The sequence below is a fragment of the Arvicola amphibius genome, chromosome 2 (assembly GCF_903992535.2).
Source record: "Arvicola amphibius chromosome 2, mArvAmp1.2, whole genome shotgun sequence".
NCBI lineage: Eukaryota > Metazoa > Chordata > Mammalia > Rodentia > Cricetidae > Arvicola > Arvicola amphibius.
The window spans coordinates 47632465-47776300 of NC_052048.2; the positions used below are offsets into that span (position 1 = coordinate 47632465).

General features: G+C 45.6%; 1 protein-coding gene and 2 pseudogenes across 3 annotated transcripts; 1 reads left to right on the forward strand and 2 right to left on the reverse strand.

Annotated features, from left to right (window-relative positions):
• Nucleotides 1–35047: 35047 nt before the first annotated feature.
• Nucleotides 35048–104145, forward strand: LOC119807982 (RING1 and YY1 binding protein). 3 transcript variants are annotated; one of them, XM_038320249.2, is made up of 6 exons: nucleotides 35048–35650; nucleotides 43604–43626; nucleotides 51262–51387; nucleotides 99615–99791; nucleotides 99896–99994; nucleotides 100296–104145. In XM_038320249.2, exons 1-6 carry the CDS (start codon nucleotides 35567–35569, stop codon nucleotides 100546–100548), a joined length of 762 nt encoding a protein of 253 aa, XP_038176177.1. In that variant the 5' UTR covers nucleotides 35048–35566; the 3' UTR covers nucleotides 100549–104145. The 3 variants fall into 3 exon arrangements, with proteins under 3 accessions (XP_038176177.1, XP_038176178.1, XP_038176179.1); XM_038320250.1 differs by lacking the exon at nucleotides 35048–35650 and adding an exon at nucleotides 36968–36994; XM_038320251.1 differs by lacking the exons at nucleotides 35048–35650; nucleotides 43604–43626 and adding an exon at nucleotides 50497–50622.
• On the reverse strand, nucleotides 88440–92619 carry LOC119806417 (annotated as a pseudogene).
• An 8074-nt stretch (nucleotides 104146–112219) lies between the features above and the next one.
• LOC119807145 lies at nucleotides 112220–112567 on the reverse strand (annotated as a pseudogene).
• Nucleotides 112568–143836: the final 31269 nt, after the last annotated feature.

Below are 143836 nucleotides of genomic sequence, written 5' to 3' on the forward strand. Positions count from 1 at the left end.
GGGGTGGGGTTCTGCCCATCAGTCGTCCGTCCTTGTCACCGTTCAAAGCCTGTGCCTCACAGAAGGTAGTCTGAGAAGTTGTGGGAACTGTACGAAATCTCTTTCCAGAGATTGGCACTAGTGTTTCCCTTTACCCAGCACGATATTCCCGAAGAAAGGCCAGTATGCTGAGGTGCATTGCTTCAGGATAGCCAACGGGAAGGGTACTCCCTGGGAGTGTTTTCCTTCCTGCCAGGATGGTTATAGTAATACACAGTTACCTGCCTCCCAGGGGTGCTGCTACCTCCCCAGGGAGTCCGCAAGAGGGAAGAGACGCAAGCATTATTTACCTGGTGCTGGGATGTGCAAAGAAATAAAACTTTTCTTTTCTCATCCTGGATCTCGCTCCAAGCATGTCTCTGCCTAGCTGGAGAGTAGAGAGAGGAATATATTTCCCCGCTGGCCAAATCTCAGACATCCCCAATGTGGCTCTGTCACTGTGCAATAGAAGAGAGAAACACAGAGTTCTGGGCCCCACATCTCTGTCCTAGCTCCCCCACCCCATACACACACACCTCTCCACCCCCCATGGGGCTTGTGGGGATGATGCCCATATAGGGGGAGACTAGGAAGAAGAAGAATCAGGACCCTTCAGGTGCCCTCTAACAATGCTGTGTGAGTGTCTTCCTACACTGTAGACCCCTCGGGGATCCCCAGGGACACTTGGCTGGCATTACTTTAGGCAGTTATGTTGGGGGATGGAAACCATCTGTAACAGGTGTGGGACTATGTGCTACACGTAGGCTTCCAATTCAAGGCTGATCTCTAGCCAGTCCTTTGCCAGCCAAGCCGTGAGCCCCTGGGACTGAGTGCACAAATCAGAGGAGCGAGCCTTCTAAGTTGCATCTGTGGGGCTGGTGCAAGCCCTGGCCAGCACCCAGATCCCACCTTCTTTGCCCCTAGCCTTACATTCCTTGCCTGTGGCAGCCTGTTGGTTCTCATCACAGGCCAGAGCCCTTTGGCACCTGCCTGGCCCCACCTCCCAGGCCCAGAAATTCTGGATACCTTATGTGTCTGTCACATGAGGCCAGGTAGTGCCAAAGATATTCTCAGACTTCTCTACGCACAACCCCCTACTGCCCCTCCAATCCGTGCACCATCGCAGAGAGTCCAGAGAGTCTGGGTGCCAAAGTCAGAGGCCAGATCTCTCAGGGACCATCAGCTTCCTCCTCACACTTGCCTGGGGATAGGATCCACTTCCCCTGATCCTTCTTCCAACGTTTTTTCTGGATGATTCCAGATCTCTATTTTCTAGAATTTGAATTTGAACTTGGCCTTGGGATTTTTCCCCCCTTGGGTCCCTCCCAGTACAGGGTGAGCCAGTTTAGAGGACCTCTGACATCAACATGCACATGTGAAGGTGAGCACACCCTGCATACACACATGTGTGCATACTCATATTATAGCATGTACCCACGCGTGCGCCCGCGCGCGCACACACACACAGACACACACACACAACAAAATCCAATGACAAAAAGCTGGCCCCTTTCACCCCTCATGCGTGGGGTAGCACCTACAGGAAGCAACATCTGTGAGGTGGCTGCCAGGCCTGGAGAGATGTGGAACCCCAGAGAGGACAGTGCCTGAAGACTAACGGGGTCCAAGGCTTCCAGAAACTGCCAGGCAGCTGGGAGGTCAGAGGGAATGGATGCTCCAGGACTGTTGAGCGGCTGATGAGGAACCCCTCCTGAGAGCTTTCCACCTGACTCAGCGAGAGGGAAATGAGCAGTTGAGAAATACCTTTCCCTCTCCACTCCATAAAGCCTGACTTTCAAGGGCCTTGTCCCTGGCAGAGGTCAAGAAAGGCAGCTGGACGACTTTCACGCCAATCAATGGCCTCTTTATTCTCAGCTCTTTCTCTCTCACAAGGACAATGAGACTCCTGGCTCAACCCTTGAGCTAGGAAGTGGCGAGGAAGCACAATTTAAAGTGGACCACCAAAACACCCTGACAAAGCCCTAGTGACTGGGATCCTCTAGCAGTGGGAAGATGAAACCCCCTCCGGTGCAGAGGCGGATGGGTTAGGGATTGGCAGTGAGACCCCTGGGTAGCAGTCACACACTGCAGTCCAGAAACTGCTTTCCACAAAGCCAGGTTCAAGTTACTTGCAGGGCTTTTGTTTGGCTGAGTAGCTGAGGCAAATGTGGCACCAGCCTTGTAGCACAGAGGGGAGCAGAAGCAGCCACTGCTAGGCAAGCCATTCCTCCCTCCCCCACTTCCCAGCCTCCTAGAAAGCTCTCCTGGGCAACCAGGTATTCCTTGTCTCATAGCTTTTTTTGTGTGTGGTGGGGTAGGGGTGGGTGGCGGGGGCAGGGGGGGGGGAGGGAGAGGAGGAAGTTTTGAGACAAGGTTTCCCTGTAGCTTTGGAACCTGTCCTGGAACTAGCTCTAGTAGACCAGGCTGGCCTCGAACTCACAGAGATCCACCTGCCTCTGCCTCCCGAGTGCTGGGACTAAAGGCATGCACCACCACCGCCCAGCCACAGCTGTTTTCTTTAAACAAAACACTCTCAATTTATTTCTCCCTCCCACGGGTTATTTGAAGCCTAGCCTTCTGAGTTATTTTTTTTAATATTTATTTATTCATTATGTATACAGTATTCTCTCTGTGTGTATGCCTGCAGGCCAGAAGAGGGCACCAGACCTCATTACAGATGGTTGTTAGCCACCATGTGGTTGCTGGGAATTGAACTCGGGACCTTTGGAAGAGCAGGCAATGCTCTTAACCACTGAGCCATCTCTCCAGCCCTGCCTTCTGAGTTATTATCACATGCAAAAAACCAGCTAGGAGGATCGTGGTCCTGCCTTCTGCAGGCACCCATTTCTCTTATCATGTGGACTTTTCTTTTTTCTTTAACATTCCAATTAAAGTAACTGCTGTTTCTGGCAGTAGTAATGTATTTCCGTTCTGAACACGAAGCACAAGAAAGTTCACAGTTTATAGAAGGTTGCCATCAATGTTTACTCGATAACACTCCTTGGCTTTTCTCCCTCGGAGAACATCATAAGTCCATTAGGGCGCAACTCAGCTGGGAAACGTGCCTGATGCACACAGAGCCCTGGGATCCATCTCCAGCACTTAATAAAAGCAGTGGTGGTTGGTGGTGCACACCTGTAATCCTATCTGTCACGTGGGAGTGGAGGCAGGAGGATCAAAAGTTCTTGGTCATCCTGTAGATAGATAGTTTGAGGCCAGCCTGGGATCCACGTCTTCGTCACTCTTCTATTGCTGCGAAGAGACACCGTGACAACGGCAACTCTTAGAAAAGAAAGCATTTAACTGGGGGCTTGCTTACAGTTTCAGAGGTTTAGTCCCTGAGCATCATGCTTGGGAAGTGGCTAAGAGCCACATACTGGTCCATAGGGGCCGAGAGAGAGAGAAGAGAAGAGAAGAGAAGAGAAGAGAAGAGAAGAGAAGAGAAGAGAAGAGAAGAGAAGAGAAGAGAAGAGAAGAGAAGAGAAGAGAAGAGGGAGACTGGGCTTGGTGCGGGCTTTTGACACCTCAAAGCCCATCTCCAGGACACACAGCTTCCAACAAGGTCACACCTCCTAATCCTTCTAACCCTTTCAAAAATTTCCACTCCCTGGTGACTAAGCATTCAAACATATGAGCCTGTAGGGGCCATTCTTCAAACTACCATAATACACAAGGTAATCCCAGCACTCAGGAGGTGGAGACAGGAGACAGGCAGATTTCTTTGAGTTTGAGGCCAGCCTGATCTACAAGAGTTAGTTCCAGGACAGACTCCAAAGCTACAGAAAAACCTGGTCTCAAAAAACAAAACAAGGCAAAAACCCAGACAAAACCTACCTCGATCACCTCAACACCAAGAACATTCTTTCAGCATCTTTCGACATCATCCATGCGGAAGGGCCCCGTGCTTATTCTTCTTTCCGCCTCTTCCTTGAATAGGTGTAAGGTTAGAGTTGTTGTGGCTGGTCTGTTTGCCCAGGAGAGCCCTGGAGACAACTGGCCTCCCACCCCATAGACCACAACCCATAGATCCCAGCAGTCTGAGAAAGCGCTGGGCGAAGGCAGAGCCCTCCTTCCGAGGCTGACCACCAGGCCAGCGACCTGACAAGGTAACGATACAGGTGCAAATTGAAAAGCCCAGGAAAGCAGAAAGCAAGTAAAGGGAAGTGCGGGCTGAGTTTGGAAGACAAGGTCACTACAGCCACTGAGAGTGGCTGAGGCCGGGCATCATGCACCCAAACTGCAGCCCTGCATGGATTCAGTTAGATTCGTCACCACCCGTTAATAAGATCTTAAAGCAGAAACTTCTAGGGGACAGAGAACTGTCAGTTCCCCATGCCTTCTCATCTCCTTTTCCCACGTGAGCGACTGTCCTCGGTCTGTTCTGCATGTTCGTCTCTGCTCATTGTCTTTGATCATAAACCTAGCTGTCTCCCCATGCATGTTCCTAAACACCTGAGGACTGGATTGAAACCCTCTTGGATGCTAGGCAAGCGCTCTACCACTGAGCTATGCCCCGCCACAAATCTAGGTGTCTTGAAGTGGCCGTCTCTGTACCCCATTTTCTCATCTGTTAAGTGGGGTCATTAACCAGCTCTGTCTCTCACCACCATGGGTGCTAGGGTGCTATGGGCGCTGAGAACTGATCGCTCTTTGCCAGTCTTGAGCCTTGCAGCATGGTTAGTCTCATCCTTGGCCTCCTCTACTGCTGGATGCCAGAGCATCACCTGAGTGTTCTTCGGTGGGGGCTCATGTCCCTCTGAGAACCCCTGTCCTCTGTAGAGGAGCTACTGTAGGTATCACACATGATAACCTTCTTCTTGGAAGAGTGATTGGCACTGAATGGCCAATAAACCTCTGCTGTCTGTCTACATTTATGAAGAGATCTCAGATGCCACGGCTGTGACTCAGGCTGTGTTCACGCCCCTGGTTGTTTCTTTAGTTATTTCGTCACTACTCCTTTTTAATAGCCTGGGTTTTGCCTACTTGAAGTGCCCTGGTTTAGAGGGCTTGCTTTCTTTCTTTCTTTCTTTCTTTCTTTCTTTCTTTCTTTTTTTTTTTTAAAAAGGAGACATGTCTTTCTCTGAAGGTACAAGTGTCAGAAATAAAACTTAGAGGAACTGGCATTTACGAGTGGCTTTTGAAACTGGAGAGTGCTGCAGAAATGTAAATCACACTCCTCTTCCAGGAGCACAAGAGTGTGTCTTTTCCTGAAAGCCTTTACAACCATTAACTCCTTGGCCACCAACCAAGTGTTCAGCGGCACTGAAACTGAATTCTGAGTGCCCCTGATGGGAGGACTGGGCCTGGGGCTCGTATGCTCCACATTTTGCTAGCTCCTGACTGATGGAAGGGAAGGGCCCACTCTGTAAACAGAAAGTGTGAGGAGACAGATGGCAGGGTGCTAGTCTCCTACGTTGCTAGGGAGGTTTGAACAGTGGGGAAGGTGTAGAAGAGGTCATGTTGCAGGCAGTTACTGCTACTAGACTGGGGTGGGCGGGGAAGGGCTTCCAACACTCACCTGAGTCCAGGTCTCCTCTAGAGAAAAAGGTACAGGCGACTCAGGACCTTCCTACAACTACCAGCAGCAGCAGAACCCCCACCCCCCACCGGATGCATGACTGAGACCTCTTCCCTGCTCTTCTCCCAGGGTCCTCAGAGGCCGTGACCTAAGGAGGTCCTTCCCACCGCCACTTCTGTCATGATTTCCCCCTGGCTCTGCCTAAAGCTGTTCATGTGCTTGATCACTGGGAATGCAGTCCCTTGCGGTCACTGAGATGAGGCCAGGAAGTGGTGCTTCGTGTTCCCAGTGTGAGGCTGGTGTCCATGCCTACAGCCACTCACCACAACTCTTCATAATCTGGGCTGGGGCCCTTTTGCTCTGTCACAAGTAGACCAACAGCTCTCCAATGCTGGCAGTTCTGGGCTCATTCATGTCCAAGGCTGAAGGGCTGGGCTGGCAGACCCCGAAGCTTACAGCTCTGAGCCCTGAGAGCTGGTGGTCTCCAAGCTTCAGCAGCCAAATGCTTATGGCTGTAGGTACTCAGATTGGAGGGTTATGGCTCTGGGTTTGAATCACCAGCATCTTTAGCATGGGCAGCCATTGCAAATCCTTGGCTTCCCAGAATCAGGTTCCTGTGGTGTCACAGCATTCAAATAGGCCTTGGGTGTTAGGACCCAAGTGTTACAGCTCCTGTCCCGTGTCCGTCCTTGGTAACAACAGTATTCCTGATGTCAGATCTATGGCTTATGGGACGTTGGTCCTTAAGGCTTAGCAACCCCCTGGAACTTAGAGCACAGCGGCTCTGTTTCTCATCTCTGACCTAACAGAAGTCTCCTGTCTTTCCTCAGGTTCAGCTCCCTGCCCTCTCTCACCCCCACTCCCATCACCCCCAACTCCCTCTGTCTCCCTTGTTTCTTGTTTCTTCCTTCCCTTTCTGCCTTCTAGACTCAGTGAACCTCTCGTCACCACTGTTGCCACTGCCACCTCTGCCACTGTGACGCTTACACCGCGGCTTCTGCCATCTCCACTGCGGCAGCCCCTCAGCGCGCTAGCAAACCTGGGCCCACAAGGTCAGTCAGGGGAAACCTTTACTTAGACTAAGGCTGCCATCCTGGGAGGAGTGTATCCAGTCACAAAGTGACAACAGCCCCCTAAGGAGTCAGGAGGGGAGGGGGCAAGAGAGTTTGCTCTGGTCAGGGCAGTCCATACGAATGAATAAGTGGACTCGCACCAATTGTGGACATTCTTCTGGGCAACTAGGGGAGGGACTCCTTCCCTCCCCTCCCTCCCTGCCTGAATGAAAAAAAAAAAACGGTCCTAGACTTCACCAATGCTTAAGATGACAAAAAGAGGGGTTGGAGAGATGACTCAGTGGTCAAGAGCCCGAACTGTTCTTATTGAAAATTCCCATATCAGTGACTAACAACTGCCTGTAACCTCAGCTCTAGGGGGTCTCACACCTCTGACCTCTGTGGGCACATACCCACACACACACACACACACACACACACACACACACACACGTATACACACAATTAAAATAATAGAAATAAATCTTTCAAACAATTATAAAAAAACCGGTACAAGCTATTTCAAATGGTTGTAACTGGGACCAAGCTTGCTGGAGCCAGACTGTGTCAAGCATCTCGGATTGTCTTAATGCTTCCTCAAGGTGTTTGTGGGGAGCTTGGGAGGGGTGGGGAGCTGCCAGGAAGACAGTTGGCTGCCAACAAGGAGCTGCTTAGCTAACAGTCTGCAGCTCAAGACCGGTGGGCACTAGGGAAGGGTCTAGCAACTGTCAGGGAGAGAGTCAAATCACGGCCTTGTCCTCTTAGCTTACTTAAGGGAAAAATAAACATTAAAAAGGAGTGCTTACGATAAAGGCTCCTGTTACGGGAACAGCCTCCAGCAAAGCTTTACCAGAGTTTAAAGCCTGCCCTGGGGGAGAGTCCGGGTCCTTCCCATCTGTTTCCCAGCTACACCTACTGCAGCTAAAGCCACAATCTGTCACCAGCTACGGTCACTCCCATACAACCACACCCCAGACTATGGCCACCAGCATGGACATTCCTTCTCACAGCTGCCTTTAGCCAAGAGGCTGCCACCAAGTTCCTGAGAGATTGCTGATGAGAGGGAAAGCTGCTTGTGTTATGATGAGACACAGATTGGTACCTGGACTCAAGAGCTAGTCTATATTCAGAGGCTGGGGATGTAGCTCCGTTGTTAAGAGGGCTTGCTGAGCTTGTACGAGGACCTGGGATGGATCCCCAGCACGGGCAAATGCCTGGGTGTGGTGGTACATACCTGTAAATCGAAGACAGGAGGATCAGCTGTTCCGGGTCATCCTCAGCTTCATCAGTTTGAGAGCAGAAGACTTTACATCTCCAATGATCCTAAGCTCCTCCTGCACCAGTTTCCCTGTCCACTTTGAGAGACCCAAGCGGCCAGGAGGACCCTGGCATTGTTGCAAACTTCAGCAGGGTGTTTGGGATGATCCTGAAAATATCATTTTCTGTGTAGCCTGGTAAAATTTCCATTTTCCTTGTCCCTCTACCATGGATTCCTCAGTGGAGCCAGTTGAGCCCAGGGAACCATGCTGTGACCCTCAGAAGCCATTCCCATTTAGACTTCACCACAGCCAACTCCTCCAGCATCTGGGGCTCTCCAAGGACACAATCTGCGTTTTCGTCTTTCTTGTTTTCAATTCAGAAAGCATTAGTCCGGAAGTTACCTTTGAGCTTCCAGCCTTCTAGCACTGCTCCCTCCTCTCTCTGGCTGGAGAGGAGGGATTCCTTGAGGTTGCTTGACAGTGGGGCTGATCTGTATAGTAAAGAGATGGAGAGGCCATTCAAGACGACTTAACGGATAAAGACACCTGAAAGCCTAGTCACCACAGTTCCATATTCAGACCCAGGAAAGGTGGAAAAGGAGAACCAGTTTCGACAAAATGGGCTGGAAAGTGGACTTAGTGGGTAAGAGCATATATTTCCTTATAAGAGGGCTTCAGTTCAGTTCCCAGCAGCCACACCAGACGGTAGTAACATCTGCTCCCAGGAGACCTTTTTTTTTTTTTTTTTTTTTTTTTTTCGTTTTCTGATTTTTCAAGACAGGGTTTCTCTGTAGCTTTGGAGTCTGTCTTGGAACTAGCTCTTATAGACCAGGCTGGCCTTGAACTCACAGAGATCCACCTACCTCTGCCTCCCGAATCTGAATCTGAGATTAAAGGCTACTGCCCGGCTTCCCAGGAGATCTGATGTCTCTGGCCTACTCAGGGCAACTGTACACAGGTACATACATTCACGCAGAGACACACAATTAAAAAATGTAAAAATACCCCAGAACTGGAAAGATGGCACAACAGTCAAGAGCACGTGTCACTCTCCCAGAGGACTGGTGTTTAATTCCCAGCACCCACAAAGCAGCTCACGATGATCTATAACTCTAGTTCCAGGTAGTCTGATCCTTCTTCTGACTTCCATGGGCACTGAGCACGCATGTAATGTACAGGCATATATGCAGGTAAAACACTTATACACATAAGATAAATACATCTAAAAAGATTTCAATCTGTCTCCCCCTGCATAATGCGCTCACATGCAATAACAGATTTTGTTTGGTTGGTTTTTTTTGTTTTTCATGACAGTGTTTCTCTGTGTGACAGCCCTAGCTGTCCTGGAACTGGCTCTGTAGACCAGAATGGCTTCGAACTCACAGAGATCCGCCTGCCTCTGTCTCCCAAATGTGGGATTAAAGGTGTGCGTCACCACCACCAATAAGATTTTTTTTCTTTTAAGGAAGGAGTTGGGGGAGAGGAAACTATACCAGTAAGAGATTCTGCAATTTCATTAGACACACTTGGGGTTTTGTTGCAGTGCAGATTGGTTCGTCTGTCCAGGATGCAACCCACAGTTCTAGCAAGTTCCCAGGTGATAGAAGAGCTGTGGATCTTCTCACTAACCTTGGCAGGTGTGCAGGACTTGAGTGTCCACAAAGTTTGTGATTCAGAGAGCTGCTTCAGCATTGAGAGACTTGGCTAAAAAGGGGATTTTAGACTAAGTGCTGTCTGAGCCTAAGTGTTCAGACTTTTTCCTCTCCAAAAGTACAAGGATCTCTGGGCTCAGTGGGAGTGCTTGCCTAGTGTGTGCAGGACTTGGCTCCCATCTCCAGTGGCAGTCCAGTCTCCAGTTCATCTCTGTTGCCAGCTGCTCTCTAGTGTTGTCTAGGGAGCCAGGTGAGGCCTCTTCCTTCCCCAGCATGTGATGCTCACAGGTCAATGGGAGCTACTTTCCTGAGTGACATCTGACTCATGAATCCTGGACTCCACCCAAGCAGAGGGCAGTGTGTGTTCTCATTTCAGCCAGCTGAGAGAGATTGTTGAGCGTGTTCTGCTGCCAAGAATGTTCTGGAACTGCCGGGTGCCTCGTGGCTCTTGGCCTGACCCTTTAGCCTTCCCTTTGCTCTAGTGCATATCCAACATCTTTCCATGAATTTTCTTTTGTCTAGATTGACCCCAAGTCTTTTTCTGTTGCTTACATTGTCAAATCACCCTACCAAATACAGCTACCTTAAAAAAAAAAAAGATGCTTATTGTTGTTGTTATTGAGACATTGTAACCCTGGTTGGCATGGAACTTGCTATGTAGACTAGGCTAGCCTTGGACTTGAGACCCACCAGCCTCTATTTCCAGAATGCTGAGATTAAAGGCATGGGTCACTATGCCTGACTTAAAGGCTTGTTCTTATTGTTTATTTATATTTATGGGTCTGTGTGGGCACATGCCATGGATGAGTGTAGTGCCCATAGATGCCAGAAAAGGGCATCCTATCCCCTAGAACTGGAGTTAGCTGTGAGCCCTCTAATATGGGTCCTGGAAACTGAACTCCTCTAGAAAAGCAGCAAGCACTCTTAACAGTTGAGCCATCTCTTTAGCCCTTGTTTGGACCTATTATTCACTCTCTTTGTCTCCCCCCTCCCACTTCCTCTCCGTGTGTGTGTGTGTGTGTGTGTGTGTGTGTGTGTGTGTAGTGTGGTAGTGTGTGTGGCTGGGTGGCTATATGTCTTTCTGAGTTATGCTGCTACTTTACCACTTTGAAACTGACTTCATGGGTGCTGGCTCCGAACAAGTTACAGAGAGGGCAAGGGAGGTTCTACCAAGCACTGTGCCTGAGAGTCAGAGTATAAGTTCTTAGTTAATGGAGTGTACATAGGCTGAGCATGAAGGTGCATACCTGTGTCCTGTGAGAGAACCAGAAGCAGCAGGGTTACGGGCCAGCCTGGGCTACAGAGCAAGAATGAGCAAGAACTGCAGTACCCGTAGCTGCCCCTTTGCCCAAGGACACCCCGGATGACTTTTAAGCTCTGAAATAGCAGCAGTTCCCAGGCAAGCCTGCGGCAGGGCTTGATAGAAGTACATTGTTGATTTGTTTCCGTTCTCCCTGTATTTTACAAAAAGCAAAATATTGCAGGGGGTCAGAGGAAGGGTGATCCTTTTTTCAACCAATATATTCTGGTTTTACAAAAATAGTCTCAGCCAGGCATGGTGGTTTGTGCCTTGAATCCTAGTCACTCTGGAGGCTGAGGCAAAATATCTTGAGCTCAGAGGGTCAAGCAAGACAAGCCTGGGTATCCTAACAGAACTCCACCCCACCCACCCACCCACCCCCCCAATAAAGGGAAAGAAAGAAGTCCTGCTTCTGGTTAAGGAACTTACATCTAAGGAAAAGCAGATTGCATGCATTATGTAAAGGTTGACACCATGAGCTGTGGAGACGGGAAACGCACCCTAGCTACTCCATGAGCCAGCTGTCCGTGTGACATGTTAACTGCTCCGAACCTCGGTTCCCCCTTTGTAAGACGGCATGTCACTAATCCCCTTTGTAAGACGGCATGCCACTAATATCTCCTGCAGGGGATTGTTTAGAGGGCTCAGCGAGCTAAGGCGCTTGAGTCATAGTATCTACCAGCAAGCATTTAGTTAAGCACCTAGGAATCTAGAACTCTGTCTTCCAGTAAGGGTTAGCCTTCAAACAGTGCACTGAAGCCAGACTGTGTTGCTCCTTTCATTCCTTTTCTTCCTTCCATCCTTCCTTTCATTTTAAAAACGGGGCCGGAAATGGTTTGTCTTATTTAACTGTTGTAAGAATCCACAGAGCCTGACGTGTTGTAAAGGCTCAGGTATAAACTATCCTTCTTACTATTACCAGTATGCTGTTGGTTGTTTTACTCTTTTTGGCTTTTTCCCAAATAAACACACAGAGGCTTATTATTACTTAAAAAAAAAAAAAAAAAAAAAAACAGGGCCCCAGACAGTAGCCCTGGCTGGCCTAGAACTCACTATGTAGACCAGGCATGATCTCAAACTCCTTCTGCCTCTGCCTCTGCCTCATTAATGCTACAACTATATTAATATGAGCTACCATGCCCAGCACCTCCTCATACTCTTAACAAAAGACTTTCAAGAACTTTTGATATGATTATAATTTTAAAAATATGAACTGAGTATGGTGGCACATGTCTTTAATCTCAGGACTTAGGAGGCTGAGGCAGGAGGATCTCTGTGAATTCGAGGCCAACCTGTTCTACATAGGGAGTTTTAGACTGGCCAGGGTTATGCAGTGAGACTTTGTAAAAACAAACAAACAAATACAAAAAGCAAAACAGACAAACAAATAAATAACAACACACATGGGCAAAAAAGAGAGAAAACATGTAAGATCTTTAATGTTAGTCTGAAACTCCAATTGTGAGCTGCTATGTGGGTGCTGGGAATTGAACCTGGTTCCTCTGCAAGAGAAGTCTGTGCCCTTAATCTCTGAGCCATCTCTAGCACTCAAATGTCCCTTTTAGAAGAGACGAAACCTTGGTGCAAACTGCAACCTGATTTTTTTTTAAGATGGAACCAGATGGAGAAAATTTCCAGTAAGATGAAGAAATAGATGTTTTCTGGTCAACAGGTTGCTGAAAAGGGAAATCAGCTTGGGTTCCCATTGGCTCTCTAGACAAATCATAAAGAAAAATGAAAGTCCGCATAAGTAGGGTGGTGAGCCCATGCTGGGACTTTGCCTGGTGAATCATCTACCTCGAAATGACCTCAGGAGGGTTTGTGGCCCTGCCCCCTCTCCCTGTACCTTGGGAAGGTTGCCCTGCAGCTTTCCAGGGAAATGAGCCTTGCTCCTGTTTATAAGTCCTCTAGGAACTAATGTTACAAGCCTTTCCCTCCTCCTAAGCTTTGGGCAGATTTGACTTCACGCTTGCAGGTACCCTCATTAGGTTAGTAATCACCAACCTACTTCGACATGGAAGAGGCCCAGGAGAAGTCCCAGATCTTTCCACTGGCCCTGGGCAAAACCCAGTGCCCTTGGATGTTGCTTTTGTTGACCATGCAGTAGGGTAGGAAGAACTGGCAGAGTCAATATGGACATGGAGTTTAGCTTCTGAGATGCCCAAGTGCATAGCTCTTCCCTAGTGGGAAAGGCAAGCCAGAGCAAGGTGGGTTCCCTGCCAAGGGAGCAGCAGGAATTGGAGTTAGGGTGGCGAAATCTGTTCTGGAGAAGCTGGGAATCTGGATATGGGAAATGGCAAGGGACTGAACATCCCAAGGAGAGGGAAGCAACGTGGGAGTATGGAATTAATGGTGACAAGGAGATGGGTGAGCCCTGCTGTCACCCTGACCCTAGGAACTTTTCCTGGATCTGTGTCCTGTTGTAACATGTCTGTTTTTCCATTGCCCAGAAACATCCCCAGACAAGCCTCCTGTTCATTGGTGTTCTATAACATGGAGGATGAGGCAATGTAGGGTGGCCATGAGGAGGAGAACGGACAGCAGTCTCAAGGGCTGCAGATATTGGCTGAGAGCCAGGAGATTGGTGACTCTGATCCCTGCTGACTGGAAGAGGGTACACCTCTCTGGAAATCTACAGACTCTTTGAAGGAGGTCGGTCAAAGCGCTGCTGGGGGCGGGGCGGGGGGAGTCAACTTGGTTTTCTTTATTTATTAGAAGAAAGGATGATGACTGAATTCTGGAGAAACTGGGGCTCTCCGGGGGAGAGTTAAGGGAGGACCAGTGGGGACTGTGGTGGTACTGATGCTGGTAGTTTGTTGGTATCTGTTTTAATATGTTTGTATTACAATAACAAAACCACAAAGCAGGTTATTTATATAGAATAGGAACTGCTCTCTCATACATCTCGTGTCTTCAAGTCCAACATCAAGATGCTGACAGAGTCAAAGGCTCGTGAAGACCCGGAAGTGGCCATAGTGAAAGGCAAGATGGAAGTCCTTTTATACTGGTGTTAATCCATCCGTGGGGTAGAGTCTTCATGCCCTCCTCCTAAAACACCTTCCAAAAGGCACCACTTGCCAAACTTACAGTGTGAGATGCCATTTCCAGAGCAAGAATTTGGGGTGCCACATTCTAGCTACAGCAGTAACCCTGTTTTGCCTCCCTCAAGCCCTGAATTAGCTACAGAATTCTCCCAGGGCCAAATCAATGAACCGCTACTCAGCCCCTACCCTCCTGCATGTTGATGAGCATGGCATGTGGTATCAAATTAAAAGCCCTCCGGAGGCAGGAGATACACTTATGACTCCCTTATCCACGCGCCAGGCCACTTCATCATGAAAGGAAATTAAATTGGCTTAGAGTAAATTGCTCCTCCCAAAGCCAGGCTGGTCCCCAAGCCTTCCTAGATGGCTGCAAAGCTGAAGGGTGGATTATCACTGCATAACAGATTGTACCCACACATCTAATAGTGGCACAGTTTCTATGGGTCGGGAAACGGAGAGTGGCCTGAGTGGGCAGATGTGGCTTCGAGCTGCTCTTGAGGTGGGAGTCACCATGTCACCTGGGGCTGCAGCCATCTGAAGCTTCGTAGCTGAAAGATCTGCTTCCAGGGCTCATCCACATGGCTGGCAAGTTGACGGGTGGTGTCTGTTCCTGGCTCTGGGGGCTTCACCGTAAGGCCACTTGAGTAGCCTCGTGACATGGCAGCTGGCTTCCTCTGGAATGATCCAAGAATGAACACACAGAGCCATGTGGATGACAGAAGTCACCTCTGTCATTGGTCAGTATTCTACTGATAAACCAGGTTATCCATGCTCACTGTGGGAGGGAACTAGCCAAGGGCATGCATTCTCTGGGAAGTCCGAATTATCTGGTCTGGAGTCATCTAAGAACGGTCATCTCCTGTTGGAGGCTGCAGGCCCCTTGCCCCTTGACTAACTTTGCTGGCCTCAGACCCTTTGCCTGCTGGAGTGAACTGAGCAAAACAACTTGTTTACCTGTACCTGCAGCTGCTCTGAGCACGAGACCTTGATGGCAGGAGAGTGGTTTCTGGTGGGCCTGTGAGTGAAAGATCCTGAGAGCTGTGGTGGGTGTGGCCAGAGCCCTGTATAAGCTGCCCCTGAGCACAATGAAGTTGGAATTCTTGTATCAAGGATGACCGGTGTCCCCGTGTCTCTGTCTGTCTGTGCGCATGTGTTTATAACTCTCCAGCCCCCGTCCCAGCTCGTGTACCGTAGAGCGCAGAGCAGACGCTTGTGTTTTACAATCTCCTCCAGGGGCTAAACTGCAACTGACCATGCAAGAAGTCTTAGGGCTGTTGGCTTGCTTCTGTCTACATGGGTGTGACACTGGGAGGTGTTCAAGTGCTTTCATCTTCCTTGGCATTCATCTACCAGTTTCATCAATGGGGAGCTACTACTGCCCCCATGCCGCAGGTGAAAACTAAAGGCTCAGAGAGGTAGGTGACTTGCCCAATATCCCAAGCTTACAAAGTTCTGTAGGGCTGGGAACTGAACCCATGCATGGCTCCATCAAACGGAGTTGCCTCTGAGCCTCAAAGATACCCCATGCCACCTTCCATCTCAAGACAACATGAATTAGGAAGGCTGCTGGTACAAAGAAAATCTTTTTCTCTGAGTGAGAGACAGGGCCTTTTGTAGACCAGGCTAGTCTCAATACATAACGAGGATGACCTTGAACTCCTGATGCTCCTACGTCCACCTCCCAAGTGCTGAGATTATAGGTGGGCCTCACCATGCTCTATTTCATATGATGCTGGGGACTGAACCCAAGGCTTTGCAAATGCTGAGCTATATCCCTGAACCCCACCCCCATGGCTTTAAATGTTTCATTGGACAGATGACCCAGGGCCATTATGAAAAAACTACAAAATAGAAAAATTAGGAGAGGAAAAAAGAAAAAGAAGGAAAGAAGGGAAGAAAAGAAAGGAGAAAAGACGTTCCCCTATAATTCTACCACCCAGATCTTCCACTGTTAATATCTCTACGTATTCCCCTAAGAACAAAGGAAATGGATTTAAAATGCATTATGTTAACAGCATCTCCAGGGCACACTCTGAAGGAAACCCCATCCACTAAGCTTCCCCCACAGGGAGGAAGGCTGTGAAATTGGACCTTGTGAGTGTGGCCAGCCTTGTGTGTGTATGCCTTTGTGTGCATACCTGTGTGTGCATGCCTGTGTGTGTGCATGCCTCATGTGTAAGCCTGTGTGTGCATACCTCATGTGTATGCCTGTGTGTGCATGCCTCATGTGTATGCCTGTGTGTGCATGTCTCATGTGTATGCCTGTGTATGTGTGCCTCGTATGTATGCCTGTGTGTGCATGCCTTGTGTATATGCCTGTGTGCGCATGCCTGTGTGTAAGTCTGTGTGTGCATGCCTCATGTGTAAGCCTGTGTGTGTATGCCTCATGTGTATGCCTGTGTGTGTGCCTATGTGTGTATGTGTGCCTGTGTGCGTACCTGTGTGTGTGATGCCTCGTGTGTGTGCCTGTATGTGTGTACATGCCTCGTGTGTATGCCTGTGTGTGTATATGCCTGTATGTGTGTATGCCTGTGTGTGCATGCCTGTGTGCCTCAGTGCACACCATTTGCCTTACCTATATGGAGAGAGGCTTGGCACAGCAGTACTTAGTCAAGTTGGCAGGGGATTTATTTCCTAAGCACAGTGTGGTGTTTTTGTTTTTGTTTTAATGAAGGGCAGGCAATCGATGGCTTCAGGTGGCAGGAATGGCTCAACCTCTGGTTCAGTTCAAGTACCTCCAGGCAGGGGAAGGTTGATTGAGTTTAATTCAATCCATTTGGCCTTCTTGAGCCACCTGCTGAGCTTGGGTTGCTGTTTGCTTCCAGGATAGTCTGAGGCCCCTTTCATTATATCCTTTACCTACTGAAATGACTTATGACCAGCTCCTCTCCTCCAAGTATATCAGCCCTGGAGAGGGAGACTCACCTGCCTTTCCCTGCACCTGCCTCCCAGCACCTGCTACAGTCTCTGGCTGCAGCACCTGCTACAGTCTCTGGCTGACTGCAGCTCTCAAAATGTATTTGAAAAGAACTGCAGCGTTTGGGGGCTGTCCACAAGGGAGTTGCTAAGTTTTTATCTAAACGGTGCCAAACCCGTTTAAGTGGTAGCTGGAGCTCAAGGCGCCTCTTATCTCTCTTCCTCATGCTCCCCCTCTTCATCCTCTTTTTCAAGACAGGCTCTTACACTCTTATAGCCCTGGCTGGCTCCGAACCCCTGCTTCAGCCTCCCGACAAGTACTGGGATTACAGGTGTGGCTCCCACGCTGGGCTCACAAGGCATCTTCCTATCACTTGTCAGACCACTGCCCCCAGAATCACACTTCTCCTGAACCACAAGAATTGTTAGGAGTTGGTGAATTTTGCAATCCCAACACTTGGAAACTGAACTAGGAGGCTGAGTTTTCTAGGCCAACTTGTGATACAGAAGGGGAGAAGGAAGGGAGGGAAGGAGGGAGGGAGGAGCTATGCCAATATATGTCCTGAACCTGGAGACACCGAAGCAGTGCTGAGTTCCGGGGTCAGAGGAGCAAAGGTCATCTACATCCTCACTGTGTGAGTTGAGCGAGTTGTGTTATGTCACCAAACCTCAGTTTACTTATCTGTCAAATGGGATCAAAGTGGACAATGTGGATCCTGATCCATCAGCCCCAAATGTGTGTTCTTCCCTTGGAGAATCAATCTCTCTTTGCCTTGAAAATCTCAAGGCAGTGTGGCTTCATGACCCCCGGGTGTTGGGATACAGAGACCTTTGATGGGTTCTGCCTAGAAACAGCTCTTGCCCAGCAGTGTCTCTGTTCATGAACCCATGTGATGTGGGGATATGGGGGCGCATAGCTCTAAATCATGGCACCTGGTGACCAGTCAGGACCATGCTCCCAGCACCAGTGAGGACAATCCAGTAGTGACATAAGATGTGGCCAGTGCCATACTCTGCTCTGTAGACTTCCTTTCTTTGGGGGCTTAGGTGGGGCAGGGGGGCAGTTCTTCTCTATCATGAATCCAAGTGTAAGGGTCGAAGCTGTGTTTGGAGAACGGCCGAGGATTCAGATGATATCCAAGATCAGCACATTATTTAAGTGGGTAAGTTTGCCTCAAAAACAAACAAAAAGCAAAATTGGGGTGCTTTCTGAAGATACCATCTTCATTTTGTGGGCTTTGTTCTCATCCTGCCTCCAGGAGCTTGTATTTTTCTAGAAGCCCTTAGAAACAGGGTTGTGTAAGATGAAGTTGTTGAGGGCTGTGGACCCCCAGACCCTGAATTTCTAGTTAACAACTTGTTATGTTTGCAGCTGCCCTGAGTAAAACAACTTGTTTTCCTGTGTTTGCAGCTGCTCTGAGCATGAGACCCTCAGGAGTTCCTGATGGCAGAGGAGTGGTTTCTGGTAGGTTTGGCTGGGGTGTGGCTATCTGTTAAGGATCTCTATATAAGCTGCCCTGGACCACAACAAAGGGGGCATTTTTGTTTCAAGAATGACCCGTGTCCCCATGTCTCTGTCTGTCTGTGTGCATGTGTTTTTAAACCTCCAGCCTAGTTCCCAGCTCACATACTGTCCCATAGTGAAGGCACGAAGGACATCATCTCTAACCAGTTCCCTGATCCCTGTGCTGTGCTATAGAGAATTCTCTGGTCCTAAAGGTACCTAGCACAGCTGCAAGATGGCTTAGGGCCTTACGTGAGGTAAGAGGGAAACACATCTGCCCCCTTATTTACTGCAGTCTCTAAATCCAGAACCTTCCAGTTTACAAGATTATCAGTAGGCTAGCAGCATAGATATCTCCAGGGAACTGTTAGTTAAAAACACAAAACCTGGGCTTGCGGGTGTAATCACTTGCCACCAAACCAGATAACTCCAGTTTGAGCTCCCGAACCTACGTGAGGCTGTCCTCTGACCTCCACACACCCTTGCACACCCACACACACATAAATAAATACAAATAAACAAAAATAAATGTACTAACATTTTAAGAATGCAGAAACCCAGATCCAACCCAACCCTTATATAGAAATGAGTTGCATTTTTAACAAGCTGTTTATTAATTAAATTGCCATTACGAATCTAAGAAACACTGGTACTGGGTAGTGGTGCATGCCTTTAATTCCAGCACTCTAGAGGCAGAGGCAGGTGGATCGCTGGGAGTTCCAGGTCAGCCTAGGCGTTCCAGGACACCCAGAGATGTTACAAAGAGAAACCCTGTCAAAAAAAAAAAAACAAAACAAAGAAAAAGAAACACTGTTCTGGAACTTCATTCATCTTGCCGTTACTTCAGTCCCAAAGTCTCTGGATCTCCCAGACTGCATTTAGCCCTGATCCCAGCACTGTGTGTTCAAGGAATCCCGATGACATTCATGCAGTGGAAGAAAAGATCTTTCTCTCTCTCTCTTCTGTGTTCTGGCAGCTTTTGGTTTTTCTTATTTAAAATGCAAAAAAAAAAAAAGTGATCGTGGATGGAATCATCACCTAGCAGAAGAGCTATGGTTAAGAGACTTCTTACACAATTATACCCAGGGAAGGAAGTGTACAGGGAGGCACTATGTCAATTATAAAGCCAGCACAGATGTTTCTATAGTTCCAAGGCTGTGGAATGGCAGGATGGTGTCCTTCACGAGCCTATTCCCAGTGAAAATGTTTCTTGGGAATAGAATGTGACATTTGAAGTTTTCCGATTCTTCTCACTAGAACAAACATGTAAGGCACTGGAAGAGTGGTTGTCAACCTGTACGTGAGAACGGGGAGAGGGTGACCTCAAAACTCAGGAGCCTGAGCTCCAGTTCTGGACGCTACGTCTTGAGGTACTGGGGGGTCATGGTTGGTCGGGAGTATATTTTTAAACACTCCCCGGTGATTCTAGAACAGAGGGAGACTGGAGAGCCACTGAGCTGGAAAGCTACAATTTCCCAAGTGTACTTAAATATATGTGGTTAGAATATCTATATTTATCATTGTGTGTAAAGTCCACATTTTCTTCTTTCTCTTTCTCTTTCCACTTGAGACCTTTAACCTATAACTGCCCCGTAGCCAAGGATGACCTTGAACTCTTAATCCTCCTGCCTCCCTTGCTGTAATTAGAGGTGGTGTATGCCACTACGCCCAGTCTCTCTCTGTGTCTTTCTCTTTCCTTTTCCTCATTTTTCTCTTTTCTTTCTTAGCACGTCTTGCTCTTAATGATATCCTATACTGTCAGGAGGTATCACTGGAGCTGAAACACTAATTGGTGCTGATTGCAAATGAACTTGGCAATGACTTTTCTGTTAACTGTTCATTCTTTCGGAATTGAACATTGCTCAGATAACATTCGTGGTCTCTAAGACTGCCCTCCACCCTGACAGGGTATCAGATGCCATATGGTATCTGTTGTACCGAGAAGGTTTTTAGCAAAAAGTCTTGAATTCTCAGGAGTGTTCGTTCCTTGAGTTCTTTGGCATTAGACCAATTTCCTGCTCTTAAAAAAAAAAAAAAAAAGAAAGAAAGAAAGAAAGAAGGCTAGAGTTGGTTGGTGGTGGTGCAGCACTCCAGAGGCAGAGGCAGACAGACAGATCTCTGTGAGTTTGAGGCTAACCTGGTCTATGTAGTAAGTTCCAGAACAGCAGGAGCTACATAGTGAGACCCTGTCTCAAGAAACAAGGTGGAGGCAGGGGGTGGGGGAGGAAGAGAGAGTAGCCAGGTGCAGCGATATGTCTGTACACCTAACTACTAAGGAGTCAGGAACAAGAAAATGAGGCTAGCTTGGGCTACGTAGAGAGGCTGTGTCTCAAGGATAATAAATAAAGCCGGGCGGTGGTGGCACATGCCTTTAATCCCAGCACTCCGAAGGCAGAGACAGAAGGATGGATCTTTGTATGTTTGAGGTCACCCTGGTCTGCATAGTGACCCCCAGGTCAGCCAGAGTTCCATGGTGAGAGCCAGTCTCAAAAAACATTATTACATTTATTCATTTGGGATAGGGTGCGGGGGGGGGGGGGCTGTGTGTGCTGTGAGGCTCATGTGGAGGTCAGAGGACAACTTGCAGCGGTTGGCTCTCTCCTCCTACTGTGTGAGTCTTAGGAATCAAAACTCAGGCCAAAAATCTTGGTGGCAAGTGCCTTAATCCATTGAGCCACCCTACTGGCTCCAAAGGGGTACATTTTATACAATGTGAATTGTACCCTAATTTCTTTTTTTTGTTTGTTTGTTTTTTGTTTTTTTTTTTTGTTGTTGTTGTTTTTGTTTTTCGAGACAGGGTTTCTCTGTGGCTTTGGAGCCTGTCCTGGAACTAGCTCTTGTAGACCAGGCTGGTCTCGAACTCACAGAGATCCGCCTGCTTCTGCCTCCCGAGTGCTGGGATTAAAGGCGTGCGCCACCACCGCCCGGCTCCTAATTTCTTTTTAAAGGAAAGAGTAACTCTTCCAGGTGGTTGTTTTAAAGACACTTTCAGTGCTCAGGGTTTATGGCTGGAGGAAGCTAGGTATCTACTTTAAATAAACTCCCCAAGCAATCACTTTATTATAGCTACTATTACTATTATTGTTGTCCATTTGGCTGGTTGGTTGGATTTTTTTTTTCCTGGCAAAGTCTCCTGTAGCCGAGGCTGGCCTGGGAATTTACTGTATACCTGAAGATGACCTTGAATTCCTAATCTTCCTGCCTCCTCCTGGCAAGGGATCACAGGCATGCACCTTAACGCCTGGTGAATGTAGGAGAGAGAGAGACAGAGACAGAGAGAGAGAGAGAGAGAGAGAGAGAGAGAGAGAGAGAGAGAGAGACAGAGACAGAGACAGAGAACGAGAGAACAGAGGTCAGAAGAGAATGTCATTCCTTACCTCCAAAAGCAGTCCTTTGTTCTTGGCTGCCTAGGCTAGGCTATCTTGCCTATAAGCTTCCTGAACCTAACATGGCCCCTCCTAATATCTAATATCTCCCTTTGAGATTCCTGGGCTCCCCAACATTTGGGCTGAAGTGTCAGGATTTTTTTTTTATAACCTCTAGGGATTCAAACTCGGGTACTCAAACTTGTGTGGCATACACTTTTACTCAGAGAGGCATCTGCTCATGCCTGCCTGTTTTTTGAGACAAGGTCTCACTATGCATCTCCAGCTGACCTCCACTTGACTCGCATCCTCCGACCTCAGCCTCTCTAGTGCTAGAATTACAGACCCAGCTTCCCCTGAAAGTCTAGGGAAGGCTCGCTGGTCCCCTGAGGGCTTCTTCAGGAGTCCTTGCACCCCATCCTTGGCGGGGGGCTTACAGGGACCCCTTGGGATCCCTGCCTTCTAGCACTGCCCTGTTCGACTCAGTTCTTTACTTTGATCACTCCCAACATGAAGTTTTTGAAAAATTGCAGTTTCTAGCCTGAGAACATACACAGATGACTCACTGGTGAGAAGGCTCTCAATACCCACATCACTGCAGAGATTCAGATCAAAACCCCAGTGAGTCATCACTGCAGCCCCCTGGGAAGAACATGTCAAAAACAATTCTTTTTCTTTCTTTCTTTTCTTTTCCTGACAGCACAGGGGATTGTGTCTAAGGTCTTATGCACCTTCGGCAAGTGCTCTACCACCAAGCTACAGCCCTAACTTTTTTTTTTAAAGAACAATAAAAAAAAACCACTAGTAAAATATAAAACAAGGAGGCACATGCTGGTGATGCCAACACTACAGAGACGGAGGCAGGAAGGCCATAATAAATGCCAGACCAGCTGGGGTTACAATGAGACCCTGTCACAAAGAAAAAGAACCTTTGTACACCACTGTCAAGACAAAATAGTGCAACCAAATGTGGAAAAGGGTATGGGAAATCTGGAAAGATGGCTCATTAAGTAAACATGCTTGTCACCAAGCCTGGAGACCTGAGTTCGATTCCTGATGCCTACACGGTAGAAGGGAAGAACTGCCTCTATCAGGCGGTCCTTCAACTTACAGCCCTCCCCCTCCAATAAATAAATGTGATTTTAAAAGGAAAAGAAAGGCCGGGCAGTAGTGGAGCATGTCTTTAATCCTAGCACTCGGGAGGCAGAAGCAGGCAGATCTCTGTGAGTTCGAGGCCAGCCTGGTCTACAGAGTGATTCCAGGACAGTCAGGGACACAGAGAAACCCTGTGTTGAAAAAACAAAAAGAAAGAAAAGCGTGTGATAGTTCTTCAGAAAGTTAAGCATAGCCACCTATATGGCTCAGTGGTGGCCAGCAGTCCTGAGGTCCGGTCCTGGGATCTGTCTTCACTACCCCACAATAAGTAATAATGTACAAACAAGCACGTAATCCAGCTAAGCACTAAATTACCCATAATCTTCCTTCTTGGTGTATACCTCAAAAGGTTGACAGGCCTCCTCATTAGAGTGACATTGTCTTTAAACCCTGTGTGGTAATCTCTGATGCACTGTGGTGATGCCCAGTGAAGACAGAGTAACCTCCAAGTCAAACTACTTCCTGGATGATTATTAAAAAAAAAAAATACTTCATTGTGGAAGCAGACTTTATGGACTTGGAGACCATCAGCAGATCCGCTTATCCCTTTAAGGGAAGACAAATGGGACTGATGGGCAAGAACACCAGAACAGCTAACAAGAGTTATTTAAGGCAGGAAGAGTCCACATTGGTTTGCAGTTCAAGGGTGGCACAGTCCATCGTGGTGGGGAAGGCAAGGCAACAAGGAGCAAAGGCAGCTGGTCACACTGTTCACCAACAGGAAACAGAAAACAATGTACGAAGGCGCTCAGCTCACTTATTTTTTTCTTTTCATTCAGTTTGGGACTCCTACTCGTGAGACAACGCCAATCATGGTCAGGGTAGATCCTCCCTTTTTTATTGAGCTCCTCTAGAAATACCCTCACACATGCAGTGGTGTGCCTCCCATGGGGACTTCAAATCCATTCTAGTTAACAGTGAAATTTACCCATCATAGCCGGCAAACCTAGGGTTGCTACCTTTAATGCAGATTCCTTTCAGTGGTCCGAGTGTGTCTGATCTAAATGCTTGAGTCTCTGAAAAGAATTCCAGCTGGAGGCTACGAGATTCGTTCACAGTGTATATTGCAGATTTGCATAGGGCGAGGCTTCTGCCTGTGGCTGAAGGGAGCAGTGTGCTGAGCTTGAGGGTGAATAGGAGTCCTATGAGCTAGTCCACTGTCCACTTCTCACGGGACCCCTGGATGACTGCCACCAAGGAAGTGGAGACCTGTAACTGAAAGGATTTGAGTATGGCCAATGAGCCAGAAGAACCTGAGAGTAAGTCAACCCCAGAGGAAGACAGACAATACTGCTGAACCCTTGATGTTGACCTTACAAAGCCTAAAACATAATAAATGGACTTCTACTGAGAGAGGTGCAAGATGAATAAGCCTATCTCATTTGTCAGTCACTGAATTTGAGATGATCTGTTACAGCTGCAACAGAAAACCAATATAAATATATATGTATATGATATTTATTGGTTTTTTTTTTTTCAGTACTTTCCTAGCGAGAATCATTGCTATGCAGATGTTGCATGATGCTATTTATCACTTTCCACTTACCCTGCTGAAGCAATCCTTCACCATCTGAGAGCCTCTCTGCAGTTCAGGCCCGAGTGTCACAGGCATTGTTTCCCAGGCTCTCTGAGATACACACTCCTCGCCAGGAGCCTGGCGTCTGGCTGGAGAAAGACTGAGTGCCTGGGGGTTGTTTCCGAGGCACCAATCAATACTCACCATTAGGACAACAACTCCACGCATCACTAAACTTTGACCTCTGTGCCCCAGAAAGGTCCCAAGATGCCAATTGATGTACAGGCCATATACATAGTCCATGAATGCAATGCCTTCATAGACTCCTGTGAATTAAATCATAGAGACTCTGGCAATGGCAAAATAATGTTATTAATGTACTAGCAAGCCTGGAATGTGTAGAGGATGCCTGACTTAAAGTTGTGGTGCTTGTGCCTTTAAGAAAGGTTGGCATCTTTAAGAAAGATCTCGAGGATAAATTCTGCATTCAGAACGTTGGCTAGATGTCACTGTCCTCTACATGACTGGGTGGTGCTAGCATAAAATGTCTTGTAAGCCAGCCACAAAATAAACACGTTTGTGGCCCCAAGACCTGACAACAAAAAAAAAAATCAGAAGACAAGCCAAGAAGACTTTTAAATGTGTTTCTCTTTTATGTGCAACTTTGTGGGTTTTATTTCTCCCAGAAACGTGTTTTGGGGGGACTTCTTCATAAAAGTCTATCATCCCATAAGTGTGGTATTCACAGAAAAAGGTGGTGGAACCTTGTTCCTGGACTAGTGGGATCCATTGCTAAACAGCTGTCTGGACTAAAACCGAATGGCTGACTGGTCGTGGTTGGGTGGTGATGGCTCACGCCTTTAATCTTAGCACTTGGGAGGCAGAGGCTGGTGGATCTCTGTGAGTTCAAGGCCAGCCTGACCTACAGAGTTCCAGCCTGACCTACAGAGTTCCGGGACAGGCACCAAAGCTACAGAGAAACCTTGTCTCAAAAAAAAATAAAAAAAGTAGTTGTAGGACCCAACCAAAGCAAGCTCAAGAGAGGCCTGAGTAGCTCACCCTAAGGCAATATCTGATTTGGAGAAAGACCACAAACTGAGACCACCCAGGCACCACCCAGGAACAGACCAACCAAAGGAAATTTCTAACATTCCAATCATTGTAGATGGGATCACCTGCCTGCATTCATCCATCGCTTTTCACCAGGACACCCCTAAACAAATGTCAGCCAATCAGGAGTCCTGAACATAAAAAAATCCCCCCCCCCCACCTTTGCTACTATAAAAACCCAACCCTAACAGAACTAAGGGCTTTCCAGACACTCTTGGAGTTGGGTACATGGATAGTCCAAATTTGCAAACTTGTGTAAAAATAAAGGCCCTTTGCTTTTACATACAAGACTTGGTCTCCTAATTGGTTTGGGGGGGGGGGGGACTCTGTGATCTGGACATAACAGTACATAACATAACATTTTGACAAAGAGGAGATGTGCATATCTGAATGGCCTGTTGTAGCTTCTTATATCCAATCAGAGTGGCCCACATGTATATCTCATGTGCCAACAGAGATCACTGGAGTCTCCTATAATAAAAGGATAGCAGGAGAGAAGACATGAGCGCCATTGAAGGAAAGGTTACAGACTTGAGAAACACTGCAAAGCACTGGGAGCCAAAGCAAGTTCTGCCCCGTCTCTGCAGTGCCTTGGTCTCTTGCGGCTTGCAGCTCTCTTCTGGAATTTTATGCCTCTTGATAATTGGCATGCCCAAGGTTGAAAACTTCATCTGCCTTGGGTCTGTTACACTTCTATCTCTAAAAAGAATAAAGGAGTAGGCTCTGCAGGCTCACTCCATCCTGCTCCTGAACTTGAACTTGCAAGTTTGAAATCCCAGGGAAGATTTTGGCTGGGTGTGGGGCACAGCTGTGTTCCAATTGGCTGGCTTTTCCAGTTGGCAGAAAGGACAGGAAGTAAATGGTGGTAATTTTCAAAACAGGGCAGGGCTGTAGCTCTGTATTAGAGAGCACATGGCTGCGTCCCCAGCACCACCAAAGACCACCACATCAATAGGAACGCAGACATTTTTCTGAACCAACAGTAAGAGATGTACCTTCGTGAAAGGTTTCTGTAGCCAGATACTGTCTCTCCACCGAAGCAATAAATCACATCAAGCCGAATTATTAGTCCAGGTTTAATTAGCAAAGCATTCCTGTGTGGCCCCAGGGGAAGAAGAAAAAATCACAACCACATGGGAAATCTGGGTAATCGCACCTTAAATAGCCTGCAGGTGTGGTCTTGAGGGGGCCAAGCCGCCAATGGTAGGCTTTCTCAGGATCTCAAAAGGAAGGAGCGGGACTGGGTAGGGCTTCCCAACATTTTGCTGTTTAATTTTTTGTTTTGATTTTTTTGGTTTTCTGTGACAGGGTTTCTCTGTGTAACAGCCCTAGCTGTCCTGGAACTCGCTCTGTAGACCAGGCTGGCCTTGAACTCACAGATCGCCCTGCATCTCCCTCCCGAGTGCTGGGATTAAAGGTGTGTGCCACCACCGCCTGGCACTTTCTATGTTGTTATCTCATTTCTCCACCACAATAATCCTGTGAAGAAACTGGCACTCAGAGAAGCAGAGCCACTTGCCTAAGGACACACGGTTCTGAATTCTTGTCACCAGTTCTAAGCCTCAACCACAGCTCACACATTAACCCCCCCCAGCTTGTCACTCCTCCCGGGCCATGAGGAGCTGTAGAGGAGACAGGCAGATGATGCTCAGAGGCCAGGTGCTGGCTGGGTCAACTCCAATTTTGTGGAACTAAACAAAATTGTTCCATGCTAACGGCTCTTGAGAGCCTTCTGAACGTGGCCTTGGGCCTTTCGTGGTTGTGAGGTTTTCCTACAGCGCCTCTTAATTGAATCTTTCCAGGCTGAGCTGAAGGATTTAAGCAATTCAACCAGAGGAGAGCGCTCAGTTTCCTCTGAAAACTCCCTTTTAGCTGGGTGAGATTGTGCCCCCCCCCCCCAGCTCTCTACTTCTAACCACCGAGAAGCACCCTGGGAGGGAAAGGCGAGTGCTAGGTCATGGCCGCCATTTCTCACCGCACTTTGACAGTGAAGACTGACGTGGGCCCTTAGCCATGACCCTGCTGTAGGCTGAACTCACGGGGGAAGAGGTGGAGCGTTCACATCTACCTCCTAGTGTCCCGCGGAGCCTAGGGGCCAGGGACAGACTCCGCGAGCTCTTATTGTTTAGAGCTCGCATTTTCATGTCTACGTAATGGTACTCATCTCGGCGTCAGCCAAAGGAAGCCGCTTTCTAGAAGTCAGTGTCAAAGGAGAGAAGCCAGTGTTGATCTCTAGAACTGGGCTTCCATGAGCTGGAAGAATTTTTTTCCTTGTGGCACCTACACCCCTAGTCCTCAGGAACAATGAATGGTAGGAAGGAAATTAGGGTGTAGTGTAAAAATACAACTCATGAACACACACACTCAAGGGACGCTCAGAATGAGCTCCAGCAAGGATAGCGTATCTTGAAATTTTCTATCCGTGAATTCCACACAGCCTTCTAGGTACAGTTCAAGGATGGTGGAGTAATTATAGCCTCTCTCTCCCTCTCTCTGTTTTGTTTTTGTTTGAGACAGGGTTTCTCTTTGTATCCCTGACTGTCCTGGAACAGCTCTGTAGACCATGCTGGCCTTGAGCTCAGAGATGCGCCTACTTCTGACTCTCAAGTGCTGGGATTAAAGGTGTGTACTACCACCACCCAGCTAACCAGTCTCTTTATTTTGGCTTCCTACTAATAAAATGCCCACCCAATGTGCTACCATGATTTTCATTGTGTTTGGAGTATTTTCTTTGTAATATATTTGGAACAGAATTAAGAGTTTAGTGAGATGTGCCTGTATGAATTTGTGTGCCATATGCATACAGACCCCTGCACAGGCCAGAAGAGGGTACCGGCTCTCCCTGGAACAGGCAGTAGAGAGCCATTGGTGTGGCTGCCAAGAACTAAACCCGGGTCCTCTTCTAAAGCAAGTAATCACTTCTAACCACCTAGCCGCTGCAGAATTAGCTTTTTAAGGACACAAAAGGATTCTGAATTTCTAAAGGTTTTCCTCCTGGCCTTCTCTCCAAGTGTAGAGTGAACATGTGGGGTGGGAACCCAGGAAATCTCTGGAGATATTTAATGGCCAGAACAGACATAGGCAGTAATGTGAGGAGGTGTAGTGAGTGTAGAGGGACTGATTGGGGTTGGCTCCTGTTTCATCTCTGTCTACTACCTGCTGTGACTCTCATCTTAAGCAAATTGCTTAGACTCCCTGAACCTCCTTGTCTTCCTTGTGCCTCCTGTGTCCTGAGGTTCTAGGAGCTGATGCTTACAAGAGTGGTCAGCATGGGACCAGGAGCACAGTTGGGGTTCTAAGATGCCAGCTCCTCTTTCTGCAGCTCAAGATGCAAGCTCAGCTTCCTGCCGGGAACTTACTGAGCACTCAAGATGTTTTTGTCACTTTTTGTTGGAGGCTTGCTCTTTCCTGAATCCCCTGAGGGATGCTCACTGCCTACCAGATCCTGTCCACGCAGCCTGTACATATTCTGTGTGCATGAGAGGACCTCGCTGTTCGGGTCTCAGGGGCTGTGATGTATGACTGTGAGCTTGTTAACAGAGATGCGGATCTGGGAAGGATGCGCTGTCCACTGCATTTGCTTCAGCTGAACATTTATGTGAGAAAACGATTCGCTGGAAACACCGGCATCTGGTACGGAGAGCCCATGGCAGCGAATTTCCCATTCCCCGTCCACATAGTTCCTTCCTGATGTGAGCAGGTGGAAGATGGCAGTCAGTGGGTGCACAGATGTCGGCTTGAGATGACCTGGGTGCGGTACTGATAGCTGAGTGATTTTGGACAAACACCTCAGTTTCCTCAACTGCTCAATGGAGAGGACAAATCTAAAGTGCAGGGCTCCAAGTCAGCACTCAGGAAACATCCTTCACTGCCAGCACAACTGTTGTGAGTTCTATCTACCTCTTGGTGTTCCTGAGTGTAAGGCACAGCATCTGCCAGTCAATCGGCCATTGCCCAAGGTGGGGATACCACAGCTGGTGGATACTAGAATGTTTCTTTTCTGAATAGCAGTGGAGAGAAGCCAGGTGTTTTAATAGTTCTCCAAATCTGGAAGACTCCTGTGTTACCGCTAGAACTGTTCTCGCCTGTGGAAGGCTGACTTCTTATAGCAGGCAGTATAGCTAGCTGGCTCAACTATCAGACTTCCTCTTTCTTCCTCCTCTCCCCTTCCTCCTCCTCCTTCTCTTTCTCCTTCTGCTCTAGGGATTGACCTAAGGGGCTCGATGAAGCAAGAGATCTCCCATTGAGCTATAGCCTAGTCCCTCCATTTTCATGTCCAAATTTTCATTTTAATTTAATCATTTACTTATTTGCATGTGTGCTACATGCATGCAGGCGCTATGGCACATGGACAGTGGTCAGAGGACAACTTCCAGGAGTCTTGAACTCAAATGGTCAGACCTGGCAGCAAGCATCTTTACATTGAGCCATCTCAACAGCCCTACATGATTTAAATGTACATATTAACTGAGTCAGGGTCTCATTTATCTCAAGTTGCCCTCCAATACAATGTGTCACAGAAAATGACCTTGTTGTACTCTTGATCCTCCTGCCTTCACCCTCCAAATGCCAAGAGTACAGGTGCACACCCAGTTTTTTTGTTTGTTTGTTTTGTATGTGTGTGTGTGTTAGTTTGGTAATTTGGTTTGGTTTTTCAAGACAAGATTTCTTTGTGTAGCTCTGACTGTCCTGGAACTCACTCTGTAGATCAGGCTGGCCTCAAACTCACTGAGATCCTCCTGCCTCTGTCTCTTGAGTGCTAGAATTAAAAGTATGTACCACCACACCTGACTTTGTTTTAATTTCTAAAGCAGAATTTTGATAAATTATCCAGGATGGACTTGAACTTGCCCTTTTCCTGTCTCAGCCTCAAGAGTAGCTGTAATTACAAGCCTGAGGCACTGAGACCAAACTCCTTTCTTCCTGTACTGGGGGCATGTGCCTAACCCTAGGATGGGAATCATGGTCTCTGCCAGCGGCTTCGCTTCCTCTCATTTATCTTTTCCCCAGACTGGTCTAGAGGAGGACGTGGGCATGAAGTCTAACTGACGAGGGAGAGAAGAACATGGTGAAGCCTCATCTGAACCCTGCCTCTCTCTTCTGCTTTAGGCACTGGCACGTGAGCATGGGATGCTCGGAGCTGGAGCTGCTATTTTGTGACCATGAGGATGAGGACAAGGACAAAAGCCAACACGGTTAGGATTGCATAACAGAAAAAGAAAAGTCCCGATACTTGAAGGTCTTGCTGAGCTGTCAGCTTGGCTCTGAGGCTGCCTGTCTTCAGAGAATGTTTAATCCACGCTCACTATTCTTCTGCATGGTGCTATTGTTCATCCGGTTCTCTCCTACACTGCTACATTCCTTGTCTGTTTGCCAAGCCTAGAAAAGGACTGCGATTTAAATTCTGCCTAGTAATAAAGACATCTTATTCCCATTTTCTGCCTGTACATTTGGGTAATTGAGTGTTTTTAAATAAATCCTACCCTCACCATAGTAAATCTGCCCTCGAAAAGGTCACCAATGGCCTCTTGATTGACATGTCTAACATCTTCATTGAATTTTGTATCCAAGCTGTTGCACTGGACAGTTTAACTTAGCTTTTTTACTCCCTTCCCCCACCACAACCGGGCCAGGAATTGAACCCAGGATCTCAAGCATACTAGGCAAGCCCCATACTGCGGGACTGCTTCCTCAGACTGTTTTAAACTGAAATTTGAGGCCAGAGTCTTTAAATTCTCCAGGCTAACCTCAAACATTGCTGATCTCCTGCCTCAACTTCCTGAGTACCTGAACATTCATGTGTACCACTATGCTCAGCCTGGTTATTGTTCTGTTTTTCGTTTGTTTTCTGTATCTGGGTGTGTGTGTTATGTGAATGTGTGTGTGTGTGTGTGTGTGTGTACACGTGTACTTCTCTGTGAGGACTTCCTGAGTACCTGATCATCCATGTGTGTTACTATGCTTAGCCTGGTTATTGTTCTGTTTTTCATTTGTTTTCTGTATTTGGGTGTGTGTGTGTGTGCGTATGTGTGTGTGTATACGTGTACTTCTCTGTGGGGGCGGAGATGCATCTCTGTGGAAAGTGCATATGCACATCTGTCATTGTTATCCTTGTCTTTTGTGCCATTCCCCAGGCACTGCCCATGTTTTTCTTTCTTTTTCTTTTTTAGACAGTGTCTCTCCCTGACCTGGGAACCACCTCTGACTGGTCAGCAAGCCCCAGGCATCACCCCATGCTAAAATTACAAATACAAACTACCACATCTGTTTTTGTTGTTGTTGTCTGTTTTGTTACATATTTATGTATTTATTTTATTTTGGTTTTTCTGTAGACTAGGCTGGCCTTGAATTTAGAAATCTGTCTGCCTCTGCCAGAAGAGAGCTGGGATTAAAGCTGTTTACCCCCACACCCAGCCTTTGTTTTTGTTTTTAGTCTTTTTAGTCATGGCTTCCAGGGATCAAACTCAGACCTTTGTTCTTACAAAACAAGGACTTTAACGGGACATGGTGGCGTATGCCTTTAACTGCAACACTTGAGAGAGGCAGAGGAAGGTAAATCTCTGAGGTTGAGGCCAGCATGGTCTACAGACTGAGTTCTAGGACACCCAGGGCTCTGCAAAAAAATCCTGTGACAAGGGAAAAAAACCCAACAACAACAAAAAAGAAAAACAAAGCTAGGACTTTATCTATCCCTCCAATGCTTTATTTTCATTTTTCTTGCTATATATTTTTCTTTCTTTCTTTTCTTTTCTTCCTTTCTTTCTTCTATTTTTTGAGACAGGGTTTCTCTGTGTATCTGTGGCTGTCCTGGAACTTGCTCTGTAGATCAGGCTGGTCTCAAATTCACAGAGATCCTCCTGCCTCTGCCTCCCGAGTGCTGGGATTAAATTGCCACCACCACCTGAAATTTTTTTCTTAATATACGTGTATCTGTGGATGTTAGTGCCCTCTGTCCTTATTTTTTCTCTCTATTTTTCATGTTTGTATGGTATATGTGTTCATGCTTGCTTGCATGCATCTTTACAAGTATGTGGGCAGGTGTGTGTGTGGAGGGGTACATGCATGTGGAGGCCTAATGTCAGGAGTCATCCTCAATTACTCTTCACCTTAGTTATTGAGTCAGGGTCTCTCAACTAAACCTAGAGCTCGCCAGTATGGTTAGTTCCCCTAGCCAGTTCACTCCAGAGTCCCTGTGTCCCCCTTCCAAGGCTGGAATTATAGGCCTAACCACCATGCCTTGGCATTTACATGGGCTCTGGAGATCTGAACTTTGATCTCCATGCTTGTTGGCCAAACCATAACCTGCCTCTCCCAATTCATATATATTTTCAAGGCAGGTCTTCCTTCAGTACCAGATCCTCAGCCACTTGGATGCCCACCCCTACCAACCACCAACACCACATTTCCTAAACAGAACTATGTCCTCTACTATTCCTTGTCCATCCTTCCCTTTGCTGCTTTTCACCACAGCCAGAAGCTCAGAGTCTTCCTAAATCGATTCCCTCACAACACACCCATAATCCAGTTCATCACCAAAATGATGAAAAGCGCTTTGCTGGGTAGTCTAGGGCAGCCTCAGTCGGTTTGTTCTTGACCGTGCAAGTTTTCATCTTCTTCCTCCCCTCTCCCATCTATCTGCTTCTCTGATAGAGTGGATTTGTTGAACTCAAAGGGAGCCATACCACTGACTTTTACAATTTGCAAGAGGAGAGAGGTGCATCAGAGTGAGTGGTGTGGAAATGCCCCCCGCCCCCGCATCATGCCCTTAGCATAGGGCACAGACCCGGCACCAGTATCGCTTTTCTGCTTCCATAGCCCATAACCAGCTAGTTCCTCAGCCCAGGCTCATGAGGTCGGAGTCGTGTCTCAGGATTCTAAGTTAGTATCCTCCAAGTCTCAGATCATGCTAGGCTTCCCCATGGTATGTGCTAGCTAGCCCTCTGCCTAGCCCTGAGGTACCTAGCCTAAGCTATTGACTATTGCTAAACACCCCTTGGGGAGTAGAATTGGGCCTCGTCTTGGAGCGTCCTGGCCTTCCTCCATCATAACTTAAGTGACTAGTCTGTCAACCTCTTGTCTCTTCTGCCTTGCTAGACTGCTGGCAACATAGTGATTTGCAGGGCTTCAAACTGGGAGCCACCTTGTCTGTAATCTATGGTAACGCATTCTTCCCACCTAGGAAGGTCTTCGGTGTAATGCCTGTTCAGAAGTTGGTTTTGGATGAGGAAGTCATTGCTCTCATCCGATGACTCCTCTTCTAGAAGCAATCTCATAAAGCCCACGCTGACCTCAAAGTCACTATGTAACCAAGAATGACCTCAAACTTTGGTTTGTCCTGCCTCGACCTCCTCAGCGCTAGAATTACAGGCTTGCACCACCACACAGTTTATGTGGAACTAAGGGTCAATCCCAGGCTTTGTGCATTGCATGCTAGCCAGGCACTCTACCAACTGAGCTCCACCTCTGTTCTTTCTGCCGAACTCTTAGTGTCCTAGTAAATCTCTTTTTTACCTCATAATCGTCTACACAGGACCCTGCCCACCAGCACCCAGCATATCATGTATCAGTGCCAGTCAAAGGCACGACGTTAATAAATACCTGTTAGATAAAACCATTCTTGCTTGCCAAGCGGTGGATGCATGCCCTTAATCCCAGCACTCAGGAGGCAGAGGCAGGTGGATCTCTGTGAGTTCGAGGTCAGCCTAGTCTACAAGAACTAGTTCCAGGATAGGCTCCAAAGCTACAGAGGAAAACAAAACATAAATGCTTGCTCTATCTTGAAGCTTCTTCTAGAATCAGAAGGATCAGGCCCAGGCCTGTGCCCAGGAATCTAGTGGTCTAATTCACCCCCATGTAGCTCTATATGTCAGCCCAACTCTGTGTTCTCTCAACCATGCCAGCCCTACCCACCCACCCAACAAGAGGTTGTCACTCAGAGCTAGAGACAGATGAAAATTTACTTCTCTTCCAGTGCGCCACACTGCCCCGCACAACTGATCTTGGGCACAGAATCCTGAGATGGGTTAAGGACAAGGTGTTGTCTCCCCAGCCTCTCCCAGCACAGGAACTCACTCTGCAGCATGCCTATGAGCTGAAATGTAAGCGTCAACCTGGATTTATTCGATAGGGGCAAAGATATTATTGGATCCAGAAGTGTGCAAGCTCTGGCGAAGGGTACAGTGTTCAAAGAACAGGGTGGTTAATATGCATCCCTTAGTCCCAACAGCCTGGAGGAGAGGATGCTTAATTCATATTCACATTTGACGTCCAACTCGCTGCTTGAATACCAGAGTAAAGACCCAGAGCTTGTGGGTTTTTTTCTTGTTTCTTTTTCTGTTTTGTTTTTTGTTTGTTTGTTTGTTTGTTTTTTTCAAGACAGGATCTCTCTGTGTAATAGCCCTGCCTGTCCTGGAACTTACTTTGTAGACCAGACTGGACTCAAACTCACAGAGATCCACCTACCTCTGTCTCCCAAGTGCTAGGACAGCCACCGCCGCAGCCACCACCTCCACCACAGACTTCCCAGTGCTTGGTTTGAATAACCAAGCCAGGAGCAGAAATGTACCGGCTGAACCTTTGGACTGTGCGTGCTGCAACCCAGATGCTCTGTAGAGGTCAGTGATGTTGAGAGACGAGGTGCTGTTCTCCTCCAACATCTTCCATGGAAGCTCTGGACAGTAGACCTGGCCCCAAGCCCACTTTCTCCACCAGAGTCAGGAAACAGTAGCAGCTGCAGTTGTCGCCAGGGAACAGCCTCTGGGGAGCTGAGAGAGTCCGGAGGAGGCGGGGTGGCAGGAAGGAGGTCACGAAATTGACCTTGCTCTGGGGCTGCCCATGTTTGGATTGCCCAGAGACCTTCGGCAAAGGGTAACACAGCAGGCTTTTCATGACAGCTCTGACAAACATGAAGATGGCCAAAGGAGACTGAAAAGCAACTGTTGTTATTTATTAAAGGAGAATTTGCCAGATTCCATGTTTTCTCTACAGTTTTCCTAGTCCCATAACTTTGCCTCTGGTAGTATACAGAGGGAGGGGCTTGGACTTTTTGAATTTATTGCCAAGCACATATGTTGTTTGGAATTTCTTTGTTTTTGTTTGTTAACTTTTAAAGTTTTTGAGAAATCCGTCAGACAGAAAAACAGCTACGCAGCAATAAAATGCTGGTGCAAACAAACTCTCCAAAAAGCTTTGCCACAGGGGCTGGAAAGATGATTCCTCCGTTAAAGGCCAAAAGGCAAAAGGTAAGGAGGTTTTTCTTCATTCACAAAGAATTAGTACATAGGTAGAGGAGGGGACATTTCATTTCCCACCTCTTTCCTCTCTTCTCCCTTCCCTCCTTTCCCGTCTATCCTCTCCTTTTTCCCTTCTCTCCCCTCTTCTCCTTTCTCCTCTCCTCTGCTCTTATGCATGCCAGACTAACTTCAAACTCACTGTGTAGCAGAAGATGCCCTTGAACTCCTGACCCTCTGTCTCTACTTCCCAGCTTCCACCACCACACTCAATGGGTATAGTGCTCAGTTTTGAGCCCAGACCTCTATCCATGCAAAGTGAGAACTCTGCCAACCAAGCTACACATTCAGACCCCAAACAAGCGCTTCTGAGGCATGAAACAGAGGGGAATTTTCAGAACAGAGCTCTTTCTGCCAGCCATGGACCTTGGACTTGGATCCTGTTTGCTGACCCTTCTTCTAAGTTCCCCGGTCCATAACTCTGGTCCAAAGTCAAGAGGAACAGTGGCCTTCTAATTGCTCAACCCAGAGGACATTTTTTTCAGTCCCTCTTTAGCAATGAGGGCTCCTCTTGTGAGTTGCCAGTGGTGTACCTCTCTTCTGGTCATCTCCAGCTTCTCATCTACTTTATAGAGCTTTCTGGGTGGTACCCTTTCTTCATTAGCCATGGAGCAGCTGCCTTGGCCAAGATTGTGTGGTTGTACGGGAGCTTTGTGTGCCTGCCCTTTCCCAGCTGTCCTCTGTCACTCACAGAGGGCAAGCTTACTGATCCATCCATTCGACCAAGGCCATGAATAATTAAGACACCCCCTCCCCAAGGTCACAGAAAGTGTGAGAAGTAAGACTGGAGTCCCAATTCAGACCTCTGAATCTAAAACCAAGATTCAGCTATTCAGCTAGACCTTCTTAGGAGATGCTCCTTTGCACTGAAGTGTTCTGTAGGGTCTGTGTGCTTGGCTCATTTTCCTTTTTTTGTGCTTGAATCCCTGTGTCTTAGCCACAGAGCTTGCCCTCAGTTATCTCTTGCATGATATGTCATATTGTCCTTATTTACTCCATTTCTATTTTTTCTGTGTTTTTCTGTGCTTGCATGTGAACAACACCTTGTAGAAGTGGAGCCATGGGACCCCAGGACTGTTGTTATATTCTTGATGACTCACGTCCAGTAAGACACAGAGAGGAAATTTTTCGAAGACTGACTAAAGGAAGTTTTTCTCCCTCCTAAAAGGACACGTGTCTCTTAAGGTGTGTTGCTTGTGACAGAGGACTAATGACACCGTTTACATCCTTAAATTGTCACAAACAAGAGAAGGATGGGATGGGGCTGGACTCTTGACAGTCAACATGTCAAATAAGGTATTCTCTCGCGATTTGCATAGGGTTTTTGTAGTGATATTTTGTTTGTGATCTAACAAATAAAGCTTGCCTGAAGATCAGAGTGCAGAGTTAAACCACTAGTTTTTCATAGAGGCCAGGTGTGGTGGCACACCCCTTTAATCCCAGTACTCTAGGGACAGAGGCAGAGGGATTTCTGTGAGTTCAAGGCTACCCCCGGGGTTCCCCTAGATTGATCCAGTCTTAAAGAGAAACAGCCAGCCAGTAGTTTAATCCCTTTAATCCCAGGATTTGGGAGTCACGTACCTTTAATCCTAACACTAGGGAGGTGGAGACAGGAAGGGATATGGCTAGATGGAGGGAGGAAGGCGGAAGGAGACAGGAGCTTAGATACAGTCTGAGGCAGCAGTTTGAAGCAGTCAATGGAGGATGCAGTCTGAGGATTGGTAGAGACAGGACTGGCCCTTCAGTCTGAGGATTTGGTAGGGCAGAGGTCATAGGTCTCTCTAGTGGCTATTTACACTACTTCTCTGATCTCTCAGCTTTCACTCCCTAATATCTGACTCTGGGTTTTTATTTATTAAGCCCAGTTAGAATTTGTGCTACAGGGTTTTTTTTTGGGGGGGGGTGTCACTTTTATTATGTTATTATCATGCTGTTGTCCATCTAAACGATGACACATCAAACTGTGGCGCGGTGTGCCTTCCATCTGAACCCGGGCCTTAATTGTGTTAGGCAAATGCTCTAGCACAGCCCCAAGGCCAAATCAAAGTTGCCATCCCAGCTATTCACCTCATAGTCTCCCTCTCTAACACCTTCTCCTCTGATTCTATTTCTGTTAATCCCACCATGACCCGCCCCGAAGTCACCCTTCTCCTCCCCTTGTGTTATCCCTGAAACTTAATCTTGAATCAATCTAAGAGATTTTCGGCATGAACCCTTCATCTTCCTTTTCAGTTCTTTGCCTTTTTTTTTTCTTTCTGATTTTCTGTTCGTTTTCGCACACTGACCCTCACACCGCTAGCATCTATCGACATTGCTATCAAAGAGACTTTGAAAACTCAGTGCGCACCTCCACCGATCGTAACTGTGAGTGGTCTGCCATCGTCTTCACCGTCGAATTGAGCCGATGTCATGGCTCATAGGATGTTCCGAGGCTGACTACCCTGCTCTCTCTTCCACGCCATGCGCGTGCCGGGTTCCTGCACACAAAGCGCCTTGCACTGCCAAGCTACTGCTCTGCGTCACCACATTGTGTGTGCTGTTGGGCTGGCCTGCCCATGCTGACATGCCTCTGTGGGTCACTCCGCTTGGTCCTGAGTTCTTATTCTCATTCCTCTCCTCTGTTACAGCCCTAGTAGTTACGAAATCCCATTTGCTAGCAATGTCTTCCCTTATCGTTCTCTTGATTTTTATTGTGACCTCAATTCCGATTCAGTCCCTGTGTGAGAGGAGTGTCTACCTGGTGCCAGGGCATCTGTTCATCACACACTGCCATAGAGGTTACTGGTGTGTTTCTTGCCCCTTAAGAACTTGAGAGCGGTCTCGGCAGAGCCCCGCCCCCCAACCCCCGCAGAGCTTGTCTGCAAGCCTTTGTGTACTGGTACCCAGCTCTTGGGTCCTTTGCTGACTGCCTCCCCTGGCTCCGCCTCTTGCGCTCCCTGCTTTTCCCTCCTTCCCCAGCCCCTGGGAGTTGTTTTGTCTGCCAAAGGCCCTTCCTTCTTCTCAGCACTGTTGATCGTCCACCCCCCTCCCCTCTGGGGGGCGGGGGTGATGAACTGGACTTTAGAGTAACACAACCCTAGGGGACAAGGCTGAAGCCCCCTCCCCCCCACCGTGCTGTTCTGTGACTGGGTAGAAGGCAATCGGCTAGGTGAGAGAGAAATTCCAGAGGCGCTGCCACCACCTTCAACTGGTGGCCACCCAGCTGTTTCTTTCAATCTGCCCACAAGCCAGTTTAGCTCACCCTGCTAGGTCCAGCTACCCTACCCGGGTCTGCTGCAGCACACTTTATCCCAGCGCTGTCAGCCCCTGGCGTGGGAGCGCGCCGCGAATGCTCAAACCAAAAGTGAGAAGGAAGTGAGTTCGACAGAGTCATGGCTTGAGTGAGTCTCTGCTTGTGTGGTCTTGGGCTAGATTTTACTGTCTCACCCTTGGCACCGAGTTTGATCGTAGGACCCATGTATGTTTCTTAGGGCCGTAGGGGATACAAGCAGCCAAGTGCTCTTCAAAGCCCTGTGCTTGGTGCTGTCTCCCCTTTCAAGCCTTCCCAGATTCAGGCTCAGTTGTCTCTTCCCCCTTATCGAGGTTTACATGGATCTCTAGGTTGTGTGTGTGTGCGCGCGCGCGTGCTCGTGCGCGCACACGCACCTATGCATCTGTGTGTATGTGTGGCCCACATGCGGAGGTCAGAGGACAATTTTGTGGATTCTGTTTTCTCCTTCCCCCTTTAAGTGTGTTCTGGGGATTGAACTCGGGTCACCAGGCCTGAATGGCAAGCACCTTTACCCACTGAACCATCTCTCCATTCCCTGGTTCAGGATTTTTGCCCTTGTTCCTCCTGTTGGGTCTTTCTCCTTCCTCTAACTAACCACGGGTAGCATTCTTGAGTTCCAGAGCTCTGGTGTGTGGTGACTTCAGAGAACTTGAAATTCTGGTTCCACCACACCCTGGTTGGCTGCAGGGATGTGGGACACCAGAGTCTGAGCCCTCCAGTTCCTCGTCTGAGTTATGAGCAGGGAAAGACCACAGTTAACTTACTAGAACCTCCAGAGCCCAGGCAACAGGGTTCAGCTCCCAGCGTAGTTACTTTCAGAATGTGTGAGCCAAGATAAGTGATCCTTTCTCCCTTCTTCCTCCCCCATCCCTCCATTTATTTTAGCCTTCGTTCGTTTCCTTATTTATAACAAGGGGCATCATAATAGAATCTGCCTCACAGGGTTATTGTTAGTATCCACTGTGCTAAAAACACCCTAAGTATGCTGGACTTGGTAGTGTGTACCTGATTCCAGCTCTATAGAGCCTGAGGCAGGTGGATCAAGGTTCTAAGTCCAGAGGCTGGAGAGTTGGTTCAGCAGCAGTTAAGAGCACTTGCTGCTCCATCATGAGGACTAGATGGAGTTCAGACCCTAAGACCCAGGTCAGGTGGCTCGCAAATCCAATTAGTTCCAGTGCCGAGGGATCCGAAGGCCTCTTCTGATCTCAGAGGGTACCCAAACCGAGCACACATGCACAGCATTCACATAGACACGTGCACGTATTCACGAAGATAAAATATAAAAAGGTTTTAATCCCAGGGACCAGCCATACAGCTTAGTGGGTTGCCAGGTGTGGAGGTGCACACCTTTAATCTCAGCATTTGGTAGACAGAGGCAGGCAGATCTCTGAGTTCAAGGTCAGCTGAGTTTACAGTTGGAGCTATACACAGAGAAACCCTGTCTTGAAATACAAAAAAAAAAAAAAAAAACAGAAAAAGATAGCTCAGTGGGTAAAGACACTCACTGACACACCTGAAAACGTGACATCCCTCCCCAGGACCCACATGGTAGACGGCAAGAACATATTCCAGCAAGTCGTCCTGTGACTGCCCTATGCATGCCCTAGCACACCTGTGCCCACATGCAGCTAACACAGACAAACACAGCTAATTTTTAAAAAGGATTTAAAGCCCAGCGTGGACTACAGAGAGAATCTGCTAAAGTAAAACAAAAAACAAACACGGTATGCTTAGTGCCTGGCTGAGCAACCTTATCACCTATGTGGGTTATTAACTCCAGGGGCATCTCTACCCACAAATGCAGAGCATAGGTGCTAATTTGCTAGAATTACTATAACAAAATACCACAGACCAAAACCTAAGGAACAGAAATGGATGTTGTTTTTTTTTTTTTTTTTTTTCTCAGAATTGGAGTGGGAAGTCTAGAGTGAAGACATTTGGCAGATCTGGGCTCTCATGGGCTGCCTTCCCAAACTTGTGGATAGCTGCCTCTGATGGAAATGTCCTCACAAGGCCATTCCTTCACGTGTAGACTTTTAAGATCTGAGTGTGTTCAGATGTTTCCTCCTCATCCTCATTCTCTTCCCCTTTCACACAGTTCTCCTTCTCCTCCCCCTTCTCCTCCCCCTCCTCTTCCCCTATTTCCCTGCTCCTCCTCTTCCCCCTCCTCCTCCTCCCCCTTCTCTTCCCCCTCTTCCTTCTCCTCCTCTTCTCCTCCTCCCCCTCTTCTTCCCACTCTTCCTTCTCCTCCTCTCCTCCTCCTCCCCCCTCCTCCTCTTCCTTCTCCTCCTCTTCTCCTCCTCCCCCTCTTCTTCCCACTCTTCCTTCTCCTCCTCTCCTCCTCCTCCCCCCTCCTCCTCTTCCTTCTCCTCCTCTTCTCCTCCTCCCCCTCTTCTTCCCACTCTTCCTTCTCCTCCTCTCCTCCTCCTCCCCTCTCCTCCTCTTCCTTCTCCTCCTCTTCTCCTCCTCCCCCCACCTCCTCTTCCTTCTCCTCCTCCCCCCTCCTCCTCTTCCTTCTCCTCCTCCCCCCACCTCCTCTTCCTTCTCCTCCTCTTCTCCTCCTCCCCCCTCCTCCTCTTCCTTCTCCTCCTCTTCTCCTCCTCCCCCCTCCTCCTCTTCCTTCTCCTCCTCTTCTCCTCCTCCCCCTCCTCCTCTTCCTTTTAGCCTCCACATCATCTTCCCTCTACAGCTCCTCTTCCTTGTGTTCCTCCTCAGTTTCTCCCTTCTCTCCCTCACCTTCCCTTTCTTTCTTTTTGGTTTTATTTCTTTGAAACAGACTCTTGTTATGTTACCCAGACCTGGAACTCACTATTGTTAGGAATAGTCTTAAGACTAGCCTCTCTACCTCTACAAATAATTCCAATCAGACCAAATTAGACCAAACCAATGCCTATGTTTACTGCAGTGCTCCCTAGAGAAAGACAGAGGGGGTACCCAGGCAAAACCTGAAGACCACATGTTCCTTCTCTGGATGGCAGCCTAAAAAGTTTGTGGGAGTGGTCCTGACCCTCCCTGGTGAGGGGTCAGCGCTTGGGCTTTTCCAGAGGTGGAGTCCGAACCAAGGCAACTCCCAGGGGTTGGGGGTGGGGTGATGCTTCCAATCATCCCAGGCTCCTTGGATAGAGGGGTGTCAGAGGGTTGGGGTCTCACTTTTTTTTTTCAAGACAGAGTTTCTCTGTGGCTTTGGAGCCTGTCGTGGAACTAGCTCTTGTAGACCAGGCTGGCCTCGAACTCACAGAGATCTGCCTGCCTCTGCCTCTGCCCATCCCCCCCCACCGAGTGTTGGGATTAAAAGCATGCACCACCACCACTGCCGGGCTTCACTTTTTTTTTTTTAAGATTTATTTATTTATTATGTATACAACATTCCTTCCATGTATGCTTGCATGCCAGAAGAGGGCACCGGATCTCATTATAGGTGGCTGCGAGCCACCATGTGGTTGCTGGGAATTGAACTCAGGACCTCTGGAAGAGCAGTCAGTGCTCTTAACCTCTGAGCCATCTCTCCAGCCCCACTTTTTTTAAACTTTATTTTATGTGCATTGGCATCAGATCTCCTGGAACTGGAGTAACAGACAAGTGTGAGCTGCCATATGGGTGCTGGGAATTGAACCTGGGTCCTCCGGAAGAACAGCCAATGCTCTCAACCACTGGGCCATCTCTCCAGCCCCTGAGGTCTCACTTTTAATCAAACAACTATGTGCTGAGTTTCAGGCATGTGCTATCATGCCTGACTTTGAATTTTTTTTTAAAGAAATACTACGTGTGTATGTGTGTGTGTGTGTGTGTGTGTATGCATGTATGTACACCTTTAACCCTAGCACTCAGGATAGCAGAGGCAGGCAGATCTCAATGAGTTCAAGGCCAGCATGTCTACTTCTAGTCCAGACCAGTCAGAGCTATACAATGAGACTTTGGCTCAAAAAATTTAAAAAGGGGGGAGGGTATTGCAGGTTCCACCTTATTGTCTCTGTTTTAATTTAGTCACCTCTAAAGATCCCATCTCCAAATACATAACATTCTGGGGTAGCAAGGGTGAGGTCTTCACCATGAGGATCTGGAGGAGATGAACACCCTGTGACATATAAACATATCCCGATATTAGATGTTTGTAATTTTTATTTGTCATTGTGTATACATGTGCATATGTGTACCGGGAGCAGGCATGCTACAGCATACATGTGGAAGCCAGTTCTTGGAGTCAGTTCTCCTTTCTACCTCGTGTTGGCTTCAAGGAATTGAACTCAGGTCGCCAGATTTGCACAGAAAGTCTCTTTGCTGGCTGAGTCATCTCACCATCTCACTGATCCAACCTCAGCTGTTTTAATGAGCAAGATATGTTAGTGAATGGCAGGATGCTTGATTTATAGGGTTTCCATTCTGTTCTGGAAGAGTCAGCAACCAGAAAGCAGGATACCGTCAGCCTGGGTATAAACTCAGGCCAGTGGAGGTTTTCTTGTTTAAATTCACATACACTGTTCAAGCTAGCTGTCTTCAACCAGAGAGGGCACATTGGGTGTTCACAGAGGAGGTGACTGAGGATCAGGGTGATGTGAGCAACAGTCCCAACTCCTTTCTGCACACTGGCTTTTCCCCTGAACTAAGTGAATTGTCCTCTTTTTCTCTGTCCTCAGAGTACGGCGACTCTGATTCTAAGGTAAGGGAAACCAAGTATCAGCTGGGGAAGTGAATGCTGGGGTTTGGGTCTTGGGCCGAGGTACCCCTTCTGCACATCACAGGCCCAAACCAAGTAGCACTAAGTGCCTTGTTCATTCTGTGGGGTCCAGCACAAGTGGTTGCTCTTCACAGGCAAAAGCTAACAATTGGACAGGCTCACAAACCCAGGTCTACCAGGATCAGAAAACCTTAGTGTATATAAGATTTATTTTAAATAGTGCAATGTGCATGTCTGCATGTGGGTATTGGTCCTCTGCAAAGGCAATGCTTACTCTTAACAGCTGAGCCAGTTCTTCTAGCCTCAATATTTGTGGTTTTACTCTGAAGAGGAGGACAGCTGAGACCTTGCATGGGTTAGAGCTTGACCTAACTGGGGCATCAGGGGATGAAGAAATGACAAACTCACAGACACACATACAGACTCCTCTGTAAGAAAGGGTCCACAGGACTTTGGCATGTGTTTATACCCCCTCAGGGACCCTTCAAAACAAGCTGGCTCTTTGTGATGCTTCTGAAGGGACAAGATAATAGAGCTGGGGATCAGAGGCTGTGTGGAATTTAGACTCTGTCCTGACTTGAAGCAAATTAGTTTGTTCAACTATCTAAGGAAGTGATGGCAATTCTTATTTTCTTTTAAATTTTGGTATGAGAAGGGAAGGAGAGGGAAAGGGAAAGAGAGAGAGCAAGGGAAAGAGAAAAACAAGACACACACACACACACAGAGAGAGAGAGAGAGAGAGAGAGAGAGAGAGAGAGAGAGAGAGAGAGAGAGAGAGAGACAAGGGAGAGGGACAGACAGACACAGAGAGACAGAAGAGAGACAGAGAGAGAGAGAGAGAGAGAGAGAGAGAGAGAGAGAGAGAGAGACAAGGGAGAGGGACAGACAGACAGAGAGAGACAGGAGAGAGACAGAGAAAGAGAGAGAGAGAGAGAGAGAGAACACAGAGCAGGAGAGTACAGAGACACTCACTACAAACAAGTGGCCGTCAGAGAACACTTTTTCAGGAATCCATTATCTCCTTCCACATTGTTTTTGAGGCGGGGTCTCTTGTTATTTCCAAGCTAACACATGAGAAAACATCCAGCTGTTTCTTTTATCTCCACCTCCCATCTCCATATGCTGGAGTTACTGATGGGAGCCATCATGTCTGTCTTTTATGTGGGTTCTGGGGATCTACTTCAGATCCACAGACTGGCCAGGCAAGCGCTTTTGCCTGCTGAACCACCTCCATGGTTCAGTAATGGTGAGATTCTCTCACTGGATCACTTGAGGCTTTAAGAGGGGCATAGATGTAAACACGTTTTTGTCTTGACTTCAATTATTACTATCTACTGGCCATGGGGACCTTTTCTATTCTAGTCTAGACACTACCGATAGAGACTGAAGAAAGGAGAGCTGTTGCTCCCCTAAAAATTAAGTTCTAGTCAATCCCCAGCAGGCAGGCGGGCAGGCGGGCGGGCATTAATTTTGGTGGAAGTTGCTCAAGCTTAATCATCTAAGGGGAAATGCGGCAGTTTGAAGGGTGTTGGTGACTTGAGTTCATGCTACCTATGTAGGATGTTTAAGCACTTTGGAAGAGGGATGTTTAGCAGGCACTAGGATACCACACCTTAATCTGATCACTGGATCTTAAAGAAATCGTCTCGTTTTACCTTTTACAGAAAAACTTCATGAAGTGGAATCACATGGTAACTCATCTTTGCAGACTGGCTTCTTGTACTTAGAACAAAGCATTTGCTGTTTGTCCTATTGCCTGGGCAGTAGCTTGCCCTTTTACAAGCTGAGTAGTATTCCATGCTGTAGATGTACCACAATGTGTTAATGATCCACCAGCTCAGGGCATTTGGAGTGCTGCCAGATTTCGGTGCCAATGAAAGAGCAGCTTTAAGTATCTAAGTATAATGTTTTGTGTGAACATATGCCTCCCCGTCTCTTGGTAAATCTCTAGGAGTGGGATTGCTGGCTCACACGGCAAGTGTATGTTTAACTTGGTAAGAAACTGCCAATCTGTTTTTTCCAGAGGAAATGTACCATATTGCACTCCCACTGGTAATGGAGGAGGGTAGTGCCACATCCTCCCCTGCACTTGGCATTGTTAAATTTTTTTTTTTTTGACTTAAGCCACTCTGAGGCTGAGGGGTATATTGCTGTGGTTCTAATGTGTGGGCTCCCTACTGAATACTGATGTTGGACATGTGTGTTGTGCTATCTCTGTACTTCCTGGTGAAATGTCTGCCTGTATCTTCTGCTCATATTCTCATTAGGCTGCATAAGGAAAAGTGAGCCATATTTTTGGATGCAAGTCCTTTACCATCTATGTATTCTGTAAATATTAGCCCCTAATCTTTGACTTAGTTTTCAGATCTGTCTTTTTCTTTTGTGTATGCACGATTTCTTCTTCTTCTTCTCCCTCTCTTTTTGGACATAGCATCTCATATAGCCCAGGCTGGCTTTGAACATAGATGAAGAGGTCTTTGAATTTCTGATCCCCTTGCCTCACCTCCACAGTGCTGGGCTTATAGGCTTGAGCCATTATGTCAGATCTATGTAGTACAGGAGATTGAATCCAGGGCCCTAGGCAAGCACACTACCAGCTGAGCTACGTTCCTGGCCTTCTTTTCATTTTCTCAACAGTATCTTTCAAAGAGAAGGTAACTTAATTTGTTTATTGTTTAGAGACAGGGTCTCAAGTAGCACAGGCTGGCTTAGAATTCATTGTGTAGCTGGGGATGACCTTGAGCTTCTAATTACTCTCCTCCACCTCTCGAATATCGGGGTTCCAGGTGTGCTACTGTGCCTGATTTACTCAGTGTGGAGGATGGAACCCAGAGTTCCTGCATGCTGTGGAGGATGGAACCTAGGGCTCCTGCATGCTGTGGGGGATGGAACCCAGGATTTGCTGCATGCTGTGGGGGATGGAACCTAGGGCTCCTGCATGCTGTGGGGGATGGAACCCAGGATTTGCTGCATGCTTTGGGGGATGCAAGCCAGGCTCCTGCATGCTGTGGGGATGGAACCTAGGGCTTACTGCATGCTGTGGGAGGATAGAACTCAGGGTTCCTGAATGCTGTGGGGAATGGAACCCAGGATTTTCTGCTTGCTGTGGGGGATAGAGCCCAAGCTCCTGCATCCTGTGGGGAATGGAGCCCAGGGCTCCTGCATGGTGTGGGGAATAGAATCTAGGGCTACTGCATGCTGTGGGGGATGGACCCTAGGGCTACTGCATGCTGCAGGGATGGAGTTCAGGGCTTCTGCATGCTGTGGGGGATAGAACCCAAGGCTTCTGTGTGCTGGTGAACCACTCTACCAAACCAGTTGCAACCCCAAGTCCTGAACCCTTGTTTCCCACACATTGTGTAAAGAATCTTTATATACTGCTAGGAGACTTTCCTATTTATACTTTCTTCTGGATATTTTAGACAGTTATTCTTTTTTGCTTGTTTTTTGCTTGAGACAGAGGCTCTCTACATAGCCCTGGATTGAAGGGAAGAGGAATGGGGGGTGGGGGAATATCATCAACAGGTGACTGGAAAAGCCAGCCAAGAAGGGCAGAGATTTGGGAGGTTAAGATTTCAGTTGTGACCTGGTGGTGCTGGCGCATGCCTTTGATCCCAACACACCGAAGGTATAGGCAGGCGTTTCTCTGTGAATTTGAGTTTCTGTGGTCTACAGAGTGAGTTCCAGCACAGCCTCCAAAGCTACACATAGAAATTCTGTCTCGAGGCCCGTCTCGAGGCCCGCCCCTCAAATAAAATAGATCTTCCTAAGAACCATCTGTTGGTGGTAGTTTCCTGGGGCATAACAAAGTGTTTTCACATTTAGCCTGCTCTACTCTCAGGTCACTGTAAACTGATGCAAACCCTAACCTAGACTGTAGCTGGAGACTCAGACCAGCAGAGTGATAGGCGACAGCCTGGGGCAAGCCTGGAGGTACTTGGAGATGGCTCGCCTCTCCCACGTTTACCACGTCTTGTCTTTATTAGGCATTCCTCAGGTCCAAGGTTCCAGCATCCGTGAGCATTCAGGCTAAACCACCTTGAGGGAAGCAGTAGCAAACAAAGACAGGAGCAAGCTATACTGACAACTTTCCAGACCCTTCTTTTGGCATATACCAGTGCTCTTCCTCCCTCCCCACTTCCCTTTCTTCTTTCTTCTTTTTCTTTTCTTTTTTTTTTTTTTTTTTTTTTTTTGAGACAGGGTCTATGTTGCCCTGGCTGCCTTGGAACTCACTATAGATCCCAGCTAGCTTTATTCCGAGATCCACACGCCTCTGCTGCTGGGGTTAAGGTTGAGCTGCACCACGCTTGCTTTCCCTCCTTTCTTGAGCAAAAGTTCAAGACAGAAACCAGACAACCAGGAAGGGCAGTCACCTCACTTGCAATGCTTGGAGGAAGGTCTGCCTGCCATCTAGCTCTAGTGGAAGTGCCTTCTGCCTAGAGCCAGCTGTCATGGGTCATGGCCTCCAAAATCTAAAGGTAGGGTGTCCCATGCACTCCTGGAACCAGATTGGCAGCATCTCATTTCCCGCTATTGACTAAAATCAAAATTCTTGAACCTGCTGTCTCCGAGTAAGTTCCTAGAAATGAGCTCTTTATTCTGGAAACTCTCCTTTAAAACAAGCTTTCAAGAAACAGTCTCTCTCTCTCTCTCTCTCTCTCTCTCTCTCTCTCTCTCTCTCTCTCTCTCTCTCTCTCTAAGATACCACTGGACAAATGCATATACATGAAAAGACATCCTGAAAAATGCAAATGTCCTGTGGATAAATGATTGTGTGGCTGCAATGGGAGTCTACAAGATTAAGCAAAGAAAGGAATGTGAACTTGGATGTAGGCAACAGAATGGACGATCAAAGATTGTCTACCAGTCAGAGGCTTGGTATGTCTATCACTCAGTAGCAGTACTTGCCTACCAACAAGGCCATGGGTTCCATCTCTACCAAGGGAATAAAGAAGTTCCACCTCAGACATACTATATGGCCCCAGGGGTAGTTCATGAAGAGGCCGAGCTAACCTTGGCTGACTTAAATTGGAGTGAAGACCTGGGGTTGGGTTGCAGAGATGGTGAAAAACCTTGCCACACCTTCACCTCCACGGTGCATCCAAAGCCATGACTATATTCTGAGGGGCAAAAAAGGTTTGTGGCGTTCTTCTTCTACATAAATCTACCTACCTTCTCTATGTGGTTTGCAGAGGGATTGCTTATTCTTTTACCCATTCTTCTGTGTATTTACCGAGTGCTTGGGGATCTAATCCAGGATCTTTTCGCTAGGCAGGAACTGAGCTGCAGCCCTTCAGTGGTTCCCTGCCTCCCCCTCCATAGGGACTTGTTTTTTTTTAATGCACCAGGGGCAGAGTGCTGGAAGCATGCCAGGCCGACCCTAGAGGCCAGATCTTCTGGCTCTGAGCCATGCCTTAACATGCACATTCCTTGGCTATCTCTGGCCTCTCTGACCCTGAGACTCCATCCTTCCTCCTTCAACTACAAAGAAGTAGTAAGTGGCCCAGGTCTGGGAGGTTGTTGACCCTTGCTGACCAGTGTAGCTTGGCCCTTCTGAGTGTGCCTGTTTGGAGGACATCTAGTGCTGATCAAGCTTATCTTGGTCACATTGCCTCCCTTTTATTCTCTCTCTTCAGATCCCAAGACTTCCTGCTTCCCGCTCTCATGTAGCTTCAGCGGGTCTCCAGCTCTGCTCTTCTCTCAAGAACCAGTCCTGATAAGAACCTACTTTGAGTTTGCGCGTCGTGTCTGTCCTCCACACCCCAGCCCTGCCCCCACCTTTTAGCAGCACCCACTGATCCAGTCCCTCCCAGACCTGGGGCTTACTTTAACCTTCAGACATCGCCCCCCCCCCCGCTTTGGTTCCTTGCCAGTGCCGGGGGGGGGGGGGGGGGGGGTAGACGGCCAGGACACACAACCGGTGGCAAGAGCACTCTTGGAGCAGGGCAGAAAGTGAAGGGCACCGATCTTTCCCACCTCCCTCCCAACCACAGACGCCGGTGGGAATGGAGTCGGGCCCAGGCACTTCGTAAGTGCGGGATACATGTCAGCGTCCTTTCCATCCACGGCGCCCTTCTTGGGAAGAGCGTTAGGAGCCTCATTTCTCGGGGGCAGGAGCCGCAGCACGAGGTTGGAAAGCAGGCACGTGGTCGCCGGGATATGAACAGCAACTTCCCGGGGGAAACGCCCTATTTCGGCTGCGGGGGCCCGCGGCTCCACCACACCCTCTCCAGAGTTCCCTCCGGTGCCCGGGCCCAGAAGGGTGCGGGACTGGCTGTCGCCGGGGAGGGTCACTCGGGGGAGGCGACCACAAAGCCCCGCGTGGCAGAAGCGGCATGCGGGAGACGCGGGCCTCGAGGCGCAGCCCCCCGCGGCGCGCGCAAACTGCGCGGAACTACTTCAGCGGAGCGTTTGCGGGGCGAGAGTCCCAGCAGCGGCCGCACAGGGCTCCGAGGCGAGTAGGGGCCGCCACAGAGCCGCGGGGACCCGCAGGCACGGCCACGTGCTCCCCGCCGGGCTCGCACGCTCAGACGCGCCGGGGCCGCGGGGGCCACCGGCAGGCACGCGCGCCCCCCGCGCGCACACACTCCCGGGCACGCACGCCGGCCGCCCCGCCCCCCGCCGCGCCCCGCCCTCCCGCGCGCCCCGCCCCGCCCCCACGGCGCCGGTCGTCGCCCTCCTATTGGCTGGCTGGCGCATGACGCGCGGCGCCCGGCCCCGCCCCTCGTCAGTCACTCGGCGGAGGCGGCGCTGGCGGGGACTAGTCTCGTCCGGAGACTGGCGGCGGCAGCGGCGGCGGCGGCGGCGGCGGCCAGAGCTCAAGCCCAGCGGCGGAGGGCGGGCGGGCGGCGCGGGAGGGCGGGGGCCGCTCCGCGACGCTGCGGACCGCGCTTCTCCTCTGAGCGGCGGCGCGCGCAGCTGTGGGGCGCCGGGGGCCAGCCCGTCCATGACCATGGGCGACAAGAAGAGCCCGACCAGGTACCTGCCGGGCGCCGAGGGGGCGGAAGGGGAGGGCGGCCGCCGCGGGCGGGGACGCCGGCGACTAGGCCGGAGCGGCCGCGCGGGGGAGGCGCGCTAAGATGGAGACCCGGGGGCGGAGGGAGGCGGTGTCGCTCCGCTCGGGCCGGCGGCCGTGCGCGCCGCAGCCATGGCGGCTCCTCCTCAGCCGCCCTCCGCCGTCGCCGCTCCGCCCAGACAAAGGGAGATTTAACCAGGTGGGGCGGGCGGGAGGGCGCGAGCAGGGGCGGGCAGCGCGCGGCGCCGGCCCCCTCCGCGCCGCCACCCGGCCGTCCCGGCTGCCCGCCGCCTTGGGGATCCGGCCCGCGGCTCGCGCCGCGCCCCCGCCGCCCCGCGCTCGCGCCCACGAGTCGGCCCGCTTCCTGCGCCCGGCGCGGCCCCGCGTGAGCCGTCGCCGCCAGGCGCTCGGTTCCCCGGGCCGGAGGGGGCGCACGGCTCCACGCTGCCCGCCGGCCTCCGGCCCCGGTGCCCGCCAGTGGGGTGGATGGGTGGTCGCCGCGAGAAGTTTCCAGCGTCGGATTCCTGTGAAATGACGATGGCTCACCAGCGCCTGTTTCTCTCCTCTCTCCATCCTCCCTGCGATTCCTCGCTCCTCGGAAGGCCAAAAAGACAAGCGAAACCTGCCGCAGACGAAGGCTTTTGGGATTGTAGCGTCTGCACCTTCAGGAACAGCGCCGAAGCCTTTAAATGCAGCATCTGCGATGTGCGGAAAGGCACCTCCACCAGGTACTGGAAGACGTGCGTTTGTTAGCTTTTGCGGAAGGATTTGTTTTGGCTTTATTTATCAATTTGTGCTGAGGAGAGGGAAGTCGTACTTTTATTATTATTGATCGCCCTCTTGCCAACTTGTTGATTACGCCCCCTTCTTATTTGCATTTGGGGGATGAGGGATATGGTTAGGGTTGCTTGCCATTTCCAGTTGAGTGCAGTGCCTCGTGCTAAGAGGATTTATGGGAGGGAATTTCCCCAGGTTTTCGTCTTGTTTCAGACAGACACTGGATTTATTTGACACTTGCATCCTTTGGCTTGTTGGTATTGGCTCCCAGAGGGGAGAGAGGAAGTGGGCATACTGCCGTGGATTGTAGGACATTAGACCTTTTTTGTTTTTGCCATGTGCAGAGTGGTTTTAATTTGTCTCTCTGGAATTAGTTTTTTCCTGAGTTTAATGGTGGTATGGAAGTACAATAAGACTGGGTTGTGCCTTTTTCTGCCTTGTTGTAAATGCCTCTTCTGTTTTGCACTTGAAGATTAAATTTTGGAGAGTTGGGAAAGTGCATGGGGGTGCTGATGTGTCTGGTTTTTTATTAGCTTATGCAGATTGGTGAAGTAGTGTGTGAAATGTTGAGGTGGATAGATTCTTGCACAACATTGAAAGGATTTCTTTGGTATTGAGATGAGTGGTTGACTGCATGTGATAGCAAATGAGTTGGAGCTACTTCTAGAGGTAACATTAAAATAGACTTAGGTAAAATGTAAAAACTGGTTTTATAGTCTTCCAGGTGTCTTCATTTTTATCTGGAGTTTGTGTTCCTAAGAGTTCAGTCTCCTTTAAGTAGACTGCCTTTAGAACACGTCCGAAAGTGAATGAGGTTGATGGCCAAGAGTTTCATTTCAGCAGGTGCTTGCTTTGAGTTGGTGTCATCTCAGTGTGACTGTAGTTCCTCCTGGATGTTCTGTCCGGGTCTCTCTGCTTTACTTTCACTTGGGATTAAGGAGTCTCAGCTGCAAGTCTGTAACTAGAATGAGTTGCCCCAGATGCTGGTGGACTGTTTTAGAATTTCACTAACTCTTAAGACTTTTGAATCAAAACTCAAGAACTGAAATTTATTTCCCCGTAAGTAGTTTTTATCTACTAAGATAGCATCTCATCATTTTGGAGCTAGTCTGGAACTGCAATCCCGTTGCCTCAGCCTCCTGAGTGCTGGCATTGTAGACAGTTGTCACCACACCCAGCTAGTAGGTTGTTGTTGGTTTTTGTTTTTTTATTTAAATAAAATTTAAAATCATGTCAAATTTTTGTGTCATAATAAATAGATTTAGTTAAATGGAAAACCCATTTCTGTGTGGTTTGTTCTGCTGTCCAAAATCGGGGATTCCATCAGGCAGCATGAAAGTTTAGAAACATATTTGTTACTTAAATCAATAGTAACTGTATATTATTTATGAGTAATGTTTTTTACATGTAGAATCCCTCTGAGGCCAAAGCTCTTTATTGTGGTTTTGCTTTGAGTGTTCCTGTAGATGATGTTCAAGTAAATGACCAGGAAACTAGTAAGAACTTGAAAACCGTGCTGGTGAAGAGAAACTTCAGCCAGATTCAAAAGTTTACATATGATGTATTGCTGGGAAAGATTATCTCATATCACAAATGATTTTCAATTTCTACTTTAATTGAAAAACCTGACTCACCAACTTTTTGGAAACACATGAAAGGTGTTGACTTTAAGATTCTGTCTACAGTTTTCAGAACCACAGATGATGACAGTGAAATTTTAGGACATTTGAGAGTCTGTCAATTCAGAAAAATAAGTAGAGTGTTATCTTTCAGGGCTGTCATTCAGTAGGCTTGGATACAGATTTCACAGGTATAAGACCAGTGAAATGACCCGGTATTTAAAGTACCAGTCATGATACTCTTTGGACAGAGGTTGTTGTTAATACTTAAGTGTTTTAGATCTGTTCAGAAGTCAGCATTAAGTGGAATACAAGTAGTGTGTGTGTGTGTGTGTGTTATTGATTTCATGAATAAGAAGCAAATATGTTCTGCTCTCCTATCTAGTGTAGCCTTTGATTTCTCTGGGATATTGCCTATTACAGTATTTTCTCTTGAGCCTTTTTCTTGTAAATAGTTTTGCACCTTCGGGATCTTGCCATTTTCTCTCTTTCATAGTATTTTAATCAGGTAACAGTAGAAAACATAATTTGGTTTTTGGTTTGTTTTTGCTGTGTTGGGCCTTAAAGTCAGGTCTTAGGAACTTCAACCCAGCTTGGTGGTTGGGGGTTGGATGGTGGGTAATAGATGAAAATTAGCAATTTTGAAGTAGTGTATTTGCTGACACACATGGTTTTGTTGCTCTGAGCTAGTGTTTAAGCAGCCTTATCTGTTTAGCTGGCCAGTAGTTATTGTGGAGTTGTTGATTACTCTTGTTTTTATTGCTGCTGGTGTCAACCTAGGAAAAAACGGCTTTAAGTACTGGTAGTCCAATAGGACACAGAGCTGTTTGCCCTTTGCTGATAGGATTGATATCCCTCATTTAAGTAGGAAAATACTACCCATCATCTAAAGAGCACTTATGAAGTTCCTAGGGTGTGAAAGAAGCAGCTGAAGGGAAAGGGAGGTGCTAAGGGTGGCAAAGCATGTACTCAGGAAAAGTAATCCAAACTGTAAAGGCTGCCAAAGGTGTGTAAAGTGGGATTGGAACATCCTGGCTTGAGAAGGAACTAGAAGGAACCCGTATCCCATTTCTTTTGGAAAAGGGAAACGATTTCTGCAAAACCAGCTGCCAGCTTTTGACTTCTATTACGATGTATCGTAGTATTTTTAAGTCTGCAGATAGATAGTGAATTAATTTAGAATACGAACTTTGTGGAGTGGCAAAGAACAGAATGAAAGGGACAGTTAGAAAAGCCCCAAAGGGAAAGGAGTGGACACTTAACTAATAATAGTGGGATTCTCTTGAGGCAGACCTCTTTATACATTTGTTCATTTATTATTTACGAATGAGCCTGCTGGGCTAAGATCTGTAATTTAGAGATAATTATGAAGTACATGTTGGGTCTGTAATTTTTTTCTTTTTTTTAATTCAAAAAATAATTTAGTTTTACTTTCCGTGCATTGGTGTTTTGCCTACATGTATGTCTGTGTGAGGGTGTCAGATCCCCTAGATACAGGTTGCAGACAATTGTGAGCTGCCGTGTGGGTGCTGGGAATTGAACCCTGGTCCTTTCAGTGTTAACCCAGTGCTTAACACTGAGCCGTCTCTCCGGCTTCGTGGGTCTGTTATTCTTTTGAGATAGGATTCAGAATGGCCTGTAACTGACTACATAGCCTAGACTGGTTTTGAACTCCTGGGCCCTTGCCAGTCTCTAAGTTGGGTATTACAGGTGTAAGGCCATTAAATCTGATCTCTAGTCTGTAATTTCTTTTTTAACCATTCTTTGTCATTCTTTAGTCTTTCACTTTTTGTTTTAAAGAAATTGTTTTTTTTTTTTTATTTATGTGTGTTGTGCAGGTACGCATATGCTGGTGAGCAAAGGTATCAGATTCTCTGGTGCCTTGTGTAGATGCTGGGAATGAACTCTGGTCCTCTGAAAACCTCAAGTGCTCTTAACCACTGAGCGATCTCTCATTTTTTTTAAGAGCTTTATTGGGGGGGTCATACTTTACATATCATAACATTCACTCATCATTGAGTGCAATGAAGTGATTTTTTTCTTAAGTCATTTGAAAGAATGCAGCTGTCACCACATTCCAAGTTTTAGAACATTGCCATAATGTCAGTTGATTTCCTCTTTCACATTCATTGATACATAGCTAAGTTAACAGTGGAGCCTAAAGTAGTTGTGGACTGCTGGACGGTTACCACAATGATGGTACACCCAGCTTTTGCAAGATGGGGAAGTAAAAGAGCATTTTTGTATGTATAAGATGGTAGGTGGGTGGGAGAGAAACATAATGCCTTTCCTAGGTGGTAGCTTGTTGTATTTCTTCTGATCCTGCTTTGTTCATAAAAGAGGGAAGAAAAATTAAAGCATTACAAATGCATGAACTCACATAATTCTTTGTACTGCTGAAGTTTGTAAATGGATAAAATAACTTCCTAGATTTGGTGATTTTTTTTTTTTTTTGTGACCTTGTCTTTTCTCTGAGTGAAATATTCTCTTTTAAAAGAGAACTTACTGGAACACTGCTATGTAGTCATTCTTGTCAGTGTTTGTTTCTTTGCTAGTAGTGGTACATTTTTTTCTCTACCATTACTTGAAAGTCTCTTGAGCAATTGGAAATGTGTTTGGGTCAATCACTATAGATTTGGAGCTTTATTGTTTTCATCTCTAGATTTTGCTTTTTTGGTTTTGTTTTTGAGACAGGGTTTCTCTATGTAATAGCCCTAGCTGTCCTGGAACTCACTTTGCAGACCAGGCTGGCTTTGAACAACTCTCAAAAAACCTACCTCTGCCTCCTGAGTGCTAGAATTAAGGGTGCAATCAGATTTTGCTTTTTTTGAACATTTCTTTTTTTTAATATTTATTTACTTATTATATGTACAATATGCTGTCTGTGTGTATGCCTGCAGGCTAGAAGAGGGCACCAGACCTCATTACAGATGGTTGTGAGCCACCATGTGGTTGCTGAGAATTGAACTCAGAACCTTTGGAAGAGCAGGCAATGCTCTTAACCACTGAGCCATCACTCCAGCCCTTAACGTTTCTTTTTTATGTGTGTGCACTCACTTCATGGTGTGTGTGGAGGACAGAGGACACCTTGGACAATTATATTCTCTCTGTCTACCCTGCCTGTCCTAGCCATCCTTACATCTGCAGAGTTTATACATGCCCCTGTCATCCTTTTGTTAGTTGTGTGTCTTCATCCCCCCCACCCCCCACCCCCAAGGTTCCCTCTGTAGACCAGGCTGGCCTGCCTCTGCCTCCCGAGCATCCCTGTCATCTTTATCTGCTTATTTTGTCTCAACATTGAATTGAAAGTCTTATTTAATCCCTGATTATTTAAGTACTACCAATGTGAAAAGTTTACTGTTTTTAGAACTTTGTGGACAGTAGAAAAAAAGTAAGATTTTAGCTGTTGTAGAGAAATAACTATCTTTACAGAAAGAGGTACTCAGGATATTGAATTGGAAGAATCTTGAAGTGACTTGTGTATATAAAGTGTTCCTTCTTTGAGAGTTTCAGGAGTTTGGGGTTTGTAATTTTGGACTTTCCTTATGATATCCTGACAACTTAGTCTGTTGAGAAGTCATTAAACACTAAAGAAGTTTGGTGGAAAAACCACAATATAGTTATGATCTTTGCTGGAACCAAAGTGCATCTGTCAGTACATTTCAGATAGCAAGACTTCCAGGACTCTTACCCATATTTCCTGAGAATCCACAACTGTGGTTTTGCACCTTGAGTCACATTGGCTTCGTTGTAATGTTTGTCTTTCATAAAAATACTCTGTAAAATACATTTTAAAAATTCCCTCTGTGTTCCAAATTATCAAACCTTACCAAACCTTTCTGGCTGAATGCTTCTTTCAAAACTGGGAGTTTTCAAGATGACTCTTAACAGAAGTTGAGTAATAATTTATTTTGTATTTGTTTTTGTATTGAACTTACTGATTAATTGGTACTGACTTGATGATCTTAGGTATATTTGGTGACTTTAAATTACCCGGGTGGGTAATTTACCTGATAATTTGACAAATTTTTATTGTGCATAGAGTTGTCTGGGCTCTGTGTGTATGCACAGTGGTGCAAAGACAGGCAAAGTTCCCATTCTCATAAACTTGAAGTAAGATGGAGAGAGAAGAGAAAATACATAAACAGAAAACTGAGATCATTTCAACTATTGATTGGTGCCCTTAATAGTGTAATATTGAACATAGAGGAGTGAGGACTGATGGAGGTCTGTACAGACAGATGGACAGTGCTGCCACCTGCATTTCCCTGTTAAGGTGTGGTGATGCTAGGCTGCTCTTGGGGCCAGAGCAGAGTAAGCGAGCTGATATATGTGTGCTGGTTAGCTTTTTTAGTTCGGATGATGTTTACATTGCCAGCTTTTGGGGGTCCTAGGGTACTCAGTTTAGTTGTATGATGTATATTAAATGCAGGCCCGTTAATACCCTCCAGCTTGATTGATTAATTGATTGATTGAACACCAGGATAGGAGATTACACACTGCTGTATTTCTGGACTGTTAATGTGGCATTCATTTATTATGCACTTCAATAGGTACTGAAGAACTCCAGGATTTAGAAACCTTACAATCACTGTAGCTTACCAAAAGAACTGTCAGAACCAGCTCTTATACTAAGTGCTCATAATAGTAGGTGGGTCTAGACTTGAGCAGATAACATTCTGTATCTGTCTGGACTGTTTTCTCTTTGTCCCTTCATCAATACTTTTTCTCTTTGTTGGTAATGTCTTTGCTCCCCTAAAGTAGTACCTGCTTTACCTGTTGGTAGTATACAAGTTTAAAGGCTTGATGAGCTACAAAGTAAGTACATGTTTGTTTATTTTAGGCAGAATCTATTATGTACACCAGGATCTCAGATCCTCTTTTCTTTGCTTAAAGGTATGGGCCACCACAACAGGCCAGAGTTTTATACTTTTGTGTGACTGGACTGAAGGATGAGAAAGAGTTGATTGTCACCTCTCCTTGACTGTATTGTAGCAGTCTTTTTTTTTTTATTATTTGTATTTTTGAGTCTCAACTAGCCCAGGCTGACCAGGCACATAGTGTGTAGTCCAGGCTGGCCTTGAACAATTATTTCTTTCCCCTTGGCCTTCCAAGTGCTTCGGTCTCTGGTATGTGCCATCATTCCTGTCTGGGCTCAGTAGTCACTGCTATTTAAAAATATTGATTAATAAGTAAATGGAGAACTCCACCTTCCCAAAAACAATAGCCAGTGAGAACCAAGTGCTGTAACTGCGATGATAGGCTTGGTGTGAGGGATCACCTAAGAATTGGTGATTGTTTAAAGGGGAAACAGTCTCTTCCTTGAAGGCTTCATTGTTTTTTGAATGTAAAATTGATTGGTTCGTGCTGGCCTTGAACTCAGAACTCCTTTCCTGGATTAATAAACCACAACCGAATTGTGCCACTACATACCCCATTTCTCTTAACCTCTTTTAACTCTTTAGGTGCTTAGGATAGAATCCAGGCATCAGTCATCTAGGCAAGTGCTTTGCAATTGAACAACATCCCAGTCCATCTTCTGCATTCTTTTACTTTCTCCTCCAAATGCTTTAATTCCCGGAGACTGTTTATTATTAGTCTCCAATTATAATCATTAACCTCTCATCATTAACTCCATGCTTGTGTACATAAGATAAATAAACCTGCTTCCTGGACTGCCTCTCCATTTGAGCAGGTTAAAGGCAATTGAGTCCATTGGTTGAAAAGCTGAATTCTGAGAGTGTTTCCCAAATACTACTTTTATCTCCTGGTTCACATTATTTTAGGAGGAATCTAAATTCTGAGTATGTTAAAAGATTTTGTGGTTTGATCTTTTCCTTTTGTCTTCAGGGTTTGCATATTTGTTCCATACCAAACTAGTGTTTTTTGAGTGTGGACCATGATTTCTTACTTCATACATCCATGTGATATTCCTTTTTTTTTTTTTTTTTTTTTTTTTTTTTTTAAGGTGAAAGAGTACTCTGCACATGAGTGCAAAGTGGTTTTTATTGTTGAGCCCTAAAAGGGGAGCCCGCCGCTGGATGCCTGCATAAATGGGAGCCCCTCTATTTTCTTTTAAGGGCTTTTTCTATTCGCGTTCTAGTTGATGTTCATCCTTCTGGATGTCCTTCTTCCACGAAGCCATTTTGCACCGATCTTATCGTGCATATATATTGTTGTAATAAGAAGGTTGCTTTTTTTCCTGGCCGCCCTGCAGCTCAGACCTGAAATAATCACACAGAAACTATATTATTTAAAACACTGCTTGGCCCAGTATCTCTAGCTTCTTATTGGCTAACATTTATATCTTAACCCATATCTAGTAATCTGTGTTATCACCACGCTACGTGGCTGTGGCTTACTGGGTAAAGTTCTGGTGTCTCTGGCAGGGCTTACATGGCTTCTCCTTGACCCTGCCTTCTTCCTCCCAGCATTCAGCTTAGTCGTGTGTCATGTCCATGTGTTGCTCCCCCCCCCCACAACTAAATTCTGCCCTGCTATAGGTCCAGAGCAGTTTCTTTATTCATTAATGGTAGTCACAGCATACAGAGGGGAATACCACATCATTCACACACACACACACACACACGTTGCATATATATTTCAGTTGTATATGTGATTTACCAGTCTTCCTCTGTTGTCACCTTGTTGCAGTAGAGGGTGTTGGTTTTTATGATTTTATTTTCTTTGTTTATTATACAGCTTGGCACTTCTAGGGGTTCACAGATGTCTGCACTATAGAGCAGATAAAGACTTGGAGAAATAGTTATAGATCTTTTGGTTGTTTGTAGTTCTGAAGATCAAAAACCACTGGCTAATGTTTGCTAGAGCAACACTGCTATCCAGCCTTCATTTTGAGTAATAGTAAATGTTCTTTTTCACATATGAGGGCTTTTCTCTTGTGTGTTTAATGTTACCGAGTTAGGCAAACATTGTCTCCCTGAAGTGTGCCCCTAGGAGTAATAGTCCTGTTTTTCTGGTTTTGTTCTCTAAACAGGCTCTGGGACTTAAATGTAAAACCTAGAAGCCTTGGAGGCAGGAAGCCAGTACATTTAAAGTTGTAGTTCCTGTAGTGTTTTTGAGCAGTCATACTTTGTGGTGGCACAATTGAATATCAGCTGTCATAAGTATTATCTTAGTAGCCCAGGTGGTAATTTTAGCAGCCAGAAGTCATTGGAAAGTCTGGAAATGAAGCAAGGCGTTGATTGTATGGGATAAACTGATTTTTGAAGAGGCAGATTGCTTGTTTGTAAACTGGCACCTAGTGCTGCTTACAGATGGTTAGAGTACTGACTGACCAGTGCTACACACCCTCTGTCCATTGTGCCATTTTAACTCGCCTGTAAACTTGACATTACACCTCCTACATATGGTAGTTTCACCTTTTACTCTTTATTCTGTTTTATTGAGTAATTTGGAGTAATTGCTTGTATTCTGCTGAGTTCTTGACTCATTCACTTCATTTATTTGTCTATATTTTCATTTCCATGCAGTGCTTGACACTGGTGGCCAAAATGATCTCAGTAAAGGCAATTGTGGATATGCTATAGTGTTAACTCAGAAATCCGGAGTTTGGGATCATGAGGTACACAGGTAAAAATTGTTTAAGCAGGGTTAGATAGATACTGCTTTGTTTTTTTCCTTTAGCCAATTTAGAATATCTGTTATCTTGTGGTTGGACCAAAACAAACAAGAAAAAAACCCAACAACCTAAAAACAGTGGGAAGGATTTATGGATATGTAAAACAAAAACAAAAAAACCCCAAGTTTTTAGGTATTAAAAACACCCAATGTATTTTCTGTACAATTAAAGAACACAAATACAGATAAGGAACTTTGATGGCCTTTGGTAGGACAAGAGATTAAAGGAATGCCAGTTTCCTCAGCATGATGAATCTTACAACCTGGTGGTTAGTCATAGAGAGAAAACAAATTTGGTGACTGCTTTCTAAGAACAGCTCAGATGTCATATGTAGGCTGTGAGGTTTGCTTACTCTTCTCTCTTTTACACAATAATCTGTTACAAGAAGCCAGACTCTTGGTTCAAGATGCTCTAAGTCCCCAAACCCAAAACCATTTAGTGTGGTTCACATAACCTGTAAGGAAAAGGGTATTGCTTAGATAGATTGACTGTAAGATTCAGATTTCTTGACCAATTCCTGGGTGGTTGTTGTCTAATGATTGGCCAAGCTTAGTGAATCTGTTCTAAGTAAAAGGTGAATAAAGTTAAACTCATGCTCAGTTCTAATTTTAAGCTCCTTAAACATGGTAGCTTTGCACTCCATGCAGTGTTACTTGAGCACTTTGTAAATTATTAGGAAATTGTTTTTATTTTTTTAATTTTGTGACTGTGTGGACATATGCGCATGAGTGCAAGTGCCTGCAGAGGTTAGATGTGTGAGTCACCTGGGAATAGAGTTACAGTAGATTCTGGGAACCAAAATCAGTACTTGAATTTTTTTTTTAATGTGTAGGTTTTTTGTTTTTCTTTTTTTTTTTTTTTTGTTGCTTTTTTTGGTTTTTCGAGACAGGGTTTCTCTGTAGCTTTAGAGCCTGTCCTGGAGCTCGCTCTTGTAGACCAGGCTGGCCTCGAACTCACAGAGATCCGCTTGCCTCTGCCTCCCGAGTGCTGGGATTAAAGGCGTGTGCCACCAACGCCCGGCCTGTGTAGGTGTTTTGTATTGCTTATATGTGTGCATCACATGCATGTCAGGTGCCTGTGGAGGCCAGAAGAGGGTGCTGTATCCCCAGAACTGGAGTTAGAGATGGTTGTGAGCTACTGTGTGGGGAATCAAACTTAGGTCCTCTGGAAGAGCATCCAGTGCTCCTAACAGCTGAGCCATGTCTACAGTCCATTATTACTAAATTTTCACTGTGTGAGTGAAAAAAGAATGTCAGTAAAGATTGATAAACTCTGGAACCCATCCTTGTCCTAATTAGGAAGAAATATGTTACAGGATATTTAGCGGCCAAACAAAAATAGAAACTTTCTCATTGTCAGCAATAGCTGGTTTTGAGGAGTTTATTCATTGGACCACAAATATTTGAGTACACCCCCTTGGTGCTAAATTGTAATATAAGGTTTTTTGATAAGACAAAATGGGGTAGGTAGTAGTGCAATGTAGGAATGGGAATGTAAAGCTGCATGAATGAAAGATTTCAAAACTTTTATGCAGTTCACTTTGGATGCTTTTAAGGAAGAAGTTTTGTGAACTTTTCATGTTTTTGAATTCCTTATTAGTAGAGATAAAATGAAAATCCTGCATTGTTGTAGATTGTATTCTAGAAGAACCATGACACTGAGTTTTTTTTTTTTTTATCAGTACCTTACCCAACCCCTCCACTGAAGAACAGATTTGTATGCACGAGAACGCTGTATGTTTATTCTGAATTTGCGTAGGTTGATGGTTTCAGACCTTAGCATGTGGAAACCACCTGTAAGACTTGTTTAACACATTGCTGGGTCTTATTCCCAGAGTCTTCATAAGCAGTTGTGAAGTAGGACCTGAGAACTTGTATTTCTCATGGGTTCTCAGGCAATTTCATGCTGTTGGTCTGTGTAGCACATCTTGGAATTGGATCTTGGAATTGCTTGTTCAAATTGAGGCTTCTTCTGCTTTTTCTGCTTTGGACCTCAGAGCATAAAGGCATGTAATGAGGCATACAAATCAAATACTTGAATTTTAGAAATCTTAAGTTTATTTTAAAATTCTTTGAACATGTGATTTTACCATTTACTAGAGACAAAAGCTAATTTGCACACTAATCAGATGAACTTAGTTTTATGCAAATAATTAAATCTTGGCTTAATATTGGATCTGTGGAACATAAAGCATTTTCGGTGTTTTTTCAGAGTTGATAGTTTGGTTTTATAATCAACTCTGAGAATGCTGCCTCTCGTAAATGCTACCTTACATACATGCATAGTATAAAAAGGCAGAAGGATGTTTAGGGTTTTTTCTTTTTAAAATTGCAACCCAGTTAGTGAAAGATCTAACATTTTAAAAAATTTCTGAATTATGTATATTTGTGTAGGGCCCGGGTCTGCCCTTGTTCCTGGGGCTCACCTTGAGGACGGTTTCTGGTCAGATGACTAAGCATCCTGTTTGTTCCTGTGCTCCCTCTGCCCCGCCTGGTGATTTGTTGTAGGGCATTGTTGACTCTATTGTTGGTATGGTAATTTCCCACCTGCCTAGGTGGAAGTCCTTGTGCAGCAGTTAGATATGGTAATTTCCCACCTGCCTGGGTGGAATTCCTTGGGCAGGAGTGGGGTATTTAAGATTTTCCCAAAGGCTAAATAAACGGCATTCGGCTGATCTCCTTTCGAATGACCCATGTCTCTTTGTGTGTTCTTTCAATCTCCAGGCCCTTGTCCGACTCGCGTAAGGTACAGTGGCGCGCGAACTGTACTGAGGGGGTAACACAGAATCGGGTGTTACATATTTGCTTGTATGTGCACGTGAGGAATGCTGGTGCCCATAGAAACTAGAAGAGATTGGATCTTTTGAGCTGGAGTACTTTGTCATGTGCTAATCAATGTGGTCACTGCGAGCCAAACTCTGGTCTTCTGCAAGAGCAGTATGAACTCTTAATTGTTGAGGAATCCAGTTTTTAAACATGAGGCACAGTACAATTCAAAGATACACTGTGATACCTACTGGTGAAGGCAAAGGAGGCACAAGCCTTAGTGTAGGCAGAGGCAGGTGGGTCTCTTGAGAGTTGAGGCCAGCCTGGTCTATGTATGAGCTCTTAAGTGAGATGGAGTGACATAGTGAGACCCTGTCTCACAAAGAGAAGCTAACTTCCCCATTGTTATATAGGAGCAAATGAAATTTTAAAGACTGAAAAAAAATTAAGTTGGGGAATGGAGATTCTCATAGACCGTTGATTGATACATAAATTTTTACTAAACAAAAGTTTCTGTCCTGGTCAGTCCCACAGCCATTCGGTCCCAAAGAAACACACAGAGGCTTGTATTAATTATAAGCTGTTTGGTCTATTAGGTCAGGCTTATTATTAACTAGCTCTTCCAACTTAACTCAATTCTTGTCTATGTTTAGCTATGTGGCTTGGTACCTTTTCTCAGTGAGGCATTCTCATCTTGCTTCCTCTGTCTGGCAGATGACTGCCTCTCTGCCTTTCCTTTGCCCAGAATTCTCTTAGTCTGGTTGCCCCGCCTATACTTTCTGCCTGGCTACTAGCCAATCTTTTTTATTAAAGCAATATGAGTGACAAATCTTTACAGTGTAGAAAAGCGTTATCTCACAGCGCATCATGCTTTTAGAATATATGTAGTTTATGACCTAATGGAATGATTTGGAGGAATTTGTATGACTGGCGCATAAAAATTTCTGTGTAAACATTGTGTTAGAGTGAAGATTCAAGGACCAGCAAGATGGCTCTTTTGGCCAGATGCTTTCTGCTAAGCCTTACAGATCTGAGTTCGGTATATGGGACCCACATGGTAGTAGGAGAGAACTGAGTTCTGTGGGTTGTCCATTGATTTGCACATGAATACTAATACATGCTCACAAGTGTGTGCATACATACACATTAAAGAAAGTAATATTTCAATAAAATTAGATCTATGTTACAACTTTGGTAGAATATTTTATAGTTACTAAAAGTGGCTTGAGACCTATCCTATTGGTAAAGTTGTATAGCGGTATATTCCACTCTGGAAAATAGTCTGGCAACCATATGAGCAACCAGTTATACTCCTTGATTTTTAGCTCAAAGAATTGAAAACTTACATTCACATGAAAGCTAATCACAGCTTTGTCAAACCTCCAAATTAGTAAAAACAAAAAATCCAAGTATCTTTCATTAGATGAGAAGATCTTCACAGAATGAAATACTTTGCATGAAAAAAGAATATTAATATATAGCTTCTAGCTTTAGTGGTTTTAGGCTGAGTGAAAAAAACATTAAAAGAACTCATACTGTGGAAGATCTTTTGGTGTCTTTTGTTGTATTATGTGAGTGCGAACCTGTCTTAAATGACACGGTAAGGGGCATTGAGAGGCTTGATAACATCCCCAAAATAAAGCCAGGAGGAGTGTGCTGCAGCACAGTTGGGTGACTAGTTTGTTAATTCAAAAGGTAAAAGAGAGGAGATATGGTTCTCAGCACAAAGAATTGATATTTGAACAGTTGGAAATGGTAATTAGAATGATTTGTTCATTTACACGTTATATACATGTATAGCATCACTATGCCTCATGATTATTAAGAGGCAAAATAATTTTAAGATTTAAATTATTTTGAAAATTATAAATCACAAGAATTGACATTAACTCCTTAAGTAAGCATTATGCTAATGGTATTTTATTGGTTCTGACACTACATTAAAATTAAGGTATTATACAGAAGCTGAAAGGTGATTACATGGGATCACAGTATACTATTTTGCAGTTTTCTGTGAGGCTGTAAATAAGTCCAAAAAATGCTTAGTAAATGATATGTAAGGGGCAGGAGAAATGACTCAGCAGACTGCTTTTGCAGAGGATCCAGGTTCAATTCCCTGCACCCACTTGGCAACTCAAAACCATCTGTAACTCCAGTTCCAGGAGTGCATACCTGGCATGCATGTGGTGCAGTCATCTGCAAGCTGAAACATATAAAGTAAATTTTAAAAACATGAAAATTCTGACTGTACAACTCTTGATAAGGGCTCTTGAGCACAATCCATTGGTCATTGGATATTCTGAAACATGTTTGCATCATGCTTTATGTTTTGCACATCAGATCTTTTTTTCCCTTAATGTTAACACTCAAAGCAGTTCAGAGAGGTAGTTGTTACTGCAGCTTTGCAGTTGGTAGAAGCTGCTGCACAGAAAAATAACTCTGGATTTCATGTTCGGTAGGACAGAGAAAAGGTGATTAAGCTAAATGGACCAATTAGCTGTACAAACCCTGCATCTTCACAACATTCCATCCTTTTCTAGGTCTATTTTAATAAGAAGAGAGCAAAAGAATAATGCTTGTTCAGAATTCTAGAAGAAGACCTAATCACAGAGCCTGTAATATGCAGTTAAGACTGTGAATATACTAAGATTTATTTTTACTAATTCTAATGTTTCTTTTGCTTATCAGTGTTTCTTATCCTCATCCTGACTTTTGGAGAAATAATAATCTTTAAAAACAGGCTGAGAGTATACAGTAGTTTCTGCCTTGAAATCAAAAGAGTTGTTCACTTGACTTTGAAAGAACTTGTCATGCTATCATTAAAATCACCAGCAAGAAACATTGAGTTTGTGAATGATTTACTCTGCAGGAAAGTGGTGCAATGGAAAGCGCTTGTTGCTTGGGCAGAGTCAGATGGACAAGCTCTGTGCCCTTTGTATAAGTTCTACTTTCACTGTGTACTCTGGCTCTGTGTCCATTTCCTTCAGTTAAGTTACCGTGGAAGTCAAAGTAATATGCAGCTTGTCGTTGGCTTTTCGAGGATATAATAAATTGCTCATGTGTTGGCAAATGCCTCCTTTTATGTCTTCCTGTCTTATTCTAGATAGAGAGGACCTGAACCTTCCTTAAACATGACACCCATCACATCTTATACAAAGAACTTACCGGTACTGTTCTTGATTGTGAAATTTTGCCAGTGTTTTGTTCCCCCCCCCCCCCCCCACACACACACATTGAAGACTTTGGAACATGCTCTTCCTAATTGACTTTTGGGGTAAAATGTGATGTGGGGGGATCCTGAGACCTCACACAAGCGATTTTGTGTAACTCTGTGTTTTCTGATTTACTGTGGAATTATTCGTTTAAAATTATGTAGGGAAAGTGGTTTATTTGTAATGTGTTCCCCCAATGACATATGAATAAGTACTTACTTAAATATTTGGTATCTCTGCTTGAAGGAGTTTTATATGTTACAAACATTGGAGTTTTTAGTTTGTATGTAACTGAATAGTTACTAAATTCTTCATTTATATGTCCTTCCTAATTTTTTCTAAACTCAGTGTAGACTTATAGAAACCGAGGATGAAGACAATGGTATTCAAATGTCTGAATTTCTTGAAGCTAGGGCTTGTGGTACATACCTTTACCCCCAGTACTTAGGAGGCAGAGGCTGGTGTATCTATGTAAGTTTGGGACCAGCCAGGTCTACATAGTTATACGATGTCCAGGGCCACATGTAGACTGTCTCAAACAACAGCAAAGCACCTAAAAAGAATGTTTGAAATTTTGGAATCACTACAGAACACCAGGTGCAGAAGACAAGTGTGTTTTTAAGTATTTGTTGTACTGCAGCCCTGGGGTGACACATCCATACACGTTTGGGGTCTAGTGACTAACATATATGGAACATCAGATGTGTATTAACTGTACTAGGTGCTGTATGTGGAGGCACAGCTTTGTTCAAGACTCTACAGCATGACAAGACATAGTGGTGTTAGTCAAGCCCTGAATAGCATGGTATAACCTTATTTTTGTTTTTAAAGCTTTAATTGGTCACTTTGTAGTCCACCAATTGCTGACAAGGGCCAACATTTTTAAATAGGGATACACTTTACAGTAGGAGTTACTTTAAGTTCATTTCATGCTTTTTCTAATTTAATCCTTACAAGGAAAGGTATACATAGAGGTCCCTTAACAGATAAGGAAGTGAGGCTTAGAGTTTAACATTCCTAATCCAATTTTTTAAGTAGAATTGCGCTTGATCTTTTTTGTTTCATAGAAATAGCCTACTTATAGTCTTTCTATCATCTGTGAAGTCAGTTTAAACATTAGATACCCACCCACCATGACAGTCAATTAAATTCTCTTTCTAGTTCTCTAATATTCTGCCTTAAATGTCTATTACATTTTTTCAGTGTATTTTGCAAGAACCGCTCTCTACCTGTATAAATTCAGTGACTTTGAAACTTTTGTTTTTGGTGTTTTTTTTGTCAAGTTTAGTCTTGGAGATTAATTCAGAAAACACAGAGAGCACATAATCTGTCTACTAAACAGCTGGTTGCTGTTTTGCTCTTCAGGGCTCTCTTGCCCTTAGTATGCATTTCCTGGTCACATTGATCAGTATTCATTGAACATATTCTTTTATGTTGCCTGCCCTGTCACATACAGTTTGTGGTTCAGGGCAGACTCCATCATTGAGAGACATTCCTGGTCCATTTATACTTCCTTGCATAATGGTCCAGAGACTTAACTCTTACCCTACCTGATAAATTCCAGCATCTGGCGCAAGGTCCAGCTAATGATAACCTTGAGGGAAACTATTTTTGATTCTTGCGTGGTTATTGAAATAGCTTTAGTGTTAGGTCTCCAGCAGAACATGAATCATTTTGTATTGGATTTTTTTTTTCTTCACATTTGTTTCTCTGTATTTAGGCTTGAAGCCTAGACAGTTGTTAAATCTTCCAAAGCAGGCTACTAACTGGCTTTTGTATTCTTCTCTGTACATTCTCATCTCTTGTTTAAATGATTTCTCCCTTAAGGACAATTATGTCATATGTTGGTTAAATATCTGTGTAAATTGATATTTTCAGTTAAAACCTTGGGAGTTAGGTGTGGTGGCATACTCCCCAGCACTCAGGAAGTTGACTTAGGAAGATGAGTTGGAAGCCAGCCTGGGCTACATTCAAAGGCAGCTGATAACTGAGAGCTTGTGTGATAAAAAACTAAGGGCTGAGAATGCAGCACAGCACTTGTTTGTACTGTATGTGCAAGATTTGAGTTTAATCTCTAAAAAATACACACTAGCACAGCACACACTCATCCTGCAGCACAAACAAGAAACTAGGTGAATGGCTTGGAAATAATGCCTTACTGGAGTTTTGGTTTGATTTCTCAAGACAGGGTTTCTCTCTGTAGCCCTGGCTGTCCTGGAACACTCTATGTAGACCAGGCTATTCTTGAACTCAGAGATTCTCCTGCCTCTGTGCTGGAATTGAAGATATGACCACCATGCCAGGCTGCCGTTGTCTTATTCCTCACTTTTTTTCTGGTATTACTTTTCACATACACTGTATTAATTTTAGGATATTTTCTGTGATCACACTTCCCTTTCAGGTTCATACCTGCTTTTCTGCTCACAGCTGACCTAACAGTTGATTGCAAAATAGGTTTCAGATGAAGCCATTTGCTTTAAGAAGGCAAGACCCTCCCAGGAAGGTGCCTCAGAAGTTCTCTCTCTACTCAGCTTGCTGGATACAAATTGCTCAAGAAGGGACTGGGTGGTCTGGATCCTGAAAAATGGCTTAGGGTGGCAGTAAAGGTAGATTAAATACAACAAGATCTCAAAATTTGCTTTTCTTCAGAAATTTTGCAATTGAGTAGCACTGAGACTGGTTGTAGTTCTTTTAAGAAGGGATTTTTCAAGAGATGGACTAGAGCTCTTGAACCAAGTAGTGATTTAGGTATTATTTTCTGCCAGCAGGGGAAAATTTAGGTCTTCTTTCAACTCTTTGGCATTGTTTTATAAATGAAGTCTCGAAATTGTTTACTAATGCCTTTAGAATTCTTTGACCTAATGTGAATTTCATGAGTGGAACAGACATTTTTCCCAACATTTTAGAATGTTTTGGTAAAAAGATTGGTTGCATTTTAAATTTACGCATCAGTTATCAATTTGCAAATAAACTTCTAAATAATAGAAGTAGACATTTATGCTAAACTGCAGAGTTGATCTCTCTTTAAATAGAAATTTGTATAATGTTTATAAAGGCCGGGGCTCACTCTAGCCCAGGCTGGCTTAGTGGGAACTCAGAGCACCTTACTGCAGCTCTCCAAGTGCTGGCCAGGGCCTTGAGTGATCTGACACCACTGGCTTGAGACTGGTAATCTGAGACAGAATTACCATCTTTTCTTTAAATTACCACCTACCTGAATTGCAAGTTGTGTAAACCTGTCTGGGTTATAAATATTTCTTTTAAGAAACTAAAATACGCTGGGCAGTGGTGGCGCACAACTTTAATCCCAGCATTTGGGAGACAGAGGCAGGCGGATCTCTGAGTTCGAGGCCAACCTGGTCTACAGGGCGAGTTCCAGGACAGGCACCAAAGCTACACAGGGAAATCCTTTCTTGGAAAACAAATAAGTAAATAATTTTTTTTTTTTAAAAAGAAAGAAGTTAAAATACACCGTGTAGTGTTGCTGTGGCATTGGCATTTTCTTAAAAAGTAGATCTTTGGGCAGATGGGCTGGAGTGAGCATCTGTAGTGTGTAGACATGTGTTCCTCCTTTAGATAGCAGGCTTAGTTGGTTGTGTTCTTTGTGTGAATGAGCACAGCCTTAATCCTTGTTGAGTTCTCTTTCCATTCAGAGTTAGCACAGCAGAGATAGAAGAGTGAGCAAAGTGATGAGCAAAGAACAGCAGCCAGTTTCCACTTCCAGATCTGGAGTTTCCTCAGATTCATTTTAACCATCAGGTTTAGTCTTAGTCCTCTACTTTTCTCAAAAATCCCTTAACAACTTGGAATTGTGCAAAGTCTTTTGGCAAAGAACATTGACTTTTCTTTCTTTACATCTGGCATTTCAAGATTGAACAGAAGTGAAAACCATCACATGCCTTTCCCTCCATGCCCTGTCCGAGGAAACTCAAATGACAGACAACAAGAAACTTTTCAGGGTTTTGTTTCGTTTTGAGACACAGGGTCTTACTATGTATGCCAAGCTGATCTCCAACTCTTGTCTTTCTGCCTCAGACTCTTCCTAGAGCTAGAATTACAGTCATGTACTTCCATGCCAAGCCCAACAGTTGACGTTTTGAATAAACCCAGACTGGCTGTTTGTTTGCTTTTCATTTTCTTGTGCTTAGAAAACCATTTGGACCAAATATTGGTGTGAAGAAGAGTGGGAAGATTAATTTCTGCACTGTTGAATATGGAAAGTTGCATGGTGACCCTCCAAATGCATGACACTTTAGTGTTGCCAGACTGGAATGATCTCTTCCAAACATCACTGAGGTTTTTCCTCCGTGAAAACTTTGTAGTGTAGATCACTTCTGAAAAGATAGGTACTGCAGTCTGTAGGGTGTGTGTGTGTGTGTGTGTGTGATGGTAATGATGGTTTTGACACTAAATTGAAAGCTTAAATGTTAGACTGTGTTGCCAATAAAAATTAGTCAGGAAAGAAAATACATTTTAAAAATACTTAGCAAGCTAGTGAGAAAATACTTTGCTGTAGTGGTTTTAGTATGTATCTTCAAATTATGTTAAATGAGTAGACTTTAATTTTATGATTTTATTGTAATTTGTTCATTCATTAATTTCTTTTACTGATATCTCACATAATAGCCCAGGCTGATATACATACAACTTACTTTGTAGCCCAGTCTGGCTTTTTGAGAGCTGGGATCACAACATGAGTCATCATGCCTAACTTAAGCTTCAGATTTTAAGAGATGATAAATAGTAAAACTCGTCTATGGGAAGTTTTGTGGTTGCATGTGTGATTTCAATATTAGTCCTGTAACAAAACCAAGCATACTGTAGTCAGACAAAACACAGACCATTTGCCATCTCGTTTATTATAAAGAAGTTTACACCTAAAAATGCAGTCTGAGAAATCATCATGTTGAAGGTAATGATCGTGTATTCCCCCCCTTCAAGTTTTCTTCCCTGTTCTCATCAGTCCCAACTCTAGCTATTAGCTTGTATAAATTCATTTGTATTTTCTTTAATTTTATGTGAATGAATCCTCCACCCATTAGTCCCAGCCCCTTTGACTCAATGCATATTTGAAGATTCATATTTTTGTTTGTTTTTTCCAAGACAGAATTTCTCTATGTAGCTTTGGCTGTCCTGGAACTTAGTTCTGTAGGCCATGGTGGTCTTGAACTCACAGAGATACACCTACCTCCGCCTCCTGAATACTGGGCTTAAAGGTATGTACCACCACTACCCAGTTTAATTGCTAAATAACAATCCATTGTATGGTTAATCTGCAAATCAATTTACTATATGATGGTCATTTAATTGTTTTCGGTTTCTGGCCCTTAACAATAAAAACCTGTTGTGAATAACCCCAGACGAATTATTATTTTTTTTTCTTCCTTTTTTGATTTTTGGTTTTTCAAGACAGGGTTTCTCCATATACCCTTGGTGCCTGTCCAAGAACTAGCTCTTATAGACCAGGCTGGCCTCGAGTTTACAGAATTCCACCTGCCTCTGCCTCCAGGATTAAAGGCGTGCACCATCACCGCCTGACCTGACAAGTTTTTCTATAGCCTTATGCTTTTCTTTTCTCTTGAATAAATACTAGAAATAGAATCTTTAGGCTAGGTTTAACTTAAAGCATCATCAGTAACAACCAAAAAAGCTACCTGATAATTATTTCCCAAAGTGACTATAATATATTTTAAATTCCCAGCAGCACATGTAGTTCTAAGCTGTTTTAACATCCTCTTTGGCCTTGGCAAAAATCTCTTTTAGCTGTAGACTTCTCATGGTATTTTAGCTGTTAATGTGGTTTTAACCTCTGTCTCCAAGAGCAGCTAGGGTATTGAGTGTGTCACATACTTTTCTGTTTTGGTGTGTTTTGTGACCTTCTCCCCTCTCCTCCCCTCCCCTCCCTCCCTCCCTCTGCATGTTCAAGTATCTGTTCATATCATTGATTCCTTTGAATGTTTTTTTAAATAATGTTTTGTTGATTGATCTGTCTATTAATTTTAGCTTTAATTCATATAACATAACATCTTGAAATCAAGAAATACGGCCCTTCCACCTTGGTTCATTTTCAGTTAATTTGGTTTGTTCTCAGTTTTGACTATGTTTCAATCTTTGTAATTCCATAATAAATTTTAGAATCAACCTGTAGATCATACCTAAAGGACATACTAGGACTTGTTTTGCAATACATGAGTGTATGTATATACACAGAATGGAAGAAAATAGATATTTCATTGTTCTAATCCATGAACAATTTTTCTTTTCATTTATTTAGGTTGTCCTTGAACTCTTGATCCTTCTAACTTTGCCTCCCAAGTGCTGGGATTACAGGCACGTCCACTACATCTAGTTTTCCTTCTCCCCCTCCTCTTCCCCCTTTCGTTAACTTTCTAGCTGTGTCTCATTTAATTTATTGGTTTACTAATATGTATTTTTATCACAGTTTACCTTCAAGTGATATACTTTTTCACATATACTCTGAAGACTTCATAGTACTCCTTTTTGGCCTTGTGCTATTATGTCATGTATTTTCTTGGATGTACGTTTAATCACCAAGAGCAAACTTTTTTGCTTAAGTAGTTTATTATTTTAAGAAATATTTCAATATATGACAATAAGTCACCTTTCCTCCATTTATTGTGTCCACTTTTCTCCCCTTGTATAGATATATCTGGTGATTGTAGAAGGAAGCGGTGGGGCTGTGTCCCGCCACCCGGCCGCCGGCTAGCTTTACACCCGAAATAATTACACGGAAACTGTATTCTTTTAAAACACTGCCTGGCCCATAGTTTCAGCCTCTTATTGGTTAACTCTCACATCTTTCTTTAACCCATATTTAGTAATCTGGGTAGCACCACGAGGTGTGGCTTACCAGGAGAGATCTTAACCTGTGTCCATCTCGGAGAGGAGCAGCATGGAGACTCACTATGGCGACTGCCTGAAGCATCTCCCCAACTCTACTTCCTTGTTCCCACAATTCTGTTCTGTCTACTCCACCTACCTAATTTTTCTGTTCTCTTAAAGGGCCAAGGCAGTTTTCTTTATTAATTAACCAATGAAAGAAACATAGACAGATAACTCTCCTCCATCAGGTGATGTCTTTGGTCTACTTGAGGGGTTTCCTGTTATTCCTTACCAGATAGATCTGTTGGTGATTAATTTTATTTTTTTAAAGTTTTATTTATATTTGTGCATGTTTGCATGAGTTTGTGTGTACCACACACATGCAAGAGCCCTCTAAGGTCACCACATACCCTGGAACTGGAGATAGAAGTGGTTGTGAACTGTCAGGTGGGTACTGGGAACAGAATTCTAGTCACGTACAAGAGTAGTAAGTGTTATTAACTACTGGATGAGCCATTGTCTTCCAGACTTTATTTTTGCTTTTCCTACAATAGCATTATTAAGATAGAGTTCACGTGCCATGTCTCTTTAGTACTTCATTCCTGTTCCTGGCTAAATGATATATATAGTAAGATTGTTTTAGATAATACCCATGTATGCATTGTAGCTTTTAACCTAGGAATGATGCTTCGGGAAACGTTTCTAAACAGTTTTGCATGGAGATACGCTTTCATGTCTCTTGGGTATTTAGCTAGAAATGAGATTGCTAGGTCAGACAGTGTCCTTGTTTAAAATCTAAGAAACTAACCCCAACTCATCAAAGTTTCTGTACCATCTTTCACAATAGTGTATGAAGCTTCTAGTTTCCTGTCTCTTTTTCCTCTCCTGTTTTGGAGAATGTGTTAATAGAGGTTGGCCTTAATAGTTTATTCCTCTATAATAAAAGTCTTGTTTTCTCTGGCAGCCTTTTGATGGGGAAGACAGGGTCTCACTATGAAGCGCTGGCTGCCCTGGACCTCACTATGTATACCAGGCTGACCTTGATACACACAGAGACCTACCTGCCTGTGTCTCAGAGTGCTGGGATTAAAGGCATGTGACACTAAGTCCAGCTCTGTCTTCTTTTGAGATTCTTTTTATTACTGAATTTCATTAATTGATTATAATGGGCCTTGGTATGGGTTTCTTGTTCTCAGCACTTATTTATCCATTTCTTTCTTTATTGCCTAAAGTTGTGCTTTACTGGGAAATACATGTGGACTCATTTAGTAAATGAGTGAGTCAACTCATGCTGTAGTAAGAATTAGCCTATCTAATCTTCAGAAATTAAGGATTGCTTTAGTTGTGGCTTGAATGAGAATGGCCCCCAGTATGCTCTTATATTTGAATATTTTGTTCCCAATCGGACTGCCTTGGGAGGGTTAGAAGGTACGTCTTTGTTGGAAACCCCGTGGCGCCCCCCCCCCCCTTGCAACTTGCAGATTAGGATGTAAGTTACTGCTCCTGCTACCATTTTCCTTCCAATTATGGTCAAGAACTATCTGAAACCCTGTCTACCTTAAGCAAATGCTTTCTTAGATAAGCTGCAATAGAACAATAACTATGACTGATTAAGTTGCCTGTGGTTATGTTGTTTCTTAAACCATCCCTAGAAGTTGTTTGCCCAACAATTATATACAAGGAAACTGAAATTCCGTGAGATTAAGGACCTACTGTCTTCACTTAAGGTGATGGAGGAACTGAATAGAGTTGCATCTGGATCAGACCACTGCTTGCCTCCCCATGAAGTGACACTGTGGCAAACCAGGCATTAGAAACATGACTAGAAGAATTGCTCTTGACTCTTCCATGCTGTCTGTATTCTCTGTGCTTTAGAATATTTTACTCCTTGGACAGGCAGAAATGAAGTAATGTGCCTTATTTCCCTTGTCGTCATTTTCTGTTTTCCTTGTCTTAGAACCATAACCACAGAAGGCATTCATTTCGTAATGAATAAGGACCCTCTCGGTTTCACATCTCATGGTTCTCCAGATGATCACTCCTGTGAGATATTTCCAATTACAGTATATAAACAATGGCAACTCTCAGATTTCTAGTACTTACATGCTACTTTATTTAGCAGGCTTGCAATTTGGTTTTGCTTGCGCTTCTTGAACAGTACTTAGTTTGACAGATAAACCTTATTTGATATGAGTATGAGGGACTTCAAGGTGTGAACTGTTTCTCTTGTCTGCCCTTCTAATTTCCTCCAGTGGGAAGTGTATGTGACTTTTTCTTATTACCATCTGTACCACACTAGTAGTAATTCTTTTCTCTTTGTAAGAATTTTGTTTGTAGCCTACTTTCATATTGGTCATGTTACTTGATGACTTTGTAGATAATTGTGAGCCACCTGGAGCATTTGGGCAGCATGGAAATGCTCTGCTTGTCTTTATCCCTCTTGGAGCTTAGTTTTTTGGTTGTATATTATCATGTATCAAAAAACAGACATCCGTAACTTACCTTGAAAACTGCAGGTTTGATGTAGCTGTTTTACTCAAAGCTCTCAGAAGGCCATATAGAAGCCTAAGGGGAGAAGGTTTTATTTAATTTTAAAGTTTTTTATTACATTTATTTGTGTGTGTGCATGCATGCATGCATATATGTATATGCTTGCTGCTGTGCGTATGAAGGTCAGAGTACAAGTTGACAGAGTTAATTCTCCCTGCCACCATTTGGGTCCTAGGAATTAAACTCAGGTCAGCAAGCTTGGCAGTAAGTGCCTTTACCCACTGAGCCATCTCAACTGCCCTGAAAGGAGTTTTTTAAAATAATAAAAGCTGTTAAAAATTTTACACAAAAAAATGTTTTTAAATGTCAAAAAAGTAAGATTGAGGTACTCAGATTGGGTCTGAATTTTGACTACTTAAATCTTAGTAAGAAAAAAATATTTTCGTCTTCTCAGAAATCCCATTTTTTTCCCCAACAGTGTGAATTACTGTGTCTTTACATCTCCCTTTAGTACTTTATTTAATTTTATTTATGAAAAAAATTAAGTGACTGTAGCATATTCGATTATAGTTTTATCTTCTGACAAATGGTTAACTTTTTCTGTACTTACCTCCTCAATGTCTTTGAAATGAGTTTCACTTTAAAAAAAATTTAGGATCATACTAATACCCTATAAGTTGATTTTTCTCAGTCATGCGGATATGCTAGATAGCAAGTAGGGTTTTTTTGTTTTTCTGTAAACAGAGACCACTTAATATAGCCCAGACTTCCTTCTGCCTCAGCCTCCCAAATACTAGGAGTAGAGAGATAATGTACCACCACATTTGTCTGGATAAACAGGATACTTTAGGAGCTATACTTTAAATGATGTCATCTTTACTATTACGAGCTGCCAAAATTATTTTAAAAGTGTGGCTGACAACGGAACTTCCCTTTTCCTACTGACATTTGAGTCTGTCAAAGTTATGTGCTGAGGTGGGAGAACTAAAGGACAGGAAGTATTTCACTGTTATTTAACCTCCTTGGTGAGATATATATTGCATCTTTTTGGTTGTTTAATAACTTGCTTGAGATCAATTCAAAGTTATTAACTACATTGGAAATTTGAGCCTTGAAAGGATTTTTTTGTTTTGTTTTGCTTTGGTTTTTGAGGCAGGGTACAGTCTTGTCTGTCCTGGCACTCACTTTGTAGATCAGGCTGGCCTCTCTCAAGTGCTGGAATTAAAGGTGTGTACCACCACTGCCCAGCTAGGATTTTAGTCTTATAGAGTAAACCTCCTTGGCTTTTCGGTCTTGCTTTTTAAAGTCTTCCGTAGTCTCCTTGGACTCCTCCTAGCCCTGTGCTTTTAGAACAGTTCAACTCTGTAACTGAGAGCAAAATACCGATAACAGTGCTTTGTCCATTGTCATTGCTCTTTTAAAGCTAGCTACTCCTTTCTTAGAGGAAGGACGGTTTCCCGACCCTTGGTTTTCCCTTTAACTGGTAGCTTGGTCACATCACTATTAGGAAATTGAACTCCCAACAAACTGAACTGTAAGTAAATAACCCCTTTGATAGATGTCAGTCAAGGTTTTAAGAAGCCTAATTAGTCACCAGAAATAAACCTAGAATTCAGAAGGAAGGGTTTGTATCTGTCTTAAAAGGCTCCTTAGGACGGTAAGTTCCTGATTGAGATTTTGTCCTATGAGAAGATGCTGAGTGTACCACCTCTACCCCTCTTAGTCCATATTTAGGAATCCAATTATTATTTTTTTTCTAGCACATTTCTTTGGTCTTCTACTCTTCAGGAAAAATTGTTTATAAGAAGATTAACTTGTTGTAGCGCTTAAACCTAATTCAGCCTCAGAATATACCACATGTTGGTATTCCCTAGAGATACGAAACGAAGTGACTTCATAATGGAAGAAAAAGTCTTTATCTTGCAAATTGTAATTCTACACTGTATTTGTGAGAACCACTGCAGAAAAGTCTCATACCATTTTCTTAGTGTTGCTATCTTACACAACTGACATGATTTGTTTCCCCTGGTTTTGTATATAATACTCACATGGTATGCATATTTCTGTCTGTTACAGTGTATGGTTTGTCTTGCTATAAAGTCAGGTCACAAGAATTCTTTTAGTAGCAACTTACTAGATAGTATATTTTGTTTTTTTGTTTTTTTATATGACCTTCTATTGAGATGAATTTTCTTGTATTGCCTAACTGGGCATTCTACCGCACCATCGATGATGTCATGACTGTGGTGGCCGTCTACATTGCAACTAGTAACACGTAAGACTGTGCAGTACCCTGGGTCTCCTTAATAGTTGTAGAAAGTTTTCTAGCTATGCAGTGTTAACAGTCTCACCAAAAGTGATATTTCCACTGTATTTAATGTTCTGCTTCTTTGTCGCTTGGTGGTTCTTCAAGGGCTTTGATAAGGGCAGGGGCAGAAGGTACTACTACCTCAGTAGTACCTCAGAGGCTGTTAGTTCTGAATGGTCAGACCTTTTCCCAGTCACTGGTTGCCTTAGTGATGTCATCACTACCTCTTTGTGGAGACACTGATTTCACTTTCAGTCCACCTTGGGTACATGATCTTGCATGATCTTGTTGGGGTTGAATTGGGGTAGCATGCTGGAGGGAACTGGTGTTGGGATAAACCCAGATTTTTGATGGCTGAAGAAAGTTGCACTGCAACCTCCTTTGAGCAGAAAGCTTAAAGGCTTGTTTATTTTTTGAAGGTTCTTTTTTAAACTATCATTGGAGGAGGCACAAGTGCATGCCTTTGTACAACTCTGTGGAGTCAGTTGTCTCTTGACACCACTGTGGCTTCTAACAATCAGGCTTTTGAAACAAGTGCTCTTAACCTGCTGAGCCATCTTGCTGGTCACCAGTCCATGGGTTTTCTTGGACCTTACTAAAAGACTGAAATAGGCATGCTATGTGACAGTGTTGTAAATCTCATGCTTTATACAAGAAAAAGCTAGTCTCTAAAATTTCCTTTAATCTTCTCTGTAATTTATATCTGAAAATGTAACCTGTTGTATACAAATAATATAGAATGAGATACAAGAATATTTGAAAATTAAGTTGACTTCTGTATTAAAATCTTCTAGAAGATTGAGTTGCTACAATTTCCATTTAACAGACTTTAAATAGAATAATTTATAGTACACGCAAATTATGTTAAATAGTCCCCCTTTTAGCCGGGCGGTGGTGGCACACGCCTTTAATCCCAGCACTCTGGAGGCAGAGGCAGGTGGATCTCTGAGTTCGAGACCAGCCTGGTCTACAAGAGCTAGCTCCAGGACAGGCTCTAAAGCTGCAGAGAAACCCTGTCTCGAAAACCCCCCCCCCAAAAAAATACTCCCCCTTTTAGTGTTTTTATATAGCTGTGCAAGCCTCACCTTAGTCTTGTTTTGTTCTAAACCCCCCCCCCTCCTCCAGTTCCCTTGTGTCTGTTAGTAGTCCTCTTGCCCTGGGGCAACTGTTGGCTTCTTATTCTACGTAGAAATAAATACCCAGTGTAATCAAACATACAGTTGTTAAGCATATCGATGAGGGTTGTTTTCTTTGTTGTATTATGTCAATACTTTGTTTCTTTTACTGCTGTGTAATTAGTTATTTGGATAAACTGCATTTCCTACAGTCATAAGTAGATGGATTTGGGATTGTTTCTGATTTTATTGCTCTTTGTGAATAATCTTGTAAACATTAGATAGGGCCATGGATATGTGTTTTTTGCATTTCCTTAGTAGATGCCTATGAGTAGGTAGCAGAATGTAAAATTAACTTTAAAAGAAGCTTAACTGCTTACAAACTTTTCTGAAGTAGTTGTGCTACTTTCACATTACTGCTATCGGCACAAGAGGCTTCTGGTTTCCTTTTCTTCATCAGGACTTCATCAAGTATATTGTCGTTTATATTGACAATACCTGAGTGGGTGTATTGTGAAACCTCCTTGTGGTTTGAATTTTATTTCTTGAAAGATTAATGATTAGCATTTTGCTTGCTGTCCCTTTGTAGCCTTTGGTCTAGTTTCTATTCTAGTTTTTAGCTCAGTTAAGAATTAGGATTATTTTTATTGCATTGTAAAGCATTTTTCTGTATTTTAAATATATGTTTTACTGCTGAAGCCTTTTCAGCTTCTTTCTTGGTGTATTTTGAAGAGAAGTCATTACTGTTGTTAGCCTCTACTCTGCTGTGACTGTTCATATCTCTCAAAATCCAGATGTTGCTATCTAATCTTCAGTATGTTGTCAAGAATGAGTATTTGGAAGGTGATGCAGTCATGAAGACCTACTCTCATGGTGGATTTCATGTCCTTATATGTCCTAAAAGATCTTTCTTTTCTCTCATTTTTTTTCTTCCTTTTCTTATGGGAAGACATACAGATGGGACTGTCTTTGAGAATTTAGCTTTCATCAGACGCTGCATCTGCTAATTTCTTGAGTTAGGGGCTTGAGCCTTTTTATAAACTACTCAATCTGAGGTATTTTGTCATGGTTGGGCAAATGGACTGAGTCCCACTCATTAGTTTTCCCTCAAGGAGAAGCTTACACACTTACTTGCTTCATACATAGTTGTGCTTGTTTTTGTGGGTTTTTGTTTTTGAAGACAGTGTTTCTCTGTGTAACAGCCCTGGCTGTCCTGGAACTTGTCATGCAAACCACGCTGGCCTCAAACTCACAGAGATCTGCCTGTCTCTGCCTCTTGGGTGCTGGGATTAAAGGTGTGTGCCAACACAGCCCACCTGTACTTATTTGTTTTTTTAAAAAATTATTTATGGGGAAGGCATTTGTGTGTTACAGGAGGTCAGAAAGCAGCTTGGAGAATAGCTTATTCTCTATTATGAACTCGTCGTGAATTAACTCATTACTTTGAGGTGAGACTCCTATGATGTGATCACCTTCCAACAGTGTCGTAATCTGGGGGTCAAGTCTACCATAAGCCAAGGAGGAACACTTCATATTCAAATTATAACAATTACCAAAGTGTAAAATAAGTTTTGAATGATGCTGTTAAAAAGGAGACCAAAAATCAGTTAAGTAGAAAATTTGCAGTTAGAATGCCAGAGTTGGATTCCTTACATATTTTTATTCTGTGTATTTGCACAAGGCAGCATAGTGATAACAATTGATTTTGTGTGGGTGTGTGAGTGTGTATTCTTTCTCTGCACTGTATACTCCAGAGTCGATGGCCCTTGAGTTTCCAGGTGATTCTTTTGTCTATTTCCTGTTTTACCATGGGGGTGCTGGATTTTACATGGGGACTATCATCACATCAGGCTTTTGTGAATTATTGGGGGGGGGGTCAAATTCTGGTCATCAGGTTTAGGTGTCTAGTACTTTTTCCTGCTGAGCCCTTTTCCCAGCACAATGATGACTTAATGGAAAGTCAACCTGTAAGTAAACTATAGAATGGATGCAGGTTAAGGTCACTCAGATTTCACATCCTTATTTAGATGCATTCCTAGTCTTCTGTGAACTCACCTTTGCAGAAGTCATCTTTGGGCACTCTGTGCACATGTACGGGTCATGCCATAGTAGTGATTCTGATCATGAAGATCAGAGATGTAGGGGGGTCTCAGATTACTTGACATGATAGTGTGGACAGCTGGAGTCACCGTGTTTGTGGTGTGAAATACCCCAAGACCAGGGAATTTGAAAGAGGCTCATTTCTGAGGTCTGGAGACTAAATTTTAGTTGTTTGCACTTGATATTTAGTGAGTACTGTTTATTGTTTGCTTCCATCTTTGTTATTTTATACTTCTTTTTTTCTTTTCTTCTTTTTTTTACTTGCAGGAGCTGCATTTTTTAAAACAGTCCAGAGAGATGGTTCAGTGGTTAAAAGCTGTTTACTGCTCTTGCAGAGAACTAGGGTTCAGTGGGGTGGTGCAGTCCAGTACCAAGGAGCACTTCCATTCACATGGTGCATGTAAACTCACACAGGCATATGTATATAAATGTAAATAAGCCTTTAAAAAATGAATTTGGAAAATCTTCTCATAGAAGCCTAGGTAGAAGATATAGTTTACTTAACTTTTAAATAATTATTACTAAAAATTTATGTTTTGGGTCCATACCCAGGATACACCAACCAATGTAGACTGGGTTCTTTTTTATGGATTTGCTCATTCCCTCCCTCCCTTCCTCCCTTCCTCCCTCCCTCCTTCCCTCCTTTCCTTCCTTCCTCCCTCCCTCACTCTCTTGAACATGAAGTGGGGTGTGAGGAACTGGGAGGCATTGGTAGAATATGTATGAAATTCTCGGCATCAATAAAAATATTTAAAATTTATATGTTCATAGCTGGGCAGTGGTGACTATAATCCCAGCACTTGGAAGACAGGTGTATCTCTTAGTGTGAGACTGGAGTCTCTCAGCAGCAGGAATGTGAAGATGTATAGTGTTTGAGGAAGGGTGTGAGAAACAGTAGGCTGGCTGTTCCTGAGAATCAGTTCCCACCAGACTTTGCTACAGAAGTCCCAGGCTTCCTATCAGAATCCCCTGAGTGAGAACTACTTATAAATAAATAACCTTCCAAACGCGCTCTCACCCCCCCCCCCCATCTTGAATGCTTGAAGACAGGCAGTAGATAAGTATGGCATTGTGGCATTTAGTCCTGGTTGAAAGAGCCTACTCACTAAATGGTAGAGAGTCCTATGGGAAACTGGTTGGAGGGGAAATGACCAGTGTTTATGAAGAATGGTTATTTTTCAAAGCAGTTGTTATCAAATGATCACTAATGCTTGCCACAACAATTTTATTGACATGAGTAAGATAGCCAAGATTTTTAGTTGTTATTTTTAAGAGGTGAAATCATCTAAATGTTCAAAATTTCTAAACTGGCTGGTAAACCACTTATTTATTGTCTGCTTGTTTATTAATAGCACATGAGTTTCAGGATTCATCTCTAGCCTTTAGCAGGTATGTTTTCACTTACCTGTGAGTACTACTTCTAAGAAAATCAAGTTAGCATTAAAGGAAGTTAGTGTAATCATAAGGAAGTAGAGCAAGGCCACTGCATCTAAAGATTAAACACACTAAAATTAAGGACTTAGAAACTCTATAAAGTGATTGGTCTCTCTGCCCCTCACCCGTATCTGGACATGGTATTTACTCCTTTAAAGCCAGTGTTCTGGAGGTTGAGGCACACGGATTGTGAATTTGAAGCCAACCTGAAGTATGGGGCAAGATTTTGTACACACACAGACCCTTCCCCCAAAAGCAAGGCCTTAGAGTTCATTTTTTGTCAAAGAATATAGATTAGACTGATTTTTTTTTTTTAAGCAGAAAGGGAAAACCAAAACGTGGTTAATCTCACAACTTAAAAAACATCCTAATAAACAGGAGAGAAGATAGTCATAGTTGGTCTTTTGCCCATTAATTGTCCATGGTTTTAATTGTTGTGGGGATTAAATGCACAGGGATAGTCAGTGTTCTTTGCTAATGAGTGCCTTGTGGAGAGCCTAAGCCTGTTAGGTTGATAAACTTCGGAAAGCGTTATCTAAGCCAGAATCTCCATAGTGGCGTTGCCTGATCTTCCATGCCGTAAATTCGGTAACTTGTGTGAATTTTGAGGACAAAGTTTTAGTTATATGTGCTGGGGTGACTATCCGAGTCACCACAAGTGTAGTGGAAGCTTTCCTTGCAGCTCTCTGTACTTGAGAGCTTGACTGTACTTGAACATCTACCACCATATCTGGTTTCTACTATCAAGACCCTCAGTCCCATTCCAAGTAATGGGAGACTACCAAGTGCACTTGGAATGGGACTGATGGAACATGCGACCAAATCGGACTCTCTGAGGGTGGCTGATGGTGGAGGCTGACCGAGGAGCCAAGGACAATGGCGATGGGCTTGGTCTCTACGACATGGACGGGCTCTGTGTGAGCCTTGTCAGTTTGGTTGCTCACCTTCCTGGACCTGGGGGGAGTTGGGAGGACCTTGGACTCAACATAGTCTAGAGAACCCTGATGGCTGTTTGGCCTCAAGAGGGAGGGAGTGGGGGTGTGGGTGGAGGGGAGGGGAGGAGATGGCAATTTTTAATAAAAAATAAATAAACTGGGAAAAAAAAAAAGACCCTCAGAAGCCGGGCGGTGGTGGCACACGCCTTTAATCCCAGCACAGGGTTTCTCTGCAGCTTTTCTAGAGCCTGGCCTGGAACTAGCTCTTGTAGACCAGGCTGGCCTCGAACTCACAGAGATCCGCCTGCCTCTGCCTCCCGAGTGCTGGGATTATAGGCGTGCGCCACCACCGCCCGGCCCATGGTAATGATTTTTTAATATTGAATTCCCCCCATGTGTGTGTTTGTCTGTCCATGTTGACACACATGCCTTTTTACCCTTTGCAGAAAAGAAAATGGAGTTGAATTATGAAATAAGCTCATTAAATACTAGTTTTATTTCTTTGTTTTAAACCTGTAATCTTCACACTATCACTTTTTCACTCTTCTTTAAAGTACTATATAGGAAGTTTTATTACAAGTTGTGAAAATAAAAAGTTTCTTGTAATATTGACTTTTCTTAAGCATACATAGACTTCATTCAGTTTTTAGGTTTGTGTCAGCAGGGACTCTGGTGTACATGCAAATTGTATATCGGACATGCTGAAGATTAAAGGTTTCTTTGTATTATTATTGTTGGTATTACAAGAATCTGGCTTGACACTTACTCTAGCAGATGATTCACTAGAGTCAGGTCTTCCCTCAGTGTCCTCAGTCACCAAGCGGGAGACCTTGTACCCCAGTGAGAGCAAGACAGTTAGATTTCACAATGATTACCCACCTTTCCCATTTGTGGCTGATGTAGCCAGATCCTGTTATTTTTTCTGTGGGGAAATTGATTGGTCCACCAGACTGATTTCAAGTGCCTGCAGTGATATTTTCACTTGAGAAAAGACATTTAATGGGGAGCTTTTATTAGGGAAAAGAATTCTACCTAGGAGATTAATGTGTCTAATTTTAGAGACTAAGACAAAATACTGTCTTAAGGCAAATTAAACAGGGAGAGTGGAGTTTCCTCTAGAAAATATTTCAATGGCTTCTTGGGATTGTTCTAAGATGAAGACCTCACCTCTTTCATGAGTACTCTGCTCTTTGACAAGCTAGCTACATTAAGGATTAAGCTTTTAATGGTCCACTTAAGTGTTGATTTTTGTCTCATTGCTGTATTTGAGTTTGCCTGGCTCGTTACAGAAGTTTGCTAATTTCCAGGTTTAAAGAAATAAAGTAAATAATACTGACTTTTTTTTTGAGAGAGAGAGACAGAGACAGGGTTTCTCTGTAGCTTTTTGGAGCCTGTCCTGGAATTTGCTCAGTATACCAGGATGACCTCGAACTCACAGAGATCCCCTAGTGGTGGGATTAAAGGCATACACCACCACTGCCTGGCAACTGACAAATTTTGATTGAATATTTGAGGAGACCGTGGACTAGTTAGGTTACTAAGTCAGGTGCCACATGATGACATTTTGGTCAATTACAGGCCCAAAATACAATGATGATCCCATGATGTTATCAAGGAACTGAACCAGTCCTACCTGGTAACATCCTAGCCACCACACTGGAAATTCATATAAAGTACTGTATGTGGTAACCTAGTTACCTAGTAAGCAAGCCTACTACTCCTGCGTTGCTGGTGATGAAAAATATGTCGTTCACACCTGGACACAATGCTTAAGGCTTGACAATGAATGAATAATTGAATTGTGTTAACAGGGTGGGCTCAAACTGGCGTCAACCTTCTTGTCCTCAACTTCCTGCCTCAACTTCTGAAGTGTTGATTTTACAGGTGTGTGCCACCACATCTGACTTGGCTTAAATATTTACTGTAATTTTTGTTTTCATGTATACTCATACTTGTTCACTGTAAAACAGTTTACTATGTTATGCCAGCAGCAGCTTCACATCCACTTAGTACACCTTGATTGTATCATCTGTGTTGAATTTAATGCCGTGGTTTTTTGTTCCTTTTGGGGCTGTGAGGATTAAGCTATAATGCCACCACCACTGTACAGCATAGGTTCATAGTATTGCAGACTATGTGTACTATGTAAATGTAGTATGATGCTCTTGGAACAGTGAAGATCTGCTTCTGGGTTTACTTAGATACGTCATTCTCTCTGGAGTAGGTTTGATTATAATGTATAAATTAGATATTGTCTCTCCAAGACACCCATCACTTGATAAAGTTATTGTACATTTGGGAGGTAATAGGTGTTTTTCTGTGTATTCTGTCTGTATTGTTGTGTTGATGAATGTATCACCCCCAAATCAGTAATTGCAAGATATGTACTGTCTTCTGTAAGGTATCTGGGAGGGGCTTATCCTTGATGAAGTTCTAATAGTATCAGCTGCTGCCTCCTTCCTCATCTGAAGGCTTGGTAGGGGCTGGAAAAAGTATGTTGTTACTGAAGACCTTGGGTAGTTGATGGCTGTTGGCAGGTACAGGTTTTAGTTGCTCACCATGTAAGCCTGTCATTAAGTCTTCCAGAGAATCTTTGTGGTTTGTGTAGTGAGGAGGGCTGAGGGTGACTTCCCGCTGCCCTGCTTTCGGCTGGCTTTATACCCAAAATAATTACACCGAAATTCTTTTAAACACTGCCTGGCTCATTTGTTTCAGCCTCTTACTCACATCTTGATTAACGCATACCTAATAATCTGCGTAGCACCACGAAGTGGTGCCTTACCGGGAAGTTTCTAGCTTACGTCCATCTTGGGCTGGAGCTTCATCGCGTCTGTCTCCCTGAGGAGAGGCACAGTGGTCTGACTAACTTAGGAGAGGTGTGGCATCTGACTAACTTAGGAGAGGCATGGCATCTGACTGAGCCATCTACCTCACTTCCTTCTTCCTGTTCTGTCTACTCCACCCACCTAAGGGCTGGCCCATTAAATGAGCCAGGCAGTTTGTTTATTAGCCAATAAGAACCCTCCATCAGGTTTGGCTGCCACATTCCTGCACATAGTCTTAATCAGTCATCCTGCTTCTTGTTTTATGAAAATGGATGAATTCTGGACACAGCCTGAACAATATGGATGGGGTCCACAGATCACACCTTCTGTTGTCCAGTTTATTTTCTGAGTTAATAGTTGTCATACTATATGCTAAGATTTTCAAAAGAGACTTCACTCAGCCAGCTTAAGAACCAGAAGAGGCTGGGCAGTGGTGGCCCATGTCTTTAATTCCAGGGGTCTCAGAACTCGAGGGCAGCCTGTTCTAAAGAAAGAGTTTCTGGAAAGCCAAGGCCATGCAGACAAACCCTGGGTGGAGGGGTAGAAATTTGATTTGTGATAGTGTTCGTTTTTTTCTCCATGTTTGGTTAACTCATAGCACAGAGAGTAGATATGTTCCGAGGATGTGAGTCTGATCTTTTTCTGGGAAAGATGTAGTGACGAGCTGTGGGCAGGCCTGCTTTTTGTCCCACCTGGCTCCCAGCCGCCTGGCTAGCTTATGCCCCGAAATAACAACACACAAACTATATTCATTTAAACACTACCTGGCCCATTAGTTTCAGCCTCTTACTCACATCTTGACTAACCCATATCTAATAATCTGTGTAACACCTCGAGTGGTGTCTTACCGGGAAAGATTTAGCACATCTGACCTGGTGGCTGGCTTTATGGTGACTGTCCCAGAGAGGAGAGGCGGGGCAATTGCCTGAGCCATCTACCTCACTTCCTTCTTCCTGTTCTGTCTACTCCACCTACCTAAGGGCTGGCCTATTAAATGGTGGGCCAAGGCAGTTTCTTTATTAATGAATGAAATCAACTCAAACAGAAGACTCTCCCACATCAGAAAGATACTGTAGATTTCCCCTGGTTTTCTCCACTAACTCTTGTGTTTACCTCCTGTTTTTACATGTTTTTCCAAGGTGACTGAGAAGGTGTTTAAGAACAGCCCTTTTGAAAAGGCTCGTTGTGATAGACTTGGTAACTTCAGCCACATTCCTGGAGGCTTAGGCTCAGCAGTAAACCTGTTTTAAATTAGCAAAGTCCACCTCAAAACCTAATACAATAGCCTCTTAACTTTAAGTGATGTGTTCCAATTCCCCTCAGCACTGCCCCCCTTCCCCCCAAAGCATCTGGTACCAAACCACCCACCCACACAATATTTTTCTTTTATCCATTCGGTTATGTTTACATACTTAGGATGAAGTTTAAGTTTTAAGTTAGGCACAATAAAATCAAAAATAATAATACAAATGACAACAGTTACACCATAGTAAAAGTTACTTAAAACTTGTGAATTGATCATTTCTGGAACTTCTTTTGTAATGTTTTTGGATTATGACTAGTTGATATATTAGAAAGCAATGTTGGCTAAAGGGAGACTGCCTCCTCGTATTATGGGCCTTTTGTTTGCTTAGATGTTTATCCAGCAGCCGTTGAGGCTGATGAATGTTTTATTGCTCATTCTGCAGCACCTATAAGGATCATGAGCTCTAAAATTAAATTTGTTCCAACAGATCCAAGATCTACTTATCTGATTTATAGAAACATGCTTTTCTCACCTGCCCACCAAAATACTTCCCATCCAGATCAACAATGACTTTGATGGCTGATTCATCTCTCAGATTCTGAAAATGTCTGTCCTGATGCATTATCAGGGGCACCAAGAATCTTACATCACACTTTCCCCAGCTTTAACTTATTTTTTGCATTTATCTTGGTTTCAATTTCCAAGTCTTAATCCCTACTTTAGTGTAGGATACTTTAAGTATTTCAGTTAACGGATTTGAATCTGCTTCCTTGCATCCTGAGACTAACCCTTTTCTTTTGTGTCACCAAATGATCTTGCTGCCGCCATGCCACACTTGGTGGTTGTCTCCACTGACAGTATACTACTTAGTGAACCCTTGCTCTTACTTCCCAGCCCTTGACCTTCCCAGAAGCCTTGGCTTACATGCTGCTCGTGTTAGGAAGGAACTGGTGCCTTTTGGAGATCTTGGTCTAGGTGATTGAAGTCTTGGGTCTCCTTCATAAGGAGAATCTCGGTGTAGTTTATCTTTTTTCTACAAGGGAAGTAGGTGGGGTAATGACAGCTCCTTCCATGTTTTCCCTTCCCTCCCTCATAATCTTAGTCAGAATCTCGATCTGGTTTGCCTTGAAAACACACTGACTTCATGCCTGTTTTTACACCTTTTTCTCTATTCCTTCTGCTTTTCCACCTCCCACTGCCTCTGTTGATCTTCTCATAATCATTAGAAAACTTAGGCTCATTCATCAGCTATATAAGCCCGAGTGAACTAATGCCTGTGGCAGTCTTGCCTCAGCCTTCTCAGTGGTAGGGATGGCTAAACATCATAGGCTTGTCTTTTGCATAATTGGAATATTTTTCCTGTAATATCAACCTTCTTAGACATTTCTCTGAAACTTGGAGGAAAATAGTTGGTTTCATTAAACCAGAGTTAAAAACTTGATAATGCTTTATGAACAAACCTAAAGTGTATGTGGGAAAGTCCTTTGTTTACTTAGGACATTTGTTTCAGCATTCTGTTCTCAACTCTGCTGGAATAATTTAAGGCAAGTGTGTTTTTGTTTTTAACATCGGCAGAAACTGAAACCGAGGGGCTGTAATTTCTTCTAAGCCCCTCATCTATAAGCTGATAGACTTGGACTGCCGTTTGGTTTTTCTGATAACTGTTATTGTTCTCTAGAACATTTATAGCCAAAGCTAATGGGGTAGCCTTATGTAATCCTAGTATGCCAGCAGAAGAGATAGAATTGTGAGACACTATTCCCCAAAAGAGCTACATCAAGCAGATTGCTGTCCTTTAAGATTATTGAGACAGGTTTGGGGCCTGTCCTGGAACTAGCTAGCTCTGGTAGACCAGGCTGGCCTCGAACTCACAGAGATCCTCCTGCTTCTACCTCCCGACTGCTGGGATTAAAGGTGTGCACCACTGCCTGGCCCTTTTTTTTTTTTTTTTTTTTAATTTATTTATTTTGTACACAGTATTCTGCCTGCATATATTCCTGCAAGCCAGAAGAATGTGTCAGACATTACGGATGGTTGTGAGCCACCGTGTGGGTGCTTTGAATTGTACTCAGGACCTTTGGAAGAATAGCCAATGCTCTGCTAAACCATAGCCATCTCTCCAGTTCACTGATCCCCTTGGATTTTGATTCTGTCATCCGAAGTGCTAGCTATTTCTTGCTATCTCTTTTGTCCTTGTCAGCTATCTGCTGTCTTCATCTATTTGATTGATTTTGCAAACCTCTACATAAAATAAACACTTCTTCATTTAGTTAGTTTCCTAACTTTCAAGTGTTGGGTAATAATAGTAGATCTTGTAAAACTGTAATGTTCAAAGTTAATGTTTTTAAGTTTTCTTTTGTTCTGTGCCTAAATTAGTCATGTTCCTTTTTTTTAAAGAAACTTGCTTTCTATGTACTTAAGTTAAATTCTGTAGGCATGTAATTCAGTAGGCTTCTGATTTACTTTCAACCCACAAAAAGTCTGATGTATCAGTGCATGACTGAAACATCAGTCCTAGGAGACAGAGACAGGAAGATCAAGGGGAGGTGCTGGTCAACTAGTAGCAAAGTTAGTAAGAGAGCCTGCCTGTGTCAGAAAATAAGGTGGAGAGCAATAGAACGTGGCACTGAGCGTGACCTGCCTCCTTATACATTACCCACGATTGTGTGTGTGTGTGTGTGTGTGTGTGTGTGTGTGTGTGTGTGTGATGTAATTGAAACATAAAGGTAGAAAAGCAGCACTTAATTGCTTATCGCCCGGCTTTAAGCGTTAAGTTGGTAGACTTCTTGATTTTCACAAGTGCCATACTGTTTCTGTGGAGCTATAATACTCAAAAGCATAGTACCTATCGGAGGATTTCAGGTCAGATTGGAGCTGCCTGTGGAGATAGGAGGATGAGAGGGGTTCAGGGTTAGTCTGTGCTGGCATAAGACCATATCTCCAAAACTAAAATTCTACTTGGAAGTGGTACTGTAAGCCCATGTAAATGACTTAAATGAAAAAGACTGCTAGTACCCAGTGTTGCTGGTGGAGAACCATCACAATGTTCAGGCTGTGCTGAGAGTGTATGAAATGGTATAATCATGTTGAAAAAAATTGGCAGCTTCTCAAAAAACTGGATGTAGGCTTGCCATAGATCTCTAGCTAGGAGAAATGAAAACATATGTCCACACAAAGATTTATAGTTGGTGCTCATTTCAGCTTTCTTCATTTTAGCTGAAACATGGAAAAAGCATAAATGTCTTATCAAAGGTGATTAGATAAAAAACAGACACACAGCAAGAACAAAGCTCAGAGACCAAACTCGGTTCGAGTAGATGTGCACTTAAGAAGTATATGCTATGTCATTCATAAGAAGTATATGCTATGTCATTCATGTACAACAAATTGGAGGAAAGATGGATCTGATCAGTGCTGTGATAGACATTCAAATTCAAGTTCCTTGTTAAACACACACACCCTATAACATGCGTATGCGTCAACCTTCTTCTGTTTGAGCTCATCTACCTGGAGGGGAAGGCTCATTTATTTATCACCTTGTACCCCAGCTTAGTGAGGGCTTACTTCTTTCTTTCTTCTTTGAATGTATTGCTTTAAAATGTTAGATGATCCAATGAGCATTTGGTATTTATTAACTTGTAGACTTTGGAACCCATTCTGAAAGATGGGGTTTGTCAAATGGATACAAGGCAGTAGCTAGGACAGTTATAGGGAAGAAGCGTGTAATGATAACGTGAGAATTAAAAAACAATAAAAATTTAAAACCTGTGTGATTAAAAGAGTCATACTAGTAGGAATAATAGAATAAATAAGTATATGGGAAAGAATTCCAGGTGATAGAAGTGGAAGGATCCAGGTCTAGCGCTGTATGTAGGTCTGTAATACCAGTATTCTAGAGACTGAGGCAGGTAGGTCTTACCCCAAATCAGCTGGGTCTGTGTAGCAATTTGAGGGGACTCCACATTTGGATACTGTAATTGCAGAAACTTTTTAGGAGAAACAGCTTATTTGTAAAGTCCAGACTTTCTCCACCAAAGATGCAGCAAGTGCTCTTAACCATTGGGACATCTCTCCAGCCCCGACACAGTGATATTTCTAGAAAGCAGCTCTATAAGTTTCATGGTCATAAAAGACTAAAGCTACCATAGGCAGGCAGAGGGGAAGAAGTGAAAACAAAATGTGATGTGAGGGCTTCATCTGGACCCCAAACAGAAAAGGGGGAGGGGACTTGCTGAGGAGATTGGAGATACTTAACATTTTAGCAGTTTTGGCAGAAAATTTGTTGGCAGTTATTTAAGAGGGTGGGAGAGATCTTTTCATACAGACTTCAGTCATTTGTGGAGCATGGAAAGTCCGAAGTCTGTTACACACTTGATCATGAATGAAAGTGGAGTTGCTTTTTGCTGTTAGAAAGAAGTAGGTACTTGATTAAAAGTAAATACTGACTTGAAATGTATCTAGATGATTATAGCCATTTGTGCAATAAAAGATCACCACAATTTTGTCTACATGTCCCTTTTATATGCGTGAAGGGTTTAGCTAACATTGTGCAATTGGCAATCTTGCTGGTGATGTAGGAATACCGCTTGAAGCCAGAGTACTTGTGATGGTGTGGTTTCTCTAGTTAATAAATAAGCAGACTTACTCATTGCACAATGTTGTTTTTAAGATCTTTTTTACTCTACCAGAGAAACAAAAGACAACCTTTCTGAAGGACTTGTTTCCTATGGCCCTAGATACTTACAAACTACAATGCTGTAGAACTTATTGCACAAGTCTTCTATAGTTGCGGAAGCAAAAGTGAGAATGTCCTTGAGTAGTTGGCACGTTTGAAATAGGTGGTAAGGTAGAAGATTAGAACTTATACTCACCCAGTACAAAACTGGATTAGAAGCACTTGAGGATACCACTGGGATTCCTGGAAACTTTTTGCCTCTCTTTAAAAAATGGGCGTCCAATTCTTTGCTTCCTTACCTTTGTTTATTTGTTTGTTTTCCTTTGGTTTTGTGTAGTGGAATTTCAAATGTAAAGACTGCCTGAAGATCTGAGAGTAAAACAGTCCCACTGGTCACCCTTACAGACTAGATTATGGTAACACATACCTTTAATCCCAGTAGCCACAGTAGTTGCCATAGAAACTAGGCAGTGCACACCTTTAATTAAAAGACAGGGTGAGACAGCTCTAAAAAACGCAGTCTCCTGAGATTCCAGGAGGCAGGATCACCATTTCAGACTGAGGTAGAGGTAAGAGCCAGTGGCTATTTTGCTTTTCGGAGTTTCTCTGCATAGCCATGGTGGTCCTGGAACTTGCTGTCCTCAAACTCAAAAGCCTCCTGCCTCTGCTTTCTGTGTGCTGGGAATAAAGGCATGTGCCACCACTGCCTGGCTTCTTCACCTTTCCCTTGCATCTGTTCATTCATTCCCAAGTTAATATGGTTTAGTGGAAAAGCATAAACTTGAGTTAAAGTCTACTTGAACCTGCCCCATAATTTTTTGGTGTTTGGTTCCTTAATGTCTTCTGAAAACTGAGACTACTGAAACATGGTGTGTAGAAAGCTCAGCACTGCACACACCCTCCTCATGAGATGACTTTTCCTTGAGAAACCACAGCCTTAAAGAGGTCTGTTCTGAGACCCAAACAGTTAAGTATAGCATTATAATGAAAAGATAGGCCCCATGATGGTGTGACATCTACTTCTATACCACTTTCTAGAGGACACATACCTTATTCTTGAATACACACTGAGCTACTGTCAGGAAACTATTACTTCAAAGCAATTTTAGAGGTGTAATACAAAATTGAAGAGGCTGGTACTGCTTTATAATTATTCATAATCTAGTAGAGGAACAAAAAGTAGTAAATTATGATGTAAAATGTTAGGCAGCAGATACATGCCAGGATGGATTGAAGCTCCCTAAACCTGGCTATAGATTATTTGCCCAGAGAGATGGGGAAACAAGTGGCCTTGACCTTGGGTGTATCTCAGGCTAAGGGATAGAAGGTTAACAAATACATAGTTGGAAGGTATCTTCAGAAAAATACAACATCCAGTGTAGTTTGACCTTGTGTGAATGAGCATTCTGGGATAAGGCAGGTGGAGAGAGTTTAACAAACCCTCGTGTCAAGTCCAGGAGTTAAGATTCCCTTCTATAAGCACCCAGCCGTAGCAGAGGTTTTAAGCAGAGTGCTAATTACCAGTGATTTAGAAATTATTATAACATGAGCTTTTGATCATATTACCTTCTCGCAGCTGTTGTTTCCTTGTACTTAAGTTGGGGATAATTTTAAGGGCTAGATTTGAGGGAAAACATTCAAAAAGATCTTAATAAGTCCAGTTTGGCCTTTCTCTTAACTTAAGTATCACCTTCAGTGGGTAGTTGGGTGAGTATTATGCCTGGAATTGACAAATAGCTTTTTATATTTGTTTGAAGAATTACAGATTCTCGGTGTTCCATAAGTATTTTAGAGAAATGAAGTATAATTTCAAAATGGTTACATAGATTTTAAATAGGGTCTTTGACAGCTATGAAGTAATTTGGGCCACAGATTGGATCACTTTAATGTCTTTTTTTCTTGGAGGAAGACTTGATTTATTGCTTATTTGCATCTGAAACTGCATTTGCCTAGGGAGTTGTCCTTGTGGTTCATAAGTTGGTTTTGCATGCCTTTTGGAAGATGGTGATTCTGGTCACATCCAACTCACTGTAGAATGTTTGTAAGATGATATAGCTGACTGTAAACAGGCTAAATGAGTTGCTGACAATGTAAGCTACAAATCTGCCTGCACTTCACTAAGATGTGTTTATTAAATATTAAATGCAAGAATGTAAGGGTGATTTGAAGCTTCCTAAAATCTTTTACCCCAGTGATCATTTACTCCAGTGCTTTCATCATCGAAGGAACAAAAGTTTGGCCAGATAATGTAACTTAGCCAAAATCACACAGTACACTGACTGCATCAGAAAGTGGACCTTGATGCTGCTGCGGGCCCTCTTTTCTGTTAGGGCACAGGGGAGTGAAGCCAGTCCTCTTCCCGTCCAGTCTGAGAGTTCCAGTTTGGGCTGTTGTTAGGGTACTTGGGCTGCCTTGGAGGGCATGATCTTGACACCACTCAGACCAGAGAATAAAAATGCCAAAGAAACCCATTGAGCTTCAGAGAAAGGTTCTAGATGGCCTGTAAGGACACTTGCCACCAAGCCTAACAACCCGAGTTTGATCCCCTCGACCCACATAGTGGGAAGAAAAAACCAGTTTCCTCAAACCGTACTCTGACCTCCACATACATTCCATAGTACAAACCACACACGTGCACGTGCTCAGACCCACACACAATTCTTCCACATGAGACATCCTAGAACTCACTCTGAAGACCAATCTGGCTTCAAACTCACAGAGATCTGTCTGCCTCTGCCTCCTGAGTGCTGGGATTAAAGGCTGCACCATCACTGCCCTGCTCAGGAGAAAAGTTTTCATTACTGTAGTTGGAGTTAGAATTGGGAGGAAGGTTTTTACAGAGCACAGTGGTTCTCTTGAGTCTGGTATATACTGGCGAGAAAGAATAACCTAGAATGGGATTACAATTTCTTCAGGTCACCAGTGGCTCATTCAGGAAACCAGCTAATTTGAAGGATTGATTGTGAGAGAAGGAACAGCTCTATTTAATACTAAAAGATTTCTTAAAGCGTCAAAGCAGAGAAATTAACAATACCTTATGAAGTATGGCCACAGTCAGATATGGTGGAGGTTTTAAATTACCTTTGTGTGAAAGTAGCTGGTTTTAATACAACCTATGAATCATATAGGTTCCTTGTTCAGGAATTAGGATTAAATCAGCACAAGTTGCACTGGTTAAGAAGCTAGGGGCATTCATGTGTGGTGGGTGATACTGTTGGGATGGACAGTTTAGCACATTGCCTTAGAGGTAAATTGAGGAATCACCCCGAAAATGTAGACTTAGCTGTTCACAACTTAAAATTTTTTTTGGTTTTTTTTTTTCGAGACAGGGTTTCTCTGCAGCTTTTTTTTCACAACTTAAAATTTAAATTCTTTTTGTTTGTTTGTTTGTTTGTTTGTTTTGTTGTTGTTGCTTTGTAACTTTGGAGCCTGTCCTGGAACTCACTCACTCTGTACACCAGGCTAGCCTCAAACTCACAGAGATTGGCCTGCCTCTGCCTCCCAAGTGCTAAGATGAAAGGTGTGTGCCACCATTGCCCAGCTGAATTTAAATTCTTTTACAGAGACTAGCTCAAAGATCAGTTATTTAGCTCAGTGTGGCTTTACCTTTTGCAAAGAAAAGTAACTGTTTGATTTATAAAATTGTATTTATAAAAGCATATTTGGTCTGTCTTGGGCCCTGATGTTGGTTTTACATCTACAGGAGATAGGAAGAATAGCTGCACATAAATGCTTTTGTGTTTTTAGACCTGGCATGTTTTTTGAATCAGCACTAAAAAAAAATTAGGTGCTTTACACGGGGATACCTTAATATAAGATACCATTCTAGACTTTCATTTTCCTTAGGTCATGAAATTGCTCTTTAACAGAAATACTGGGGTGGGGATGAGGGATGGTTATTCTGTAGCAAGTCTTTGAATTTAAGAAAATAAATTGTCACTGTTTAGGTTTAGATTTAGGTGGTGAAGAGCTGGTGGGTTGCTTATAAGGTAACAATTAAGGATATCATTGAGCCATACATACAACATTTAGAACACAGCAGTTATTTTCAAATAACGCAGTGCTTTTAGAAAGCTGAGTCAATTTTCATGGTTAATAATTGAATACTATGTTAATTAGTTTTAATTCCTTTTGGCTTGTGTAACACAGCGCATCACTGTCTGCCCACCCACTGTTGTGCTTGTGCTAGGATGAATGAACCATCATTTATTCTCTGCATATATGAATTTCATCCTGTTCATAATGAAACTTGTGGTCTGTGCTGGAGAATTAGAGCATATTTGCTGATGTGTGAGTGCCTAACATGGTCACAAGTGTTTAGACATCTTACCTGTTGACTGCAGCTTGTGAGTCGTGCAGCAAGCTGACCTTGTCAGGAGTCCTGCATCCTGGAGAAGCCAAAGAGCTACCTTAGGGAGCTGGAGGCTGTGTTGTTAGGTGCTCTACCAACGGCCAGGCCTTCACAGGTGGTTTGAGATGCAAGAGCTCCCCTTTCTTTGTCTCTGTCCCCGCGTCCCCCCCCCCCCCCCCCCCCCACACACACAGAGGGTTTCTCTGTATAACAGTCCTGACTGTTGTGGGACTTGCTTCGTAGACCAGGCTGGCCTTGAACGTGCAGAAATTCACCTGCTTCTGCCTCCCAATTGCTGGGATTAAAGGCATGCACCACCATCGCCCAGTTTATTTGTCCAGCTTACCTGGCATTAAAGTATAAAGTGTAGCCTGGCAGAGGAGGAGGGGGAGACTTAAAGCCACAAGGAAAGAAGACAAATTTTGAATAATTCCTTCCATCCCAATCTTTTCCCGATTTATTTTAAAGGACTCTGGGGTTTTACACTGTTACTTGTTAAAAATGATAGAGCCTTCTAAGGATATTTCAAGAAGGTTTTTTTGTTGTTGTTTTTCTTACAGTCTTTTTTCTTTTTTGCGTTGGGTTGTAAAAGAATGTTTATCGTCTTTTTTTTTTTTTTTTGTTTCAGTGACTTTAGGACAAATTTAACAGTCCTAAACTCTGGGGGGAGTGGGGAGTAAAGTGTAGCTTGGTAAAAGACACTACAAAACTTTACTGGGGTTATAGCATGAGGCCCCTGGGCACCTTTTTGGTTCTGTCTCCGTATGAAGTGCTCTGCAGGTACCTTCTCTTTATCTTGGGTTCATTTTGTTTGCAGTGGGCTTAATTGAAAGAGCCCTCAAATCATGGTACTTTTCTGTACGTATTAAGAATTTCTGTTCATGTAGCTCAGGCTAGCCTCAAATTTGTTAGGTTTAACAGCAGGATCAAACTCAGGACTTTGTAGTATGCAAGGAAAAACACACTACACCCAAGCACCAAAATTCCTTTTGACATCCAAATTTAGGTTAAACTATATGATAGCTTGTTACAAGTCTGATTTACAGTGCTTGGTAATCTTGTAAACAGCTGGTTCTCGTTCCTTTGGTGCCTATGAAATCTTTGTCTTTGTATTTGTAGCTATATTCCTCTTTGAAGGAACATGTTGGTAGGGCTGCTTCATTGTTAAAACTGATGGCACCTTTTCACATAAAGGTGAAGCTCTGTGGGTGTTTGGAGGCAAGGGCTTAGATTCAATAGTCATCTAGAGCAACGTGTGGGTTGAGACCCTTTTGAGGTTGAATGGGTAGCATATCAGGTTTTTACATTACAGTTCATAACAGTAGCAAAATTACAGTTATGAAGTAGCAACAAAAATAATTTTATGGTTGGGGGTCAACACAATATGAACTTCATTAAAGGGTCACAGCATTAGGAATTTTGAGAACCACATATATTAATCTTACAACTTAATGACTTCACTTAGAGAACTGTACTTTGAGCTAACTGGTTTCCTCATCAACACCTTTGTTGCTGGAGGCTGATAGAGTTGACATTTATCGAGATTGTGTCTTTACTGGAATTGTAAGCATTGTCCCCTACACTGTTTTTTCAAGGGGTACTCCATTAACCTTGTTTGTTCAACAGTCCTGTGTGAGGAGTAGCCGGACTATGTGAGAAGGCAGTGCTGTGTAGGACTGGCTGTGTTCCGGGTCCTTTGCTCTGGTGCACTGGGCTGTGTTCTAGCCGCCCAGTTGTTTCACTTTGCTAAGAGCCCATTTGAATATTCCCATTTGGGTTTGGAACATGGATTACTCTTGAATGTCCAGCTGAGGAAATTTATATTAGTACTATAGGAGTCCTGTCTCACCCAGTCTTCAGTGGTCAGTTATGGTCAATAGCATTTCATCCCAACCATCTCTACTGTATTCCCATGCTGGATGGGCCACTTGCCTTGTAGTAGCTTGGGGACCTCACTTAGGAGATCTGTTATGTGACTGTAGAGGAGGGGTTGTTGTATATAGAAATATTGGCTAGCATTACTTCCCCCCAGTTTTGGGTCTGTGAATAGTCCTGCATTGTGAGAATGTTTGGTACTCCTAGAAGCTACACACAACAGTGATGAGAGAGCCCGTGTCAACTGGAGATTGGTGCAGGCATAACTGTTATGACACAGTCAATGTATCACTTGTCTGAGATTTTTTTCACAGTGACTTCATCCCCTTGGGAGTTTGTGTGAACCACAGTTACCTTTTATTGCCCAGTATGTGTTGTCCGTGCCAATCACAGCTGCAGGGGAGCAGGCCTAGTTGGAATAATTAGATTGAGTAGTGAATTTCATTCTCTTTTCAAGGGATTACCAGTGTCCCTTTAATAAAACGAGATTAGCCTTCTGCAGCAGAAGTATTTGAAAGCTGTCAGTATAATCATGACAGCTCAAAAGACGTGTCTTTAGCACTCCTGTAACTTGTTGGAAGATTGCACAGGGCTGTGTGCATATGTACCAAAAGGGCATGTGATGTCTCCTTTTGAAGACTATGCATACAACATTGAAACAGTGTGGAATAATAGACAGTTGAATTGTTAAGAAAATACTCACAGCCAGACACTAATGCTGTATCTTGTGTTGAATGTTGCAGGAAACCTCGCATCAATTCTCAGCTGGTGGCACAGCAGGTGGCACAGCAGTATGCCACTCCACCTCCCCCTAAGAAGGAGAAGAAGGAAAAAGTGGAAAAACCCGACAAAGAGAAACCTGAGAAAGACAAGGACATTAGCCCCAGTGTCACCAAGAAAAACACCAACAAGAAAACAAAGTAAGTATCTGGGTACTAATTACTACGTATTAAATTTGCACTTGGGTCAGAGATTTTAAATGATGACTTATTTTTGTTTTCCTGGGTCTTTGCTTTACCCTTAGACCAAAGTCTGATATTCTGAAAGATCCTCCTAGTGAAGCTAACAGTATACAGTCGGCTAACGCTACAACAAAGACCAGCGAAACGAATCACACCTCAAGGTACTATGAAACTAGAGTGAAATACTAAGTTGTTGATTTAATCATAATCAAAAGCCCAAGATTCCAGTATACTTAGAGATTTTAGGCTGAGGGGGGTGGAATGAGGTACTAAGGTAAGGTTCCTGACCTTTTAGATCATCTTGGCCAGAACAAAAAGAAGAGAAGTGGTTTGTCATCTATGATCAAAAGTTCTGCTTTTTGCTAAATGTGGTCAGCATGCCTACAGTAAATGGGCACAAGCTTGTGGGAAGGCTCTTGTTGATGTTGTCACTCCCTAAATGTCTCCCTTGACGTGTTTCAGGCCCCGGCTGAAGAACGTGGACAGGAGCACCGCACAGCAATTGGCCGTAACTGTGGGCAACGTCACCGTCATTATCACAGACTTTAAGGAAAAGACTCGATCCTCCTCTACATCCTCCTCCACAGTGACCTCCAGTGCAGGGTCAGAACAGCAGAACCAGAGCAGCTCGGGGTCAGAGAGCACAGACAAAGGCTCCTCCCGCTCCTCCACGCCAAAGGGCGATATGTCAGCAGTAAATGATGAATCTTTCTGAAATTGCACATGGAATTGTGAAACTATGAATCAGGGTATGAGATTCAAACCCTCCACCTGCCCATGCTGCTTGCGTCCTGGAGAGTCTTCTGTGGACGACCTTGTAGTGATGCTACCAGGAAAGGTTCTGCTTGCCGTGGGCATCTGGCTACCAAGGAATTTCGTACCCTGACAGTTACTCTTGACACTTTTATGTATTCCATTGTTTTATATGATTTTCCTAACAATCATTTATAATTGGATGTGCTCCTGAATCTACTTTTTATATAAAAAAAATCTGCTGTGCACAATTTTCCATGTACATTACAACTGGTTTTCTGTTTCTGTTTTGTTGAAGAGGGTTGGGAGGGGGGAGGGAACTTTTATTTATTGTGTTCACAGACTCCATCCTGTCAGCATATCCTCTTAAATTTAGTTCTTTCTTCCAGCTATACTCTGTACTATCAGTTTTGATATAACTATATATATAAATATAAAATTATATATAAAGGGTTATTTGAAACCAATCCATGGCAACGCTGGTGCTTGATACACTGTGAAGTGAATACAACATTGAACAGTTGACACAGATCTGGGACAGTCCCTTCTATGAAAGCGCTGAAATGTAATTAAAACCAGTCTCACATGAAGGACGTTCCAACCTACATGGGAACTTGACTCTCATCTGTCTTTAAAAGTACTGGATGATATAAAAAATATATTTTTTAAACAATGTGATCTCAAATTTAAAGACTGCTCCAGATAGCCTGCATTTGCGATGGGATAATTGACAAATCACAGCTGGTTCAGTTGGAGGGCTTTGACCATTTGGAAGTAACAAAACTAGCTCCAGAATGCCAAGTATTCATGTAAATTACGGTCACGTTAACATTACTGTTCTTATTAAGCACTCATGAAAATATGGTGTTCTGTATCTCGAATTCCGGCCTTTTTCCAGACCTCTGCTCATGCCTGAGGCACATCTAGCAACTGTCTGTTAGTCCTAGGGTTGCAGTAGTGCATTTTTAATCACCATCTAGGGAGGCAGTCCTGTGTCTACTTCCCCTGTGACATTGCAGTGGTGGATTTTGTGATCGTGTCCTGTTTGCCACCCCTATCCCCAGCCCCCAAACCCTCACCCTACCGATGCAGTTGTTTTTCTTCTTAAAATCCTGCTCTTACTCATTTTACTTAACAATGGTTGTCAACCACACATCCAGTTTCTGGTGTCGTTTCTCAGCTCCTTGTGTGGGAAAGGACTGCAGGGGTGCATGGGCAAGTCACAGGGCAAAAGCTCCCGTCCCAGGAGAGTGACCAGGGGGTCTTTGTCTTCTCAACAGAGATGGCATGGCTGAACCCTGAAAGGTTTTCACTTTTCCATTTTGGGGGCGGGGGATAATCGAATACCACTAATAACCCCATCTCATCCCAAGTTTGGGTGGTTCTGCTTTGTACTTAGATTCAGGGTATCTCTCCTATCTGACTTTACCTTCATATCCACTCTTTGTAGTACTTTAGTCACTTTAAGCATGAGAGCGTGGTGTTAACCTTCCTTTATTGGATCGGACTTCAAAGGACTCACGGGAGAGTGTGTAAGAAAACACATCTTGGTGTTAACCTGGTTTGCTTAATGATAGAACTGATTTCGATCTGTGGAGGCAACAAGTTAAGAACATTAACAGCTTGAATTGAGTAGCCAACAGGAACGGTTCCATTCACATTTACATTAAAACCAGTCCAGTCATTCTGCGCCGTAGTGTATGTTCTGTCCCAAAGGCAGTGCTATTTGTCGCTGGGCTCCTGTTCTCAGAAGCATGGACAATGCTCCCCTCTTTTTAAAACAGTGCTTGTATCTGGGATGCAAGCGGTACTTACCTTTTTAAATACCTTTTTAAAGTATTTATTAATGAACCAAAGGAAATCAGGTGCTTTCTGTAAGCATCAGAATATATAATACATAGTGATTTGACTATGAATTTTAAATCCACATTTTAATATTAGTGGGGTATTGCAAAGACATTCCTTCTAAAGTTTTAATATTCCTTTTATTAAGGGTCTCAGGGAGGGTTAATTAGTCAGCCATATTTATTTTCCAGAGGTGTAAGGAATTGCTAAGTTTTTTAATTAACTTTTTAAAAAAATTTAAATGCCACCAAATTCATGTGGATTGCACTGCTCTTTGAACCAATAAGTGTTGGTATGCACTTTGTTCAGAAACACTGTGTACTTTTTCAAAACGAATTTCATGTAAAGTGATTGGACCCCCTAGATTAGTGGGAAAGGCTGATTTACCAGCTCCTCATAGGCTACTAATTCATTCATCGCCCATGTCTTGGTTTTTCAGTTTTGCCTCCGTGATAAATTAATGAGGAGATGTGAAGGGAGGGAAGGCTTCAGAACGAGTGGAGTGACCTTGCCGTGAGGTAGAAACTGCAGCTGACGTAGTGGAGTCTAAGCAGTCTGATGTCCCTGGCCGCCCTGTCGCTGCTGTCACAGGCTCTGTTGGGGTGGAGAGGTGGTAGGTGCTACACGATGACATCCTCAGGCATGCATTCTGGAAATGGAATTCTTAATAGCTTCCTGCATTTACAGTTTGCCCTACTATAGTACTCAGTAGGTAAAAACACTAGTGTAGCTTACAAAGAGACATTAAGAGGACCAGAAATACTTGGTATTCAGTGGCACAGAAAGCATATTAAGACAAAAAGCACAGTGTTAAGGCTTGCAAGTTTCCCGTATGTTTAGTACATGATCTTTCACACTCGTGTGTACACGCACAGAGCTGACCTGACTTGCTCTGCCTGAGTCATGCAATTGGGAGGGGAAAAAAAAGACATCTTGATAACCACGAAACTATTTTAATCAAAACCTTTCAGTTTGGATCTGGGTACTTCGGAACATTGGCAGAAGCTTCTGTGAGTTTAGCTCCACTGAGATGTCTCGCCTGCCTTATCAAGATCATTCTCAGTCTACATTTTTAAGCTACCGCATCTTAAATTATTGAGAAATTATTAATTGCTGAATATATAATAACCTTTGCTTGTATGTTACCGAAAATGGTTTAAGAGCCAACATTTAGAGTGTGACAATGGAGCTGAACAGTTTCTAACGCGCAAGCAGTTCTGTTCTTGTGTATGACTTGTAACCTTAATTTACTGTGTAAAGATGGTTACATTATTTCCTTAGCTTTGTTTGTTGGAGACAGATAGCGAATGCTTGTTAAGTATGTCAGAACATAATCTTCCCTTGTGAACTTTTGTTAATGTCTTATACGAGCTCTATTTTCCATTTGCCCAGAAAGATGGCTTGTATAATGCTTTGGAAGTTTCTGCTCCGTCCGTCTTAGAGCTGACAGTCTGTTAGGTTTGTTTTCTCTTCATGCTAAAGTGTCAGTGGTTTTGTGAACTGGTCAGAAATTCACAGGTCTTAAATGTTTGGGGGAAATTTATATTGGACACTGCTCTTTGTCTAGCAAATAAAAGATGTTAATATATTCCTGTTATTGGCATGTGCACGACTATGTTATTAGAAGCCACTTTATCATTTTCCTGCTTTAAATAGAAATGTCTATTTATGAATTCTGCTTGTAGTTTTTTCACAAATAAAATAGTAAAATTTACATTGGAGATGATTATTTTGTTGTTCCATAGACCTTAGCTCTTAGAAAAGCCTAGTTCTGCCCCCCCCCACTTGTGGGATGTTTCCAGTGGGGATAGAAAGCATAGTTCCATACGTGTGTTACAAGCTGAAGGTTATTTTGAGTGTCTTAGTGTGTAGATCACAAATGTACAAGAAAGAATTGAGTCAAAGAGCCATCATCATTTGGAAAAAAGTGGTTGTGTCTGTGCTCCTTTCAGAGGCTGTGGTAATCTAAAGGAACTGGAGATGTCTTCCAGTGTTTGAAAGCCCTCTGGCCAGAGTACATTAAGCCTGTTGTGACCAGATGGAGTGAAACATCTTGCCTGGCCCACAAGCCCCGCAGCAAGCCTGGCTTCTTACCTGCTGCTGCTTGTGGCCTGCCTGGGAGGATTCATGCTAAGGATTGTGTCTGGTTCTGTGCTTGAGCTCACACCGAAGGGAAGGGTGCAAATGGGAGTCTTGCCTTGAAGAAACGCTTAGCAAACGTTCCGTGTTTGTATTTCTTCACTGTTTGATTCTTCAGAAGTATTGGGAAGGTCTCAAGGGCACGGAGTAAATGGTACTGCTGTTTGTGCTGGGACATCTTAGGTGCAGAAACATTCTCTGTTCTCCCTCCCATGCTTGTACTTGTAGCCCCTTTGTGGGGTCCCACTGATAGTGGTACTGGGAACGCTTGGGAGGATGGAACCTCCCATGTGACATGAGCGAACACCAGCCATCAGGAAGAGTAGATTATTAACCTCACTGTCCGAGAGGCCAAAGCTAAATACTGTCCAGACCTGAGAACTGCTTGCAGGTGTGACCTCAGTGTGTTAATTGGCGCTTGCGGAAGGAATTGCAAAAGGCCAGAGTGATGTTAAAGGCTTGGCAGTGCCTGGACAGCCAGCTCTTGACTGAAGCAGAGGAAGCCTGCTGGACCTTGACACTCTGAGCATGGAAGGAAAAGCGGGACACCTGTAGAGCTTTCTTGGAGGCAGGCTGGTAACTGGCCAAGTCCTGTTTGCTAGTCATTGACGGTAGCTATGGCTTAATCTGCCTGCCCAGTGGAAGGGGGCAATTGGTCTAACAGGAAATGCTCTAGTTTTCCTAGAAAAAGCACAGGCCGTAGGTGGGAATACAAGTCATTGTGGGCCTAGGCAGACAGTGGCGTGGAAGATATGCATGTGGTGTTCTGCCTGGCATTAGCCAAAGTGGGGGTGGGGGTTGGACGGCTCTCTAAAGCGACCAGGCGGTCAGGCTTCGGTTTTGACCATGTATTCAGAGGTTGCTAGGGGTGAGCAGTGAGGTGGAGGAGACAGTTGGCTTGGGAGAGGCCTTCTGTGCGGCTGCACCCACTCAGCCCTGTGTTGGCTGCTGGGGCTTGAACATAAACAGGGCCTTGCATATGCCAGGTGAGTGCCTCTACTACTGCTGCGCCCAGACCTTTTTAAAAGTTTTATCTCTGAGATGGCCTCCCTAGATTTCCAGACAAATCTTAAATTTTGGTCCTCCTGCCCTGGCCTCCAGAAGAAGTAGGATTGCAGGCCTGCACAGCCAGACCCAGCTGTACCGGTGCAGGGCAAGCATGCAGGCTGCTGTAGCTTTACACTATGGGCTCAAACCAGACATCACTAACACAGACGTTGATAACCCATGCTCTCCTGGCATAGAACCCATGTGTTACTCCTGCCCAGGACAGAATTTACACAAAAATTTGGAATTAACATCTGAGGAACTGAAGCTAGGCATCCAAGGAGGCCAGCTGAGAGGCTTGGAGGAGGAAAGAAGAAACCACCTGGAAGCTCACTCTTCAGAGTCTGGCTCCCTGCAGAACATAGCCCGATGGAAGATTCCCAGTCAGTCCTGCCAGGACTGAGCCCTACAGCCTAAAGAACAGCCCAGCCACAGACTCCTGACCCTAAGGATCGTGGAGTTCTGAGTGTACCATGTAGTCCAGACCAGCATCTGTCTACCCAGGCTACACCCCAGTTCTAGTCTCATAAATCACAAGCAGATGAACGAGTGGATGCTACTCCTGGAAGTAACAGGATACACTCGTGGAGTAGATGGAGCGGCGAGAGACTCACCTCCAGGGACTGGGTGACCCTGGGCAATTCAGCCTCACAGGTGTGAGTCCTTGCTGAGACAGTCGGGACCTGTACTCTGGTCTTGGTCTCTCTGACGCCCCGAGAAGTGACTGTTAAACCATTTCTAGGAAGAGAAGGAGATTCATTTTCATGCATTTGCATTCTTATGTTCCTGGATAAACTCACTGATAACAAGAGCTTGGCATGATTGGTTTGTTGTGCTTTTGGTTGTGACTATTTTTTCCTGGCCCAGAGGCAGCACCACTTGGTCAAAGGCCATGCATAAATAAATGAAATGCAGGGGTGGCTCTGACAGCTGTTCTGTATTTCTGTGGCTACAGTGTCGCACCCAGTGTGGCTTTCCATTGTTTGAATTTTCAATCAGTGATGCTTATTGTTTGGTTGTTATTTCGTTTTAATTTTTTCCTAGTATATTATTTGCTGAATGAAGCAGTGGGTTTCATAATAACTTTTAAAAAATGATGTATTTAACTTTATTTTATATGCAGTGGTGTGAAGGTGTCAGATCGCTCCGGAACTGGATTTACAATCACTTATGAGCTGCCATGTGGGTGCTGGGAATTGAACCCTCGTCCTCTGGAAGAGCAGTCAGTGCTCTTAACCACCCAGCCATCTCTCCAGCCCCTTGCAATTACTTTTTTGACACTCTAAAATGCCTTTAATCCCAGCAGTAGGGAGGCAGAGGAAGACAGATCTCTGTAAATTCAAGGCCAGCCTGGTCTACAGAGTGAGTTCTAGGACAACCAGGGCTACACAGAGAAACTCTGTCTCAATCACATCCCCCCCCCCCCCCCCAATTTAAGGTTTTGGAAATTTCCGGTGTATAGGGTGTTTGTGATGCCCCCATCGTCTCTTATTCCCATTCCTGCAGACCCCTTCTACCTTCTTACCACCCTGCCCCTTGTCCTGTGCAGGTGATCACAGCTACTGTGTTTTTGTGATTGCCACGGCCACATCATGTCTAGAAGACAGCGTTTTGGAGAGTTTCGTTCCATCCTCCGGCTCTCATACTTTCTGCCTCCTCGATGTCCCCTGGTCTCTGGGTGATATCAGCAGGCTGTATTTCTGCTGAGAACTTTGCCTGTGGTTATCTGCGGTTGCCCTGTCCAGTCTCTGCACCAACCATCTTCCCAAATAGTTCCTTCTCCTGTTCTTGTGTCATGTGTATACGTATACAACCCACATTCTACAACTTTAACATGTTTCTCTCCATAGCTGAAAAAATAAGCAATATGTCTTTCTGGGTCCAGTTTATATTGCTTAGCATGATCTCCTGTTTCATCCACGTTCCTGCAGATGGTATAATTTCATTCTTCTTAGAACTAAATAGAATCTCATTCTGCTACCTCTTCTTACTTTATAATCCTGAAGAATTAGCAAGCTAAGTACCTGCCATCATGGAACTATGATGTTTAACTCACAGGAGTTGTTGAGGTTTGAACCTAGGGCTTCATGCATGCTAGGCAAGCACTATACTGTACCAACCAAACCACATCCCAGCCCATTAGAACAGTAACTGCTTAAGTCTCAAAAGCTCAAGAGAAGTCCTGCAAAGATCTGTTCCCCTGTCGTCACCCTGATATTTTTTAAAACAAAACCACCAACTAATATGACACAGGGGAAGGCTTTAGTGAACAGAGCAAGGGACTGGCAAGCCCAAGTACTACATACAAACCACTCTGTTACTTGGAGGAGAGCACTGAGCCTACGACACTTGTGAGGCTTTATGACCTGAAGAATTCCTGGCTCCTGGCAGATGTTCAGAATATGCTGGTTTTTCTGCTGGCTTTAGCTGTCAACAAGACCCTGCAGACATCGTTTTAGTCACACTGCAGCTTAAGAGAGTCGTTCCGCACTCCACAAGCCTTTCTTTCCAACAACAGGTGAGATGTTGGCAGCTGGCCATGACCGTCCACTTCCGTGCCTGTGAAAATCCCTTGCCACCCGAGACCTGTGCAGGTATGCAGGGAGGGCCGTCAGGCTTGGGAGCCCCACCACCACGAATGGCTTGCCTTATCCACAAGGGAAGGTAATAACATTAGCAGGATGGTGGAGTGGGCATGACATGCAAAGTCAATATGTATTCCAGGACCAAAGCCCAAGGCCTTAGAAGGACCCAGGTTTTAGTCTATCTCCCCAAGTGCTTGTTAGAAGGTTCGTGAATGGTTGCTGCTGTCGTACCTGCCCATAGTACAGTGTCTAGGTGGGAAGAAATAATTTACTAATCCAAGATGTAGGGGAGAGAAAAACTTCCTTTCACCCCCTTTGTTCATTGAGTTCATGAAACAAACTCAGTATCGAGACCAACAGAAGAAACGCCATTTTCGCCTCATTATTATGAATGGGAGTGTTCCAGCAAACTCACATTCAAAGAAGGGCCTGGTTCCTGACTTTTATGTAGGTATAAGGAACAGGCTTGGAGCTTCTGGGAGTTGCTGAAGGCCACTGTGGGACGATGAGGGGAGAAACAGGAGCAGGGGTGCTCAGCCGAATCAGAGAATGTTGTTCCTCAGAACTGAGAGCCGTGGTGTGTGTGCCTGTAATCCCAGCACACAGGAGGTGGAAGCAGGAGGGACAGGAGTTCAAGGCCAGCCTCAACTATAGATTGAATTCTAGGCTTAGCATTTGATAGAGTCAATCAAGAGTCTGGTCTATGTGAAACCTTGTGCACAAAACAAAGCAAGTCCCATGTAAGAAGTGGCAGTCCTGTGACAGCCAGTGGTGTCAACCTTGAGACTTTCCCTGGAAAAATGAGTTCCTCTGACCTGGTGAATAAGATTCTCAGGTCTGTTGGAGACTGTCCGTAAGTGTGATGGTTAATGAATCTGCATTATCCACCAGTTAGCATTTAGAATCACCATGGAAACGCCACACTAGACTTGTCTGTAAGGGAGCTTCTGGATTGGTTTAACTGAGGCGGGAAGATCTGCTCTGTATGTAAGTGGTACCCTCCTGTGTCTGGGGTCTTGGGGTGAACACAAAAGAGAAAGGCATCCCACTGCTTCTGCTCCCTGGCTGCAGATGCTTGTGAGCAGCTCACTAAGCTCCTGCCACCACCGTGATGGACTTCCCCAAACCGGGGCAAAATGAGTTCTTCCTTTTTCAAGTTACTCTTGTTGGTATTTTATCATAGTAATGAGAAAAGCAGTTAAATAGGTGAATGGGCCAGGCTTAGAGAAAGGCCCCTTTGAGCCGGGATATACTTTCTTGGACCAACAAGGTCTGCACAGGCGCCAGAAGGTGCTAGAGTCCCTGCAGGGCTCTCATCGAGCAAACTCTGCACACGGGTACACCTCACTTTGGCACATTGTTTTCTAGGTCCCAACGGTGATCTTTCAAGCCCCACTCTGTGTTTGGCGATGGACTGTTGGGGAGGGACAGGCCCAAGAGTTGGATCTGAAAATGATCTCTTGGGGAGCTTTTAGCCAGTTCTCTCCAGCCTTCTCCTGCATGACCAGAATTATATGACCCACAAATTCACATATTACTGGCCTTTTGGAGAATTTGGTTGGTTCTTGATTTTTGCAACCTGGCTTAGCATTTGACTCTCTCAAGACAGCAGCCTACCCATCCATTTTCCAGCTTCAAATATTTTCTTGGCAGGCAGTGGTGGCACAAGCCTTTAATCTCAGCATTCTCTGTGAGTTCAAGGCCAACCTGGTCTACAAGAGCTTGTTCCAGGACAGGCTCCAAAGCTAAAGAGGTAAACCCTGTCTTGAAAACCAAATAAATAAATAAATAAATAAATAAATAAATAAATAAAATTTTCTTGTTGTTTGTTTCCCTTCCCTTCTCTTCAGACTTGTGGTTTTATTTTGTTGCTTTAAAAAGAAACAGGGTGGGGCTGAAGAGATGGCTCAGCAGTTAAGAGCACTACTGCCCTTCCAGAGGACCTGGGTTCAATTCCTAGCACCCACATGATAGCTCACAACTGTCTGTTACTCCAGGATCCAGCATCCTCACACAGGAATATATGAAGGGAAAACACCAATGCACACAAAATAAAATACAGAAAGCAAAACCAACAACAATAACACATACAAAAGAACAAAAACAACAACAACAAAAACCAAGGTCTGGAGAGAGGGTTTGGCAGTTAAGAGTACTGGATACTCTTCTTCCAGAATACTGGGGTTCAGTTCCTAGCACCCACATGGCACACAGTCATTTGTAACTCCAGTTCCAGGGGACCTGACACCTTTTTCAGGCCTCCATGGGCACCAAGCATGCATGTGGCATACAGACATACATGCAGATGAAATACCCAAACATATAAATAATATAAACAAACAAAATCCATCTTTACCTGAAAGCATTATGGTTTTTTTCAACTAATATTCACCTTCCTGATGATAGTGTGCAATAAGCTAGACATAGTAAGGAACTTCCACAACCTGAGAAAAAGTATCTGTGTAAAAGTCCAGGGTGAGGATGCGGGCTCTGTAGAAGGATATCTGTTGTCAAACACTTCTGTTCATCTCCACTGGGATTCTCACCAGATTGGAAAGGAAGAAGTAAAATTATTCGTCCTTACTCATGACATCATCTTTTACATCCGAAGTCCAAAGCATTCTTTTTAAAAAAAACAAAAGGCACCAACCCTGTTATACCAACGAACCTGGGGAGAAGTTCAGGAAGACTGCACCTCAGAAGAACAGTGTGCAAGAGTCAATGCTACGTCCATACATTTGGAATGGACATGCTGGAAATGAAACGCAGGACCATTAAGATGTGTTGTACCCAGAACAGCTTAGTCCTGGAACCCTGACAAGGGGCAGTGAGGAAATGAGAAAAAGACAGCCACACAAACACGTGTACAGAACTGGGGTCAGGTGGGCCATGCGTATTCTCAGGGAGCAGCATCAACTACCACCCACGTGTTCACTAGGAACCACACTGCCGGAGGGCGTGGCTAGTCGCCTTAGGCAGCAGTTTCAGGCTCTCAACATTTGGGAGGAGGAAGCAACAGTTGCGAGCTTCTGGACACACCACCAATGTTTGCACTGAGACCAGAGGAGGGCTTTCTCAGTTCCAAGCCTAACCTGTGTGTATGTTTATGACCACGCCACTGCCGTGGTCTGAAGCATTGGTCCTTGACATGGCCGTGCTGATGTCAACAATACATATCCACTCAGTGCTTGCTGGGCCGGCAGCAAAGAAGGGCCAGCTTAATGGCTCGAGGGTGAAAGTATTTACTTTCAAGCCTGAGTCCTGAGTTCAATCTCTGGGACCCACATCGTGTATTTTGATGTTTTATTCTTTTGGGTTTTTTTATTGGGGGGGCGGTCTACCACCCAGCTCCCAAATAAATCACACACGAGGCTTATTCTTAGTTATGAATGCCCGGCCTTAACTTGTCTTGTTTCTAGCCAGCGTCTCTTACATTATTGTGACTACCTTTTGCCTCTGGACTTCTATCTTTCTCTTATTTCTATGTCCCTTTCTTTACTTCTTTTCCTGTGGCTGTGTAGTGGAGTGGCTGGCCCCTGAAGTCCTCCTTCCCTCCCTCATTTCTCCTTGTATTTATACACTCTGCCTGCCACCCTGCCTATCCTTGCTCCTGCCTCACTATTGGCAACACGGCTCTTTATTAAACACCATCAGGTGTTTTAGACAGGCAAAGAATCACAGCTTCACAGAGTTAAACAAATGCTGCATAAACAAAAGTCGCACAACTTAAAGTAATATTTCCCAACAATCGTGGAAGGAAAGAATAGATTTCTGAAAGTCTGGTCCCGCATGTGCACTGTGTGTGCACTTTCACACACTTAAACACATGCACGCACACTCATACACTAACAGGTAACAACAGAAATGTAAAATAAAAATATTTAGAAATATTTGTAACAAGTGAATATAAAACCTATGTTCCGAGAAACTGTTGGAAGAAGTCAAAGAGCTAGGTGGGTAGAAAGACATCCCATGTTCATGGATCACTGGAAAGAAGGCAGACTGCAGAAATGCCTGTCACAGCCAGTTGGGCATGGTAGACCCATGCCTGTGGTCCTCAACCCAGCCCTCTCTGAAGTCCTCTGCTTTGTCTGCCTGGTCTGCTTTGGAATCTCCATTTTCTGCAGAATTCCCTCCATCTTTGCCAGCGTTGGTTTTGCCCTTTTTCCTTCTGGGTACCTTTTCTCCCAACTCTGCGGGAGACTTTTTGGTTTGGTTTGGGTTGGGTTTTGTGCAGGAGACGTTTTAGGCTTTAGCTCCAGCCACAGAGGAGCAGGTTCAGCATAGAACCTTGAGGTTCTTTTCTGAATCACCCGCCATCTTGTCTTTCTCCCCTTTAGCCCCTTCAGCCATTCTTTTGAGCATGGGGTAGAGGGAGCACAGCCATAGAGCCACAGTTTTGATGGGTCCAGGGGCCATTCTCTCTTTTTCCTTCCCCAAAATAAAAAATCTGAGGCTTCAAGGGGCACCATCACTAAGCTGTAAAGATGCTCACAGAGAGGGAGAGGTGTTTGTCAGATGCATGTAGCTGAGAAGATACTTTTGTTCAGAATGCACCTGGACCTTTTACAATTCAATAGTGAAAAAAGATAATCCAATTAAAAACTGGCCAAGGGGTCTGAACAAACATTATAGGAAAATGTAAAAATGGCCCCTAAAAGCCTATGAAAATGTGCTCATGGTGACTAGCCAGAAGGGAAATGCAAATCCAAACCGTGGTGAGATGGGTGCCCTATTCATTAAGACAGCTTAGATAGCTTACATAAAGATGGACAGTCACAAGTGTTGGCAAGGAGAAACTGAACCCTCAAAAGATTAATCTTAGAGCCCAAGCAATGAAAACAGCACTTGGGAGCAAAGACTAGCGAGCCAGCCTGGTCTCCAGAGTTCTAGGACAACCAGGGCTACACAGAGAAACCCTATCTTGACAAACCAGTAAACAAATAAACGAATGAATGAATGAATGAATGAATGAGTGAGTGAATGAATATACGAATGTCTCCTTAGGGGCTGGGCATGTAAGTCCAGCACTTGAAGAAGTTTGAAGCTATTCTGAGCTACTGTGTTGGTGCTGGGAATTGAACCTGGGTCCACCTGAAAGAACACCTAGTGCTCTTAACCGCTGATCCATCTCTCCAGCCCCATTATGCATACATTGTACAAGTTACTTAACCTTTCAGTACCTTGATCTCTCCACAGAGTAAATGGGGATGGAGACAGTGCTTATCTTGGGGAGCTAATATGCTTTATAGGCTTTGAATAGTGCTTGGTCCAGAAAAGCTATCACAGTTCTTGTCTGTGTTGCGAACCAGCAGAAAGGGTACTGTGTCAGGGGAGAAAGCTGCCTCTTACAAGTTCTGGTCTGTATCCTTGTTGCTCAGAGACCATCCACGGATGGATTATCTTTATCTGCTTGCTGTAAGTCCTAGGAATTTGGGTCATATGCCAGTCCCCCGGAACCAAAGCTGCTAAAGACTACAGCTCTATGACAGGCCCAGCATGGTCACAGCCTCAGAAGTCCCAGGCCTGGGTATCACAGCAATAGTCCACTGAGGCCACACGGAGGTCAACAGGAGGAGGAAATGGCCGGACGGACAAATACCAATCCCACCGTCACCCACTCTCAGGAAGTCCTCAAACACTGCTGGCGAGAATCGAGTCCCAGGCAAGCTGAAGTTGGGAGGACTCTGTCAGAACTCCTGGAGGGAAAAGGGTGGGCCTTGGTGCTGGAGGCCTGCTCTGCATCCTGCCTTTTCAGTTATCAGGGGAGATGCGATGTCCCTCAGGCTTGAGGCATGGCTATGGAGCAATAGGCCATTTAGCCTCTCCAGAGTTGGGGATAAACAGGCCTTGTGGATGCGACCCTGAGACTAATCTCCCTGTAATCTCAGAATTTGTGACTCTCTTCTGTTTGTTTTGTCTTTGAGGCAGGGTCTCACCATGTAATCCTGGAATTTACTATGTAGCCCAGGCTGGCCTTGAACTCAGAGATCCACCTGCCTCTGCCTCCCAAGTGCCAGGATTAAAGGCATGTGCCAACACACCTAAGTGAGACCCTCTTAATTTTGCAACCATGTTACTATGAAAAGATGTCTCTTTTCTGTCTAAGTGGGGGAGGGGCCGCAGTGACGGCTCAGTTGGTAAAGAGCTTGCCAAGTGCAAGGACCTGAACTCAATCCCAGAAACCCACGTGAGAACACTGAGTATGGTGGCACACGTTTGTAATCCAGTGCTGGGGAGACAGAGATGAGAGACAGAGAAGGGGGGACTGTTGCTGGCTAGCCAGTCTAGAACAGCAGGGCAGTGAGAACTTATCAAAAAAAAAAAAAAAAAAAAAAAAAAAAGACAGCTCCTGAGGAAAAGCAGCAGAGACTGTCTTCTGTCTGGTATGCATACACATTCTTCTTGCTCTCTCTTTTACACACACACACACACACACACACACACACACACACACACACACACACACCAGGCTGGGAAACACCAAGCTCACAGTGTAGACGCTTGGGTCGGTTTCAAATGGTGCCTGGGTAATCTCAGTTGCATGGCCCATCTGGGAGGTAGCTACATATGGGGTCTGTCAGAACCAGAGAGCAATTTCACTAAGCCTACACCCTGAAACGTGGAATTCACGGGGTCCTTCTGCAGAAATTCGAAGCTGGCAACAGAGAACCTTTGGAAGTTGGGGGGTAATTAACCTTTCTGTGTAACATGAGCTTCCTCTGCTAAATGGAGGGGAAAACTAGACCAGTTTTAATAGCGAACAGATCCATGGTCGCTTCGGTTCCCACATGCTTCCCAGAGCTGTGGTTGCCACATGTGGCCCGGAATGAGGGGACAGCCACATGCAAATAGCCTAAGCTGGCCTGTAACTCATGCTGTGTTCTTAGCTGGTCTAACACTATGCAACCCACGCTGTCCCACCTCTTATTATGTAGCTCAGGGTGGCTTCAAACTCACTGGGTAGCCTCTGCTATCCTCGAACTGGTGTGATGCTCCTGTCCCAGCATTCCCAGTACTGCTGTTACAAGCATGAGCCCATCTAGGCCCATCTCTTCTTTACTCTTCTCCTCTGGGTGACATGGGCAGGCCTTGTCCTGCTCTGTCACTGTGGCGGCAACTGTGCCACTTTCCCAGCACAGGTTCACAGCAACGTCCTGGCCTTGTCCCTCTGTCATTTCATCTGTGACCTCACGTACTCCTCTCCAAGCCATAATTGAATTCACATTTCATCTGCTTGACCTCAGCCTCCCCAGAACTGAGTACCTGGTGGACAGAGCTCTCAGAGCCTAGGAGGTAGTGAGAGCAGCCACCAGCCTTCTGAGACCCAAAGGGGCCGCAGGCCAGTCTCATTTGCCCCGTCTGAGGTTGAAGAACCTCCACGTTCGGCTGTGTTGGAGCACCAGGATGCTGTGAGCCCTGGGTGGTTGAAAACCACAGCTGTCCTCAAGTCTCCCTGGTTCTGGAGGCTGATGTCTGACGGAAGGGCTGTGTTCCAGGAAGCTACAGGGAAGGAGCTGTCCCAGGCCTGCCTCCTGTGGCATAGATGGACATCTTGTCCTGGTGACATCACAGTGTCTTCTCCCTGTCTAAATGTCCACTCATGCTATGCCTTTGTTTGTTAAGTTTTATGTCTTGTTTTCCAGGCAGTCTCTTGCATCCCAGGCTGGCTTTGAACCTTGACCTCTGATCCTCCTTTTCCTCCCTCCAGAGCACTGGAATTACTGGTGTGTGTACCACACTCGTTTATAAAGGTCCCCTTTTATGAGGACAACAGTCATAGTGAGGGGGTGCATCATGGTTTCCCAGAGACCTTGGCATAGGAGATCCTAATAACCCCCTGCTCTTAAGGGATGAGTCTTAATAATCATGAAAAGTTCACAACATCTGATAGGTTCCTGAGTCAGGCATTGAGCTGAAACTTTTTTTTTTTTTTTTTTTTTTTGAGATAGGATTTCTCTGTGAAACTCTGGCTGTTCTGGAACCCACTCTGTAGACCAGGCTGGCCTTGAACTTACAGAGATCTGCCTGTCTCTGCCTCCCAAGTGCTGGGATTAAAAGCCTATGCCACCACTGCCTGGTCAAAGTTGAAGCTTTTTCTGGTGTGATAGTTAATTTTCTTTGTCAACATGACTGGGTTTAGAATCACCTAGGAGACACACCTCTGGGCTGGGCATTTCCAGGGAGGTTTAACCAAGTGTGTTGGGGGAGCAGGGAGATGTGTCCTGAATGTGGGTGGCACACGCTATGGACTGGAGCCCTGACCCGAATGGAAAAGGAGGAAGGAGGAAGCAACTGCCCACTAACGTTTACCTCTCTGTGTTTCCTGACTCCTGTGGCCATGCTTCTCCACCGTGATGGACTCTGTCTTCTGAAACAGGGGCCAAGATAAACCCTGCCTCTCTGTATTCCACATTCTCTCACAGAAAAGAGGAAAGTAATGCCTCTGGGGCCTGTTTTCCTCTCAGCACAGGCTGACTGATGATCCCTAGGGAGAGGAAACTGAGGCACAGATTCAGTAAGGGAGAGACAGGCCTCTGTGCACTCAGTCTGAGTTCTATCAATTGCCTCCTACAACTAACCCTTTCAAAGATGGTGAGACCGAGGTTACGAAGGGGGCAATTTGCTTGAGACAGTTGACTGCCCCTGTACCTTTACAGGCGAGAAGAGAAGGCTGGAGCTGACATTTGTCAGGGATCTAGAGGGTCAGTCCAGCCCCAGATGACCTGGCTTTGAGACAATACCCTGGGCCTCCAAGGGCTGTGAGCCTCTGTTTCCTCGGCTATAAAATGGCGTCAGTAACAGAGGTGTGACTGTCGGACACCCTGCATCTCCCTAAGGTTTCCCCAGCCCTGCATTACAAGGCCTGGACTTTTTAGGGCAGTGTTTGGCCCTAATCCAAGCCCCATAAATGACAGTTGGTGGGATTTTGCCTACTCCCACCCCAACACCCCAATCCGCTATAATTGGAGTCTTGTCGGTGAGTTATTGGCTCCATGTTTTTATAGGCTCTCCCACATCCCCTCCCCACATTGCCTCCAAACAGAGGCCCTGTAAGACCGAGCCAAAAACATAGCTAAGAGAGTGTGTGCCAGTGACCCAGCCCCTGCAAGGGTGATGCAGAGAACTTTCCAGGGCTGAGCCTGTTCCTGTTCTCCCTCTGGCAGCTCCTGCCCCCTTCTTCCTTTTACAGAAGCCGCTCTGTCCCCTCAGTGCCCCCCCTCCCCGTTCTCTAATGGTTCTGGGAAGGGTAGGGACTATGTTTACAGGCCAGCCAGGAAAGTCAGTCAGCCTGTCATTGTCTCACAGTCGGACTCTGACATGCAGCCAGGCCCACACAGCAAGGCACGGTCGCCTGTACTGTGAGTCATGACCAGACAGCCAGTAGCCTGGCCAACATCAACCGGTCTACCCGTTAGCATACTAAGTCAGGGCAAGCACTTGGCTGGTGCACAACAGCCAGACTTGGTCGCATTGTCAGAGACATTCAGTCATGGCTGCTCCTGTCTAGGGTCAGTCAGATGGCCAGCCAGCATCAATCTGCCAGACGCTGTCTCGAGGGCGGATTCTGTGAGTCGGCACTACAGTCAGCAGGTCTCCTTGTCAGTCTCAATCTGTCAGTCAGCCAGTCAGCCAGACAGTCAACATCCAGCTGCCAGCCAGTGGGTACCAGTCACCCAGACAATGAAGGAGAACCAGTCAGCCATAGAGTCAAGCCTGGTCTCTAGGATAGTACTTCACAGCTCCACTCCGTTTTCCCGCCACGGCCATCCACTCAGGCACAACCACTCCCATCATGAGGTACCAGCCAGGCCTACCAGCTACATCAGTCACATGATCACTCTCCGGTAACTAAGGCAAGTGCCAGGCCTTTCAGTTGGGGACAGTCACTTTTTGTCTGCTGAGCAGCCAGTCACGTCAGAGACAGCCACCGTCCACGGCCTGGTGGGTCAACAGCCAGTCAGTAATCCTCCGAGGAGCAGACACGCCATCAAGGCAGTCAGGAGTCAGGGGTCACAGGCAGACACGTAGTCCTACAATTGGTCTGGAAAAGGCAGCCCCCTCCCAGCCAGCCAGCCTGCCAGTCACAGCCATGCAGCCATCAATTAAGCTTTTCACTGGACACTCTCAGGAGAGCAAACTCGGTCTGTCAGTCACCCGTCAGTCAGTCAGTCAATTGCCTGGTTATTTAGTCAGCATGAATTTTTTGGCAGCCAAACCAGCCGACCGCCCATTAACTCACTATCATTGACTAGCCATCCAGTCATGCAGACACCGAGAGCCTGACTGACTCATCCTTTAGCTGGTCAGACTTACTCCATCAGTCTGGCTGCAGTGGGCCATGACTGTCACCACGTCACTGGATTAGGCCTGTTTTGCTTGCTATACAGTGTTACTGGAATGAGAAATAATTTTTTATTATGTTTTTGTTTATTTCCTCTGTGTGCGTATGCGTGCACACACACGAGTGCCACAGCACGTATGTGGGGGCCAGAGGACAAGCTGGGTGATCAGCCTCAGTGGCAAGTGCCTTAACCTGCTGAGTCATCTTGCTGGCCCATTTTATTCTTTTTTTTAAGGCTGGTGTAAAATGCAGCTGCTTTTTTGAGTTTCATTTTCAAATTGTTTATTGCCCGTGTATATCCACCTTTACCCTCTGAGCCACCCTGCCAGCCCAAAATAATCTACTTGAGGCTGTCCGGTGTGTGGAAACAGAAGCATGGGGCTGTCTCCCCGGAATTGCAGAACACGGAAGCAAGGAGGTCTAAGGTGTGGGGAAAGTATTGACAGGAAAATGAAGTCATGGGCATCTGAACCCAGGAGCTTCCTGGCTCTTCACAGGATGTGTGTTTGGAAAGGGAGGCATTCACAAGCTTGACAGTGGACTTTGGGCCCTTTGGTATCAAAGGGTCATCAGCCTCTGGCACAGGCCCAAGTGAAAGCTCCCCAGTTTCAACCAGCTTGAACTGCCTCCAAGTTCCTGAAAAGCAACTTACGCAACTCCTAGAGCAACCCCACTGTGGCCTGCGTCACAGGGATGGGAATGTATTGCTCTGCTACCGTCTGTGAGAAAAGCATTAGATATAAGTGAAGCCAGAGGCTCCATCGGAGCTTCATTCATTTTTAACAAGTTTCTCCTGTCAGTGACCGGGTTAGTCCCACGCACAGCCAGTCAGTCAGCACAACATACCCACCCAATGACCGTCAAAGCCATTTGTCGGCTCACCTAATCACTCTGAGAAACACTGAGTCCTTACGGTATTCAAATGGAGAAACCACTGGACGAAACAAGACCGAAAACACGGCTTACCTCTTCAACATGTCAAGAACCAAGGGTCCCATGCAGCCTCCCTGTGTCTGATTCATCAGGACAGACAGGGCAGGGGAGGCCAGGACAGGCACCCTGGAGTCCAGTGGAGCCTGTTATCAGGCAGAGGGCCACACGGGCAGGTGCCCACAGACAGGCAGGGGATGCCTGGACAGTTTTCAAGCAGACAATTCGGATGTTCTGTGAGGATCTCCTGTGGCCTTGCAGTCAGGAGCTTTCTCCTCCCTTTCTCCCATTTCTCTTCCCTCCTCTTGGGCCCCTCCACTGCCCTCTCTCAGCCCCTCCTTACTCAGCCCCCCCACATCTGCCTTCCCACTGAGTCACTCTCCCCTTCATACTCACACCCGCGGACCTCCCAACCATCACATACCACATCCACGCTCACCTCACATCCACATGCTGTGTGCAACACACACATGCTCACGCTGCACACAAGCACACTACACACAGAGACGTGCACATGTGCCTTACTTCTTGGCTGGCCTCCTCATGCCAGAAAGTCCTGTTTCCTGCAGCCTGAGCGGTCATCCGGCCTCCTCCTCTCTTCAGTCAGGACTTTTCACCTGTGAGGGTTGGCTTCCTGCTCCAGCTCCTCAGAACCTAGGTCGACAGGGAAGGCTGGGAGGAGCCCACTCACTCCCTTCGGAAGCCTAAAGCTTTAGCTGTAGTTCTCCAAACCCTGGCCGGCATCCAGTCAGAAGAGCAAGAGCAAGCCACAATTAAGCGCCAGGGAACAGCTGTCAATCGTTCAGAGATGGAGGCTGCCTTCCTTCTACTGGCCTGAGGCAGAGAGCCTCACTGTCTCCTTCCTTAAAACCCAGGGCACTTTAAGAGTCCTGCTGCCCCACACTTCCTCTTCAACATGGGATATGGTGACAGAGCCACCTGCTCCAAGCCTGGCGAGAGGATGGAGGGGTTCGAGGTGAAAAACCCAGCATCAGAGCCTCGGGTAGGGGCTCCTAGAATCAATGACAGCTGACTTGGGGTGAATTTGTAACACCTGGGCCCACTGGAGGTTCCGGCCAAAAGGTCCTTCCCTTAATCCCTTCCGTGTTTGATCTCCCAGGTCACACGGCCCAGACGTTGTCTTCCCAACAGCCCCACTGAGTCAGCGTCTCCCCTCTCCCCACTACACAGAGGAAGGGCAGCTCTGGGAGTTGAGGTAGCGATGGCCAAGCCAGGATTGACTGGCTCCTGGCCCTAGAGTGGTGTATATAGTACTACGGGCCCACGTGCCTCCTGCCCCAGCACCCAGCCCTCCCTCCCGGCTTTCTCTAGTGGCTTCCTTTTTGCCTGCTGCCCTCTCTCACTACGTGGCTGTTTGGGGCTCTGCTCAGGCTTCACACACTGTTTCTTCTTTCTTTAGAAATGGAAAGTGCAAATCGCGGGACGCGCGGGGCACCCCACCCCCACCCCCTCTCCGGCTTCGCAGGAGTTGCCCTTCCTTCCCCTCGGTGGTGGGATGTGAAACCGGAGCCTCTCTTCCGTTTGCCAAGTCTCCCCCACAGCAGTTGCTGCTCCAAGGGCCACATATGGTCCGGAGCATGTTTGGTGGCAGATCTGTGTTCCCTGGAAATGGCATTCCAGAAAGGAGGGTGCAAGCCCTGGCTAGGATGCTCTGTCAATAGTGACTGGGGTTTGGGTATCTGTCTTCTGCCCTTCCCCCTCCACCCCCAGAGCTAATCCCGGCACTTCTGCCGGCAAGGCCACCCACAGCTGTCAGCTGCTCTGGTAGGAGCCCCTGCCGCAGACCTCAGAGCCTACTCTTTTTGAACAGGCCAATGTCCCCAACAAGCTCCTTCCCCCTCACCTCTCCCTACATCTTGCTCCCCCCTCTCTCTAGCCTCTCCCCTGCCTCGCTCTCTCTCCTTTCCTGCCCACTTCCCGCAGCCCCTTCTCTTGCTTTTTACCACAGCGGCAGCCCTCTTCTCCCTGTGGTTCCATCGGCCCTCACCTCTCTTCCTCCAGCAGCCTGTTTGTCTCTCCTTCTGTCCTGGCTTCCGAGCCTCAGGGTTCCTTCCTTTCCTCATCCTTTGATAAATGTGTTGACCTAACACCAGGTCTGTAAGGGACAGGCTACTCTGCAGGATTGGCCCGGAGGGACACAGGGTCTCAAGTCCTCCAGAGTGCTCTCTTCCGGGGTGGAGTGAACTCCAGCCCTTTCAAGAGCACTTCCTCACTGGAGCTGCCACCGAGGATATCGCCCATTTTTTAAGTCTCCCAGAGGCTCTGTTCTAAGCCAGGTGTGTGATATCAGGGCCTGGGGCCTTCTCTCCTCAGGGAGCTGTGGAGCTGTCATCTCCTGGGGAGCCTGGCTCATCTCTGGAATCTGCCTCTTCCTCTAGAGGCCCAGCTTCATCTAGATTTCACAGTATCTGTGAGAAAGGCTGTCTCAGACCCCTGCAGGAACCCTAAGGGCCTGGCTACCCCCAGGGGCATACATACCTCACTCAGCAACCAACAGCTTCCCTGATCAGTCTTTCCCAGGAGCTGCCTGAAACACACACACACACACACACACACACACACACACACACACAGAGAGAGAGAGAGAGAGAGAGACAGAGAGAGACAGGGAAGACCCATTCCCTGAACTCTCTCTCTCTCTCTCTCTCTCTCTCTCTCTCTCTCTCTGTCACTCTCTCTGTTTCTCCCTCCCCCCTCCTGAGTGGTGGTGTCACACACACCTACCTGCTTCTGGCCCAGCCTGTCGGCCCCAGTGAGGTGCACTGTAGGCTGAGGGGAGTTCCTCTAACAAGCCAATGCTCTTCCTGTCCTGATGGCCAACCAGGCTTCAAGGCTTCCTCCACTTGCAGAATCTGAGGGTTTAAAGACAACTTAAACTCCCAATGAAAAGCCAGACAGGCCTTGGAGCAGGGGAGTGGAGAGGCAGGGAAGAGAAATGGGAGGAGTGTTCTCCTCAGCTCCTCTGCTACGGGTCTCCTAGTATGAGAGTTGCTGGCCTTGTTGAGGAGGGTGATGTGAGTGGTGGCTTAGTGTGTAAGGGACAGGGACTCTTCAAGAATGTGGTGTGGCTATAGACGCTGAACCTAACAGGAAAGTAGCAAAGACTTTCCCGCAAGCATGGCAATTATGTCTGTGATTCCAGCACGCAATGGACAAAGGCAAGATGAGTTCAAAGCTAGCTTGGGCTACATAGAGAATTAAAAAGCTAGCCCAGGCTAGACTCTGCCTCAACAAAACCAGACTTTGGGGGACACTGACAGGCTTTCTTCTGAAGATGGAGCAGAGGTGGCCATGGAAGGGCTTCCAGCTGTGTGCTCTTGTCCCCATCCTCCCTGTCAACGGCAGCTCACTCCTTCTATCCTATGGCCCATGGCCTATAAGAGAAAATAGCTCCATGTACAAACCAGGGACAGAGCCTCACACATGGGCCAGAGGGCCCAGGGGATGTAGGCTGCCAGTGGGAATGAGACTCATGGGAGGAACCAGCCTGCAGCCCGGTGCCAGCCTGTCTTTATTTGAAAACACTCTTGGCATTTGGCAGCAAAGGCACTTCCTAAGGGCCGCAGGGTGGGAGTCACAGTTTAAGCCCTTAGTTCACAGGCCCGAGGGGGCTTTGTAAAGATAGTTGCTCTCCTGCTGAGCCCAAACCTACCATTTCCGCACTTCCTCCTCCTGAAGAGGAGGGCCTGACCACTGTGTGAAATGTTCTTAGAAATCTCCTGCTGAGGTGACAAGGCTCAGAGCAGAAAGGCAGCAGGCTCCCCACTGCCCCCAGGATGACATCTAAAGGCCTGCCAGCTGGATCCAGAGGCCACCCCAAACTCGCCTCAGCCACAGCTCCAGGCTGGCTTCAGCCTGCAAGAACCATTCCAGTCACCTAAATTGCTGGGTCTTCTGGGTAGGGCTTGCAAGCCTTCAAGATGCCTCTATAAAAAGTACCCCCCACCACCTTCCAGGTGGTACTTTATACCCTCAAAATGGCCTTTCTCCAAGCAACATCTGGAGAGAGAGAGAGAGAGAGAGAGAGAGAGAGAGAGAGAGAGAGAGAGAGAGAGAGAGAGAGAGAGAGAGAGATTGACTCTCAGTCTCCATGGCAACAACTGGGTACTAGGCTAAAGGTTGCATTGCAGATTAGGACAAAGCAGGCCCAGGGGTGTTTCTAACTAGACATTCTGAAGATCCCACTCCTGCCTGGCTCGGCCAGGTCCCAGGGGAGCCCCACTAGCCCGGTAATTTCTGCCTCAAGTATACACAGTTCTCCAACCTGCTGTAGTTGGATGTTTGCAGAGCTGACACAGCCATGCATGTTCTGACATCATGTCCCAGGGCAGCATTTCTGTGGGTTTCCGCCCAAGGGGAATGCATGCTACAGTCCCTTGCTTGGATGTTGGGTGCTGTTCCTTGGCTTTCTATGGCACCTTGCTTTTGCTCTTCCCAATTGGCACTTTTTTTTTTAAAGACAAGATCATAGCCTAGGCTGGCATGGACCAGCAAGCCTCCTGCCTCAGCCTGTATCTTGGGACTTTCTAGCATCCGGGTTTTGTGGTGCATGCTGTGGTGTCACGGAAAATCAACAGGTTTGGAGACTTATGACTTGGATGCTAGAAACCTTTTCTGCTTTAAAAATACGCTTTCATCATTTGTTTGAATTTATTCTTCCTCTTGACAATTAAAGTGATTCAAACATAAAAAAGAAAAAGCTAAATACCCAGCTAGCTTCCCCATAGTAAGTGAGCAGTGCCTGCTCCCCTCTCCTCTGCTTACTCCCCCCCCACACACTCCCTTTCCTGATCTCCTGAGCACTTCCCAAATAAACTGTTTTCAGCCATTTGCGTCAGGTGTGGCTGAGGGTTCCCTCTTTGTGATCCATTCCTTCTTGCTATGGGCAAGATCTTCCTTGCAAGTCGCCTTTGTATGAGCAAAAATACTGCCTCAAGTATACACAGCTCCCCAACTTGCTGTAGGACGCTTGCAGAACTGACACACCCATGCGTGTCCCCACGTCACATCCCCCACATCCCAGGGCAATATTTCCCAGAGCCTCAGCGTCCATCTCTAGAAGATAGAAGTTCTTCAGTTAGCAGATACTGACAGGGAATCCTGTGGACCCAGCTACAACCACAAGCTTCATCTCAGGTGTCAAAAGGCAGTAGATATGAAAACATCTGATACCTCAATGCAGAGTTCATACTGGCCTAACCCCATACCAATGCCTTCAGAGGTACTCCTTCAGCACAGCTGACATCCTCAGATGGAGAACCGTCACCTCAAGGAGGTAAGGTGAAGTCTTTTTTTCCCCCCAGGAAGACACAATGGTTAGTCTTTGTACAGTCACAATCCTGAAATAGGACTCCAGGAATTAAGATGAGTCTGTTAATGCTTGTCCTATATCAAGGACCAGCCTCAACAAAAATACCTCTTGCCAAGGTAGAAGTATGGGGATTTAGAAATATAGTAAAGACTATGAAGACACAAATGAAAATAATAAAACAGAGAAACATAGAATAGTATCGGGAGGGAATTCCAGTGAGTACTGAAAATTCACCCATGTTTAATTTCCAACTGCTTAAAATACCCCTGACCCCCAAAGGTAGGAGTAAGACAAAAAATTGCAATAACATGATAGAAGGAAATGAATAGATCAGTTGAAGGTCATGGGCTACATCAAACATTCCGCTGACAGAATAAATCAAGTAACCCTAGACTAAAACATTCTGTAGGCAAACCACTTCTTGAGTGGAAAGCAAAGTCAAAGTTATCTCCTTAAAGGAACTAGGACCTTAGTTGGATCCTTAGACTTATGTTTGAGGTAGAAACATATCTACTTCTCTATTCCTGAAATACAAGGTCTAGCTATTAACCACACCTGTTGACAAAAACCCTAAGAGAGCAGAATTCTCTGACCTAAATTGCTGTGGGACAATGGTCTTTTATCCTGTCACTTGTATTATTTTAATAAAATGCTGATTGGCCAGTAGCCAGGTAGGAAGTATAGGCGGGGCAAAGAGAATGCTGGGAAGAGGGAAGCACAATCTGCAGTCGTGACACAGACACAGAGGAAGCAAGATGTGACTGCCTCGCCGAATAAGGTACCAAGCCACATGGCTAACACAGACAAGAATCATGGGTTAATGTACGATGTAAGAAAGAGTTAATAAGAAGAGTCTGAGATACTGGGCCAATCAGTTTATAATTGATGTAGACTTCTGTGGGATTTCTTTGGGACTTAATGGCTGCAGGACCAGGTAGGACAGAAACTTTAGTCAACGCTAAATCTAGGTGGGACCTTTTTTGATGTAGGAACACAATAACCTTGAAGGACTAGAGGTAAGTTCCAACTCTCTGACCTTTCGTCATCGTGCTAACAGGCTCACACTTTGGGGCCTCCACAGTTCTACATGCCAGTCATGTGCAGGGCTAAGAGAAAGCCTGTCCCTCTCAGTCAAGTGACTCTTGCCTTGTTTCATCTATGACATACACTGCCTCAGGAAAAGGAGAGCATATTGAAAGCAGGTTCTATTACAGATGTCAGTGGAAAATACAAACAAGTTGTTAGTTGCCATTTTGACCTCAGCGCCATCTTGGTTAAGAGTACCCACATATGCTGGACCTACCAAGGAGACGTTCCGCCTCCAAAATTCTTTGACTTATTAAAATATTCATTTTAATCTTTTTACATTTACTAGCATTGGAAAGCTGTAATTGGGTAAAGTATATGTACAAATTTAACCTATATGTCTAATTTAAATATAACTAACAGGTAATAGTACCCTGATTCTTTTGTTGTTGTTGTTTGTTTTTGTTTTTTTTGAGAGAGGGTTTCTCTAGCTTTGGGGCCTGCCCCGGATACCCTGACTCTTAAGTGCCTTTACAGATCTAAGTACCACATTTAACAAAAGAGCTTCTAACACAGAGTCATGCCTGCTCCTGTAGCTCCTCCAAGGAGATACATGGTTACAAAAAACCCTCAGCTTGCAGGCTTGACTTTGGGTATGTGGCAAAGCCACCCACACAGCAAAAAGTGGCCTTCCACCTCTTCAGTTTCCTGGACATACGCAGGGGATGGATTGCCTCATCCTGCCAAGACAGATAGGCTAAAACCTCTCCCCTCCCACAGGAAAATCTTCGGGCCTCCTGGGCTCAACAGCTAACAGCAAGTACTGCTTCTAAGGTTGGTGTTCGCCAAAGATTACAGAGTTGGGATTGCCTGCATAGCTAAGAAAAGCTGTCCCATTTTTGCTCATTTATCCCTCCCAGATCTGTCTAATGACATTTGATAACTTATCGTACTGATAACTCATTATTTCATTTGTTAAGTTTCCTACTAAAATACAGACAGCCTCTTTAATAGGCTTCATAGTCCAGAATTAACAGGCTTCAGATGTATCTTCAGAAATCCAGAGTTTCCAATTCCCTTTAATTGTCTTCTAAAACATTCCTGTTCCAGTTGTCATACAGATACCTGCAGGTTCCTGAAAAAAAAAAAAAAAATCTGCTGCTTTATCAAGAAATCTGGTCTAGTAAAAACTAACAGTTTCTAGAGCCTATTTTAACCCCACCCATCTCCAAACATATTTTACAAGTCACTCCTGCTGTCTGGGCCAAGACCAACTTACAAAGAGCCCTCCAGTTAATGTCAACACCTGCACCAGCTCCTGGGACTTCACCATTGGTACCAACTCTCCTGGCTCAAAAGGACACCAACCAGCTAAAATCTGGTTTTAAAGGGCATATCTGCTTTCGTGTCTCACTTATTCACCTGTGCCTCTCCTGTACAACCAGGGCAGTTCTCTGTCCCATTCTTTCTGATAGTTAATGACCCTTCCCATGGATAGCTCCATTCATAGGGCCAAATAATAACTATATAACTATATAACTATATATATATATAACTATATATATATATATATATATATTTTTTTTTTTTTTTCTCCTAGCCACCTGCCTTCTCATCTCTGTCAAGGAACAGATGCCTGAGGTCTCCAGGATGGCAGTAAACCGGATGCCTCTCTAGCCACACCTTGCTGAGAGTGAGCTCACCAACTCCCAACTCTCCCCTCTCCCACGTCATCCCACGCCTGCATGAAGTAGTAGCCAGACTTGAGCCGGTACCCCCTATATCCAAGGAGTCTGGGATGTTTGAGACCTCAGCCCCCTGGCATCCATATATCCAAGGAGTCTGGAATGTTTGGTGGAAAGTTCCATTCCAAGGCCCCTGCCCTAGGAGTTGCCTCAGTCCAAACTCTACCTCTGAAAAAGCCTGTCGGGAGGGTCAAGACCACTCCCACAGGCTATTTAAACTGCCCCCCCCCCCAGTACAAACATGTGATCTTTTGGGTTCTCTGTGTTTTCCTAGAGAGCCACCCGGGAGCGCTGACATTCATTAAATCTGGGCTTTTTATAAAATTTGGTTTGATTTGGTCTGATTTGGATTATTGCATCGGCAGAGAGGCTTATCGGACCAAAAAATCTTTATAGTCAGCTGCCTGTCCCTTACTCATTCTGGGACCTGGGATAAAACAGTTGAACCAGGGTCACAAAGAGAGCAGCGCTTGTATTCTATGAACTAATTTCCAGTAACTGGCAGAGTCAGGACCTGGACCCAGTCTGTCAGAGTCTAGGTCCTCCCAGCATACCAGCAACACAGTTACCACATAATCATCCAGACGACATCGTTGATACCAGCAATTTCCAGGAAGCTTCCAGATATGTCTAGAAAACTGAGAAATGGGGTCTACTTTTGCCGTGGGATCAGTTTTCCTGGCTTACAAATCAGCGTACAGAGGGCTAACTCTCACCACCACCTCCTTTTAGAGATGAATGAGGAGTCCACGTATAACTGATTCAAAGGGGTTAAGTGATTGCCCGAGGTTACAAGCTGGTGGGCAGCCAAGCCAGCTCGAACTCTTGGCCGGCCCTTCCCTTTCACACTCTCATTTGACAGACATGAAACACACGGTTCTGTGAGTTTTAAGTACCACAAGTTCATAGAGTACTATGGATCAGATTGTGTTCTTCATAAAACATATGCCCTGGTCTTAACCCCAGTACCCCAGAACAGGACCTTATTAGAGTGAGCATCTTTCCCGAGGGAATCAAATCTACATAAGGTCTGTAGGGTGGACCCTCATCCAATATATCTGGTGATCTTATAAAAAGGGCACAGAGTACAAAAGAACCCCACATCCTAACCAGGGACCCACTGAGGCTACCAGACCCTCCCATGACCTCAAGAGGCCAGCTGCTCAGCTGAAACCTTACTGCTTGGTGTTCAGCCCCTGAACTGTGAGGCAACACAGGGCCAAAGATGCAGCTACCAGGAATGGTAGTTCCTTCTAGAATCCTGATGATAGGAACAGGGTTTGCCAGAGTGGTGGTGGCTCTCAGGAGGCAGAAGCAGGTGGGTGTCAGTGAGTTTGAGACTAGCCCAGTATACAGAATGAGTTCCAGGACAGCCAGGACTACACAGAGAAACCCTGAATCAAAAAATAAACACAAGCTGGGCGGTGGTGGCGCACACCTTTAATCCCAGCACTTGGGAGGCAAAGGCAGGTGGATCTCGGTGAGTTCTAGGTCAGCCTGCTCTACAGAGAGAGTTCTAGGGCAGCTAGGACTATTTCACCGAGACACTCTGTCTCGAAAAACCACACACACACACACACACACACACACACACACAACATAAAAAGCAAACAGAAAAGAATCAAGCCCTGGTACTTCTTCAGATCCTGACAGCAGGGACCACATGGGCTTTGTAGTCAGCAAAGCTGTCCATCTCGAAATGCTTCTCCAACTCCCATTGCTGATCCTTGTTACAGCTCTTATTCTGGGGACTTGAGGGACACAGGAGATCCTAAGTATGCTGGATAGTTTTGTGTCAACTTGACACAAGCCTGCGTTATCCGAAAAGAGGGAACCTCAGCTGAAAAGAAATGCTTCCATAAGATCTAGTTGTTGGGCATTTTCTTAGTAGTGATTGAGGGGGAAGGGCCCAGCCCATTATGGGTGGGGTGCCAACCCTAGGCTGGTGGTCCTAGGTTCTAAAAGAAAGCAGACTGAGCAAGCAGTGAGGAGTAAGCCAGTAAGCAGCACCCCTCCATGACCTCTATATCAGCTTCTGCCTCAGCATTCCCACCCTGTTTGAGTTTCTGTCCTGACTTCCTTCAATGATGAACAATGATATAGAAGTGTAAGCCAAATTTAACCCCTTCCTCCCCAACTTGCTTTTCGGTCATGGGGTATCATCGCAGTCATGGGTACCCAACTATGACACTAGAAATCGAGAGCTGTTTGTGTTTTAGCCCCTCTGTGTTGGCTTCTGTGGTTATTTAACAATTTAACTCCAACTTCCAGAAGGGAAGACCAGTGGCTGCTCTTGGGAACAGTACTTCTGCAGTCTCCATGTGGTTGCCTCAATGTAGAAGGAGCGAGCGGCGAAGCTGCGTCCCACCACCCGGCCGCTGGCTGGGTATAAAGCTAGCCAGCGGCCGGGTGGTGGGACGCAGCCCTGCCGCTCGCTCCTTCTACACCTCAAAGCCTCAGATAGAAGGCTCCAGGCACGTGCCTGGGAAACTGCTGGGCACAGTAGAACGGCAAAGGTTCAAGGGGTGCCAAAGCGGGGTGGGGGGGGGGAGGAGGCAAGAGACTCACTCTCAGGGGCTCTCTGATTCTCTGATTCTGAATTCTTCCAAAGTAGACCATGATTCTGAAGAGCATCATCTGTGCTGCCTCTTCCCTTCCCCCTCCCGCTGTGGTTCAGTAGACCTCTGGCATTCTGCTGGGCTTCTCTGTAGCAGTGGTGGTTCCGTGCTGAGCTGGTTCCATTCTGCAGATGGGGGATTGGCTGGGAAGAGTGGGGCAGGTCTGGGACCAGCTGGTTTTCAGAATGCTGATGTGGAGTCAGAAAGCCTTCCTAGGTGGTTCTGGGGGCATTTTGGCATGTGTGCCATTGACTTAGATGCTAGGGTCCAGTCAGCTGTCTTGGCATTGGGTTTTCAGTAATGGGGCCTCTCTAGAGATCCCAGGAGGTGACCAGTGATGGGAGGGGCTCTGGAGGAGGGAGATAGCTGATATATGGTCCCATGCAATGAGGTGGTGAACCCTAGGACACACACCATAAGAACATTCTCAACAATAATTGACAGGGACTAGAAGATCCTAAGAGGGTCTAGCCCTGGGGCTGGACACCCACAATGCTAGCTTTGTTTACCTACCATACATCTATAGCTGGGTGAGATAGTATCACACGCCTATAATGCCAGCACCTGGATAGGGAGTTAGGAGTTCAGGTTATCCTCAGGTACAAAGTGAGTAACAGGTCAAAACACTAAAACCAACCAAACAAATATCAACACCCTGCTCCCCAAATATCTCCTTCATGTGCTGCTTGGAGCAACCAGTGGCCCAGAAGGAGGCTTTCTGTAGCAGGAGGAAAAAGGACCAAGACCCTAGATAGTCTGGGTCTGAGCCCTGAGTCCCCAGCTTGCTAACAATAATCTCAAAACCCTTCTCCCCTTTTTGGTGCCAAGGATAGAGCCTTGAGCTTGCTAAGAAAGTACTTTACTGCTGAGCGGGAGTCTCAGCCCCTTTAGCAATTTAGTTGCATAGGTCTTGCCTTGTTCCCCAGGCTGGCCTCGAACTCACTGTCTAACCCAGCTGGTCTTGAACATGGGATCCCTTGCTTCATCGTCCTGATTACTTGGGACTGTGGGTGTGTACCACTCTACCCAGCATAAGGATATCTTTAGTCCTCCTGAGGACCTCAGTTTCCTCACCTGCAAAATGGAGCAATGCCTATTTTTATGTTCTGGGAGTCTTGTGGGTGGATGTAGAGAAAGCACCTAACATGGCTGTGGCTTGCAAGGACAGCTAGGTCCCAGCTGTGCCCCCGCTTCCCGTGCTGCTCAGCCTGGGCCAGATCCAGGATCTGGAAGGTGGCAGTCTCCAGGCTCCTGCAATGCCTTCTCCCTTCCCCACCCCCCAGGCTTTTTAATGAGTTTAGTATTTTCATCAAATCATTCTTCCTACAACACAGGGCTGGGGGAAGCTAAAAATAGCTCCCCAAGTCACATGACGGCTCCAAATGCGGAGGCTCCCAGCAAAGGTACAAGTGCGACGCCCTGTTTCCTAGGAAATGAGAGTCCTTGCGGTGCCTGGGCTGCTGCTGAAACCAAAGCAGCCAGGGCCGATCAGAAGGTGCATTGTTTCCCGAGACAGCCCTGCTGTGACAGGCGCAGGGTGAGGGGAGGGAGGGCAGGCCACCACCTCAGAGTTGGCAGATCCACAGTCTGGTGCCCTGGGGTCCAGAAGCTACTGCTTCCCTTCAGAAGTGAGGGGTCAGGAAGGTGAGGGTATGTCCTCCCTAAATGCTCTAACCCTGTCCCTCCCTTCTCCCAGGAACAAGCAGGACGGGGCTCACCTGCACTCCTTGTAGTAAGTTTTTTTTTTTTTTATTCCATGATTCATGAATGAATTTAATACATTGATAGACATGCCTCACCCCAGCCTACCCAGCACCAGCCCACCCCCCAGATTCAAAGGTGACTCCCTGTCACCTACAGAGCTGGTTCTCACAGACAGACTGCATCCCAGCCCCACAGTCTCATCCAGGAAGCCGGGGCTCCTAGATGAGAGAATTTGCATCTCTAGGCTGTTGCCCTGTGATTCTGGGCTCCTGGGAGGAGAATGAGACTCTCAGTGCCATCCCACCGTCTTTCTCTGGACCCCTTTCTTCCCTCTCCTCCATCCTTCCTTCCAGCAACTGTGGTTTACTTTGAGTTCTTCACATCCTGGCCCCTGCATACTTCCAGGCCTCTGACCTTGCTCTGGCTCTCGCTGCCTCGACTGTTCTCTCTCCAATGCCCCACTTGGCTTGCTCCTACTCTCCCCAGTCCCTCCTCAGAGGTACTTTGCCTCTTCAGTTTTTTTATGCTAAGTGCTGTCGGTGCCCCAGTTCCACAGGTAAGGAAACTTGACACTTGAGGGGAAGTCACCTCATGACATGGGTTGGATTTTAAGGTGGCTTGGATTTCAGACCCCCTTTTTGACTACCTCAGTAGGCTTTTTTCTGAAGTCTCATCCACCTCAGCGCTTCCCAACTCCCTGCAGAACACTGGTGTGTTGTTTTGTGTAGGCTTTCTGTGGCTTAAAGGCACAGACTTTGTTCAAGTCATCACAGCACCCCAAGTATTGGAACCAGGGTTTGCCATTAGGAAGTGCTCAATAAACATCAGATTTCTGTCTAATTGACCCAATCGTGACTGTGCAGATACTAATTGAAAGGATAAATAAATGGCCGCTGCCAGGTCACTGTCAAGTGAACACATGGACATGGGTATCCAACAACAAGTGGACAAATCTTAAATTCCCGCACACGCTGGCTGGCTGAGTTGATGAGCTGATAGTTATTATTGGTACATGTTTTCTGCATACATTAACACATTTGTGAGTGTCCTGAGTAAGTTCTCATGAAGTGTTGATTACCCATGTGGGTAGCTAGAGAGAAGGGAGTAGTGGGTGGGCTAGAAGCAAGTGAGGTGGGGGAGAAGGGCGAGTAGATAAATGTGCCAGGAAATGGAGGTGTAGGTACAGCTGAGGTGGGGGAGGGTGGTGGATGGGGGTAAGGGAGATGTGGCGATGGATGGGTAGGTTAACAGATTACAAGATAGAGACCGTGGGAATGGGGACTGTTTATAGACAGTGATTCTCAACCTCCCTGATGCTGCTACCCTTTCATATAGTTCCTCGTGCTATGGTGACCCCCAAACTTAAAATTATTTTCATTACTACTTCATAACTAAGTTTGCTACTGTTATTAATTGTAATGTAAATATTTTTTTTAGAGATAGAAGTTTGTCCAGGGGGTCTTGGCCCACAGGATTTAGATGGTTAGCTGGATGGGTAGGAGGTGGGCATATAGATGGGAGATGGGGAAGGAGTGGTAGAGAAAAGGAGGGATGGTTGGGTGAAAGGGGGGTTGGTAAACAGGCGAGTGGCTTAGAGGGATGGAGCAAAAGAGGCAGAGGATGAACAGATGGTTGGATGGTGGATTTTGTGTGTGAATACAGGGAGGGATGGAGCCTGGAGAGTTGGAGAGGTCGTGCTATGTGGAGCTAGACTTTGACATTGCCACTGTGGGACACTGTGTCATTGCTGCCAGTTAGATGATGAGTGTGTTTTCCACAGGACCCTGGGGCAGGCGGTGTCTACAGCTGGCAGGGTAGCTGAGTGCTCTCCAGGCCACCAGCTCTGACTTTGGAAGCCAGATGGACGATGCCTCCCGAGCATCAGGAGGGGCGTGGGACTGCTTTAAATGTCAGGATGTCACCCAGCTGCAAGGCTGGGGCTTGATGGTTGTCATGTTCCTGGAGCACTGGTTATAATGATTAATTATTTTCCCTCTCCTGACACGGCTCCTTTCGAGGGGAGCCAGGGAAATTGGCTGGAAGCCCAAGCCTGGTGCTTCACAATTGAATTCACTAACAAGCCAGAAGTAAATTAACCCTGACCCACCAGGTGTGTGAGGTGTGCGTGGAAACCTGCAGGTTGAGCTCCTAGTCCCAGCCAGGTGCTTCTTGGTTCAGAGGCCCTGCCAGGGCTATAGGACACCCACAGGCTCTACAAAAGGAAGCCAAGCCCAGAAGGATGCCTGGAGACAGGGGAAAAGCAGGTGTAGGTTTAAGAATTTCTTGGACTTTGATCTCCAAGAAATGATTGATCATTTTTAAAGTACTCACTATGTGTAGAACATTCTAGAACCATTTCACTTCAATTCTCTCATGACATCCTTTCAACAACCTTTAAATTAAAAAATGCAGCCAGGCAGCAGTGGTGCAGTCCTTTAATACCAGCACTGAGGAGGCAGAGGCAGGTGGATCTCTGAGTTCGAGGCCAGCCTGATCTACAAAGTGAGTTCCACGACAGCTAGGGCAACACAGAGAAACCATATCTTGAAAAAAAATGTGTGTGTGAATAATACATATATTGTTATTAGAGTGTGTGTATGGCTATGGACCACTGCAGGCATGTGGCAATCAGAGGACACTTTTTGAGCCTTCTCTCCATCCACCGTGGATTCCAGGGATTGAACTTGGGGTGTCACACTTGCCGGCGATTGCCTTTACCCAGTGAGCCATCTCACTGACTGGCCTGCAATCGCCTTCTGAGACAGATGACTGCTGTTTTTGGCAGATGACACTGAGGGACAGAAATTGTTGTAGACACTGTAAACCATGTCCGTGATTAAATGGTGACATGTGACCCCTGAGACCAGATTAGGATGGAGACAAAGCTTCCACCTGACTCGGGCTGTCTTGTGGTATGTCTTTCAGAGTCCTGGAAGGCAGGAGTCAGGCTGTCTCCAGTTCACCATGTGTGAAAGCCACCAGAAGAGAGCAAGTGCCCGGGGAGCCAGAGCTAGCTCAGCAGTTTGCCACGGTGAGCTGCTGCTGTCCCCAGCCCCTTGCCTGCTAAGACAGCTTGAATAACTCTAAGGGAGAATGACCCAGCTGAGGCCAGCCGGCCCCCAAGAGCTCCAGTGACAATAATAGATAATGGCTCCTGCTAAGCAATGGGGCTTTGTTTTGCATCTATGGCAGGAACAATGGTGCAATCAGTAGCTTTGGATTCAGCAGGGAGAATGGAGCCCGGGCCAGGAGCCCTGCGCTCACCATCCTGCTCACTGAATCTTCCCACGCAAAGACCAGCCCTGTGTTAGACTCCACCTGTTGGGTTTTGATTTATCGATTTATCAAGCAATCCTGTTTTGGGCTAAGGACATAGTGAGGTCACCGTCTCCCATGCTGTGCAGTGACTAAAGACCTGATTTTCAATCTGCCCTGTTGTATGACAAAATTTTCCCTGGGGAGATGAAACACGTACTCACCCCAAATAGAGAACCGATGATAGACCCAAGTCCAGATACTACCAAAGTCCAACTTGATGAACCTATGTTTTATTGGGGTTACTTACAGGAACAGAAATGACTCAAGGCCTACCACCCAGCACGGTGACAGTTCACAAAGCTAAGAACCAGGAGCATGGCCTGCAGGCAGCTCAACGGGTTGGAGAGTGGACTTTCCAGTTGTCTAAACCTCTTTCAGACCACTCAGCTAGTTTCTGCTTCCTTTAAGCAGCTGATCTGGTCTGGGAGTCTTCTTTGCATCTGGGCTCTGCTGCAGTGGGGGAGGGGAGGGGATAGAGGGCTGAAGGTGGGGTGGGAAGACAGAGGTGGGGGAGGATAGACTCAGGGCTTTTATTATTCTTACTCTGGCAGAAAGTAGCCTAGTGAATCTGGTTCGTTTCAGGGACTTCCCGAAGCTGTTTGGAGTTTTTGCCTTCCTGCTTAAGGAGCTTCCTGGAGGATGGAATGTTTTAAATCTCAAAGGAAACTGTAGTTTGCTAAAGGGGTGGGGTGAGGGCGGGGGGAGAGGCATGGGAGGGTGCGGGGGGATTGGCTGCCTGTTGCTTTCCCCTACATGACGTTCTCTTTCCACCATGAAATGACATAGCACAGGGTCCCTTGCTGGAGGTAAACTGTTCTATGTTGGTCTTCCCAGCTGAGAAGTGTGCTTCTGTTCTTTATAAATTTCCCAGCCTCAGGCATTTCATCGCAGTCACAGAACAACGGGTGAGCTAAAGCCACTTGATCCCTGCAGCTCAGCTGGAAACCTGGGCTCCACACTAAGCCATTCTAAGGCTTAGGCAGCTTTCTTTCTCACAGGGGCAGAAAGCTAGAGGTGGGTGTGTCCTCCTGGCTCTGCTTCCTTCCTCTGCTTCCACACACTGGTGGGAGTCAGCACTGTTTCAAGAGGTCTCCCTGCCTCAGCCTGGTCCCTTCTGTCACTTTAAATGCATCAGCCCAAGATTTCCCAACTAAATGGAGCTGGGGCCATTTCTTCCCCACCTTTCATCTTCCAGTAACAGCCTATTTCACTAAGCATAGAAACAGAGTCTTTTTTGTGATGGCCAGCAGGGTCCTCAGTGCCCTGCAGCTTCACCCCACTGGTACAGACACCTTGTTCCCTAGCTGCATTACGGTCCCATTATTTCTGCTACAGCCTCCAAGCTCCTGGCGCTTCCGGAATACACCAGTTATGCCTCACATTAGGGCTTTTCATCAGCTGATCCCTCAGGGTGTTTTGTTTTTTCTGTTGTTATCTGCCCGTTCTCTGTCCCATCTGCTTCTGAGACAGGACAGCCTAGAGCTTGTGACAGTCATCCTGTCTCAGCCTTCCAGGATGCTGAGGTTACAGGTATGAGTCAGAAGCCCTGGCTCTCATTTCACCTCCTTACCTTTTATTTTTTTTTTCTGGATGCCCATTCCCATTGAGTCCTGTCCTCACTACTTATTGAAAATGACATCAGCTCCCCCTCCCATCCCGGTGTGCTATGGACTTCCTTTCACATTTTCCTTCATAGCACTAACTGTGCAGTCCAACTCTGTATTTCCCTTGTCCATCAAAAACAAACAAACAACACCCCCAAGACAACCATCTGTTGTTTGTCTCTTGTGTCTACTGGGTTATGTGCTCTTCCGTTTGTTTGTTTGTTTGTTTGTTTATTCGAGACAGCCTTTCTCTGTAGCTTTGGAGCCTGTCCTGGAACTAGCTCTTGTAGCCCAGGCTGGCCTTGAACTCACAGAGATCCGCCTGCCTCTGCCTCCCAAGTGCTGGAATTAAAGGCGTGCGCCACCACCGCCCAGCTGGGTTGTGCACTTTTCAGAGGATGGCTTTGGGCAGCTTTGGGCTCCGGTTCTCTCCTTTTACCATGTCGGTTTCAGGACTCAAACTCACACTCAGGTTTGACAGCAAGCATCTTCACCTAGTTGGCTCCTTGTGATTTTTTTTTTGAGACTAGGTCTTGCTATGCTGCCCAGGCTGACCTTGAGCTCTTGATCCACCTGCCTCATCCTCCTGGATGCTAGAATTACCAGCTATGCTACTATGCCCTGCTTTCTCTTGGTTTTAGTCTGTCCTTTTCAAGAAAAATGTGAATCCAAAAGGATGGAGAGGTTCACAGCTTGTTCACTGCCCTGGGATAACACTCGATACAAGGAACATATTCAATAAATAACTTTGGGATGATGGATGTGCTCTTAGGATGATGTGGCCAGGCTCCTATAGGGCAGGCTGTGTAGGTAGGTATAAACTGTGTGCCCAGCGGAGAGAAGCATGAAGATGCTTGCGGGCAACCTGGCTTATGGCCAAAAAATGGTGGGGAGAAGGATGCTGGAGTGGGGGATGGAGGTGATTTGGGAGCTCGAAGCAGGACCAGATGCCAGATGGAAGGGGATGATTTTGGTGTTAGGCATGGTCCAGTATAAGGGAGCCCTGAAGGAGCAGAACAGAGAGAAAAGCCCAGTCCTCCCCTCCCAGAATCAGGTTGCCCACATAGGGAGCAGGAGGCCTGCCACCAAGCAAGGCACCCGGGCCACCAGCAAGAGCTGAAGTGGCATCTCAGCTCCTTGGGCACTGGCTGTGGGGGGAAGGAAGAGAGGAAGGGAAGAGGTAGATAGCTCTGGGGAGGAGACTTGCTGGGGAGTTCCCAGGAGGGGGGGAGGGAACGGAGTGTCAGGGAAAGGTGTGGCCTTGAGAATGGGAACCAGTGCTCGGGAGTTTCTTTGAATTCTGGTCACAGTAGAGGCTGTAGTCAGGCCACTCTGGGCTAGGGGCCATCTTGCTTCTACCCAAAGTCCCACATGCAGTATAGATTGAAGTCTTAACCTCCAACATGCTGTCTTAGGAGGTGGAGTTTGGGGTGATTGGGTGGAGACCTTGGGAGGGATTGATTAGTGCCTGTCTGTCTATCTGAAACAGGGCCTTTTGTAGCCCAGGTTAGCCTCAATCTTTCTTTATAGCCAAAGATAACCTTGGGGTTCTGATTCTTCTGCCTCCACCTCAGTAGTACCAGGATCACACCTGTTTCAACTGATGCTACACCCCCAGCTACTGATTAAAAGAAAGCCTGGATCCACCCATTGTCCCTCCTGCCATGGGACGGCAGGACATGAACCAGGAGTCCTGATCTTTAGGGTCCCGGCTGCTAGGCTCCCTGCTAGAGCTGTCACCAGACAGTTCCTGCTACGCTGATGCTGCCAAGTCCCTTGTGTTTTGTAGTTGTAACCCACGCAGACTAAAAAGCCCATTTGCTTAGAAGGGACGATGGAGGGAGACAGCAGGGCTGCCCCAGAAAGCAGTGGCTGGAACTGCTCGCTGGGCCCTAATTCCTAATCTCTTAATTCTGAGAGGGGCTTGGAACTGTAATATCTAGGAACCTCCTGGGAAGGTGTGAACCACTGAGACTCTACACAGGAATCTCCACTATTCAGAGGCGTGGGAGTCAGGTTCACAGCCTCAGCTCCAGGGCCTTCTGGTGGGATTTCCCACATGGACAGCCTTGTCTCCATCTGTGTGGTCCAGAACACTGAGAATAAGCCACCAGTGTGTGTATGAGTGTGTGTACTATGTAGTAAAGGCTTCTGAAGATAGAACTGAATTCTGTTTAATTTAAATAGCTGCATGAGGCTAGCAGCTGCTATGTTGTGTCTTCCAGCATTGAGCATCTTGGGAGTCTTGCTGTCTCAGCTAATGGAGGACTCATGCCTTTTTAACTTCTAAGTACTATTCCATTATATGGTGTGGACTACCCCACCTAGAGCATAGATATTAGTTCTTTTCCCATGGGATTTCAATATACAAACATGAATATACAATATACAAACATTGAATATTCTCGTATAGACTTATTTGCACATGGGCAACGTAAGGCCACAGTGTATGTATGGACCAGACGGTGACCGATTCTTCCTTCTTCCTCTCCTGCAAATTTCATAGCAGGAGTGTAGCCCCCAGCCTATTGATGTGGGCTTAGCCATGTGACCTGCTTTGCTTGAAAATATGAAGACATGGCCAGTGGCGACCAATTTTGAGCTCAGGATGCAAGAGACCTTGAAAGTTTCCATATGTCCCCCTGTCCTGCAATCCCAGGAAGGTCATGTTCCTCTAGTAGCTACCAGCACAAGAAGCCTGAAGCAGACTCTAAAGCATGGACATGTCCAGTCTGGAGTGGCCCTTCCCTGGTCACTGCCAGCAAGCAAGGAAAGAAACACGGGTAGTTTTCTCAGCAGAAACTCTAAGGACTATAGGGTGAGCATGCCTGGGAAGGGAACATACCATAGTGCAGCTCTGGAAGCTGTCATGGTGCACGCTGGCATATGCTCTGACCCTGCGTTCTTCTCAGAGGTGACCGAAGCACCTGGACCAAGAAGCCCTGTTCTTGAGAGGGGAATGCCCTCCTTTTCAGTGGACACTGACCAGCTTTGCAAAGGTCCAGTCATTAACAGCTTCAGTGGAGAAGGTGCCATGACTTGACATGATTTGAGTATATTCCCCTGATCCTGTATGGGGGGTGGTGTGGCCCCTTAAGACACAGAACCTTGCCCGTCGGTGGTGGAGCATACCTTTAATTCCAGCACTTGGGAGGCAGAGGCAGGTGGATCTCTGTGAGTTCCAGGCCAGCCTGGTCTACAGAGCTAGTTCCAGGACAGGCTCCGAAGCTACAGAGAAACCCTGTCTCCAAAAAACAAAGAGGGGGGGGAGGGAAGAAGGGGGAAAGAAGGGAAGGATGGAGAGAGAGATCCTCAAAAGACATATTATGCACATACATATAAGTAAACACTCATACACATAAAATAACAACAGATCTTTATTTAAAAGAGGCATAGCCTTGTGAAAGACAGTTAGGTCTTTGGGGTGCAGCTTGGGAAGGCCAGATTCAGAGCTTCCAGACTGATTAATTTGCCTCTGTGTGGTTTGACACCAGAAGAGTCCCGCCCCTTCCTGTGCTCTGGCTTCCCTCTGTCCATTAGTCTTGTGTGTGCTCTAGGATGGGACCTCACTGTGATCTAATTGACACAAGCAGCGGGGGACCTCACCAGAATGTGTTCTGTCCTATCAGTCTCCAGGACGATGGGCTCTTTTCTTCCAAAGTTCCTAGCTCCGGGAATGTTGTGAGTAGCAGAACCTTGACTAATACAGGGTGTGGTGGCAGCCTGGGGAAGCCTGTGTCAACCCCCTCCCCCCCAGCCCTTCTCATTCCTACTGCTCTAGGATCAAACAACCTTTTATCTGCCACATGTGGCAGGATACCCCCTAGCTTCTCCCTGGCCACCAGCCATCGGCTTCTCTCTGTCTCTGCAGGTCCCCAGAAGCCTTTCTGGTCTCAGAATGTTACTTGTACCCAGGCCCTAGATGGGACCTCACCGGATGGCCGCTGGTGGAGTGAAGGGTTTCCTTTCACATTGAAGGTGGTGGGGTTTCCACTCAGCGTTACCTCTGCCAGCCTTCCCGCTTCGCCTCCTGCATTGATGGGGTGAGGACATGTTCTAGGCTGAGTGGAGGGGTGTGCTGCCTGCCTCTTAGCCTCACCCATGAGGCTTTGGGGGAATAAAACTGACTCCAGCACTAGGCCTGAGAAATTTGTCTTTCGCTGTGGGGAAGCCCAGATGGAATGTGGGACTGGGAAACAGATCTGCTTTTGGCTGTCCCGGCTTGCCTCTCGGCTCATCTGTCACTGTTAGCTCAGAGCTCATGATTCTGCCGGGCTGGAGAGCTTGCTGGGTTTGGCAGTGAACTGAGCTGAGACGCGTTCTCCCCCAGAAGAAACTCACCATGTCCACAGACATTTGCTGTGGATGCTGATGCTGGAGTCGGGCCAGGGATGACTTGTGTAGGGGTTAGAGCTGTGTGAGCCATCATGTTTGGCTACAATTAAGGACAGCTATGCATCAGCCACAGTCAACCCTCTCTGACTGTCCTATGAGGAGCTGGTCCGCTTCAGCCTCTGCTAGGAAGTAATCCTTCTATGCCAGTTAGTAAAGGTTAGTCTATTCTTTAATTGGTTTTCGACTGCTGCATACTATTCTTTTTTGTTTTGGTTTGTTTTGTTTTGTTTTTCGAGACAGGGTTTCTCTGTAGTTTTTGGAGCCTGTCCTGGAGCTAGCTCTTGTAGACCAGGCTGGCCTCGAACTCATAGAGATCCACCTGCCTCTGCCTCCTAAGTGCTGGGATTAAAGGTGTGTGTCACCACCGCCTGGCGCTGCATAGTATTCTATGGCACATTTGGCTTCCGTGTTGAGGGGGGTGGCCTCAATAGGAGCATGTGACTGGTCATTTTTATCTTGTTAAGAGATGCTGCTTACAAAACTCTACCCAGTGGGTGTGGCAGCATTCTTCTCAGGACCAGAATGCCTTGGTCCTGCCGCACTGGGGAGGGGGCAGTAGGTATGTACTCTGTCCCCATTTTGAAGATGAGGAGGCTAAAGATGGAGAGGTTAAGGAGCTCGTCCTGTACCACTCAGCTAGGAAATAGCATAGCTGAATGCAGATCCAGCCTTGCCCAATCCCAGGCCTGTCCTTGTAACCTCTGCCTCCCTTAGGGAATTGCAGAGGTGGCAAGGCCTACAGAGTCCTCAGGAAGTATGTAGGGGCAAACTGTTGTTCAAAGAGCCAAGAGCTGTAATCCCAGCACCTCAGGAGGACTGCATGGGTCTTTGGGGCCAGCCTGGGCTATATAGACAGACCCTGTCTCAAAACAAATAAAAAGTTCTTAACTGACTCTTTGTCCTTGAGTCTCTTAGAGTCCCAGATCTGACGATAACCCTCCCTGGCCACACGCAGCTTCAAGGAACCACAGTGGGATGGCTGTTGTGGTGACAGGTAGCTGACTCTCTGTGGCTCATTGCAAAGCCTTTGCCTTTTGGTTCTCTGCTTCTGCTTGACATAAGCAGATAATTATAGCTGCAGCGGGTCCTTCAGCTGGAGCAGCAACAGCAAGCTGCCTCCCTCCCTCCCTCCCTCCTCCTTTCCTCCCTCTTTCTGGTCCAGGCCTTGGCTCTACTGACCTCCCTCTGGGAAGCTCACTGTCAAGGCCAGTAGCCTGGGCTTGGGCCCCAGTCTCAGCTCTCATATTATCGTGATGACAAGCCCCCGCCTAAAGCCTCAGTGGGTGTTGGGGTGTGGGTGGAGTGGCCAGTACCAGTGATCTTGTCTCTCCATCCTCAGGTGAGCAGCCAGGGGAATAGGAGGGCCAGGCTGGGGGGCTCCCTCTGCTCTGTGGCTCCTGGCAGCCTGCCTCTGGAGGCTCTAGCCTTGGCTCTTGGGCAGGCAGTGCTCAGGGCTGGGCCAACACTAATATTTACATTCAAAGGCAAGGCTGTGGCTCAAGGCCACTTCCTGTCTCTGGCTCTGTGGCTCTCCTATGCCAGGGGATGGATTTGTAGAACGGGGTGTTGGGAGATGGCTTGGGCAAGCTAAATGGGTACCCCTGAGATGATAGGAAGGAAGTGAGCCCCACAACCTAAAATATATATTTATATATGTTATATATAATATATAATTTATATGTATATAAATAACCTAATGATAATGACTGGGATGACTTAGAAGGTGTCCACGTAGGTCAGATGCTGCATGTTCACCCCACGGGGCTCCAAGACATAGTGTTTAGAAACCGAAGCAGAAAGTCCACGGTTGCATAGCCAGGGAGGGGCTGCTCCAGACGGCAGATAGTCTGCAGCAGTTTTAAAAGCGGAGGCCTGGGTGCTTCATCTGGGGGCTTGGTAAGTTCAAGGCAACAAGGAGTGGTGTGGGTTGGAATGTACTTGCTGGCCAGGGTCCCCCACTCCATCTAAGGTCACCTTTGCCACAGGCTGTTGTGAGCCCCTTGAGGCCAGCTCGTCTGGTTTTTGAGAGAAAAATCTTAGTGTGCTTGTTTCGGTAATTGGGGAGGGACTACATGTATTTATATACCTACAGGTTTTTATTCCAAGTCTTCCAAAATTTAAACATTGGCAAGACATTACTTTTCTAAAACAACACGGCAGGAGCCAAGTCAAACACTGAGCCATGGTGACAGTTCTGCTGGGGCTACTGAGCCCAAGTGTTAGCCTTTGCAGGGCTTCCTCTCGCCCAAGGAAGGGAGAGATGTGAGCTCACGGGTCACCAAGCGCAGGCCTGGGTGGGCTCTACTACCATCCAGATACTCAGGGCCCTTGGCTTCCTCTAGATAGGATCCTATTTGTAAGATGGAAGACCTGCTGGGTCTGGGAACCCCAGCATGCCCTGCTTCAAAGGCCATGAGCCCCCAGAAACCTGAATGACTGTTATCTGTTGCTGGGGGGAGCTGCGGAAGCTTTTGGGTGTGGAAGTCCCTTCCCACGGTTCCTATCTTCTCCTCTCTCCCCTCTCCTCCCCACTCCTTTTACCCTTTTCCCTTTTCCTTCTCATCTCTTTTGGGGTAAGTGTTCACCCGGAATCTCCAACTGGGGGCAGGGGTGGGGT

What these genes read in the sequence shown, in the direction of transcription:
- LOC119807982 (XM_038320249.2), top strand. Translation starts at nt 35,567, where the DNA reads ATGCTGGTGCAAACAAACTCTCCAAAAAGCTTTGCCACAGGGGCTGGA. An exon ending in ACGGCGACTCTGATTCTAAG is followed by an intron (nt 43,627 to 51,261) that starts GTAAGGGAAACC and finishes GCTCCTCGGAAG; the next exon opens with GCCAAAAAGACAAGCGAAAC. An exon ending in GAAACGAATCACACCTCAAG is followed by an intron (nt 99,995 to 100,295) that starts GTACTATGAAAC and finishes GACGTGTTTCAG; the next exon opens with GCCCCGGCTGAAGAACGTGG.